Raw genomic sequence first — 140,026 nt, forward strand, 5'->3', positions numbered from 1 at the left:
GAAGATGCGCGACTGGAGTCGCCAGCAAACAAACAATTGGTGTTTTTTCGATTGAAGACTACGATGCCTGCACCCGCTACCGCTCGTACTGAACTTTTATATAAAAATATGACTAGCAGAGACAATGATCAAGTATGTAAGGGGACCCCCAAAGTGTATTGTTGCCTTCTCGTCGTAATTACTGGATTTGTAATGACTTTTGGGTTTGGGTTATGGTATCTGGAAGAAGCATATCCGTTAGAGGACTTTTTATCTATTGGGAATGTATCTGTGATTCCCACTCCTTCCGTGCAATTGCATACTTTGTCGCCTAGAGATTCTTTGCATAGACGGAATTATCAGAATAATACCCTCTTATTAATCATGAATGCCACTCATGCAATTTTTAATAAGACCAATTGATGGATCTGTACACGTTTACCGCAACATGGGGATAAAGGGCTAGGTTGGTGTATTTACCCTCTGCCTCTGACAACTGCCTGTTACGCTTCCCTTAGAGCACTATTTTTTGTTCGATGGAATGATAGCATTTCGGGGAACTTTGATGGTACAAATCTAAATATTTTTGAAAAGAATGTTTTGATGCCCCTGGGATGCTCGCTTTTTGCAAATAGAAGCAAGCCAAACGTTGCTTCTGTTAGGCACTCTGATAGATTGTCTCGTCCTTTTCAGTCTTTAATCTCTTTCAAAATGGCTCCTATAGGCAATAAGGATGCCACGCCTCCATCTTATTCTGTTAATCACAGCCCGATTCAGTATCCTTCTGCATACAGAGGAATGGAACACGGTCAATGGGTGATTTTAGAAAGTGCGCCAACGTTGTGAATTTGACTAGTGAAAACAGACCCCTGTACGTAGGCGAACCTGTCTATTTTGTTTGCGGTAATGTGGCTTTTCCGTGCTTGCCCAGGGATTGGCAAGGAACCTGTTATTTGGGGATTCTATTACCTGGGGTATTTATTGCCAGTACTACAGAAATCTCAAAGGCTCGTCCATGACGAGGTGTAAAAGGGGATACTCCAGCACAAACTTTAGGAGATATTATGAAATCTTTTGTACCATTTTTCGGGCAAATTACGAATTCGGAAGATATTAGGGGACTAGCGAGAGTATTGGAGAGAACCATCAATCGGACCACTAACATACTCTATAATATGACGCTAAACCAGAGAGCGATACAATAAGATAAGTGGCTCTTCAGAACCGGATGGCATTAGATGCCTTCCTGGCAGAGCGAGGAGGAGTATGTAAATTAGTGGCTTCCGCTTGCTGCGTTTACGTTCCAGACTCCTCTCCAACAATCTTTAGGGCGATCCAAAATCTACATGTCCTTAGTTCAGAAGTGCATGTTCCTGAGAGAAATTGGGAACTTGGTACATGGTTTTGGGACCTCCTACGGTCATGGGGATGGAAGTTGTTCTCGGCCCTACTGATTATCTTGGGAAGTTTTCTGTTTCTTTGTTGTTGTATACAGTGTCTCCCTGATATATGCTCAGTATTAGGGGGATGTTGTGCACAAGCAATAAGTGTATTGGGGAATAAAATATACGCCCCAAAGGAGCTCTCCAAAGAGTATGTGTTGAAGGAAACTCTGGTATCAGACCTAATGGCAATAGATATGACCGACAATGATTCAGGGTGTCTGGACGATGACGCATGGAGTTACTTGCAATCAAATCAGAAATAGTATTAGCACTTAGCATAGGCCAAAAGGAGGGTTTGTCAAACCGGATATTAAATTATGCCTCTTATTACAAACGATTTGTATGTATATTGGCCTACGCCAAGTTGCTTGAAAAATTGTATGCAAATAACTCTCTGCGGCAAGGTCTTGACCTTAGAAATTGATGAAAGCCGCCATCTTGAATCCAGCCTCCATTTTAGGCTAGAAACCGCCATTTTGGGGTTTTGTACAAAGTCACCCTGTAATCTAAAATGGCCGTCTCGTGTGTCCTTGTTCTTGCCTTAACCTCTCCAACCTCTGTAGGGGAGTTAATGTTCAACCTGCCTTCAGGCTACATGTTAGAGTCATGTACACCTTGTCCTTTGTTGACCTCGGAGCAGGGGATTACTTGAAATGCCAATATTAAACTACAAGTATACAAGAACAGTAATGCTATCCAAATAGAAACATGCGAAACATTGCTTGGTCTGTATTAAAGCAATAAATGTAGAGTGTAAATGGTAAATTGAATAATAATGGAGTGTGTTAGTAAATGTATTGAAAGGTAAAACGCATGCACGAGATATGTAAATTAGGAAAGTGAACCTGGCGCGACCCTAGCCCAGTGCATGATTAACCCGTAAGGGGGCTGGACATCATTTTACAAACTGTATAAAAACACCGATGTCCAGCTAGGAAATTCCCTCACTGCTCATATTGGACCTGCTGGTGGTCTCTGTGATGTATTGACGGCAAAATAGCTATTTGTGTACTTTGTTGAATACTGTTCAGTTTTGTAATAAAGATTCTGGGAATATTTATAAACCCGTGTCAGTGTATTTTTCCGTTGCTCGGTGTAACAGCCGTAATATTGTATTTTTTATGATTTCTACAGGATGTTCAGGTAAGCTTTCTTTCAGAAAACAACTTGCTAGAGGCCCTAGGACATATTACTGGGACAAAGGAAGAGGGTTTGGGGATTAGCACATCTCCTATGAAAGGTACAGTCACGCCCAAGACAACTCGGAGTGCCACCTCAAATTCTAAGAAATGCGAACTAGGGTCCTACGCTTTTTATTGCCAGTGGATCTTTGTGTTTCAGACAAATGTGCACGCCTGCCAGAGCCCCTTGCAATGCACTTAGGGAAATGGGGGAAGGTGCTGTGCAACCCTCTCGCTGACAATGTCTATCTTGTCTATAATGTATCTGTGAGAGAAAGAGAAATAGGCAATGCGAGAGTGAAAAAGTAAAATGGAAATGTATGAGGGGAAATCCTCACAATCCAGGACTGACAGTTGATTGGGAGGGCGCTTACAGGTTTCCGACACCAGCCAGGTACCTGAACTCACAAACCCAAACTGCAAAGTGATGGGCATTGCCACTAGACTGCCGACCCCCTTTCAGGGTCCCAGCATATATCCTTTAGTCACACCTAGAGTTCCCAGGACACTGCAGCATTCAGCAATTACACGAAAATATTCACAGCGCTAGGAGGCCATGCAAATGGCAGAGGTATGCTTTACAAAGCCCACGTAGCATGCACAAAACAGCACATCAGTCAGACCCACTTGAAGAGATGGTAAAGAGGAAATACTTCTGATGCATGCAGTAAAACATAGAGATTGGCCTGCTGTAAAGGTTGACCATGTCCTTCATGGGTGTCTGTCTATATGATACTTCCCTGCTGCAAAGCTTACATTCGAAATTCCAGAACAACTAGGCCAGAGCACAATGATGCAGTCAGGTTGAACTAACGAGATACTGAAGAGCAATTTTATATTTCAGAGTGGTAAAAGCAGATATGACCCCATTGTGATTTGAACACACAGCCTTCTGATTTGGAGTCAGTCACACTACCATTGCACCAGGAGGTCCTTCAGACAATCCACCTGGTGTTTCTGATGACAGAATAAAGGTAGGAGACATACATGCACCTGCAGAGCCTCATTGCTTTTTTAAGTAGACTGGCTAGGATAGCTTCCTTTTGTGCATCAGTACACGCTGCAGCCAAACCCTTCCCATGAAGTCTTGATGTTTATGAATCGAATGGCAAGTTTTGAAAAACTAAAGCAAGCGGGAAGAATTGCTTGCGGTTTATTGGATTTTTTGGTCGTCAGCAGATAAGACCTGCGAGAGGTAAACAGAAGTTCCTAGTAGGTCACCCTGAATTTTTGAGCAAAAATGCAAAGTCCCTGTGTCAAACTGGATATTAAATTATGCCTCCTATTGTAACGATTGTATGTACATTGACCTACGCCAAGTTGCTTAAAACTGTACGCGAATAACTATCTACGGCAAGGTCTTGACCTTAGAAATTGATGTAGGCCGCCATCTTGAATCAAGCCGCCATTTTAGGTTCTCTTGCTGTGTAAAAATCACCCTGTACATCAAAATGGTGAACGATGCCATTCCGAACAGAATCTAGGTCGACATGACCTCCGTACAGCTAATGTATAACTTGCCTACAGACCACTTGTTAGGGTCGTGAACTGAGACCTTGTCCTTCTGTTGACCTGTGTGTAAATGGATTACCTGTATCAACAGAACTGATCTATGCGCATACTGATGTATATATTAAAAGATTGACCTGGCAGAGACCCTAGACCAGTAATACATTCATGGAATGGTTAACCCGCGAAGGGGTTGGACAACAGGCTGGAGAAATGTATATAAGCCTGAATGTCACAATGTACACTCTCTCACTGAATACATCGAACCCCGTTGAAGTTCGTTGTGTTGTACTGAGGGCCAATAGCTATCCGATTTGTCATTGACTTGTCATTGCTTGACCTTAAAATAAAGTACTTTGTATGTTCCTTTGTAACCAGTGTTTGGTGTGTTTCCTTTGGGTTTCCCGGCCTCATATTATTTTTCTCTTTTCATGCCGGACCATTGAAGGTTGACGCATGCTATCGGACCGGGATCGGACGGTGTGATACTATGGGACCGACTGAACGAGACGCGACACCTCTACAGCGATGTACGATCCGATCCTTGGACGATAGCCGTGCGGTCTGAGACGGCATCTTGACGAGGGTCCAATTTTGAGGCGGGCAGATTTGCTGAAATCACCAAACACAAGGTAAAATTTGTTAGGTAAGTTCTTTGATAAACCGTACGGTCCTCCTTAGGTTTGGTCAGGTGAGTCGTGACCCGACTCTTAATTTAACCCTGACAATTTGAATTTGGCGCATTGTATCTGCAGACACAATTATTGACCAGGTAACACCAAGTTTTTGAGAAATGACTGGGAAATTGTCTAGCTGCTTTAGGGCATTATTCCGCAGCGATCGACAATCTTTGGAATTTAGCCGCCCGGCACCACAGGAGGGGTCGCCGGCGTTTACTATGTATTGTAAACATGGCATTGGAAGTGTAGTATTTAATGATATTTGGCACAGACAAACCAGACATGCCTCCAAACTTCAGTGGCCAATCAATGGTAGTTTTGAGATCCCTCGTATTGAATACTTAGAGTCGGTCTTGTTAAAGAAAAAGGCCGGACCCGCAGCATTTGATGTTCTACAGAATTGGAAAAAAGAAGCGTTGCAGCAGCTTAAGAGTAGGGAAAAACATGCGCGCCGTCATAAAACGAACGCTGAAAAGGCGTTGTTATATGATCAGGACAAACAGTCTGAGTCAGTTAGGAACATGGATAGGGCTTTCTCACTCAGTATTCAGAAAATCTATCCTTCTAAAGACCTTCATGTTTCTGACGAGTTTCTAGACAAATTGTTAAACGAGCGAAGGCCTGGTGCCTTTGCACCACCTCCGTATGATCCTCTTCCTGTTGCTTTGCCTCTTTGTGCTGTTATTCCTGCCCTCCCTGCTCAACCTGTTGTTCCTATTCTTCCGGCTGTTGTTCCTCCGCCTGCTCTACTACCTCTTCCCATTGCACCAGTAATAACACCTCCATTGAATCTGCCTGCACCTCCACTCCCGAGGGGTTCTGTACCGACTATAGTTGATCGGGGTGCAGGGTCGAAGGTTGTTACTCGTAATACTGTCCCTACAGATAAAAAGCGGGATTCGTTTGCATGGGCTAAGCATTGTATGGAGAGAGATGATCGAGCTAATGTTTTTGCCACACTGTCTAATATGGATAATTTTCCTAAGAAAAATGTTTTTATTGAAGGTTTAGGGATTCATTTATGCGTAATGTGGGGTAAATTAAATAGTGCGGATCTCCCACAAGGGATGAGGGATCTGAATACTTTAGCACTATCAAGAGATATTGTGGAGTAAATACATGAGCATGTCGACAGGTTGTTTGAGTATAGGAGAGATTTGGAGAAGTTACAGAATGAGGATGACAAAGAAGAGAGTATGATTTCTTCCGTGTCGTAAATGGGCATCTGAGGAAGCACGAATTTGTACAAGAGATGCGATTAGATGGATTTCGGATTTATCGATAACTCCGGTTGAGGTATATGACACATACAGTCAATATACGCTAGAAATGCAGAGGAAGGTGATTCAGGTAATGGTAGAGTACCTGCAGGATGAATGTGTGAGGAAGAAGGTTAGTTGTCCCACAGAGTTACTGGGTATTTATAAGAGAACTTTTTCACTTGACACTTCTTTGACTGCTTTAGCGCTCGACTTAGCTCTGTTGCTTAGTAAGCGTTCGGAGTTGCCTATATCTCAGTTGCCTATGAGAGAGGTGCCTCCGACATTTGTCCCAAAAGTTGAGATTGCCGCTAATGCTGCAGCAGGTATAGCTGCTGTGGACATACCCGCACATTATGTATCGCAGTTTGTTCACATCCCGTTTTTGCGACAGGAAGTGAACACTATTAGGCAATCTATTCCCGAAACTAGGAAAAATCCGACAGGATTCTATAAAGAGACAGAGTCCGTCTTGCAGTCCTCAGTGTTCACCCTAGGCGTTATTGACTTATTATTCCCTCTACTCCTGCCCGTAGATTTGTGGAAGCAGGTTAGAACAATAGATGATGCACCTGGGTTGGGAGGTACGTGGGATAATATAACTAGGCTTGACGGGGAAAGGCAAGCTGGTGAGAGACCGCCTCAGGTGATACTCACTTTGCCTGACAGAATCATTGCGAAATTAAAAACTATAATTCCCGAAAAAAGAATTATTTGGGACAAGCTTACGGCCTGTGTCCAAGGAAAATCTGAGGGTGCCAGCGAGTTCTTTAATCGGTTCGAACAAGTATTCTTGGACTTCAGTGGACAGGATTTAGGTACAGAGTCTGGGAAAAGGTTATTTGTAGACAAATTTGTGCGTGGATTGCTGCCTGACATCCAGTCACAGATTATGTCTTCCGAGAGTGCTTGGCAGGCGAAATCCCAATCAGAAGTACTGCACAAGGCTCAGTACAACGAGAACCGTGTCAATAATGAAAAAGATAGAGTAGAAAAGAGAAAAGGAGACTTAAAGACTGAAGTATTGTTACAACAAATTAATAGAGGCCCCAGAGTGGGTAGTTCGCAGATTAGAGGTCAGTATGTTCCACAAGGGAACGTGCCCTTGGGTCCTGTGAACATTAACCAGTGTGCCTATTGTCGCCAGGAGGGTCATTGGCATGCACAATGCCCCGTCCTTCGACAGAGGTCGAATAACACATTTGGGAGTATGGGTAGACGACCCAGAGGTCGCCCCAGGGTGGAGGGCCCTGGTAGAGGTAAGTTTTCGCAGGATCCTCAGCAACCTTTTTCACAGGACAATCAGACTTCGAGTGTGGATACTAGAAACATATTCGATCACCCTTCTGCTGCTTACCTCTCTGAGGAGCTTCCTTCTGATGATATTCTGTTTCGTTAGGATTGCCCGAAGCAGGGTTTGGAACCTACACCTATTCCCGTTAGTCAGAAAGGTCCCTACATTGAAATGGTAGTGGGAAATAGGAAACATCAGTTCTTGATAGACACTGGAGCACAGAAGTGCTCCATTGATCATTCTCGGGTTCCAAACATTCCACTGTCAGGGCAAACCAATGTCTCTGTAGGGTTTTCTGGCACACCAGTCATTTGTCCGGTTTCTTCGCCGGTACCTATTTCTTTGGGTCCCTTTACGGACCATTGTCCATTTCTTTTGACTTCGAATTGTGGAGAGAATTTGTTGGGGTTGAATCTATTGAAGGAGTTAAATGTGGTAATTCATTGTTCATCTGATGGAGCGCGTTTGACGATTTCACCACAGCAGTTTTCTGTTTCACAATTTTTGACTAGACCTTTGCCACCAGAATTCAGTAAGGTCCCGGAGTATTTGTGGGCGGCTGACGACAATGATGTCGGTGTTCTACAGATTGAGCTTGTTAGAATACTCTTGAAACATGGTATTAAGCTGCCACGTATCCCGCAGTATAAGATCTCGGTTGAAGGTGAGTGAGCTTTGAAGAGCATTGTTTCCGATTTTGTGCATCGTGGGGTGATTGAGGAGATCACAGGAAGTTTGTGCAATAGTCTGATCTTACCCGTGTACAAAAAAGGTGATAATGCTATTCCGTTTCATTTTATAATTGATTTGCGTGCCATCAATAGAGTTGTCGCTCCACAATTTCCAATTGTGCCTGATGTGGCGACGATATTAACTATGATTCCAGCTACGGCTACTTACTTCAGTGTTGTGGACCTGAAGAATGCTTTCTTCAGTATTCCTATACACAAGGACAGTAGATATTTGTTTGCGTTAAACTTAGGGGGACGCTCGTTCACATTTGCTCGTGCACCTCAAGGTTACACCGAGAGTCCTAGCATTTATAGTAGGGCCTTGAAAGAACAGCTTGATACTCTTGAATTACCCCCTACTTGTACGCTGCTTCAGTACGTTGACGACTTGGTTTTAGCAGCAGATTCTGAGAGCTCTTGTAAAGAGGGCACTGTATTGTTGCTCATCCATCTAGCTAAGCATGGTCACAAAGCTTTGCTTAAAAAGTTTCAATATTGTTGCCAGGAGGTCGCCTATTTAGGCTACCTCCTGTCAAAGGAGGGAAGAAGATTGACACCTGAAAGAATAAAACACATTTCTGGCATGTCTGTCCCAAATACACAGAAGGAAGTCAGAGCCTTAATAGGTATGGCTTCTTACTGTAGGTTATGGATCCCAAACATTTCACAAGTGACAAAACCGATGTTGGCTTTGACAAAGAAGGGCATTTCTTCGCCATTGCCATGGAAATCGGGATATCAACAATCATTTGAGCTTCTCAAGACTGCATTATGCTCTGCACCGGTTTTGGGTACACCAAATTACAACAAGGCCTTTGTGTTGTTTGTGCATGAATGTGATGGATGTGCTTTGGCTGTATTAATGCAGGAACACGGAGGGAAGAATAGGCTGTGCGGTTACTACTATTCCGCCCTTGATCCTGTTGCATGCGCTTTGCCAAGATGTTTGCGAGCTGTCGCTGCTGCTGCCGCGTCTGTAAAGCAGAGTGAGAGAATGGTCATAGGCCATGATCTAACCCTGATGGTGCCTCACTATGTAGATGTTCTATTGAACAAAACTCAAACGCAACACCTCACTTCCGCACGATTGACGAGATATGAATTGATTTTGTTTGCTCCCCAAATACAAATTAGGAGGTGTTGTGTTCTTAATCCGGCTGAACTCCTACCTTTCCCGCAAAATACTGTTTGCGGTGATGATGAGTCACATGACTGCCTGTATATTACTGAACAAGAAACAAAGGGCAGAATTGATCTTAAGGACACTCCTCTGGATAATGCGGAAGGTGAGCTATTTTGTGATGGCTCCTGCTTCAAACGTCTGGATGGTACAGGGTATATTCATCCACTACCTTTGACAACTGCTTGTTATGCCTCTCTTGGAGCACTGTTCTTTGGCTGATAGAATGATAGCATCTCGGGGAATTTTGATGAAACTAATTTGAATAATTTTGAAAAACGTGTTCTGACTCCCCTGGGATGCTCGCTTTTCGCAAATAGGAGTAAACTCAATGTTGCTTCAATTAGGTCTTCTGATAGACTATTTCGTCCTTTCCAATCTTTGGTTACCTTTAAAATAGCTCCGATAGGCAATAAGGATGCCGTGCCTCCTTCTTACTCTGTTAACCATAGCCCTGATTCAGTTTCCTTCTGTATACAGAGGAATGGTACCCAGTCAATGGGAGATTTTAAAGGCTGTGCCAATGTTGCAAATTTGACTGGGGAAAACAGACCTTTGTATGCAGGTGAACCTGTCTATTTCATTTGCGCTAATGTAGCATTTCCATGGTTGCCCAGGGATTGGCAGGGAACCTGTTATTTAGGGATCCTGTTACCTGGGATATTCATAGCAAGCACTTTGGAAGTTTCAAAGGCTCGTCCATGGCGGGACGAGAATGGTGATACCCCTGCACAAGTGATGGGAGATATAGCAAAATCAGTTGTGCCATTTTGGGGGCAGATAGCAAATTCCGAAGACATCAGGAGACTAGCGAGAGTACTGGAGAGAACCATCAACCGGACCACAGATATACTCTATAACATGACATTAGAGCAGAAAGCAATAAGATTAGTAGCACTCCAGAACCGGATGGCATTAGATGTCATTCTGGCTGAACGTAGTGGAGTATGTAAATTAGTGGGGTCCGCTTGCTGTGTTTTCGTACCAGACTCCTCCCCAACCATTTTTAAAGCAATTCAGAATCTGCACGTCCTTAGCTCAGAAGTGCATGTTCCCGAGGGGAACTGGAATCTTAGTGCTTGGTTTTTGGATTTCTTGCGATCTTGGGGTTGGAAGGTACTTTCAATTTTGCTGATCATTTTGGGAGTTCTGCTATTCCTTTGTTATTGTATCCAATGTCTGCCTAGTATATGTTTGATGCTAGGGGGATTTTGTGCTCAGGCGATAGGTACGATAGGACATAAAGTATATGCCCCGGATAGAACTTCCAAGGAGTATGTGTTAAAAGAGATCTTAGTGATGGCCATAGATATCTCTGACAGCGATTCAGGTTGTATGGACGATGACGTATGGAGTTACTTGCAAGGAGATCAGAAGTAGTGTTAGCACTTGGCATAGGCCAAAAGGAGGGTTTGTCAAACTGGATATTAAATTATGCCTCCTATTGTAATGATTGTATGTATATTGACCTACGCCAAGTTGCTTAAAACTGTACGCGAATAACTCTCTACGGCAAGGTCTTGACCTTAGAAATTGATGTAGGCCGCCATCTTGAATCAAGCCGCCGTTTTAGGTTCTCTTGCTTTGTAAAAAATCACCCTGTACATCAAAATGGTGGATGATGCCATTCCGAACAGAATCTAGGTCGACATGACCTCCGTACAGCTAATGTATAACTTGCCTACAGGCCACTTGTTAGGGTCGTGAACTGAGACCTTGTCCTTCTGTTCACCTGTGTGTAAATGGATGACCTGTATCAATAGAACTGATCTATGCGCATACTGATGTATATATTAAAAGATTGACCTAGCAGAGACCCTAGACCAGTAATACATTCATGGAATGGTTAACCCGCGAAGGGGTTGGACAACAGGCTGGAGAAATGTATATAAGCCTGAATGTCCCAATGTACACTCTCTTACTGAATACATCGAACGCCGTTGAAGTTCGTTGTGTTGATCTGAGGGCCGATAGCTATCCGATTTGTCATTGCTTGACCTTAAAATAAAGTACGTTGTATGTTCCTTGGTAACCAGTGTTTGGTGTGTTTCCTTCGGGTTTCCCAGTCTCATATTATTTTTCTCTTTTCACACCTGGGTGGGCTTGAACCACCAAACTTTTGGTTAACAGCCAAATGACCTAACCGATTGCGCCACAGAGACTCATGCAGTGCTTACACTGGGGCCTGATTGGTGTGCTGTTTGCTTATGCTTCCCAGGCAACCTGAAAATCTTTCTAAAATAGCTCTATTTCCCACAGCAAATCGGGGTATCAAGCACTTCCCTACCTCCCCTAATCCACAAACACAGGGGAGAGAACATAACCCATCCTCAGTGCACCAAATGTCCTCTCTGTAGGCATAACTTGCTATGAGGAAAGAGCCACAGTTGTACACTTGTGTTAAAAGGGGACAGTAGGCTGAGCCCAGAGAACACGGGAGAAATGACTCAGGTTTACTGAGTGGAACACTCTGTGTCTTTGTGCCAAAAACAGCAGCGTCTTTTCGGTTAACATGCTCTTTATAGATCCCTCTGTTTGACTGGGTGAATTCTAGTCTCTGGGGTAGAGTAAGCAATTTTTGGATCTAGATGCTGTGCGCAACAGGAATGCTATATACTGCACTGTACTGCTACTGAAAAATTACCAATTTTACAGGATGTTCAGGTAAGCTTTGTTTCAGAAAACAACTTGCTAGAGGCCCTAGGACAGATTACTGGGACAAAGGAAGAGGGTTTGGGGATTAGCACATCTCCTATGAAAGGTACAGTCATGCCCGAGACAACTCTGAGTGCCACCTCAATTTCTAAGAAATGCGAACTAGGGTCCTACGCTTTTTATTGCCAGCGGATCTTTGTGTTTCAGACAAATGTGCACGCCTCCCAGAGCCCCTTGCAATGCACTTAGGGAAATGAGGAGAGGTGCTGTGCAACCCTTTCGCTGCCAATGTCTCTCTTGTCTATAATGTATCTGTGAGAGAAAGAGAAATAGGCAATGCGAGAGTGAAAAAGTAAAATGGAAATGTGTCTACTGGGACCATTATAAGGGGAAATCCTCACAATCCAGGACTGACAGGTGATTGGGAGGGCGCTTACAGGTTTCCGACACCAGACCGGTACCTGAATTCACAGGGCATTGCCACTAGACTGCCGACCCCCTTTCGGGGCCCCAGCATAAAAATCCTTTAGTCACACCTAGAGTTCCCAGGACAGTGCAGCATTCAGTGATTACACAAAAATGTTGACCGCACTAGGAGGCCATTCAGATGGCAGAGGTATGCTTTACAAAGCCCACGTAGCGTGCACAAAACAGCACATCAATCAGGCCCACTTGAAGAGATGGTAAAGAAGACATACTTCTGCTGCATGAAGTAAAACACAGAGATTGGCCTGCTTTAAAGGTTGACCATGTCCTTCATGGGTGTCTGTCAATAGGATACTTCCCTGCTGCAAACCTTACATACGAAACGCCAGAAAAACTACGCCCAGAGCACAAAGATGCAGTCAGGTTGAAATAACAAGACACTGAAGAGCAATTTTATATTTCAGAGTGGGAAAAGCAAACATGACCCCGACGTGATTTGATCACAGAACCTTCTGATCTGGAGTCAGCCGCGCTATCATTACTCCACGAGGTCCTTGTGGCAGTCCACCTGGTGTGTCTGATGACAGAATAAAGGTAGGAGACGTACATGCACCTGCAGAGCCTCATTGCTTCTTTAGGTAGACTGGCTAGGATAGCTTCCTTCAGTGCATCAGTACACGCTGCAGCCAAACCCTTCCCATGAAGTCTTGATGTTTATGAATTGAATGGCAAGTTTTGAAAAACTAAAGCAAGCGAGAAGAATTGCTTGCAGTTTATTGGATTTTTTGGACGTCAGCAGACGAGACCTGCGAGAGGTAAACAGAAGTTCATAGTTGGTCATGCTGAATTTTTGAGCCAAAATGCACCGTCCCTGGGTGGGCTTGAACCACCAACCTTTCGGTTAACAGCCGAACGCGCTAACCGATTGCGCCACAGAGACTCATGCTGTTATTACACAGGTGCCTGATTGGTGTGCTGTTTGCTTATGCTTCCCAGGCAACCTGAAAATATTTCTAAAATAGCTCTATTTCCCACAGCAAATCAGGGTATCAAGCACTTCCCTACCTCCACTAATCCACTAACACAGGGGATTTAGTAGAGGACAGAGCCCATCAACAGTGCACCAAATGTCCTCTGTGTAGGCATAACTTGCTATGAGGAGAAAGCCACAGTTGCGCACTTGTGTTAAAAGGGGACAGTAGGCTGAACCCAGAGAACACGGGAGAAATGACTCAGGTTTACTGAGTGGAACACTCTGTGTCTTTGTGCCAAAAACAGCAGCGTCTTTTCGGTTAACAGCCGAACGGGCTAACCAATTGCGCCACAGAGACTCACTGGCATGTGTGTTCTGCCTTTGGCCTGATTGCATTGCTATTTTTTTCTGATTGGCAGAAAACCTGAACTTTTTTCTGAAAAAGGCATGCCTCTCTTAGCACTGCAGTGCATTAGACTGCTCCCTTGCTTCCCTGAGTCCCCAAATACACAATCACCTTGGGCACAATAGAAGACACATTCCAGCAGATTTAGCAAGAGTGCACCAAGGTTTCTATATGTAGGTACCTTGCTGAGAAGCAAGACCTGCAGTTGCAATCTTCTGTTAAAAGAGGGCAGCAGAGTGCACCAAGAGAACTTGGGGGAAGTAGCTTATGTTAACTACTTGCCATGCTCTTTATAGATCCCTCTGTTTGACTGGGTGAATTCTAATTTCTGGGGTAGAATAAGCAATTTCTGGATCTAGATGCTGTGCGCAACAGGAATGCTATATACTGCACTGTACTGCTACTGAAAAGTTACCAATTTTACAGGATGTTCAGGTAAGCTTTGTTTCAGAAAACAACTTGCTAGAGGCACTAAGACAGATTACTGGGACAAAGGAAGAGGGTTTGGGGATTAGCACTATGAAAGGTACAGTCACGCCCGAGACAACTCTGAGTGTCACCTCAAATTCTAAGAAATGCAAACTAGGGACCTACGCTTTTTATTGCCAGTGGATCTTTGTGTTTCAGACAAATGTGCACGCCTCCCAGAGCCCCTTGCAATGCACTTAGGGAAATGGGGGAAGGTGCTGTGAAGCCCTCTCGCTGACAATGTCTCTCTTGTCTATAATGTAACTATGAGAGAGAGAGAAATAGGCAATGCGAGAGTGAAAAAGTAAAATGGAAATGTGTCTACTGAGACCAGTATAAGGGGAAATCCTCACAATCCAGGACCGACAGTTGATTGGGAGGGCGCTTACAGGTTTCCGACACCAGACCGGTACCTGAACTCACAAACCCAAACTGCAAAGTGATGGGCATTGCCACTAGACTGCCGACCCCCTTTCGGGGCCCCAGCATATATCCTTTAGTCACACCTAGAGTTCCCAGGACAGTGCAGCATTCAGCGATTACACGAAAATATTGACAGCGCTAGGAGGCCATGCAAATGGCAGAGGTATGCTTTACAAAGCCCACGTAGCGTGCACAAAACAGCACATCAGTCAGGCCCACTTGAAGAGATGGTAAAGAGGAAATACTTCTGCTGCATCCAGTAAAACATAGAGATTGGCCTGCTTTAAAGGTTGACCATGTCCTTCATGGGTGTCTGTCAATATGATACTTCCCTGCTGCAAAGCTTACATTCGAAACGCCAGAACAACTAGGCCCAGAGCACAAAGATGCAGTCAGGTTGAAATAACGAGATACTGAAGAGCAATTTTGTATTTCAGAGTGGGAAAAGCAAATATGACCCCGACGTGATTTGAACACGCAACCTTCTGATCTGGAGTCAGACGCGCTACCATTGCGCCACGAGATCCTTGTGGCAATCCACCTGGTGTGTCTGATGACAGAATAAAGGTAGGAGACGTACATGCACCTGCAGAGCCTCATTGCTTCTTTAAGTAGACTGGCTAGGATAGCTTCCTTCTGTGCATCAGTACACGCTGCAGCCAAACCCTTCCCATGAAGTCTTGATGTTTATGAATTGAATGGCAAGTTTTGAAAAACTAAAGCAAGCGATAAGAATTGCTTACAGTTTATTGGATTTTTTGGACGTCAGCAGACGAGACCTGCGAGAGGTAAACAGAAGTTCATAGTTGGTCATGCTGAATTTTTGAGCCAAAATGCATGGTCCCTGGGTGGGCTTGAACCAACAACCTTTCGGTTAACAGCCGAACGCGCTAACCGATTGCGCCACAGAGTCTCATGCAGTGCTTACACTGGGGCCTGATTGGTGTGCTGTTTGCTTATGCTTCCCAGGCAACCTGAAAATATTTCTAAAATAGCTCTATTTCCCACAGCAAATCAGGGTATCAAGCACTTCCCTACCTCCCCTAATCCACAAACACAGGGGATTTAGTAGAGGACAGAGCCCATCAACAGTGCACCAAATGTCCTCTGTGTAGGCATAACTTGCAATGAGGAGAAAGCCACAGTTGCGCACTTGTGTTAAAAGGGGACAGTAGGCTGAACCCAGAGAACACGGGAGAAATGACTCAGGTTTACTGAGTGGAACACTCTGTGTCTTTGTGCCCAAAACAGCAGCGTCTTTTCGGTTAACAGCCGAACGCGCTAACCAATTGCGCCACAGAGACTCACTGGCATGTGTGTTCTGCCTTTGGCCTGATTGCATTGCTATTTTTTTCTGATTGGCAGAAAACCTGAACTTTTTTCTGAAAAAGGCATGCCTCTCTTAGCACTGCAGTGCATTAGACTGCTCCCTTGCTTCCCTGAGTCCCCAAATACACAACCACCTTGGGCACAATAGAAGACACATTCCAGCAGATTTAGCAAGAGTGCACCAAGGATTCTATATGTAGGTACCTTGCTGAGAAGCAAGACCTGCAGTTGCATTCTTCTGTTAAAAGAGGGCAGCAGAGTGCACCAAGAGAACTTGGGGGAAGTAGCTTATGTTAACTACTTGCCATGCTCTTTATAGATCCCTCTGTTTGACTGGGTGAATTCTAATTTCTGGGGTAGAGTAAGCAATTTTTGGATCTAGATGCTGTGCGCAACAGGAATGCTATATACTGCACTTTACTGCTACTGAAAAGTTACCAATTTTACAGGATGTTCAGGTAAGCTTTGTTTCAGAAAACAACTTGCTAGAGGCACTAAAACAGATTACTGGGACAAAGGAAGAGGGTTTGGGGATTAGCACATCTCCTATGAAAGGTACAGTCACGCCCGAGACAACTCTGAGTGTCACCTCAAATTCTAAGAAATGCAAACTAGGGACCTACGCTTTTTATTGCCAGTGGATCTTTGTGTTTCAGACAAATGTGCACGCCTCCCAGAGCCCCTTGCAATGCACTTAGGGAAATGGGGGAAGGTGCTGTGAAGCCCTCTCGCCGACAATGTCTCTCTTGTCTATAATGTAACTATGAGAGAGAGAGAAATAGGCAATGCGAGAGTGAAAAAGTAAAATGGAAATGTGTCTACTGAGACCAGTATAAGGGGAAATCCTCACAATCCAGGACCGACAGTTGATTGGGAGGGCGCTTACAGGTTTCCGACACCAGACCGGTACCTGAACTCACAAACCCAAACTGCAAAGTGATGGGCATTGCCAATAGACTGCCGACCCCCTTTCGGGGCCCCAACATATATCCTTTAGTCACACCTAGAGTTCCCAGGACAGTGCAGCATTCAGCGATTACACGAAAATATTGACAGCGCTAGGAGGCCATGCAAATGGCAGAGGTATGCTTTACAAAGCCCACGTAGCGTGCACAAAACAGCACATCAGTCAGGCCCACTTGAAGAGATGGTAAAGAGAAAATACTTCTGCTGCATCCAGTAAAACATAGAGATTGGCCTGCTTTAAAGGTTGACCATGTCCTTCATGGGTGTCTGTCAATATGATACTTCCCTGCTGTAAAGCTTACATACGAAACGCCAGAACCACTAGGCCCAGAGCACAAAGATGCAGTCAGGTTGAAATAACGAGATACTGAAGAGCAATTTTGTATTTCAGAGAGGGAAAAGGAAGTATGACCCCGACGTGATTTGAACACACAACTTTCTGATCTGGAGTCAGACGCGCTACCATTGCGCCACGAGGTCCTTGCGGCAGTCCACCTGGTGTGTCTGATGACAGAATAAAGGTAGGAGACGTACATGCACCTGCAGAGCCTCATTGCTTCTTTAAGTAGACTGGCTAGGATAGCTTCCTTCTGTGCATCAGTACACGCTGCAGCCAAACCCTTCCCATGAAGTCTTGATGTTTATGAATTGAATGGCAAGTTTTGAAAAACTAAAGCAAGCGAGAAGAATTGCTTACAGTTTATTGGATTTTTTGGACGTCAGCAGACGAGACCTGCGAGAGATAAACAGAAGTTCATAGTTGGTCATGCTGAATTTTTGAGCCAAAATGCATCGTCCCTGGGTGGGCTTGAACCACCAACCTTTCGGTTAACAGCAGAACGCGCTAACCGATTGCGCCACAGAGACTCATGCAGTGCTTACACTGGGGCCTGATTGGTGTGCTGTTTGCTTATGCTTCCCAGGCAACCTGAAAATATTTCTAAAATAGCTCTATTTCCCACAACAAATCAGGGTATCAAGCACTTCCCTACCTCCCCTAATCCACAAACACAGGGGATTTAGTAGAGGACAGAGCCCATCAACAGTGCACCAAATGTCCTCTGTGTAGGCATAACTTGCAATGGGGAGAAAGCCACAGTTGCGCACTTGTGTTAAAAGGGGACAGTAGGCTGAACCCAGAGAACACGGGAGAAATGACTCAGGTTTACTGAGTGGAACACTCTGTGTCTTTGTGCCAAAAACAGCAGCGTCTTTTCGGTTAACAGCCGAACGCGCTAACCAATTGCGCCACAGAGACTCACTGGCATGTGTGTTCTGCCTTTGGCCTGATTGCATTGCTATTTTTTTCTGATTGGCAGAAAACCTGAACTTTTTTCTGAAAAAGGCATGCCTCTCTTAGCACTGCAGTGCATTAGACTGCTCCCTTGCTTCCCTGAATCCCCAAATACACAACCACCCTGGGCACAATAGAAGACACATTCCAGCAGATTTAGCAAGAGTGCACCAAGGATTCTATATGTAGGTACCTTGCTGAGAAGCAAGACCTGCAGTTGCATTCTTCTTTTAAAAGAGGGCAGCAGAGTGCACCAAGAGAACTTGGGGGAAGTAGCTTATGTTAACTACTTGCCATGCTCTTTATAGATCCCTCTGTTTGACTGGGTGAATTCTAATTTCTGTGGTAGAGTAAGCAATTTTTGGATCTAGATGCTGTGCGCAACAGGAATGCTATATACTGCACTGTACTGCTACTGAAAAGTTACCAATTTTACAGGATGTTCAGGTAAGCTTTGTTTCAGAAAACAACTTGCTAGAGGCACTAAGACAGATTACTGGGACAAAGGAAGAGGGTTTGGGGATTAGCACATCTCCTATGAAAGGTACAGTCACGCCCGAGACAACTCTGAGTGTCACCTCAAATTCTAAGAAATGCAAACTGGGGTCCTACGCTTTTTATTGCCAGTGGATCTTTGTGTTTCAGACAAATGTGCACGCCTCCCAGAGCCCCTTGAAATGCACTTAGGGAAAGGGGGGAGGGTGCTGTGAAGCCCTCTCGCTGACAATGTCTCCCTTGTCTATAATGTATCTATGAGAGAGAGAGAAATAGGCAATGCGAGAGTGAAAAAGTAAAATGGAAATGTGTCTACTGAGACCAGTATAAGGGGAAATCCTCACAATCCAGGACCGACAGTTGATTGGGAGGGCGCTTACAGGTTTCCGACACCAGACCGGTACCTGAACTCACAAACCCAAACTACAAAGTGATGGGCATTGCCACTAGACTGCCGACCCCCTTTCGGGGCCCCAGCATATATCCTTTAGTCACACCTAGAGTTCCCAGGACAGTGCAGCATTCAGCGATTACACGAAAATATTGACAGCGCTAGGAGGCCATGCAAATGGCAGAGGTATGCTTTACAAAGCCCACGTAGCGTGCACAAAACAGCACATCAGTCAGGCCCACTTGAAGAGATGGTAAAGAGGAAATACTTCTGCTGCATCCAGTAAAACATAGAGATTGGCCTGATTGGTGTGCTGTTTGCTTAAGCCTCCCAGGCAACCTGAAAATATTTCTAAAATAGCTCTTTTTCCCACAGCAAATCAGGGTATCAAGCACTTCCCTACCTCCCCTAATCCACAAACACAGGGGATTTAGTAGAGGACAGAGCCCATCAACAGTGCACCAAATGTCCTCTGTATAGGCATAACTTGCTATGAGGAGAAAGCCACAGTTGCGCACTTGTGTTAAAAGGGGACAGTAGGCTGAACCCAGAGAACACGGGAGAAATGACTCAGGTTTACTGAGTGGAACACTCTGTGTCTTTGTGCCAAAAACAGCAGCGTCTTTTCGGTTAACAGCCGAACGCGCTAACCAATTGGGCCACCGAGACTCACTGGCATGTGTGTTCTGCCTTTGGCCTGATTGCATTGCTATTTTTTTCTGATTGGCAGAAAACCTGAACTTTTTTCTGAAAAAGGCATGCCTCTCTTAGCACTGCAGTGCATTAGACTGCTCCCTTGCTTCCCTGAATCCCCAAATACACAACCACCCTGGGCACAATAGAAGACACATTCCAGCAGATTTAGCAAGAGTGCACCAAGGATTCTATATGTAGGTACCTTACTGAGAAGCAAGACCTGCAGTTGCATTCTTCTGTTAAAAGAGGGCAGCAGAGTGCACCAAGAGAACTTGGGGGAAGTAGCTTATGTTAACTACTTGCCATGCTCTTTATAGATCCCTCTGTTTGACTGGGTGAATTCTAATTTCTGGGGTAGAGTAAGCAATTTTTGGATCTAGATGCTGTGCGCAACAGGAATGCTATATACTGCACTTTACTGCTACTGAAAAGTTACCAATTTTACAGGATGTTCAGGTAAGCTTTGTTTCAGAAAACAACTTGCTAGAGGCACTAAGACAGATTACTGGGACAAAGGAAGAGGGTTTGGGGATTAGCACATCTCCTATGAAAGGTACAGTCACGCCCGAGACAACTCTGAGTGTCACCTCAAATTCTAAGAAATGCAAACTGGGGTCCTACGCTTTTTATTGCCAGTGGATCTTTGTGTTTCAGACAAATGTGCACGCCTCCCAGAGCCCCTTGCAATGCACTTAGGGAAATGGGGGAAGGTGCTGTGCAACCCTCTCGCTGACAATGTCTCTCTTGTCTATAATGTAACTATGAGAGAGAGAGAAATAGGCAATGCGAGAGTGAAAAAGTAAAATGGAAATGTGTCTACTGAGACCAGTATAAGGGGAAATCCTCACAATCCAGGACTGACAGTTGATTGGGAGGGCGCTTACAGGTTTCCGACACCAGACCGGTACCTGAACTCACAAACCCAAACTACAAAGTGATGGGCATTGCCACTAGACTGCCGACCCCCTTTCGGGGCCCCAGCATATATCCTTTAGTCACACCTAGAGTTCCCAGGACAGTGCAGCATTCAGCGATTACACGAAAATATTGACAGCGCTAGGAGGCCATGCAAATGGCAGAGGTATGCTTTACAAAGCCCACGTAGCGTGCACAAAACAGCACATCAGTCAGGCCCACTTGAAGAGATGGTAAAGAGGAAATACTTCTGCTGCATCCAGTAAAACATAGAGATTGGCCTGCTTTAAAGGTTGACCATGTCCTTCATGGGTGTCTGTCAATATGATACTTCCCTGCTGCAAAGCTTACATTCGAAACGCCAGAACAACTAGGCCCAGAGCACAAAGATGCAGTCAGGTTGAAATAAGGAGATACTGAAGAGCAATTTTATATTTCAGAGTGGGAAAAGCAAATATGACACCGACGTGATTTGAACAGGCAACCTTCTGATCTGGAGTCAGACGCGCTACCATTGCGCCACGTGGTCCTTGTGGCAGTCCACCTGGTGTGTCTGATGACAGAATAAAGGTAGGAGACGTACATGCACCTGCAGAGCCTCATTGCTTCTTTAACTAGACTGGCTAGGATAGCTTCCTTCTGTGCATCAGTACACGCTGCAGCCAAACCCTTCCCATGAAGTCTTGATGTTTATGAATTGAATGGCAAGTTTTGAAAAACTAAAGCAAGCGAGAAGAATTGCTTGCAGTTTATTGGATTTTTTGGACGTCAGCAGACGAGACCTGCGAGAGGTAAACAGAAGTTCATAGTTGGTCATGCTGAATTTTTGAGCCAAAATGCATCGTCCCTGGGTGGGCTTGAACCACCAACCTTTCGGTTAACAGCCGAACGCGCTAACCGATTGCGCCACAGAGACTCATGCAGTGCTTACACTGGGGCCTGATTGGTGTGCTGTTTGCTTATGCTTCCCAGGCAACCTGAAAATATTTCTAAAATAGCTCTATTTCCGACAGCAAATCAGGGTATCAAGCACTTCCCTACCTCCCGTAATCCACAAACACAGGGGATTTAGTAGAGGACAGAGCCCATCAACAGTGCACCAAATGCCCTCTGTGTAGGCATAACTTGCTATGAGGAGAAAGCCACAGTTGCGCACTTGTGTTAAAAGGGGACAGTAGGCTGAACCCAGAGAACACGGGAGAAATGACTCAGGTTTACTGAGTGGAACACTCTGTGTCTTTGTGCCCAAAACAGCAGCGTCTTTTCGGTTAACAGCCGAACACGATAACCAATTGCGCCACAGAGACTCACTGGCATGTGTGTTCTGCCTTTGGCCTGATTGCATTGCTATTTTTTTCTGATTGGCAGAAAACCTGAACTTTTTTCTGAAAAAGGCATGCCTCTCTTAGCACTGCAGTGCATTAGACTGCTCCCTTGCTTCCCCGAGTCCCCAAATACACAACCACCCTGGGCACAATAGAAGACACATTCCAGCAGATTTAGCAAGAGTGCACCAAGGTTTCTATATGTAGGTACCTTGCTGAGAAGCAAGACCTGCAGTTGCATTCTTCTGTTAAAAGAGGGCAGCAGAGTGCACCAAGAGAACTTGGGGGAAGTAGCTTATGTTAACTACTTGCCATGCTCTTTATAGATCCCTCTGTTTGACTGGGTGAATTCTAATTTCTGGGGTAGAGTAAGCAATTTTTGGATCTAGATGCTGTGCGCAACAGGAATGCTATATACTGCACTGTACTGCTACTGAAAAGTTACCAATTTTACAGGATGTTCAGGTAAGCTTTGTTTCAGAAAACAACTTGCTAGAGGCACTAAGACAGATTACTGGGACAAAGGAAGAGGGTTTGGGGATTAGCACATCTCCTATGAAAGGTACAGTCACGCCCGAGACAACTCTGAGTGCCTCCTCAAATTCTAAGAAATGCAAACTAGGGACCTACGCTTTTTATTGCCAGTGGATCTTTGTGTTTCAGACAAATGTGCACGCCTCCCAGACCCCCTTGCAATGCACTTAGGGAAATGGGGGAAGGTGCTGTGAAGCCCTCTCGCTGACAATGTCTCTCTTGTCTATAATGTATCTATGAGAGAGAGAGAAATAGGCAATGCGAGAGTGAAAAAGTAAAATGGAAATGTGTCTACTGAGACCAGTATAAGGGGAAATCCTCACAATCCAGGACCGACAGTTGATTGGGAGGGCGCTTACAGGTTTCCGACACCAGACCGGTACCTGAACTCACAAACCCAAACTGCAAAGTGATGCCCATTGCCACTAGACTGCCGACCCCCTTTCGGGGCCCCAGCATATATCCTTTAGTCACACCTAGAGTTCCCAGGACGGTGCAGCATTCAGCGATTACACGAAAATATTGACAGCGCTAGGAAGCCATGCAAATGGCAGAGGTATGCTTTACAAAGCCCACGTAGCGTGCACAAAACAGCACATCAGTCAGGCCCACTTGAAGAGATGGTAAAGAGGAAATACTTCTGCTGCATCCAGTAAAACATAGAGATTGGCCTGCTTTAAAGGTTGACCATGTCCTTCATGGGTGTCTGTCAATATGATACTTCCCTGCTGCAAAGTTTACATTCGAAACGCTAGAACAACTAGGCCCAGAGCACAAAGATGCAGTCAGGTGGAAATAACGAGATACTGAAGAGCAATTTTGTATTTCAGAGTGGGAAAAAGCAAATATGACCCCGACGTGATTTGAACACGCAACCTTCTGATCTGGAGTCAGACGCGCTACCATTGCGCCACGAGGTCCTTGTGGCAGTCCGCCTGGTGTGTCTGATGACAGAATAAAGGTAGGAGACGTACATGCACCTGCAGAGCCTCATTGCTTCTTTAAGTAGACTGGCTAGGATAGCTTCCTTCTCTGCATCAGTACACGCTGCAGCCAAACCCTTCCCATGAAGTCTTGATGTTTATGAATTGAATGGCAAGTTTTGAAAAACTAAAGCAAGCGAGAAGAATTGCTTGCAGTTTATTGGATTTTTTGGACGTCAGCAGACGAGACCTGCGAGAGTTAAACAGAAGTTCATAGTTGGTCATGCTGAATTTTTGAGCCAAAATGCACCGTCCCCGGGTGGGCTTGAACCACCAACCTTTCGGTTAACAGCCGAACGCGCTAACCGATTGCGCCACAGAGACTCATGCAGTGCTTACACTGGGGCCTGATTGGTGTGCTGTTTGCTTATGCTCCCCAGGCAACCTGAAAATATTTCTAAAATAGCTCTATTTCCCACAGCAAATCAGGGTATCAAGCACTTCCCTACCTCCCGTAATCCACAAACACAGGGGATTTAGTAGAGGACAGAGCCCATCAACAGTGCACCAAATGCCCTCTGTGTAGGCATAACTTGCTATGAAGAGAAAGCCACAGTTGCGCACTTGTGTTAAAAGGGGACAGTAGGCTGAACCCAGAGAACACGGGAGAAATGACTCAGGTTTACTGAGTGGAACACTCTGTGTCTTTGTGCCCAAAACAGCAGCGTCTTTTTGGTTAACAGCCGAACGCGCTAACCAATTGCGCCACAGAGACTCACTGGCATGTGTGTTCTGCCTTTGGCCTGATTGCATTGCTATTTTTTTCTGAATGGCAGAAAACCTGAACTTTTTTCTGAAAAAGGCATGCCTCTCTTAGCACTGCAGTGCATTAGACTGCTCCCTTGCTTCCCTGAGTCCCCAAATACACAACCACCTTGGGCACAATAGAAGACACATTCCAGCAGATTTAGCAAGAGTGCACCAAGGATTCTATATGTAGGTACCTTGCTGAGAAGCAAGACCTGCAGTTGCATTCTTCTGTTAAAAGAGGGCAGCAGAGTGCACCAAGAGAACTTGGGGGAAGCAGGGCCGTCACGAGGGGGGTGCAGGGGAGGCAAACTGCCCCGGGCCTCGCGCTTGCTGGGGGCCTCGCGGCCCCCTCTCTTAAGTGGAAGGCAGCACAGTCTCCCATGTCCTTTATTCACACGGGGGACTGTGCTGCCCCTGCAATGATTTTGCTGTTTCTTGTGAAGCCGTTTGGCTCCGCAACAAACAGCAAAATAATGGGAGACAGCAGGGCTCAGAAGTGAGCTCTGCTGCCTCCCGTCATTCAGCTGAAAACGTGGACACGCTGACTGACAAGAGAGGACTCCTCTCCTGTCAGTCAGTGTGTTCACGTTGCTCAGCGTGACCACACTGACTGACAGGAGAGGAGTTCTCTCTTATCAGTCAGTGTGTTCATGTTGTCAGTGTGACCACGCTGACTGATGGGAGAGGAGTTCTCTCTCGTCAGTCAGTGTGTTCAGGTTGCTCAGCGTGACCACACTTACTGACAGGAGAGGAATTCTCTCTTGTCAGTCAGTGTGTTCATGTTGTCAGTGTGACCGCGCTGACTGATGGGAGAGGACTCCTCTCCTGTCAGTCAGTATGTTCATGTCAGCGTGATCATGCTGACTGACAGGAGAGGAGTTCTCTCTTGTCAGTCAGTATGTTCATGTTGTCAGTGTGACCACGCTGACTGATGGGAGAGGAGTTCTCTCTTGTCAGCCAGTGTGTTCATGTTGTCAGTGTGACCACACTGACTGATGGGAGAGGACTCCTCTCCTGTCAGTCAGTATGTTCATGTCAGTGTGATCATGCTGACTGACAGGAGAGGAGTTCTCTCTTGTCAGTCAGTATGTTCATGTTGTCAGTGTGACCACGCTGACTGATGGGAGAGGAGTTCTCTCTTGTCAGTCAGTGTGTTCATGTTGTCAGTGTGACCACACTGACTGATGGGAGAGGACTCCTCTCCTGTCAGTCAGTATGTTCATGTCAGCGTGATCATGCTGACTGACAGGAGAGGAGTTCTCTCTTGTCAGTCAGTGTGTTCAAGTTGCTCAGCATGACCACGCTGACTGACAGGAGAGGAGTTTTCTCTTGTCAGTCAGTGTGTTCATGTTGTCAGTGTGACCATGCTGACTGATGGGAGAGGAGTTCTCTCTCGTCAGTCAGTGTTCACGTTGCTCAGCATGACCATGCTGACTGACAGGAGAGGAGTTCTCTCTTGTCAGTCAGTGTGTTATGTTGTCAGTGTGACCACACTGACTGATGGGAGAGGAGTTCTCTCTTGTCAGTCAGTGTGTTCACGTTGCTCAGCATGACCACGCTGACTGACAGGAGAGTTCTCCTGTCAGTCAGTGTGTTCATCTTGATTAGAGAGGACTCCTCGCTTGTCAATCAGTGTGTTCACGTTGCTCAGCGTGACCACGCTGACTGATGGGAGAGGAGTTCTCTCTTGTCAGTCAGTGTGTTCACGTTGCTCAGCGTGACCACGCTGCCTGATGGGAGAGGAGTTCTCTATTGTCAGTCAGTGTGTTCACATTGCTCAGCGTGACCCCGCTGACTGATGGGAGAGGAGTTCTCTCTTGTCAGGCAGCATGTCTACGTGTCGGCTGCGTGGATGCTTTTTAAGGGTGCATGGAGGTAAGGTAAGTGTTTTTTATTTTAAATTAAAAGTGTGTATGTGTATTTAAATTAAATTAGTATGTATGTATGAATGCATGCGTGCATGTTGATGTTTGTGTCAATGCTGTGTTTGGTTTTATGTATACATGCATGTATGGAGTTGTGTAACTGGTGGTTGAATGCATGGGTGAAAGTGTTTTTTGTGAGTGTGTGTTCAGCACCACCCCTAAATGTAGCCACCCTGGGGGCCACTTCATTAAGGGGTGGGCTCATGGCATCAGAGGTGCACCTAGGCTAAAATGTCAGGGGGGAAAGGGGACTAATACTTCAAATGTTGGGAGAGGTGCTAACGTCAGTAGCTGTGAGGAAGGGGCAAACTTCCTTGTGTGGGGGCACCTAAAATCTTTCCACTTTTCGAATGAGACTATTCTGGTGAAGCTTCAATGTTACAAGCAGCTACCTCTTGCCTTCATTTCTGAAACATCACACTTAAGGACTGCTGTGAGAATGAGATGTCTCATGTCACCACTTCCCTTCTAATCACTCCCCTAGCATGCAAGTGCTAACCCCACATCACAATTTCAATTACCTAAAAGTGTATGGATATGAATGCAGGTGCTAACAGTGAAATGACTTCTCATGGCCATGCTTATCCCTATGGCATTCTCACCCAGTCCCTGTCCTCCCCACCCAAAACAACTCCTCACTGGAACTCTTTGGGCTAGCTTTAAACATGGCTAGCCATCAAACTTTGCCCTCAATGTGCCTGCAAGTGTTTCCTCAAAGGAGTCTTCTAAGAGTTCATGACTTCATTGGAGTTGTAAACACGTAACTGGTGTAATAAAAATGTCTTAATCAGGTCTGCTTTTGGCCACTCAATTTAAAAACACCCTGCATGTCTTTCGCTGAAATTCTTTTAAAAATAAGCATTGGCAAAGCCAACAGTTTTGGCTTATGTATAAGTATTAGGCATTTACGAGGCACTGCTATTAGCTGCTCAGGTACTCAAACCATTTTGCACTGGCACTATCAATGGCCAGCTAATACCAATACAGAAGTGCCTTTGCTATGCCTACACAAATGCCCAAACTGTTAGCATTGCCAGTGCTCTTTTTGCTTTACCCTTGATGCACAGGACTATGCATCAAGGTTAAAACAAACATACTACTTGGCTAAATTGGCCCACTTTGAATGTAGGCCAATCTAGCCAGTAATAACACTTATGGTACACAGTCAGCCTGGATATACTTTCTGTGGCATGGCATTTTTACTGGTTGGGAATCCGTACATGGTAATAATGGCACATATTGATGCAGCCTGCTTCAACATAATTAGAACAACCAGCATGAATATATTTTTATACTAGCATATCTCGATTGGAAAGGCGGCATGAAATGTATTGGAAAATGTTCCTATGCACAATTTGTGATTTGCAACTATTGGGAATTTCCATGTGCTTCCATACAAAACCAATTGCAAACTGTGTGGATTTCTACCCAATTTTGCAAAGAAAGTGCTATAAAATGCATACTTTTAACCCAATGTTTCAAACATTTTCTTGGGAGTGAGAACCCCCCCCCCCCCCAAGCCACCCTTTGGTTTGGGCTCCCTCACTGTGCTCTGTTGATCCTGACTAATTGGAACAAACATTTAAGCCTCTTAAGTTCAGAAATGTACCAGCCTCCACTGTACATCATTTGTCACTGTGTATGGTGTGTGTTTTAATGCGCAAACAGGGGCAGGGTGCTCCTTAATTATATGATATGGCATTTATAACGTGCCTGTACGCAAGTGTTTCTAGGCGCGACAAGGCAAGGAGGGAGAAACAAAAGAGTAGGACAAAACACAGATCTTACTAGGCCTTGTGTCATTCAGATCGTACAAGAGCAGGGAATGGGGAGGGGAGAAGTGCCGAGGGTGGGGTAGGATGCAGAAGTGCAGGAACAAAGTAGAAACAAGAGTGCAGCCAACTGGTGGCAAGTGTGAGTTCTCATAAGTGTAGCCAACGGGTGGACAATACGAGCAAGAGCGGGGACTGTAGGGTTACAGATACAACAGATACAGACCACAAGTGCAGGGGAGCCAAGAGGCAGTGCGGGATTGCAATAGGACGAACAAGCAGGGACCTGAGCCCGAATTCAGAGCTTGACCAGGTGACCAGTGCATGGATCAGGCAGGTGATCAGCAAGGGAGAGGAAGAAAGAAGGCAGAAGCAAATAAACAGGTCTTGGGGTGCTTCCGGAACCGGAGATGGTGCTCCTCGTTTTTAGCGAGGCAGGGAGGCTGTTTCCAGAGGGAGGCCCCAGCCGAAGAAAGAGATCTGCCCTCAACTCTTTGCTTGGAAAAGTGATTGACCCTCAGAGAATTGGAGGTGGCGCAGTGGAGAGCTCATGCCATCTTATATATATTTATTCATATGATAAAAAAGTTAGTCTGGCATGAACCTTTCTTCAGTAGAGAAAGTAGTACTAAACCACATTTGGGATCCTGCACACAAACTCAAGGGTAGATTTCTCAAGTCTCCTGTGTGCGGATATGCCGCCGCTGGCCGAGTGCAAAAAACTGTAATGGGGCCTCACCAAATGTTTTGCCCCGGGCCTCACCACATCTTCTGACAGCCCTGGGGGGAAGTAGCTTATGTTAACTACTTGCCATGCTCTTTATAGATCCCTCTGTTTGACTGGGTGAATTCTAATTTCTGGGGTAGAGTAAGCAATTTTTGGATCTAGATGCTGTGCGCAACAGGAATGCTATATACTGCACTGTACTGCTACTGAAAAGTTACCAATTTTACAGGATGTTCAGGTAAGCTTTGTTTCAGAAAACAACTTGCTAGAGGCCCTAGGACAGATTACTGGGACAAAGGAAGAGGGTTTGGGGATTAGCTCATCCCCTATGAAAGGTACAGTCACGCCCGAGACAACTCTGAGTGCCTCCTCGAATTCTAAGAAATGCGAACTGGGGTCCTACGCCTTTTATTGCCAGTGGATCGTTGTGTTTCAGACAAATGTGCACGCCTCCCAGAGCCCCTTGCAATGCACTTAGGGAAATGGGGGAAGGTGCTGTGCAACCCTCTCACTGACAATGTCTCTCTTGTCTATAATGTATCTATGAGAGAGAGAGAAATAGGCAATGCGAGAGTGAAAAAGTAAAATGGAAATGTGTCTACTGAGACCAGTATAAGGGGAAATCCTCACAATCCAGGACCGACAGATGATTGGGAGGGCGCTTACAGTTTTCTGACACCAGAGCACAAAGATGCAGTCAGGTTGAAATAACGAGATACTGAAGAGCAATTTTATATTTCAGAGTGGGAAAAGCAAATATGACCCCGACGTGATTTGAACACGCAACCTTCTGATCTGGAATCAGACGCGCTACCATTGCGCCATGAGGTCCTTGTGGCAATCCACCTGGTGTGTCTGATGACAGAATAAAGGTAGGAGACGTACATGCACCTGCAGAGCCTCATTGCTTCTTTAGGTAGACTGGCTAGGATAGCTTCCTTCTGTGCATCAGTACACGCTGCAGCCAAACCCTTCCCATGAAGTCTTGATGTTTATGAATTGAATGGCAAGTTTTGAAAAACTAAAGCAAGCGAGAAGAATTGCTTACAGTTTATTGGATTTTTTGGACGTCAGCAGACGAGACCTGCGAGAGGTAAACAGAAGTTCATAGTTGGTCATGCTGAATTTTTGAGCCAAAATGCATCGTCCCTGGGTGGGCTTGAACCACCAACCTTTCGGTTAACAGCCGAACGTGCTAACCGATTGTGCCACAGAGACTCATGCAGTGCTTACACTGGGGCCTGATTGGTGTGCTGTTTGCTTATGCTTCCCAGGCAACTTGAAAATATTTCTAAAATAGCTCTATTTCCCACAGCAAATCAGGGTATCAAGCACTTCCCTACCTCCCCTAATCCACAAACACAGGGGATTTAGTAGAGGACAGAGCCCATCAACAGTGCACCAAATGCCCTCTGTGTAGGCATAACTTGCTATGAGGAGAAAGCCACAGTTGCACACTTGTGTTAAAAGGGGACAGCAGGCTGAACCCAGAGAACACGGGAGAAATGACTCAGGTTTACTGAGTGGAACACTCTGTGTCTTTGTGCAAAAACAGCAGCGTCTTTTCGGTTAACAGCCGAACGCGCTAACCAATTGCACCACAGAGACTCACTGGCATGTGTGTTCTGCCTTTGGCCTGATTGCATTGTTATTTTTTTCTGATTGGCAGAAAACCTGAACTTTTTTCTGAAAAAGGCATGCCTCTCTTAGCACTGCAGTGCATTAGACTGCTCCCTTGCTTCCCTGAGTCCCCAAATACACAATCACCTTGGGCACAATAGAAGACACATTCCAGCAGATTTAGCAAGAGTGCACCAAGGTTTCTATATGTAGGTACCTTGCTGAGAAGCAAGACCTGCAGTTGCATTCTTCTGTTAAAAGAGGGCAGCAGAGTGCACCAAGAGAACTTGGGGGAAGTAGCTTATGTTAACTACTTGCAATGATCTTTATAGATCCCTCTGTTTGACTGGGTGAATTCTAATTTCTGGGGTAGAGTAAGCAATTTTTGGATCTAGATGCTGTGCGCAACAGGAATGCTATATACTGCACTGTACTGCTACTGAAAAGTTACCAATTTTACAGGCTGTTCAGGTAAGCTTTGTTTCAGAAAACAACTTGCTAGAGGCCCTAGGACAGATTACTGGGACAAAGGAAGAGGGTTTGGGGATTAGCACATCTCCTATGAAAGGTACAGTCACGCCCGAGACAACTCTGAGTGTCACCTCAAATTCTAAGAAATGCAAACTAGGGACCTACACTTTTTATTGCCAGTGGATCTTTGTGTTTCAGACAAATGTGCACGCCTCCCAGAGCCCCTTGCAATGCACTTAGGGAAATGGGGGAAGGTGCTGTGCAACCCTCTCGCTGACAATGTCTCTCTTGTCTATAATGTAACTATGAGAGAGAGAGAAATAGGCAATGCGAGAGTGAAAAAGTAAAATGGAAATGTGTCTACTGAGACCAGTATAAGGGGAAATCCTCACAATCCAGGACCGACAGTTGATTGGGAGGGCGCTTACAGGTTTCCGACACCAGACCGGTACCTGAACTCACAAACCCAAACTGCAAAGTGATGGGCATTGCCACTAGACTGCCGACCCCCTTTCGGGGCCCCAGCATATATCCTTTAGTCACACCTAGAGTTCCCAGGACAGTGCAGCATTCAGCGATTACACGAAAATATTGACAGCGCTAGGAGGCCATGCAAATGGCAGAGGTATGCTTTACAAAGCCCACGTAGCGTGCACAAAACAGCACATCAGTCAGGCCCACTTGAAGAGATGGTAAAGAGGAAATACTTCTGCTGCATCCAGTAAAACATAGAGATTGGCCTGCTTTAAAGGTTGACCATGTCCTTCATGGGTGTCTGTCAATATGATACTTCCCTGCTGCAAAGCTTACATTCGAAACGCCAGAACAACTAGGCCCAGAGCACAAAGATGCAGTCAGGTTGAAAAACGAGATACTGAAGAGCAATTTTGTATTTCAGAGTGGGAAAAGCAAATATGACGCCGACGTGATTTGAACACGCAAGCTTCTGATCTGGAGTCAGACGTGCTACCATTGCGCCACGAGGTCCTTGCGGCAGTTCATCTGGTGTGTCTGATGACAGAATAAAGGTAGGAGACGTACATGCACGTGCAGAGCCTCATTGCTTCTTTAAGTAGACTGGCTAGGATAGCTTCCTTCTGTGCATCAGTACACGCTGCAGCCAAACCCTTCCCATGAAGTCTTGATGTTTATGAATTGAATGGCAAGTTTTGAAAAACTAAAGCAAGCGAGAAGAATTGCTTGCAGTTTATTGGATTTTTTGGACGTCAGCAGACGAGACCTGCGAGAGGTAAACAGAAGTCCATAGTTGGTCATGCTGAATTTTTGAGCCAAAATGCATCGTCCCTGGGTAGGCTTGAGCCACCAACCTTTCGGTTAACAGCCGAACGCGCTAACCGATTGCGCCACAGAGACTCATGCAGTGCTTACACTGGGGCCTGATTGGTGTGCTGTTTGCTTATGCTTCCCAGGCAACCTGAAAATATTTCTAAAATAGCTCTATTTCCCACAGCAAATCAGGGTATCAAGCACTTCCCTACCTCTCCTAATCCACAAACACAGGGGATTTAGTAGAGGACAGAGCCCATCAACAGTGCACCAAATGTCCTCTGTGTAGGCATAACTTGCTATGAGGAGAAAGCCACAGTTGCGCACTTGTGTTAAAAGGGGACAGTAGGCTGAACCCAGAGAACACGGGAGAAATGACTCAGGTTTACTGAGTGGAACACTCTGTGTCTTTGTGCCAAAAACAGCAGCGTCTTTTCGGTTAACAGCCGAACGCGCTAACCAATTGTGCCACAGAGACTCACTGGCATGTGTGTTCTGCCTTTGGCCTGATTGCATTGCTATTTTTTTCTGATTGGCAGAAAACCTGAACTTTTTTCTGAAAAAGGCATGCCTCTCTTAGCACTGCAGTCCATTAGACTGCTCCCTTGCTTCCCTGAGTCCCCAAATACACAACCACCTTGGGCACAATAGAAGACACATTCCAGCAGATTTAGCAAGAGTGCACCAAGGTTTCTATATGTAGGTACCTTGCTGAGAAGCAAGACCTGCAGTTGCATTCTTCTGTTAAAAGAGGGCAGCAGAGTGCACCAAGAGAACTTGGGGGAAGTAGCTTATGTTAACTACTTGCCATGATCTTTATAGATCCCTCTATTTGACTGGGTGAATTCTAATTTCTGGGGTAGAGTAAGCAATTTTTGGATCTAGATGCTGTGCGCAACAGGAATGCTATATACTGCACTGTACTGCTACTGAAAAGTTACCAATTTTACAGGATGTTCAGGTAAGCTTTGTTTCAGAAAACAACTTGCTAGAGGCCCTAGGACAGATTACTGGGACAAAGGAAGAGGGTTTTGGGATTAGCACATCTCCTATGAAAGGTACAGTCACGCCCGAGACAACTCTGAGTGTCACCTCAAATTCTAAGAAATGCAAACTAGGGACCTACGCTTTTTATTGCCAGTGGATCTTTGTGTTTCAGACAAATGTGCACGCCTCCCAGAGCCCCTTGCAATGCACTTAGGGAAAGGGGGGAAGGTGCTGTGAAGCCCTCTCGCTGACAATGTCTCTCTTGTCTATAATGTAACTATGAGAGAGAGAGAAATAGGCAATGCGAGAGTGAAAAAGTAAAATGGAAATGTGTCTACTGAGACCAGTATAAGGGGAAATCCTCACAATTCAGGACCGACAGTTGATTGGGAGGGCGCTTACAGTTTTCTGACACCAGACCGGTACCTGAACTCACAAACCCAAACTGCAAAGTGATGGGCATTGCCACTAGACTGCCGACCCCCTTTCGGGGCCGCAGCATATTTCCTTTAGTCACACCTAGAGTTCCCAGGACAGTGCAGCATTCAGCGATTACACGAAAATATTGACAGCGCTAGGAGGCCATGCAAATGGCAGAGGTATGCTTTACAAAGCCCACGTAGCGTGCACAAAACAGCACATCAGTCAGGCCCACTTGAAGAGATGGTAAAGAGGAAATACTTCTGCTGCATCCAGTAAAACATAGAGATTGGCCTGCTTTAAAGGTTGACCATGTCCTTCATGGGTGTCTGTCAATATGATACTTCCCTGCTGCAAAGTTTACATTCGAAACGCCAGAACAACTAGGCCCAGAGCACAAAGATGCAGTCAGGTTGAAATAACGAGATACTGAAGAGCAATTTTATATTTCAGAGTGGGAAAAGCAAATATGACCCCGACGTGATTTGAACATGCAACCTTCTGATCTGGAGTCAGACGCGCTACCATTGCGCCACGAGGTCCTTGTGGCAGTCCACCTGGTGTGTCTGATGACAGAATAAAGGTAGGAGACGTACATGCACCTGCAGAGCCTCATTGCTTCTTTAAGTAGACTGGCTAGGATAGCTTCCTTCTGTGCATCAGTACACGCTGCAGCCAAACCCTTCCCATGAAGTCTTGATGTTTATGAATTGAATGGCAAGTTTTGAAAAACTAAAGCAAGCGAGAAGAATTGCTTGCAGTTTATTGGATTTTTTGGACGTCAGCAGACGAGACCTGCGAGAGGTAAACAGAAGTTCATAGTTGGTCATGCTGAATTTTTGAGCCAAAATGCATCGTCCCTGGGTGGGCTTGAACCACCAACCTTTCGGTTAACAGCCGAACGCGCTAACCGATTGCGCCACAGAGACTCATGCAGTTCTTACACAGGGGCCTGATTGGTGTGCTGTTTGCTTATGCTTCCCAGGCAACCTGAAAATATTTCTAAAATAGCTCTATTTGCCACAGCAAATCAGGGTATCAAGCACTTCCCTACCTCCCCTAATCCACAAACACAGGGGATTTAGTAGAGGACAGAGCCCATCAACAGTGCACCAAATGTCCTCTGTATAGGCATAACTTGCTATGAGGAGAAAGCCACAGTTGCGCACTTGTGTTAAAAGGGGACAGTAGGCTGAACCCAGAGAACACGGGAGAAATGACTCAGGTTTACTGAGTGGAACACTCTGTGTCTTTGTGCCCAAAACAGCAGCGTCTTTTCGGTTAACAGCCGAACGCGCTAACCAATTGCGCCACAGAGACTCACTGGCATGTGTGTTCTGCCTTTGGCCTGATTGCATTGCTATTTTTTTCTGATTGGCAGAAAACCTGAACTTTTTTCTGAAAAAGGCATGCCTCTCTTAGCACTGCAGTGCATTAGACTGCTCCCTTGCTTCCCTGAGTCCCCAAATACACAACCACCTTGGGCACAATAGAAGACACATTCCAGCAGATTTAGCAAGAGTGCACCAAGGATTCTATATGTAGGTACCTTGCTGAGAAGCAAGACCTGCAGTTGCATTCTTCTGTTAAAAGAGGGCAGCAGAGTGCACCAAGAGAACTTGGGGGAAGTAGCTTATGTTAACTACTTGCCATGCTCTTTATAGATCCCTCTGTTTGACTGGGTGAAATCTAATTTCTGGGGTAGAGTAAGCAATTTTTGGATCTAGATGCTGTGCGCAACAGGAATGCTATATACTGCACTGTACTGCTACTGAAAAGTTACCAATTTTACAGGATGTTCAGGTAAGCTTTGTTTCAGAAAACAACTTGCTAGAGGCACTAAGACAGATTACTGGGACAAAGGAAGAGGGTTTTGGGATTAGCACATCTCCTATGAAAGGTACAGTCACGCCCGAGACAACTCTGAGTGTCACCTCAAATTCTAAGAAATGCAAACTAGGGACCTACGCTTTTTATTGCCAGTGGATCTTTGTGTTTCAGACAAATGTGCACGCCTCCCAGAGCCCCTTGCAATGCACTTAGGGAAAGGGGGGAAGGTGCTGTGAAGCCCTCTCGCTGACAATGTCTCTCTTGTCTATAATGTAACTATGAGAGAGAGAGAAATAGGCAATGCGAGAGTGAAAAAGTAAAATGGAAATGTGTCTACTGAGACCAGTATAAGGGGAAATCCTCACAATTCAGGACCGACAGTTGATTGGGAGGGCGCTTACAGTTTTCTGACACCAGACCGGTACCTGAACTCACAAACCCAAACTGCAAAGTGATGGGCATTGCCACTAGACTGCCGACCCCCTTTCGGGGCCGCAGCATATTTCCTTTAGTCACACCTAGAGTTCCCAGGACAGTGCAGCATTCAGCGATTACACGAAAATATTGACAGCGCTAGGAGGCCATGCAAATGGCAGAGGTATGCTTTACAAAGCCCACGTAGCGTGCACAAAACAGCACATCAGTCAGGCCCACTTGAAGAGATGGTAAAGAGGAAATACTTCTGCTGCATCCAGTAAAACATAGAGATTGGCCTGCTTTAAAGGTTGACCATGTCCTTCATGGGTGTCTGTCAATATGATACTTCCCTGCTGCAAAGTTTACATTCGAAACGCCAGAACAACTAGGCCCAGAGCACAAAGATGCAGTCAGGTTGAAATAACGAGATACTGAAGAGCAATTTTATATTTCAGAGTGGGAAAAGCAAATATGACCCCGACGTGATTTGAACATGCAACCTTCTGATCTGGAGTCAGACGCGCTACCATTGCGCCACGAGGTCCTTGTGGCAGTCCACCTGGTGTGTCTGATGACAGAATAAAGGTAGGAGACGTACATGCACCTGCAGAGCCTCATTGCTTCTTTAAGTAGACTGGCTAGGATAGCTTCCTTCTGTGCATCAGTACACGCTGCAGCCAAACCCTTCCCATGAAGTCTTGATGTTTATGAATTGAATGGCAAGTTTTGAAAAACTAAAGCAAGCGAGAAGAATTGCTTGCAGTTTATTGGATTTTTTGGACGTCAGCAGACGAGACCTGCGAGAGGTAAACAGAAGCTGAATTTTTGAGCCAAAATGCATCGTCCCTGGGTGGGCTTGAACCACCAACCTTTCGGTTAACAGCCGAACGCGCTAACCGATTGCGCCACAGAGACTCATGCAGTGCTTACATTGGGGCCTGATTGGTGTGCTGTTTGCTTATGCTCCCCAGGCAACCTGAAAATATTTCTAAAATAGCTCTATTTCCCACAGCAAATCAGGCTATCAAGTACTTCCCTACCTCCCGTAATCCACAAACACAGGGGATTTAGTAGAGGACAGAGCCCATCAACAGTGCACCAAATGCCCTCTGTGTAGGCATAACTTGCTATGAGGAGAAAGCCACAGTTGCGCACTTGTGTTAAAAGGGGACAGTAGGCTGAACCCAGAGAACACGGGAGAAATGACTCAGGTTTACTGAGTGGAACACTCTGTGTCTTTGTGCCCAAAACAGCAGCGTCTTTTCGGTTAACAGCCGAACGCGCTAACCAATTGCGCCACAGAGACTCACTGGCATGTGTGTTCTGCCTTTGGCCTGATTGCATTGCTATTTTTTTCTGATTGGCAGAAAACCTGAACTTTTTTCTGAAAAAGGCATGCCTCTCTTAGCACTGTAGTGCATTAGACTGCTCCCTTGCTTCCCTGAGTCCCCAAATACACAATCACCTTGGGCACAATAGAAGACACATTCCAGCAGATTTAGCAAGAGTGCACCAAGGTTTCTATATGTAGGTACCTTGCTGAGAAGCAAGACCTGCAGTTGCATTCTTCTGTTTAAAGAGGGCAGCAGAGTGCACCAAGAGAACTTGGGGGAAGTAGCTTATGTTAACTACTTGCAATGATCTTTATAGATCCCTCTGTTTGACTGGGTGAATTCTAATTTCTGGGGTAGAGTAAGCAATTTTTGGATCTAGATGCTGTGCGCAACAGGAATGCTATATACTGCACTGTACTGCTACTGAAAAGTTACCAATTTTACAGGCTGTTCAGGTAAGCTTTGTTTCAGAAAACAACTTGCTAGAGGCCCTAGGACAGATTACTGGGACAAAGGAAGAGGGTTTGGGGATTAGCACATCTCCTATGAAAGGTACAGTCACGCCCGAGACAACTCTGAGTGCCTCCTCAAATTCTAAGAAATGCAAACTAGGGACCTATGCTTTTTATTGCCAGTGGATCTTTGTGTTTCAGACAAATGTGCACGCCTCCCAGAGCCCCTTGCAATGCACTTAGGGAAATGGGGGAAGGTGCTGTGAAGCCCTCTCGCTGACAATGTCTCTCTTGTCTATAATGTATCTATGAGAGAGAGAGAAATAGGCAATGCGAGAGTGAAAAAGTAAAATGGAAATGTGTCTACTGAGACCAGTATAAGGGGAAATCCTCACAATCCAGGACCGACAGTTGATTGGGAGGGCGCTTACAGTTTTCCGACACCAGTCCGGTACCTGAACTCACAAACCCAAACTGCAAAGTGATGGGCATTGCCACTAGACTGCCGACCCCCTTTCGGGGCCCCAACATATATCCTTTAGTCACACTTAGAGTTCCCAGGACAGTGCAGCATTCAGCGATTACACGAAAATATTGACAGCGCTAGGAGGCCATGCAAATGGCAGAGGTATGCTTTACAAAGCCCACGTAGCGTGCACAAAACAGCACATCAGTCAGGCCCACTTGAAGAGATGGTAAAGAGGAAATACTTCTGCTGCATCCAGTAAAACATAGAGATTGGCCTGCTTTAAAGGTTGACCATGTCCTTCATGGGTGTCTGTCAATATGATGCTTCCCTGCTGCAAAGTTTACATTCGAAACGCCAGAACAACTAGGCCCAGAGCACAAAGATGCAGTCAGGTTGAAATAACGAGATACTGAAGAGCAATTTTATATTGCAGAGTGGGAAAAGCAAGTATGACCCCGTTGTGATTTGAACACACAACCTTCTGATCTGGTGTCAGACGTGCTACCATTGCGCCACGAGGTCCTTGTGGCAATCCACCTGGTGTGTCTGATGACAGAATAAAGGTAGGAGACGTACATGCACCTGCAGAGCCTCATTGCTTCTTTAGGTAGACTGGCTAGGATAGCTTCCTTCTGTGCATCAGTACACGCTGCAGCCAAACCCTTCCCATGAAGTCTTGATGTTTATGAATTGAATGGCAAGTTTTGAAAAACTAAAGCAAGCGAGAAAAATTGCTTGCAGTTTATTGGATTTTTTGGACGTCAGCAGACGAGACCTGCGAGAGGTAAACAGAAGTCCATAGTTGGTCACGCTGAATTTTTGAGCCAAAATGCACCGTCCCTGGGTGGGCTTGAACCACCAACCTTTCGGTTAACAGCCGAACGCGCTAACCGATTACGCCACAGAGACTCATGCAGTTCTTAGACAGGGGCCTGATTGGTGTGCTGTTTGCTTATGCTTCCCAGGCAACCTGAAAATATTTCTAAAATAGCTCTATTTGCCACAGCAAATCAGGGTATCAAGCACTTCCCTACCTCCCCTAATCCACAAACACAGGGGATTTAGTAGAGGACAGAGCCCATCAACAGTGCACCAAATGTCCTCTGTATAGGCATAACTTGCTATGAGGAGAAAGCCACAGTTGCGCACTTGTGTTAAAAGGGGACAGTAGGCTGAACCCAGAGAACACGGGAGAAATGACTCAGGTTTACTGAGTGGAACACTCTGTGTCTTTGTGCCCAAAACAGCAGCGTCTTTTCGGTTAACAGCCGAACGCGCTAACCAATTGCGCCACAGAGACTCACTGGCATGTGTGTTCTGCCTTTGGCCTGATTGCATTGCTATTTTTTTCTGATTGGCAGAAAACCTGAACTTTTTTCTGAAAAAGGCATGCCTCTCTTAGCACTGCAGTGCATTAGACTGCTCCCTTGCTTCCCTGAGTCCCCAAATACACAACCACCTTGGGCACAATAGAAGACACATTCCAGCAGATTTAGCAAGAGTGCACCAAGGATTCTATATGTAGGTACCTTGCTGAGAAGCAAGACCTGCAGTTGCATTCTTCTGTTAAAAGAGGGCAGCAGAGTGCACCAAGAGAACTTGGGGGAAGTAGCTTATGTTAACTACTTGCCATGATCTTTATAGATCCCTCTGTTTGACTGGGTGAATTCTAATTTCTGGGGTAGAGTAAGCAATTTTTGGATCTAGATGCTGTGCGCAACAGGAATGCTATATACTGCACTGTACTGCTACTGAAAAGTTACCAATTTTACAGGATGTTCAGGTAAGCTTTGTTTCAGAAAACAACTTGCTAGAGGCCCTAGGACAGATTACTGGGACAAAGGAAGAGGGTTTGGGGATTAGCACATCTCCTATGAAAGGTACAGTCACGCCCGAGACAACTCTGAGTGCCTCCTCAAATTCTAAGAAATGCGAACTGGGGTCCTACGCCTTTTATTGCCAGTGGATCTTTGTGTTTCTGACAAATGTGCACGCCTCCCAGAGCCCCATGCTATGCACTTAGGGAAATGGGGGAAGGTGCTGTGCAACCCTCTCGCTGACAATGTCTCTCTTGTCTATAATGTATCTATGAGAGAGAGAGAAATAGGCAATGCGAGAGTGAAAAAGTAAAATGGAAATGTGTCTACTGAGACCAGTATAAGCGGAAATCCTCACAATCCAGGACTGACAGTTGATTGGGAGGGCGCTTACAGGTTTCCGACACCAGACCGGTACCTGAACTCACAAACCCAAACTGCAAAGTGATGGGCATTGCCACTAGACTGCCGACCCCCTTTCGGGGCCCCAGCATATATCGTTTGGTCACACCTAGAGTTCCCAGGACAGTGCAACATTCAGCGATTACACGAAAATATTGACAGCGCTAGGAGGCCATGCAAATGGCAGAGGTATGCTTTACAAAGCCCACGTAGCGTGCACAAAACAGCACATCAGTCAGGCCCACTTGAAGAGATGGTAAAGAGGAAATACTTCTGCTGCATCCAGTAAAACATAGAGATTGGCCTGCTTTAAAGGTTGACCATGTCCTTCATGGGTGTCTTTCAATATGATACTTCCCTGCTGCAAAGTTTACATTCGAAACGCCAGAACAACTAGGCCCAGAGCACAAAGATGCAGTCAGGTTGAAATAACGAATTACTGAAGAGCAATTTTATATTTCAGAGTGGGAAAAGCAAATTTGCCCCCGACGTGATTTGAACACGAAATCTTCTGACCTGGAGTCAGACGCGCTACCATTGCGCCACGAGGTCCTTGTGGCAGTCCACCTGGTGTGTCTGATGACAGAATAAAGGTAGGAGACGTGCATTGACCTGCAGAACCTCATTGCTTCTTTAAGTAGACTGGCTAGGATAGCTTCCTTCTGTGCATCAGTACATGCTGCAGCCAAACCCTTCCCATGAAGTCTTGATGTTTATGAATTGAATGGCAAGTTTTGAAAAACTAAAGCAAGCGAGAAGAATTGCTTGCAGTTTATTGGATTTTTTGGACGTCAGCAGACGAGACCTGCGAGAGGTAAACAGAAGTCCATAGTTGGTCACGCTGAATTTTTGAGCCAAAATGCACCGTCCCTGGGTGGGCTTGAACCACCAACCTTTCGGTTAACAGCCGAACGCGCTAACCGATTGCGCCACAGAGACTCATGCAGTTCTTACACAGGGGCCTGATTGGTGTGCTGTTTGCTTATGCTTCCCAGGCAACCTGAAAATATTTCTAAAATAGCTCTTTTTCCCACAGCAAATCAGGGTATCAAGCACTTCCCTACCTCCCCTAATCCACAAACAGAGGGGATTTAGTAGAGGACAGAGCCCATCAACAGTGCACCAAATGTCCACTGTGTAGGCATAACTTGCTATGAGGAGAAAGCCACAGTTGCGCACTTGTGTTAAAAGGGGACAGTAGGCTGAACCCAGAGAACACGGGAGAAATGACTCAGGTTTACTGAGTGGAACACTCTGTGTCTTTGTGCCAAAAACAGCAGCGTCTTTTCGGTTAACAGCCGAACGCGCTAACCAATTGTGCCACAGAGATTCACTGGCATGTGTGTTCTGCCTTTGGCCTGATTGCATTGCTATTTTTTTCTGATTGGCAGAAAACCTGAACTTTTTCTGAAAAAGGCATGCCTTTCTTAGCACTGCAGTGCATTAGACTGCGCCCTTGCTTCCCTGAGTCCCCAAATACACAACCACCTTGGGCACAATAGAAGACACATTCCAGCAGATTTAGCAAGAGTGCACCAAGGTTTCTATATGTAGGTACCTTGCTGAGAAGCAAGACCTGCAGTTGCATTCTTCTGTAAAAAGAGGGCAGCAGAGTGCACCAAGAGAACTTGGGGGAAGTAGCTTATGTTAACTACTTGCCATGATCTTTATAGATCCCTCTGTTTGACTGGGTGAATTCTAATTTCTGGGGTAGAGTAAGCAATTTTTGGATCTAGATGCTGTGCGCAACAGGAATGCTATATACTGCACTGTACTGCTACTGAAAAGTTACCAATTTTACAGGATGTTCAGGTAAGCTTTGTTTCAGAAAACAACTTGCTAGAGGCCCTAGGACAGATTACTGGGACAAAGGAAGAGGGTTTGGGGATTAGCACATCTCCTATGAAAGGTACAGTCACGCCCGAGACAACTCTGAGTGCCTCCTCAAATTCTAAGAAATGCGAACTGGGGTCCTACTCCTTTTATTGCCAGTGGATCTTTGTGTTTCAGACAAATGTGCACGCCTCCCAGAGCCCCATGCAATGCACTTAGGGAAATGGGGGAAGGTGCTGTGCAACCCTCTCGCTGACAATGTCTCTCTTGTCTATAATGTATCTATGAGAGAGAGAGAAATAGGCAATGCGAGAGTGAAAAAGTAAAATGGAAATGTGTCTACTGAGACCAGTATAAGGGGAAATCCTCACAATCCAGGACCGACAGTTGATTGGGAGGGCGCTTACAGGTTTCCGACACCAGACCGGTACCTGAACTTACAAACCCAAACTGCAAAGTGATGCCCATTGCCACTAGACTGCGGACCCCCTTTCGGGGCCCCAGCATATATCCTTTAGTCACACCTAGAGTTCCCAGGACAGTGCAGCATTCAGCGATTACACGAAAATATTGACAGCGCTAGGAAGCCATGCAAATGGCAGAGGTATGCTTTACAAAGCCCACGTAGCGTGCACAAAACAGCACATCAGTCAGGCCCACTTGAAGAGATGGTAAAGAGGAAATACTTCTGCTGCATCCAGTAAAACATAGAGATTGGCCTGCTTTAAAGCTTGACCATGTCCTTCATGGGTGTCTGTCAATATGATACTTCCCTGCTGCAAAGTTTACATTCGAAACGCCAGAACAACTAGGCCCAGAGCACAAAGATGCAGTCAGGTTGAAATAACGAGATACTGAAGAGCAATTTTATATTTCAGACTGGGAAAAGCAAATATGCCCCCGACGTGATTTGAACACGCAACCTTCTGATCTGGAGTCAGACGCGCTACCATTGCGCCACGAGGTCCTTGCGGCAGTCCACCTCGTGTGTCTGATGACAGAATAAAGGTAGGAGACGTACATGCACCTGCAGAGCCTCATTGCTTCTTTAAGTAGACTGGCTAGGATAGCTTCCTTCTGTGCATCAGTACACGCTGCAGCCAAACCCTTCCCATGAAGTCTTGATGTTTATGAATTGAATGGCAAGTTTTGAAAAACTAAAGCAAGCGAGAAGAATTGCTTGCAGTTTATTGGATTTTTTGGACGTCAGCAGACGAGACCTGCGAGAGGTAAACAGAAGTCCATAGTTGGTCACGCTGAATTTTTGAGCCAAAATGCACCGTCCCTGGGTGGGCTTGAAACACCAACCTTTCGGTTAACAGCCGAACGCGCTAACCGATTGCGCCACAGAGACTCATGCAGTTCTTACACAGGGGCCTGATTGGTGTGCTGTTTGCTTATGCTTCCCAGGCAACCTGAAAATATTTCTAAAATAGCTCTATTTCCCACAGCAAATCAGGGTATCAAGCACTTCCCTACCTCCCCTAATCCACAAACACAGGGGATTTAGTAGAGGACAGAGCCCATCAACAGTGCACCAAATGTCCTCTGTATAGGCATAACTTGCTATGAGGAGAAAGCCACAGTTGCGCACTTGTGTTAAAAGGGGACAGTAGGCTGAACCCAGAGAACACGGGAGAAATGACTCAGGTTTACTGAGTGGAACACTCTGTGTCTTTGTGCCAAAAACAGCAGCGTCTTTTCGGTTAACAGCCGAACGCGCTAACCAATTGCGCCACAGAGACTCACTGGCATGTGTGTTCTGCCTTTGGCCTGATTGCATTGCTATTTTTTTCTGATTGGCAGAAAACCTGAACTTTTTTCTGAAAAAGGCATGCCTCTCTTAGCACTGCAGTGCATTAGACTGCTCCCTTGCTTCCCTGAGTCCCCAAATACACAACCACCTTGGGCACAATAGAAGACACATTCCAGCAGATTTAGCAAGAGTGCACCAAGGATTCTATATGTAGGTACCTTGCTGAGAAGCAAGACCTGCAGTTGCATTCTTCTGTTAAAAGAGGGCAGCAGAGTGCACCAAGAGAACTTGGGGGAAGTAGCTTATGTTAACTACTTGCCATGCTCTTTATAGATCCCTCTGTTTGACTGGGTGAATTCTAATTTCTGGGGTAGAGTAAGCAATTTTTGGATCTAGATGCTGTGCGCAACAGGAATGCTATATACTGCACTGTACTGCTACTGAAAAGTTACCAATTTTACAGGATGTTCAGGTAAGCTTTGTTTCAGAAAACAACTTGCTAGAGGCACTAAGACAGATTACTGGGACAAAGGAAGAGGGTTTGGGGATTAGCACATCTCCTATGAAAGGTACAGTCACGCCCGAGACAACTCTGAGTGTCACCTCAAATTCTAAAAAATGCAAACTAGGGACCTACGCTTTTTATTGCCAGTGGATCTTTGTTTTTCAGACAAATGTGCACGCCTCCCAGAGCCCCTTGCAATGCACTTAGGGAAATGGGGGAAGGTGCTGTGCAACCCTCTCGCTGACAATGTCTCTCTTGTCTATAATGTATCTATGAGAGAGAGAGAAATAGGCAATGCGAGAGTGAACAAGTAAAATGGAAATGTGTCTACTGAGACCAGTATAAGGGGAAATCCTCACAATCCAGGACCGACAGTTGATTGGGAGGGCGCTTACAGGTTTCTGACACCAGACCGGTACCTGAACTCACAAACCCAAACTGCAAAGTGATGGGCATTGCCACTAGACTGCCGACCCCCTTTCGGGGCCCCAGCATATATCCTTTAGTCACACCTAGAGTTCCCAGGACAGTGCAGCATTCAGCGATTACACGAAAATATTGACAGCGCTAGGAGGCCATGCAAATGGCAGAGGTATGCTTTACAAAGCCCACGTAGCGTGCACAAAACAGCACATCAGTCAGGCCCACTTGAAGAGATGGTAAAGAGGAAATACTTCTGCTGCATCCAGTAAAACATAGAGATTGGCCTGCTTTAAAGGTTGACCATGTCCTTCATGGGTGTCTGTCAATATGATACTTCCCTGCTGCAAAGCTTACATTCGAAACGCCAGAACAACTAGGCCCAGAGCACAAAGATGCAGTCAGGTTGAAATAACGAGATACTGAAGAGCAATTTTGTATTTCAGAGTGGGAAAAAGCAAATATGACCCCGACGTGATTTGAACACGCAACCTTCTGATCTGGAGTCAGACGCGCTACCATTGCGCCACGAGGTCCTTGTGGCAGTCCACCTGGTGTGTCTGATGACAGAATAAAGGTAGGAGACGTACATGCACCTGCAGAGCCTCATTGCTTCTTTAAGTAGACTGGCTAGGATAGCTTCCTTCTGTGCATCAGTACACGCTGCAGCCAAACCCTTCCCATGAAGTCTTGATGTTTATGAATTGAATGGCAAGTTTTGAAAAACTAAAGCAAGCGAGAAGAATTGCTTGCAGTTTATTGGATTTTTTGGACGTCAGCAGACGAGACCTGCGAGAGATAAACAGAAGTCCATAGTTGGTCATGCTGAATTTTTGAGCCAAAATGCATCGTCCCTGGGTGGGCTTGAACCACCAACCTTTCGGTTAACAGCCGAACGCGCTAACCGATTGCGCCACAGAGACTCATGCAGTGCTTACACTGGGGCCTGATTGGTGTGCTGTTTGCTTATGCTCCCCAGGCAACCTGAAAATATTTCTAAAATAGCTCTTTTTCCCACAGCAAATCAGGGTATCAAGCACTTCCCTACCTCCCGTAATCCACAAACACAGGGGATTTAGTAGAGGACAGAGCCCATCAACAGTGCACCAAATGCCCTCTGTGTAGGCATAACTTGCTATGAGGAGAAAGCCACAGTTGCGCACTTGTGTTAAAAGGGGACAGTAGGCTGAACCCAGAGAACACGGGAGAAATGACTCAGGTTTACTGAGTGGAACACTCTGTGTCTTTGTGCCCAAAACAGCAGCGTCTTTTCGGTTAACAGCCGAACGCGCTAACCAATTGCGCCACAGAGACTCACTGGCATGTGTGTTCTGCCTTTGGCCTGATTGCATTGCTATTTTTTTCTGATTGGCAGAAAACCTGAACTTTTTTCTGAAAAAGGCATGCCTCTCTTAGCACTGCAGTGCATTAGACTGCTCCCTTGCTTCCCTGAGTCCCCAAATACACAACCACCTTGGGCACAATAGAAGACACATTCCAAAAGATTTAGCAAGAGTGCACCAAGGATTCTATATGTAGATACCTTGCTGAGAAGCAAGACCTGCAGTTGCATTCTTCTGTTAAAAGAGGGCAGCAGAGTGCACCAAGAGAACTTGGGGGAAGTAGCTTATGTTAACTACTTGCCATGCTCTTTATAGATCCCTCTGTTTGACTGGGTGAATTCTAATTTCTGGGGTAGAGTAAGCAATTTTTGGATCTAGATGCTGTGCGCAACAGGAATGCTATATACTGCACTGTACTGCTACTGAAAAGTTACCAATTTTACAGGATGTTCAGGTAAGCTTTGTTTCAGAAAACAACTTGCTAGAGGCCCTAGGACAGATTACTGGGACAAAGGAAGAGGGTTTGGGGATTAGCACATCTCCTATGAAAGGTACAGTCACGCCCGAGACAACTCTGAGTGCCTCCTCAAATTCTAAGAAATGCGAACTGGGGTCCTACGCTTTTTATTGCCAGTGGATCTTTGTGTTTCAGACAAATGTGCACGCCTCCCAGAGCCCCTTGCAATGCACTTAGGGAAATGGGGGAAGGTGCTGTGCAACCCTCTCGCTGACAATGTCTCTCTTGTCTATAATGTAACTATGAGAGAGAGAGAAATAGGCAATGCGAGAGTGAAAAAGTAAAATGGAAATGTGTCTACTGAGACCAGTATAAGGGGAAATCCTCACAATCCAGGACCGACAGTTGATTGGTGGGGGGCGCTTACAGGTTTCTGACACCAGACCGGTACCTGAACTCACAAACCCAAACTACAAAGTGATGGGCATTGCCACTAGACTGCCGACCCCCTTTCGGGGCCCCAGCATATATCCTTTAGTCACACCTAGAGTTCCCAGGACAGTGCAGCATTCAGCGATTACACGAAAATATTGACAGCGCTAGAAGGCCATGCAAATGGCAGAGGTATGCTTTACAAAGCCCACGTAGCGTGCACAAAACAGCACATCAGTCAGGCCCACTTGAAGAGATGGTAAAGAGGAAATACTTCTGCTGCATCCAGTAAAACATAGAGATTGGCCTGCTTTAAAGGTTGACCATGTCCTTCATGGGTGTCTGTCAATATGATACTTCCCTGCTGCAAAGTTTACATTCGAAACGCCAGAACAACTAGGCCCAGAGCACAAAGATGCAGTCAGGTTGAAATAACGAGATACTGAAGAGCAATTTTATATTTCAGAGTGGGAAAAGGAAGTATGACCCCGACGTGATTTGAACACACAACCTTCTGATCTGGAGTCAGAAGCGCTACCATTGCGCCACGAGGTCCTTGTGGCAGTCCACCTGGTGTGTCTGATGACAGAATAAAGGTAGGAGACGTACATGCACCTGCAGAGCCTCATTGCTTCTTTAAGTAGACTGGCTAGGATAGCTTCCTTCTGTGCATCAGTACACGCTGCAGCCAAACCCTTCCCATGAAGTCTTGATGTTTATGAATTGAATGGAAAGTTTTGAAAAACTAAAGCAAGCGAGAAGAATTGCTTGCAGTTTATTGGATTTTTTGGACGTCAGCAGACGAGACCTGCGAGAGGTAAACAGAAGTTCATAGTTGGTCATGCTGAATTTTTGAGCCAAAATGCATCGTCCCTGGGTGGGCTTGAACCACCAACCTTTCGGTTAACAGCCGAACGCGCTAACCGATTGCGCCACAGAGACTCATGCAGTGCTTACACTGGGGCCTGATTGGTGTGCTGTTTGCTTATGCTTCCCAGGCAACCTGAAAATATTTCTAAAATAGCTCTTTTTCCCACAGCATATCAGGGTATCAAGCACTTCCCTACCTCCAGTAATCCACAAACAGAGGGGATTTAGTAGAGGACAGAGCCCATCAACAGTGCACCAAATGTCCTCTGTATAGGCATAACTTGCTATGAGGAGAAAGCCACAGTTGCGCACTTGTGTTAAAAGGGGACAGTAGGCTGAACCCAGAGAACACAGGAGAAATGACTCAGGTTTACTGAGTGGAACACTCTGTGTCTTTGTGCCAAAAACAGCAGCGTCTTTTCGGTTAACAGCCGAACGCGCTAACCAATTGCGCCACAGAGACTCACTGGCATGTGTGTTCTGCCTTTGGCCTGATTGCATTGCTATTTTTTTCTGATTGGCAGAAAACCTGAACTTTTTTCTGAAAAAGGCATGCCTCTCTTAGCACTGCAGTGCATTAGACTACTCCCTTGCTTCCCTGAGTCCCCAAATACACAACCACCCTGGGCACAATAGAAGACACATTCCAGCAGATTTAGCAAGAGTGCACCAAGGATTCTATATGTAGGTACCGTGCTGAGAAGCAAGACCTGCAGTTGCATTCTTCTGTTAAAAGAGGGCAGCAGAGTGCACCAAGAGAACTTGGGGGAAGTAGCTTATGTTAACTACTTGCCATGCTCTTTATAGATCCCTCTGTTTGACTGGGTGAATTCTAATTTCTGGGGTAGAGTAAGCAATTTTTGGATCTAGATGCTGTGCGCAACAGGAATGCTATATACTGCACTGTACTGCTACTGAAAAGTTACCAATTTTACAGGATGTTCAGGTAAGCTTTGTTTCAGAAAACAACTTGCTAGAGGCACTAAGACAGATTACTGGGACAAAGGAAGAGGGTTTGGGGATTAGCACATCTCCTATGAAAGGTACAGTCACGCCCGAGACAACTCTGAATGTCACCTCAAATTCTAAGAAATGCAAACTAGGGACCTACGCTTTTTATTGCCAGTGGATCTTTGTGTTTCAGACAAATGTGCACGCCTCACAGAGCCCCTTGCAATGCACTTAGGGAAATGGGGGAAGGTGCTGTGAAGCCCTCTCGCTGACAATGTCTCTCTTGTCTATAATGTATCTATGAGAGAGAGAGAAATAGGCAATGCGAGAGTGAAAAAGTAAAATGGAAATGTGTCTACTGAGACCAGTATAAGGGGAAATCCTCACAATCCAGGACCGACAGTTGATTGGGAGGGCGCTTACAGGTTTCCGACACCAGACCGGTACCTGAACTCACAAACCCAAACTGCAAAGTGATGGGCATTGCCACTAGACTGCCGACCCCCTTTCGGGGCCCAGGCATATATCCTTTAGTCACACCTAGAGTTCCCAGGACAGTGCAGCATTCAGCGATTACACGAAAATATTGACAGCGCTAGGAGGCCATGCAAATGGCAGAGGTATGCTTTACAAAGCCCACGTAGCGTGCACAAAACAGCACATCAGTCAGGCCCACTTGAAGAGATGGTAAAGAGGAAATACTTCTGCTGCATCCAGTAAAACATAGAGATTGGCCTGCTTTAAAGGTTGACCATGTCCTTCATGGGTGTCTGTCAATATGATACTTCCCTGCTGCAAAGCTTACATTCGAAACGCCAGAACAACTAGGCCCAGAGCACAAAGATGCAGTCAGGTTGAAATAACGAGATACTGAAGAGCAATTTTGTATTTCAGAGTGGGAAAAGCAAATATGACCCCGACGTGATTTGAACACGCAACCTTCTGATCTGGAGTCAGACACGCTACCATTGCTCCACGAGGTCCTAGAGGCAGTCCACCTGGTGTGTCTGATGACAGAATAAAGGTAGGAGACGTGCATGGACCTGCAGAGCCTCATTGCTTCTTTAAGTAGACTGGCTAGGATAGCTTCCTTCTGTGCATCAGTACACGCTGCAGCCAAACCCTTCCCATGAAGTCTTGATGTTTATGAATTGAATGGCAAGTTTTGAAAAACTAAAGCAAGCGAGAAGAATTGCTTGCAGTTTATTGGATTTTTTGGACGTCAGCAGACGAGACCTGCGAGAGGTAAACAGAAGTTCATAGTTGGTCATGCTGAATTTTTGAGCCAAAATGCATCGTCCCTGGGTGGAACGCGCTAACCGATTGCGCCACAGAGACTCATGCAGTGCTTACACTGGGGCCTGATTGGTGTGCTGTTTGCTTATGCTTCCCAGGCAACCTGAAAATATTTCTAAAATAGCTCTATTTCCCACAGCAAATCAGGGTATCAAGCACTTCCCTACCTCCCCTAATCCACAAACACAGGGGATTTAGTAGAGGACAGAGCCCATCAACAGTGCACCAAATGTCCTCTGTGTAGGCATAACTTGCTATGAGGAGAAAGCCACAGTTGCGCACTTGTGTTAAAAGGGGACAGTAGGCTGAACCCAGAGAACACGGGAGAAATGACTCAGGTTTACTGAGTGGAACACTCTGTGTCTTTGTGCCAAAAACAGCAGCGTCTTTTCGGTTAACAGCCGAACGCGCTAACCAATTGTGCCACAGAGACTCACTGGCATGTGTGTTCTGCCTTTGGCCTGATTGCATTGCTATTTTTTTCTGATTGGCAGAAAACCTGAACTTTTTTCAGAAAAAGGCATGCCTCTCTTAGCACTGCAGTGCATTAGACTGCTCCCTTGCTTCCCTGAGTCCCCAAATACACAACCACCTTGGGCACAATAGAAGACACATTCCAGCAGATTTAGCAAGAGTGCACCAAGGTTTCTATATGTAGGTACCTTGCTGAGAAGCAAGACCTGCAGTTGCATTCTTCTGTTAAAAGAGGGCAGCAGAGTGCACCAAGAGAACTTGGGGGAAGTAGCTTATGTTAACTACTTGCCATGCTCTTTATAGATCCCTCTGTTTGACTGGGTGAATTCTAATTTCTGGGGTAGAGTAAGCAATTTTTGGATCTAGATGCTGTGCGCAACAGGAATGCTATATACTGCACTGTACTGCTACTGAAAAGTTACCAATTTTACAGGATGTTCAGGTAAGCTTTGTTTCAGAAAACAACTTGCTAGAGGCCCTAGGACAGATTACTGGGACAAAGGAAGAGGGTTTGGGGATTAGCACATCTCCTATGAAAGGTACAGTCACGCCCGAGACAACTCTGAGTGCCTCCTCAAATTCTAAGAAATGCGAACTGGGGTCCTACGCTTTTTATTGCCAGTGGATCTTTGTGTTTCAGACAAATGTGCACGCCTCCCAGAGCCCCTTGCAATGCACTTAGGGAAATGGGGGAAGGTGCTGTGCAACCCTCTCGCTGACAATGTCTCTCTTGTCTATAATGTAACTATGAGAGAGAGAGAAATAGGCAATGCGAGAGTGAAAAAGTAAAATGGAAATGTGTCTACTGAGACCAGTATAAGGGGAAATCCTCACAATCCAGGACCGACAGTTGATTGGGAGGGCGCTTACAGGTTTCTGACACCAGACCGGTACCTGAACTCACAAACCCAAACTACAAAGTGATGGGCATTGCCACTAGACTGCCGACCCCCTTTCGGGGCCCCAGCATATATCCTTTAGTCACACCTAGAGTTCCCAGGACAGTGCAGCATTCAGCGATTACACGAAAATATTGACAGCGCTAGGAGGCCATGCAAATGGCAGAGGTATGCTTTACAAAGCCCACGTAGCGTGCACAAAACAGCACATCAGTCAGGCCCACTTGAAGAGATGGTAAAGAGGAAATACTTCTGCTGCATCCAGTAAAACATAGAGATTGGCCTGCTTTAAAGGTTGACCATGTCCTTCATGGGTGTCTGTCAATATGATACTTCCCTGCTGCAAAGTTTACATTCGAAACGCCAGAACAACTAGGCCCAGAGCACAAAGATGCAGTCAGGTTGAAATAACGAGATACTGAAGAGCAATTTTATATTTCAGAGTGGGAAAAGGAAGTATGACCCCGACGTGATTTGAACACACAACCTTCTGATCTGGAGTCAGACGCGCTACCATTGCGCCACGAGGTCCTTGTGGCAGTCCACCTGGTGTGTCTGATGACAGAATAAAGGTAGGAGACGTACATGCACCTGCAGAGCCTCATTGCTTCTTTAAGTAGACTGGCTAGGATAGCTTCCTTCTGTGCATCAGTACACGCTGCAGCCAAACCCTTCCCATGAAGTCTTGATGTTTATGAATTGAATGGAAAGTTTTGAAAAACTAAAGCAAGCGAGAAGAATTGCTTGCAGTTTATTGGATTTTTTGGACGTCAGCAGACGAGACCTGCGAGAGGTAAACAGAAGTTCATAGTTGGTCATGCTGAATTTTTGAGCCAAAATGCATCGTCCCTGGGTGGGCTTGAACCACCAACCTTTCGGTTAACAGCCGAACGCGCTAACCGATTGCGCCACAGAGACTCATGCAGTGCTTACACTGGGGCCTGATTGGTGTGCTGTTTGCTTATGCTTCCCAGGCAACCTGAAAATATTTCTAAAATAGCTCTTTTTCCCACAGCAAATCAGGGTATCAAGCACTTCCCTACCTCCAATAATCCACAAACAGAGGGGATTTAGTAGAGGACAGAGCCCATCAACAGTGCACCAAATGTCCTCTGTATAGGCATAACTTGCTATGAGGAGAAAGCCTCAGTTGCGCACTTGTGTTAAAAGGGGACAGTAGGCTGAACCCAGAGAACACAGGAGAAATGACTCAGGTTTACTGAGTGGAACACTCTGTGTCTTTGTGCCAAAAACAGCAGCGTCTTTTCGGTTAACAGCCGAACGCGCTAACCAATTGCGCCACAGAGACTCACTGGCATGTGTGTTCTGCCTTTGGCCTGATTGCATTGCTATTTTTTTCTGATTGGCAGAAAACCTGAACTTTTTTCTGAAAAAGGCATGCCTCTCTTAGCACTGCAGTGCATTAGACTGCTCCCTTGCTTCCCTGAGTCCCCAAATACACAACCACCCTGGGCACAATAGAAGACACATTCCAGCAGATTTAGCAAGAGTGCACCAAGGATTCTATATGTAGGTACCGTGCTGAGAAGCAAGACCTGCAGTTGCATTCTTCTGTTAAAAGAGGGCAGCAGAGTGCACCAAGAGAACTTGGGGGAAGTAGCTTATGTTAACTACTTGCCATGCTCTTTATAGATCCCTCTGTTTGACTGGGTGAATTCTAATTTCTGGGGTAGAGTAAGCAATTTTTGGATCTAGATGCTGTGCGCAACAGGAATGCTATATACTGCACTGTACTGCTACTGAAAAGTTACCAATTTTACAGGATGTTCAGGTAAGCTTTGTTTCAGAAAACAACTTGCTAGAGGCACTAAGACAGATTACTGGGACAAAGGAAGAGGGTTTGGGGATTAGCACATCCCCTATGAAAGGTACAGTCATGCCCGAGACAACTCTGAGTGTCACCTCAAATTCTAAGAAATGCAAACTAGGGACCTACGCTTTTTATTGCCAGTGGATCTTTGTGTTTCAGACAAATGTGCACGCGTCACAGAGCCCCTTGCAATGCACTTAGGGAAATGGGGGAAGGTGCTGTGAAGCCCTCTCGCTGACAATGTCTCTCTTGTCTATAATGTATCTATGAGAGAGAGAGAAATAGGCAATGCGAGAGTGAAAAAGTAAAATGGAAATGTGTCTACTGAGACCAGTATAAGGGGAAATCCTCACAATCCAGGACCGACAGTTGATTGGGAGGGCGCTTACAGGTTTCCGACACCAGACCGGTACCTGAACTCACAAACCCAAACTGCAAAGTGATGGGCATTGCCACTAGACTGCCGACCCCCTTTCGGGGCCCCAGCATATATCCTTTAGTCACACCTAGAGTTCCCAGGACAGTGCAGCATTCAGCAATTACACGAAAATATTGACAGCGCTAGGAGGCCATGCAAATGGCAGAGGTATGCTTTACAAAGCCCACGTAGCGTGCACAAAACAGCACATCAGTCAGGCCCACTTGAAGAGATGGTAAAGAGGAAATACTTCTGCTGCATCCAGTAAAACATAGAGATTGGCCTGCTTTAAAGGTTGACCATGTCCTTCATGGGTGTCTGTCAATATGATACTTCCCTGCTGCAAAGCTTACATTCGAAACGCCAGAACAACTAGGCCCAGAGCACAAAGATGCAGTCAGGTTGAAATAACGAGATACTGAAGAGCAATTTTGTATTTCAGAGTGGGAAAAGCAAATATGACCCCGACGTGATTTGAACACGCAACCTTCTGATCTGGAGTCAGACACGCTACCATTGCGCCACGAGGTCCTAGAGGCAGTCCACCTGGTGTGTCTGATGACAGAATAAAGGTAGGAGACGTGCATGGACCTGCAGAGCCTCATTGCTTCTTTAAGTAGACTGGCTAGGATAGCTTCCTTCTGTGCATCAGTACACGCTGCAGCCAAACCCTTCCCATGAAGTCTTGATGTTTATGAATTGAATGGCAAGTTTTGAAAAACTAAAGCAAGCGAGAAGAATTGCTTGCAGTTTATTGGATTTTTTGGACGTCAGCAGACGAGACCTGCGAGAGGTAAACAGAAGTTCATAGTTGGTCATGCTGAATTTTTGAGCCAAAATGCATCGTCCCTGGGTGGAACGCGCTAACCGATTGCGCCACAGAGACTCATGCAGTGCTTACACTGGGGCCTGATTGGTGTGCTGTTTGCTTATGCTTCCCAGGCAACCTGAAAATATTTCTAAAATAGCTCTATTTCCCACAGCAAATCAGGGTATCAAGCACTTCCCTACCTCCCCTAATCCACAAACACAGGGGATTTAGTAGAGGACAGAGCCCATCAACAGTGCACCAAATGTCCTCTGTGTAGGCATAACTTGCTATGAGGAGAAAGCCACAGTTGCGCACTTGTGTTAAAAGGGGACAGTAGGCTGAACCCAGAGAACACGGGAGAAATGACTCAGGTTTACTGAGTGGAACACTCTGTGTCTTTGTGCCAAAAACAGCAGCGTCTTTTCGGTTAACAGCCGAACGCGCTAACCAATTGTGCCACAGAGACTCACTGGCATGTGTGTTCTGCCTTTGGCCTGATTGCATTGCTATTTTTTTCTGATTGGCAGAAAACCTGAACTTTTTTCAGAAAAAGGCATGCCTCTCTTAGCACTGCAGTGCATTAGGCTGCTCCCTTGCTTCCCTGAGTCCCCAAATACACAACCACCTTGGGCACAATAGAAGACACATTCCAGCAGATTTAGCAAGAGTGCACCAAGGTTTCTATATGTAGGTACCTTGCTGAGAAGCAAGACCTGCAGTTGCATTCTTCTGTTAAAAGAGGGCAGCAGAGTGCACCAAGAGAACTTGGGGGAAGTAGTTTATGTTAACTACTTGCCATGATCTTTATAGATCCCTCTGTTTGACTGGGTGAATTCTAATTTCTGGGGTAGAGTAAGCAATTTTTGGATCTAGATGCTGTGCGCAACAGGAATGCTATATACTGCACTGTACTGCTACTGAAAAGTTACCAATTTTACAGGATGTTCAGGTAAGCTTTGTTTCAGAAAACAACTTGCTAGAGGCACTAAGACAGATTACTGGGACAAAGGAAGAGGGTTTGGGGATTAGCACATCTCCTATGAAAGGTACAGTCACGCCCGAGACAACTCTGAGTGCCTCCTCAAATTCTAAGAAATGCGAACTGGGGTCCTACGCTTTTTATTGCCAGTGGATCTTTGTGTTTCAGACAAATGTGCACACCTCCCAGAGCCCCTTGCAATGCACTTAGGGAAAGGGGGGAAGGTGCTGTGAAGCCCTCTCGCTGACAATGTCTCTCTTGTCTATAATGTAACTATGAGAGAGAGAGAAATAGGCAATGCGAGAGTGAAAAAGTAAAATGGAAATGTGTCTACTGAGACCAGTATAAGGGGAAATCCTCACAATCCAGGACCGACAGTTGATTGGGAGGGCGCTTACAGGTTTCCGACACCAGACCGGTACCTGAACTCACAAACCCAAACTGCAAAGTGATGCCCATTGCCACTAGACTGCCGACCCCCTTTCGGGGCCCCAACATATATCCTTTAGTCACACCTAAAGTTCCCAGGACAGTGCAGCATTCAGCGATTACACGAAAATATTGACAGCGCTAGGAGGCCATGCAAATGGCAGAGGTATGCTTTACAAAGCCCACGTAGCGTGCACAAAACAGCACATCAGTCAGGCCCACTTGAAGAGATGGTAAAGAGGAAATACTTCTGCTGCATCCAGTAAAACATAGAGATTGGCCTGCTTTAAAGGTTGACCATGTCCTTCATGGGTGTCTGTCAATATGATACTTCCCTGCTGCAAAGCTTACATTCGAAACGCCAGAACAACTAGGCCCAGAGCACAAAGATGCAGTCAGGTTGAAATAACGAGATACTGAAGAGCAATTTTGTATTTCAGAGTGGGAAAAGGAAGTATGACCCCGACGTGATTTGAACACGAAACCTTCTGATCTGGAGTCAGACGCGCTACCATTGCGCCACGAGGTCCTTGTGGAAATCCACCTGGTGTGTCTGATGACAGAATAAAGGTAGGAGACGTACATGGACCTGCAGAGCCTCATTGCTTCTTTAAGTAGACTGGCTAGGATAGCTTCCTTCTGTGCATCAGTACACGCTGCAGCCAAACCCTTCCCATGAAGTCTTGATGTTTATGAATTGAATGGCAAGTTTTGAAAAACTAAAGCAAGCGAGAAGAATTGCTTGCAGTTTATTGGATTTTTTGGACGTCAGCAGACGAGACCTGCGAGAGGTAAACAGAAGTTCATAGTTGGTCATGCTGAATTTTTGAGCCAAAATGCATCGTCCCTGGGTGGGCTTGAACCACCAACCTTTCGGTTAACAGCCGAACGCGCTAACCGATTGCGCCACAGAGACTCATGCAGTGCTTACACTGGGGCCTGATTGGTGTGCTGTTTGCTTATGCTTCCCAGGCAACCTGAAAATATTTCTAAAATAGCTCTATTTCCCACAGCAAATCAGGGTATCAAGCACTTCCCTACCTCCCCTAATCCACAAACACAGGGGATTTAGTAGAGGACAGAGCCCATCAACAGTGCACCAAATGTCCTCTGTGTAGGCATAACTTGCTATGAGGAGAAAGCCACAGTTGCGCACTTGTGTTAAAAGGGGACAGTAGGCTGAACCCAGAGAACACGGGAGAAATGACTCAGGTTTACTGAGTGGAACACTCTGTGTCTTTGTGCCAAAAACAGCAGCGTCTTTTCGGTTAACAGCCGAACGCGCTAACCAATTGTGCCACAGAGACTCACTGGCATGTGTGTTCTGCCTTTGGCCTGATTGCATTGCTATTTTTTTCTGATTGGCAGAAAACCTGAACTTTTTTCTGAAAAAGGCATGCCTCTCTTAGCACTGCAGTGCATTAGACTGCTCCCTTGCTTCCCTGAGTCCCCAAATACACAACCACCTTGGGCACAATAGAAGACACATTCCAGCAGATTTAGCAAGAGTGCACCAAGGTTTCTATATGTAGGTACCTTGCTGAGAAGCAAGACCTGCAGTGGCATTCTTCTGTTAAAAGAGGGCAGCAGAGTGCACCAAGAGAACTTGGGGGAAGTAGCTTATGTTAACTACTTGCCATGATCTTTATAGATCCCTCTGTTTGACTGGGTGAATTCTAATTTCTGGGGTAGAGTAAGCAATTTTTGGATCTAGATGCTGTGCGCAATAGGAATGCTATATACTGCACTGTACTGCTACTGAAAAGTTACCAATTTTACAGGATGTTCAGGTAAGCTTTGTTTCAGAAAACAACTTGCTAGAGGCCCTAGGACAGATTACTGGGACAAAGGAAGAGGGTTTGGGGATTAGCACATCTCCTATGAAAGGTACAGTCACGCCCGAGACAACTCTGAGTGCCTCCTCAAATTCTAAGAAATGCGAACTGGGGTCCTACGCCTTTTATTGCCAGTGGATCTTTGTGTTTCAGACAAATGTGCACGCCTCCCAGAGCCCCATGCAATGCACTTAGGGAAATGGGGGAAGGTGCTGTGCAACCCTCTCGCTGACAATGTCTCTCTTGTCTATAATGTATCTATGAGAGAGAGAGAAATAGGCAATGCGAGAGTGAAAAAGTAAAATGGAAATGTGTCTACTGAGACCAGTATAAGGGGAAATCCTCACAATCCAGGACCGACAGTTGATTGGGAGGGCGCTTACAGGTTTCCGACACCAGACCGGTACCTGAACTCACAAACCCAAACTGCAAAGTGATGGGCATTGCCACGAGACTGCCGACCCCCTTTCGGGGCCCCAGCATATATCCTTTAGTCACACCTAGAGTTCCCAGGACAGTGCAGCATTCAGCGATTACACGAAAATATTGACAGCGCTAGGAGGCCATGCAAATGGCAGAGGTATGCTTTACAAAGCCCACGTAGCGTACACAAAACTGCACATCAGTCAGGCCCACATGAAGAGATGATAAAGAGGAAATACTTTTGCTGCATCCAGTAAAACATAGAGATTGGCCTGCTTTAAAGTTTGACCATGTCCTTCATGGGTGTCTGTCAATATGATACTTCCGTGCTGCAAAGTTTACATTCGAAACGCCAGAACAACTAGGCCCAGAGCACAAAGATGCAGTCAGGTTGAAATAACGAGATACTGAAGAGCAATTTTGTATTTCAGAGTGGGAAAAGGAAGTATGACCCCGACGTGATTTGAACACGCAACCTTCTGATCTGGAGTCAGACGCGCTACCAATGCGCCATGAGGTCCTTGTGGCAATCCACCTGGTGTGTCTGATGACAGAATAAAGGTAGGAGACGTGCATGGACCTGCAGAGCCTCATTGCTTGTTTAAGTAGACTGGCTAGGATAGCTTCCTTCTGTGCATCAGTACACGCTGCAGCCAAACCCTTCCCATGAAGTCTTGATGTTTATGAATTGAATGGCAAGTTTTGAAAAACTAAAGCAAGCGAGAAGAATTGCTTGCAGTTTATTGGATTTTTTGGACGTCAGCAGACGAGACCTCCGAGAGGTAAACAGAAGTCCATAGTTGGTCACGCTGAATTTTTGAGCCAAAATGCACCGTCCCTGGGTGGGCTTGAACCACCAACCTTTCGGTTAACAGCCGAACGCGCTAACCGATTGCGCCACAGAGACTCATGCAGTGCTTACACTGGGGCCTGATTGGTGTGCTGTTTGCTTATGCTTCCCAGGCAACCTGAAAATATTTCTAAAATAGCTCTTTTTCCCACAGCAAATCAGGGTATCAAGCACTTCCCTACCTCCCCTAATCCACAAACACAGGGGATTTAGTAGAGGACAGAGCCCATCAACAGTGCACCAAATGTCCTCTGTGTAGGCATAACTTGCTATGAGGAGAAAGCCACAGTTGCGCACTTGTGTTAAAAGGGGACAGTAGGCTGAACCCAAGAAACACGGGAGAAATGACTCAGGTTTACTGAGTGGAACACTCTGTGTCTTTGTGCCAAAAACAGCAGCGTCTTTTGCTTCTTTAGGTAGACTGGCTAGGATAACTTCCTTCGAATGCTGCAGCCAAACCCTTCCCATGAAGTCTTGATGTTTATGAATTGAATGGCAAGTTTTGAAAAACTAAAGCAAGCGAGAAGAATTGCTTACAGTTTATTGGATTTTTTGGACGTCAGCAGACGAGACCTGCGAGAGGTAAACAGAAGTTCATAGTTGGTCATGCTGAATTTTTGAGCCAAAATGCATCGTCCCTGGGTGGGCTTGAACCACCAACCTTTCGGTTAACAGCCAAACGCGCTAACCGATTGCGCCACAGAGACTCATGCAGTGCTTACACTGGGGCCTGATTGGTGTGATGTTTGCTTATGCTTCCCAGGCAACCTGAAAATATTTCTAAAATAGCTCTATTTCCCACAGCAAATCAGGGTATCAAGCACTTCCCTACCTCCCGTAATCCACAAACACAGGGGATTTAGTAGAGGACAGAGCCCAGCAACAGTGCACCAAATGCCCTCTGTGTAGGCATAACTTGCTATGAGGAGAAAGCCACAGTTGCGCACTTGTGTTAAAAGGGGACAGTAGGCTGAACCCAGGGAACGCGGGAGAAATGACTCAGGTTTACTGAGTGGAACACTCTGTGTCTTTGTGCCCAAAACAGCAGCGTCTTTTCGGTTAACAGCCGAACGCGCTAACCAATTGCGCCACAGAGACTCACTGGCATGTGTGTTCTGCCTTTGGCCTGATTGCATTGCTATTTTTTTCTGATTGGCAGAAAACCTGAACTTTTTTCTGAAAAAGGCATGCCTCTCTTAGCACTGCAGTGCATTAGACTGCTCCCTTGCTTCCCTGAGTCCCCAAATACACAACCACCTTGGGCACAATAGAAGACACATTCCAGCAGACTTAGCAAGAGTGCACCAAGGATTCTATATGTAGGTACCTTGCTGAGAAGCAAGACCTGCAGTTGCATTCTTCTGTTAAAAGAGGGCAGCAGAGTGCACCAAGAGAACTTGGGGGAAGTAGCTTATGTTAACTACTTGCCATGCTCTTTATAGATCCCTCTGTTTGACTGGGTGAATTCTAATTTCTGGGGTAGAGTAAGCAATTTTTGGATCTAGATGCTGTGCACAACAGGAATGCTATATACTGCACTTTACTGCTACTGAAAAGTTACCAATTTTACAGGATGTTCAGGTAAGCTTTGTTTCAGAAAACAACTTGCTAGAGGCCCTAGGACAGATTACTGGGACAAAGGAAGAGGGTTTGGGGATTAGCACATCTCCTATGAAAGGTACAGTCACGCCCGAGACAACTCTGAGTGTCACCTCAAATTCTAAGAAATGCAAACTAGGGACCTACGCTTTTTATTGCCAGTGGATCTTTGTGTTTCAGACAAATGTGCACGCCTCCCAGAGCCCCTTGCAATGCACTTAGGGAAAGGGGGGAAGGTGCTGTGAAGCCCTCTCGCTGACAATGTCTCTCTTGTCTATAATGTAACTATGAGAGAGAGAGAAATAGGCAATGCGAGAGTGAAAAAGTAAAATGGAAATGTGTCTACTGAGACCAGTATAAGGGGAAATCCTCACAATCCAGGACCGACAGTTGATTGGGAGGGCGCTTACAGGTTTCCGACACCAGACCGGTACCTGAACTCACAAACCCAAACTGCAAAGTGATGCCCATTGCCACTAGACTGCCGACCCCCTTTCGGGGCCCCAGCATATATCCTTTAGTCACACCTAGAGTTCCCAGGACAGTGCAGCATTCAGCGATTACACGAAAATATTGACAGCGCTAGGAGGCCGTGCAAATGGCAGAGGTATGCTTTACAAAGCCCACGTAGCGTGCACAAAACAGCACATCAGTCAGGCCCACTTGAAGAGATGGTAAAGAGGAAATACTTCTGCTGCATCCAGTAAAACATAGAGATTGGCCTGCTTTAAAGGTTGACCATGTCCTTCATGGGTGTCTGTCAATATGATACTTCCCTGCTGCAAAGCTTACATTCGAAACGCCAGAACAACTAGGCCCAGAGCACAAAGATGCAGTCAGGTTGAAATAACGAGATACTGAAGAGCAATTTTGTATTTCAGAGTGGGAAAAGCAAGTATGACCCCGTTGTGATTTGAACACACAACCTTCTGATCTGGAGTCAGACGCGCTACCATTGCGCCACGAGGTCCTTGGGGCAGTCCACCTGGTGTGTCTGATGACAGAATAAAGGTAGGAGACGTACATGCACCTGCAGAGCCTCATTGCTTCTTTAAGTAGACTGGCTAGGATAGCTTCCTTCTGTGCATCAGTACACGCTGCAGCCAAACCCTTCCCATGAAGTCTTGATGTTTATGAATTGAATGGCAAGTTTTGAAAAACTAAAGCAAGCGAGAAGAATTGCTTACAGTTTATTGGATTTTTTGGACGTCAGCAGACGAGACCTGCGAGAGGTAAACAGAAGTTCATAGTTGGTCATGCTGAATTTTTGAGCCAAAATGCACCGTCCCTGGGTGGGCTTGAACCACCAACCGGTTAACAGCCGAACGCGCTAACCGATTGCGCCACAGAGACTCATGCAGTTCTTACACAGGGGCCTGATTGGTGTGCTGTTTGCTTATGCTTCCCAGGCAACCTGAAAATATTTCTAAAATAGCTCTTTTTCCCACAGCAAATCAGGGTATCAAGCACTTCCCTACCTCCCGTAATCCACAAACACAGGGGATTTAGTAGAGGACAGAGCCCATCAACAGTGCACCAAATGCCCTCTGTGTAGGCATAACTTGCTATGAGGAGAAAGCCACAGTTGCGCACTTGTGTTAAAAGGGGACAGTAGGCTGAACCCAGGGAACACGGGAGAAATGACTCAGGTTTACTGAGTGGAACACTCTGTGTCTTTGTGCCCAAAACAGCAGCGTCTTTTCGGTTAACAGCCGAACGCGCTAACCAATTGCGCCACAGAGACTCACTGGCATGTGTGTTCTGCCTTTGGCCTGATTGCATTGCTATTTTTTTCTGATTGGCAGAAAACCTGAACTTTTTTCTGAAAAAGGCATGCCTCTCTTAGCACTGCAGTGCATTAGACTGCTCCCTTGCTTCCCTGAGTCCCCAAATACACAACCACCTTGGGCACAATAGAAGACACATTCCAGCAGACTTAGCAAGAGTGCACCAAGGATTCTATATGTAGGTACCTTGCTGAGAAGCAAGACCTGCAGTTGCATTCTTCTGTTAAAAGAGGGCAGCAGAGTGCACCAAGAGAACTTGGGGGAAGTAGCTTATGTTAACTACTTGCCATGCTCTTTATAGATCCCTCTGTTTGACTGGGTGAATTCTAATTTCTGGGGTAGAGTAAGCAATTTTTGGATCTAGATGCTGTGCACAACAGGAATGCTATATACTGCACTTTACTGCTACTGAAAAGTTACCAATTTTACAGGATGTTCAGGTAAGCTTTGTTTCAGAAGACAACTTGCTAGAGGCCCTAGGACAGATTACTGGGACAAAGGAAGAGGGTTTGGGGATTAGCACATCTCCTATGAAAGGTACAGTCACGCCCGAGACAACTCTGAGTGTCACCTCAAATTCTAAGAAATGCAAACTAGGGACCTACGCTTTTTATTGCCAGTGGATCTTTGTGTTTCAGACAAATGTGCACGCCTCCCAGAGCCCCTTGCAATGCACTTAGGGAAAGGGGGGAAGGTGCTGTGAAGCCCTCTCGCTGACAATGTCTCTCTTGTCTATAATGTAACTATGAGAGAGAGAGAAATAGGCAATGCGAGAGTGAAAAAGTAAAATGGAAATGTGTCTACTGAGACCAGTATAAGGGGAAATCCTCACAATCCAGGACCGACAGTTGATTGGGAGGGCGCTTACAGGTTTCCGACACCAGACCGGTACCTGAACTCACAAACCCAAACTGCAAAGTGATGCCCATTGCCACTAGACTGCCGACCCCCTTTCGGGGCCCCAGCATATATCCTTTAGTCACACCTAGAGTTCCCAGGACAGTGCAGCATTCAGCGATTACACGAAAATATTGACAGCGCTAGGAGGCCGTGCAAATGGCAGAGGTATGCTTTACAAAGCCCACGTAGCGTGCACAAAACAGCACATCAGTCAGGCCCACTTGAAGAGATGGTAAAGAGGAAATACTTCTGCTGCATCCAGTAAAACATAGAGATTGGCCTGCTTTAAAGGTTGACCATGTCCTTCATGGGTGTCTGTCAATATGATACTTCCCTGCTGCAAAGCTTACATTCGAAACGCCAGAACAACTAGGCCCAGAGCACAAAGATGCAGTCAGGTTGAAATAACGAGATACTGAAGAGCAATTTTGTATTTCAGAGTGGGAAAAGCAAGTATGACCCCGTTGTGATTTGAACACACAACCTTCTGATCTGGAGTCAGACGCGCTACCATTGCGCCACGAGGTCCTTGGGGCAGTCCACCTGGTGTGTCTGATGACAGAATAAAGGTAGGAGACGTACATGCACCTGCAGAGCCTCATTGCTTCTTTAAGTAGACTGGCTAGGATAGCTTCCTTCTGTGCATCAGTACACGCTGCAGCCAAACCCTTCCCATGAAGTCTTGATGTTTATGAATTGAATGGCAAGTTTTGAAAAACTAAAGCAAGCGAGAAGAATTGCTTACAGTTTATTGGATTTTTTGGACGTCAGCAGACGAGACCTGCGAGAGGTAAACAGAAGTTCATAGTTGGTCATGCTGAATTTTTGAGCCAAAATGCACCGTCCCTGGGTGGGCTTGAACCACCAACCGGTTAACAGCCGAACGCGCTAACCGATTGCGCCACAGAGACTCATGCAGTTCTTACACAGGGGCCTGATTGGTGTGCTGTTTGCTTATGCTTCCCAGGCAACCTGAAAATATTTCTAAAATAGCTCTTTTTCCCACAGCAAATCAGGGTATCAAGCACTTCCCTACCTCCCGTAATCCACAAACACAGGGGATTTAGTAGAGGACAGAGCCCATCAACAGTGCACCAAATGCCCTCTGTGTAGGCATAACTTGCTATGAGGAGAAAGCCACAGTTGCGCACTTGTGTTAAAAGGGGACAGTAGGCTGAACCCAGGGAACACGGGAGAAATGACTCAGGTTTACTGAGTGGAACACTCTGTGTCTTTGTGCCCAAAACAGCAGCGTCTTTTCGGTTAACAGCCGAACGCGCTAACCAATTGCGCCACAGAGACTCACTGGCATGTGTGTTCTGCCTTTGGCCTGATTGCATTGCTATTTTTTTCTGATTGGCAGAAAACCTGAACTTTTTTCTGAAAAAGGCATGCCTCTCTTAGCACTGCAGGGCATTAGACTGCTCCCTTGCTTCCCTGAGTCCCCAAATACATAACCACCTTGGGCACAATAGAAGACACATTCCAGCAGATTTAGCAAGAGTGCACCAAGGTTTCTATATGTAGGTACCTTGCTGAGAAGCAAGACCTGCAGTTGCATTCTTCTGTTAAACGAGGGCAGCAGAGTGCACCAAGAGAACTTGGGGGAAGTAGCTTATGTTAACTACTTGCCATGATCTTTATAGATCCCTCTGTTTGACTGGGTGAATTCTAATTTCTGGGGTAGAGTAAGCAATTTTTGGATCTAGATGCTGTGCGCAACAGGAATGCTATATACTGCACTGTACTGCTACTGAAAAGTTACCAATTTTACAGGATGTTCAGGTAAGCTTTGTTTCAGAAAACAACTTGCTAGAGGCCCTAGGACAGATTACTGGGACAAAGGAAGAGGGTTTGGGGATTAGCACATCTCCTATGAAAGGTACAGTCACGCCCGAGACAACTCTGAGTGTCACCTCAAATTCTAAGAAATGCAAACTAGGGACCTACGCTTTTTATTGCCAGTGGATCTTTGTGTTTCAGACAAATGTGCACGCCTCCCAGAGCCCCTTGCAATGCACTTAGGGAAATGGGGGAAGGTGCTGTGAAGCCCTCTCACTGACAATGTCTCTCTTGTCTATAATGTATCTATGAGAGAGCGAGAAATAGGCAATGCGAGAGTGAAAAAGTAAAATGGAAATGTGTCTACTGAGACCAGTATAAGGGGAAATACTCACAATCCAGGACCGACAGTTGATTGGGAGGGCGCTTACAGGTTTCCGACACCAGACCGGTACCTGAACTCACAAACCCAAACTGCAAAGTGATGGGCATTGCCACTAGACTGCCGACCCCCTTTCGGGGCCCCAGCATATATCCTTTAGTCACACCTAGAGTTCCCAGGACAGTGCAGCATTCAGCGATTACACGAAAATATTGACAGCGCTAGGAGGCCATGCAAATGGCAGAGGTATGCTTTACAAAGCCCACGTAGCGTGCACAAAACAGCACATCAGTCAGGCCCACTTGAAGAGATGGTAAAGAGGAAATACTTCTGCTGCATCCAGTAAAACATAGAGATTGGCCTGCTTTAAAGGTTGACCATGTCCTTCATGGGTGTCTGTCAATATGATACTTCCCTGCTGCAAAGCTTACATTCGAAACGCCAGAACAACTAGGCCCAGAGCACAAAGATGCAGTCAGGTTGAAATAACGAGATACTGAAGAGCAATTTTGTATTTCAGAGTGGGAAAAGGAAGTATGACCCCGACGTGATTTGACCACGCAACCTTCTGATCTGGAGTCAGACGCGCTACCATTGCGCCACGAGGTCTTGCGGCACTCCACCTGGTTTGTCTGATGACAGAATAAAGGTAGGAGACGTACATGCACCTGCAGAGCCTCATTGCTTCTTTAAGTAGACTGGCTAGGATAGCTTCCTTCTGTGCATCAGTACACGCTGCAGCCAAACCCTTCCCATGAAGTCTTGATGTTTATGAATTGAATGGCAAGTTTTGAAAAACTAAAGCAAGCGAGAAGAATTGCTTGCAGTTTATTGGATTTTTTGGACGTCAGCAGACGAGACCTGCTAGAGGTAAACAGAAGTTCATAGTTGGTCACGCTGAATTTTTGAGCCAAAACGCATCGTCCCTGGGTGGGCTTGAACCACCAACCTTTCGGCCGATTGCGCCACAGAGACTCGTGCAGTGCTTACACTGGGGCCTGATTGGTGTGCTGTTTGCTTATGCTTCCCAGGCAACCTGAAAATATTTCTAAAATAGCTCTATTTCCCACAGCAAATCAGGGTATCAAGCACTTCCCTACCTCCACTAATCCACTAACACAGGGGATTTAGTAGAGGACAGAGCCCATCAACAGTGCACCAAATGTCCTCTGTGTAGGCATAACTTGCTATGAGGAGAAAGCCACAGTTGCACACTTGTGTTAAAAGGGGACAGTAGGCTGAACCCAGAGAACACGGGAGAAATGACTGAGGTTTACTGAGTGGAACACTCTGTGTCTTTGTGCCAAAAACAGCAGCGTCTTTTCGGTTAACAGCCGAACGCGCTAACCAATTGCGCCACAGAGACTCACTGGCATGTGTGCTCTGCCTTTGGCCTGATTGCATTGCTATTTTTTTCTGATTGGCAGAAAACCTGAACTTTTTTCTGAAAAAGGCATGCCTCTCTTAGCACTGCAGTGCATTAGACTGCTCCCTTGCTTCCCTGAGTCCCCAAATACACAACCACCTTGGGCACAATAGAAGACACATTCCAGCAGATTTAGCAAGAGTGCACCAAGGTTTCTATATGTAGGTACCTTGCTGAGAAGCAAGACCTGCAGTTGCATTCTTGTGTTAAAAGAGGGCAGCAGAGTGCACCAAGAGAACTTGGGGGAAGTAGCTTATGTTAACTACTTGCCATGCTCTTTATAGATCCCTCTGTTTGACTGGGTGAATTCTAATTTCTGGGGTAGAGTAAGCAATTTTTGGATCTAGATGCTGTGCGCAACAGGAATGCTATATACTGCACTCTACTGCTACTGAAAAGTTACCAATTTTACAGGATGTTCAGGTAAGCTTTGTTTCAGAAAACAACTTGCTAGAGGCACTAAGACAGATTACTGGCACAAAGGAAGAGGGTTTGGGGATTAGCACATCTCCTATGAAAGGTACAGTCACGCCCGAGACAACTCTGAGTGCCGCCTCAAATTCTAAGAAATGCAAACTAGGGACCTACGCTTTTTATTGCCAGTGGATCTTTGTGTTTCAGACAAATGTGCACGCCTCCCAGAGCCCCATGCAATGCACTTAGGGAAATGGGGGAAGGTGCTATGAAGCCCTCTCGCTGACAATGTCTCTCTTGTCTATAATGTAACTATGAGAGAGAGAGAAATAGGCAATGCGAGAGTGAAAAAGTAAAATGGAAATGTGTCTACTGAGACCAGTATAAGGGGAAATCCTCACAATCCAGGACCGACAGTTGATTGGGAGGGCGCTTACAGGTTTCCGACACCAGACCGGTACCTGAACTCACAAACCCAAACTGCAAAGTGATGGGCATTGCCACTAGACTGCCGACCCCCTTTCGGTGACCCAGCATATATCCTTTAGTCACACCTAGAGTTCCCAGGACAGTGCAGCATTCAGCGATTACACGAAAATATTGACAGCGCTAGGAGGCCATGCAAATGGCAGAGGTATGCTTTACAAAGCCCACGTAGCGTGCACAAAACAGCACATCAGTCAGGCCCACTTGAAGAGATGGTAAAGAGGAAATACTTCTGCTGCATCCAGTAAAACATAGAGATTGGCCTGCTTTAAAGGTTGACCATGTCCTTCATGGGTGTCTGTCAATATGATACTTCCCTGCTGCAAAGCTTACATTCGAAACGCCAGAACAACTAGGCCCAGAGCACAAAGATGCAGTCAGGTTGAAATAACGAGATACTGAAGAGCAATTTTGTATTTCAGAGTGGGAAAAGCAAATATGACCCTGACGTGATTTGAACACGCAACTTTCTGATCTGGAGTCAGACGCGCTACCATTGCGCCACGAGGTCCTTGTGGCAGTCCACCTGGTGTGTCTGATGACAGAATAAAGGTAGGAGACGTACATGCACCCACAGAGCCTCATTGCTTCTTTAAGTAGACTGGCTAGGATAGCTTCCTTCTGTGCATCAGTACACGCTGCAGCCAAACCCTTCCCATGAAGTCTTGATGTTTATGAATTGAATGGCAAGTTTTGAAAAACTAAAGCAAGCGAGAAGAATTGCTTGCAGTTTATTGGATTTTTTGGAAGTCAGCAGACGAGACCTGCGAGAGGTAAACAGAAGTTCATAGTTGGTCATGCTGAATTTTTGAGCCAAAATGCATCGTCCCTGGGTGGGCTTGAACCACCAACCTTTCGGTTAACAACCGAACGCGCTAACCGATTGCGCCACAGAGACTCATGCAGTGCTTACACTGGGGCCTGATTGGTGTGCTATTTGCTTATGCTCCCCAGGCAACCTGAAAATATTTCTAAAATAGCTCTATTTCCCACAGCAAATCAGGGTATCAAGCACTTCCCTACCTCCCGTAATCCACAAACACGGGGGATTTAGTAGAGGACAGAGCCCATCAACAGTGCACCAAATGCCCTCTGTGTAGGCATAACTTGCTATGAGGAGAAAGCCACAGTTGCGCACTTGTGTTAAAAGGGGACAGTAGGCTGAACCCAGAGAACACGGGAGAAATGACTCAGGTTTACTGAGTGGAACACTCTGTGTCTTTGTGCCCAAAACAGCAGCGTCTTTTCGGTTAACAGCCGAACGCGCTAACCAATTGCGCCACAGAGACTCACTGGCATGTGTGTTCTGCCTTTGGCCTGATTGCATTGCTATTTTTTTCTGATTGGCAGAAAACCTGAACTTTTTTCTGAAAAAGGCATGCCTCTCTTAGCACTGCAGTGCATTAGACTGCTCCCTTGCTTCCCTGAGTCCCCAAATACACAACCACCTTGGGCACAATAGAAGACACATTCCAGCAGATTTAGCAAGAGTGCACCAAGGATTCTATATGTAGGTACCTTGCTGAGAAGCAAGACCTGCAGTTGCATTCTTCTGTTAAAAGAGGGCAGCAGAGTGCACCAAGAGAACTTGGGGGAAGTAGCTTATGTTAACTACTTGCCATGCTCTTTATAGATCCCTCTGTTTGACTGGGTGAATTCTAATTTCTGGGGTAGAGTAAGCAATTTTTGGATCTAGATGCTGTGCGCAACAGGAATGCTATATACTGCACTTTACTGCTACTGAAAAGTTACCAATTTTACAGGATGTTCAGGTAAGCTTTGTTTCAGAAAACAACTTGCTAGAGGCACTAAGACAGATTACTGGGACAAAGGAAGAGGGTTTGGGGATTAGCACATCTCCTATGAAAGGTACAGTCACGCCCGAGACAACTCTGAGTGTCACCTCAAATTCTAAGAAATGCAAACTAGGGACCTACGCTTTTTATTGCCAGTGGATCTTTGTGTTTCAGACAAATGTGCACGCCTCCCAGAGCCCCTTGCAATGCACTTAGGGAAATGGGGGAAGGTGCTATGAAGCCCTCTCGCTGACAATGTCTCTCTTGTCTATAATGTAACTATGAGAGAGAGAGAAATAGGCAATGCGAGAGTGAAAAAGTAAAATGGAAATGTGTCTACTGAGACCAGTATAAGGGGAAATCCTCACAATCCAGGACCGACAGTTGATTGGGAGGGCGCTTACAGGTTTCCGACACCAGACCGGTACCTGAACTCACAAACCCAAACTGCAAAGTGATGCCCATTGCCACTAGACTGCCGACCCCCTTTCGAGGCCCCAACATATATCCTTTAGTCACACCTAGAGTTCCCAGGACAGTGCAGCATTCAGCGATTACACGAAAATATTGACAGCGCTAGGAGGCCATGCAAATGGCAGAGGTATGCTTTACAAAGCCCACGTAGCGTGCACAAAACAGCACATCAGTCAGGCCCACTTGAAGAGATGGTAAAGAGGAAATACTTCTGCTGCATCCAGTAAAACATAGAGATTGGCCTGCTTTAAAGGTTGACCATGTCCTTCATGGGTGTCTGTCAATATGATACTTCCCTGCTGCAAAGCTTACATTCGAAACGCCAGAACAACTAGGCCCAGAGCACAAAGATGGAGTCAGGTTGAAAGAACGAGATACTGAAGAGCAATTTTGTATTTCAGAGTGGGAAAAGGAAGTATGACCCCGACGTGATTTGAACACACAACCTTCTGATCTGGAGTCAGACGCGCTACCATTGCGCCACGAGGTCCTTGTGGCAATCTACCTGGTGTGTCTGATGACAGAATAAAGGTAGGAGACGTACATGCACCTGCAGAGCCTCATTGCTTCTTTAGGTAGACTGGCTAGGATAGCTTCCTTCTGTGCATCAGTACACGCTGCAGCCAAACCCTTCCCATGAAGTCTTGATGTTTATGAATTGAATGGCAAGTTTTGAAAAACTAAAGCAAGCGAGAAGAATTGCTTGCAGTTTATTGGATTTTTTGGAAGTCAGCAGACGAGACCTGCGAGAGGTAAACAGAAGTTCATATTTGGTCATGCTGAATTTTTGAGCCAAAATGCATCGTCCCTGGGTGGGCTTGAACCACCAACCTTTCGGTTAACAACCGAACGCGCTAACCGATTGCGCCACAGAGACTCATGCAGTGCTTACACTGGGGCCTGATTGGTGTGCTATTTGCTTATGCTCCCCAGGCAACCTGAAAATATTTCTAAAATAGCTCTATTTCCCACAGCAAATCAGGGTATCAAGCACTTCCCTACCTCCCGTAATCCACAAACACGGGGGATTTAGTAGAGGACAGAGCCCATCAACAGTGCACCAAATGCCCTCTGTGTAGGCATAACTTGCTATGAGGAGAAAGCCACAGTTGCGCACTTGTGTTAAAAGGGGACAGTAGGCTGAACCCAGAGAACACGGGAGAAATGACTCAGGTTTACTGAGTGGAACACTCTGTGTCTTTGTGCCCAAAACAGCAGCGTCTTTTCGGTTAACAGCCGAACGCGCTAACCAATTGCGCCACAGAGACTCACTGGCATGTGTGTTCTGCCTTTGGCCTGATTGCATTGCTATTTTTTTCTGATTGGCAGAAAACCTGAACTTTTTTCTGAAAAAGGCATGCCTCTCTTAGCACTGCAGTGCATTAGACTGCTCCCTTGCTTCCCTGAGTCCCCAAATACACAACCACCTTGGGCACAATAGAAGACACATTCCAGCAGATTTAGCAAGAGTGCACCAAGGATTCTATATGTAGGTACCTTGCTGAGAAGCAAGACCTGCAGTTGCATTCTTCTGTTAAAAGAGGGCAGCAGAGTGCACCAAGAGAACTTGGGGGAAGTAGCTTATGTTAACTACTTGCCATGCTCTTTATAGATCCCTCTGTTTGACTGGGTGAATTCTAATTTCTGGGGTAGAGTAAGCAATTTTTGGATCTAGATGCTGTGCGCAACAGGAATGCTATATACTGCACTTTACTGCTACTGAAAAGTTACCAATTTTACAGGATGTTCAGGTAAGCTTTGTTTCAGAAAACAACTTGCTAGAGGCACTAAGACAGATTACTGGGACAAAGGAAGAGGGTTTGGGGATTAGCACATCTCCTATGAAAGGTACAGTCACGCCCGAGACAACTCTGAGTGTCACCTCAAATTCTAAGAAATGCAAACTAGGGACCTACGCTTTTTATTGCCAGTGGATCTTTGTGTTTCAGACAAATGTGCACGCCTCCCAGAGCCCCTTGCAATGCACTTAGGGAAATGGGGGAAGGTGCTGTGCAACCCTCTCGCTGACAATGTCTCTCTTGTCTATAATGTAACTATGAGAGAGAGAGAAATAGGCAATGCGAGAGTGAAAAAGTAAAATGGAAATGTGTCTACTGAGACCAGTATAAGGGGAAATCCTCACAATCCAGGACCGACAGTTGATTGGGAGGGCGCTTACAGGTTTCCGACACCAGACCGGTACCTGAACTCACAAACCCAAACTGCAAAGTGATGCCCATTGCCACTAGACTGCCGACCCCCTTTCGAGGCCCCAACATATATCCTTTAGTCACACCTAGAGTTCCCAGGACAGTGCAGCATTCAGCGATTACACGAAAATATTGACAGCGCTAGGAGGCCATGCAAATGGCAGAGGTATGCTTTACAAAGCCCACGTAGCGTGCACAAAACAGCACATCAGTCAGGCCCACTTGAAGAGATGGTAAAGAGGAAATACTTCTGCTGCATCCAGTAAAACATAGAGATTGGCCTGCTTTAAAGGTTGACCATGTCCTTCATGGGTGTCTGTCAATATGATACTTCCCTGCTGCAAAGCTTACATTCGAAACGCCAGAACAACTAGGCCCAGAGCACAAAGATGCAGTCAGGTTGAAATAACGAGATACTGAAGAGCAATTTTGTATTTCAGAGTGGGAAAAGCAAATATGACCCCGACGTGATTTGAACACGCAACCTTCTGATCTGGAGTCAGACGCGCTACCATTGCGCCACAAGGTCCTTGTGGCAATCCACCTGGTGTGTCTGATGACAGAATAAAGGTAGGAGACGTACATGCACCTGCAGAGCCTCATTGCTTCTTTAAGTAGACTCGCTAGGATAGCTTCCTTCTGTGCATCAGTACACGCTGCAGCCAAACCCTTCCCATGAAGTCTTGATGTTTATGAATTGAATGGCAAGTTTTGAAAAACTAAAGCAAGCGAGAAGAATTGCTTGCAGTTTATTGGATTTTTTGGAAGTCAGCAGACGAGACCTGCGAGAGGTCCATAGTTGGTCACGCTGAATTTTTGAGCCAAAATGCACCGTCCCTGGGTGGGCTTGAACCACCAACCTTTCGGTTAACAGCCGAACGCGCTAACCGATTGCGCCACAGAGACTCATGCAGTGCTGACACTGGGGCCTGATTGGTGTGCTGTTTGCTTATGCTTCCCAGGCAACCTGAAAATATTTCTAAAATAGCTTTATTTCCCACAGCAAATCAGGGTATCAAGCACTTCCCTACCTCCCCTAAGCCACAAACACAGGGGATTTAGTAGAGGACAGAGCCCATCAACAGTGCACCAAATGTCCTCTGTGTAGGCATAACTTGCTATGAGGAGAAAGCCACAGTTGAGCACTTGTGTTAAAAGGGGACAGTAGGCTGAACCCAGAGAACACGGGAGAAATGACTCAGGTTTACTGAGTGGAACACTCTGTGTCTTTGTGCCAAAAACAGCAGCGTCTTTTCGGTTAACAGCCGAACGCGCTAACCAATTGCGCCACAGAGACTCACTGGCATGTGTGTTCTGCCTTTGGCCTGATTGCATTGCTATTTTTTTCTGATTGGCAGAAAACCTGAACTTTTTTCTGAAAAAGGCATGCCTCTCTTAGCACTGCAGTGCATTAGACTGCTCCCTTGCTTCCCTGAGTCCCCAAATACACAACCACCTTGGGCACAATAGAAGACACATTCCAGCAGATTTAGCAAGAGTGCACCAAGGTTTCTATATTTAGGTACCTTGCTGAGAAGCAAGACCTGCAGTTGCATTCTTCTGTTAAAAGAGGGCAGCAGAGTGCACCAAGAGAACTTGGGGGAAGTAGCTTATGTTAACTACTTGCCATGATCTTTATAGATCCCTCTGTTTGACTGGGTGAATTCTAATTTCTGGGGTAGAGTAAGCAATTTTTGGATCTAGATGCTGTGCGCAACAGGAATGCTATATACTGCACTCTACTGCTACTGAAAAGTTACCAATTTTACAGGATGTTCAGGTAAGCTTTGTTTCAGAAAACAACTTGCTAGAGGCCCTAGGACAGATTACTGGGACAAAGGAAGAGGGTTTGGGGATTAGCACATCTCCTATGAAAGGTACAGTCACGCCCGAGACAACTCTGAGTGCCTCCTCAAATTCTAAGAAATGCGAACTGGGGTCCTACGCCTTTTATTGCCAGTGGATCTTTGTGTTTCAGACAAATGTGCACGCCTCCCAGAGCCCCATGCAATGCACTTAGGGAAATGGGGGAAGGTGCTGTGCAACCCTCTCGCTGACAATGTCTCTCTTGTCTATAATGTATCTATGAGAGAGAGAGAAATAGGCAATGCGAGAGTGAAAAAGTAAAATGGAAATGTGTCTACTGAGACCAGTATAAGGGGAAATCCTCACAATCCAGGACCGACAGTTGATTGGGAGGGCGCTTACAGGTTTCCGACACCAGACCGGTACCTGAACTCACAAACCCAAACTGCAAAGTGATGGGCATTGCCACTAGACTGCCGACCCCCTTTCGGGGCCCCAGCATATATCCTTTAGTCACACCTAGAGTTCCCAGGACAGTGCAGCATTCAGCAATTACACGAAAATATTGACAGCGCTAGGAGGCCATGCAAATGGCAGAGGTATGCTTTACAAAGCCCACGTAGCGTGCACAAAACAGCACATCAGTCAGGCCCACTTGAAGAGATGGTAAAGAGGAAATACTTCTGCTGCATCCAGTAAAACATAGAGATTGGCCTGCTTTAAAGGTTGACCATGTCCTTCATGGGTGTCTGTCAATATGATACTTCCCTGCTGCAAAGCTTACATTCGAAACGCCAGAACAACTAGGCCCAGAGCACAAAGATGCAGTCAGGTTGAAATAACGAGATACTGAAGAGCAATTTTGTATTTCAGAGTGGGAAAAGGAAGTATGACCCCGACGTGATTTGAACACACAACCTTCTGATCTGGAGTCAGACGCGCTACCATTGCGCCACGAGGTCCTTGTGGCAATCCACCTGGTGTGTCTGATGACAGAATAAAGGTAGGGGAGGTACATGCACCTGCAGAGCCTCATTGCTTCTTTAGGTAGACTGGCTAGGATAGCTTCCTTCTGTGCATCAGTACACGCTGCAGCCAAACCCTTCCCATGAAGTCTTGATGTTTATGAATTGAATGGCAAGTTTTGAAAAACTAAAGCAAGCGAGAAGAATTGCTTGCAGTTTATTGGATTTTTTGGACGTCAGCAGACGAGACCTGCGAGAGGTAAACAGAAGTTCATAGTTGGTCATGCTGAATTTTTGAGCCAAAATGCATCGTCCCTGGGTGGGCTTGAACCACCAACCTTTCGGTTAACGGCCGAACGCGCTAACCGATTGCGCCACAGAGACTCTGCAGTGCTTACACTGGGGCCTGATTGGTGTGCTGTTTGCTTATGCTTCCCAGGCAACCTGAAAATATTTCTAAAATAGCTCTATTTCCCACAGCAAATCAGGGTATCAAGCACTTCCCTACCTCCCGTAATCCACAAACACAGGGGATTTAGTAGAGGACAGAGCCCATCAACAGTGCACCAAATGCCCTCTGTGTAGGCATAACTTGCTATGAGGAGAAAGCCACAGTTGCGCACTTGTGTTAAAAGGGGACAGTAGGCTGAACCCAGGGAACACGGGAGAAATGACTCAGGTTTACTGAGTGGAACACTCTGTGTCTTTGTGCCGAAAACATCAGCGTCTTTTCGGTTAACAGCCGAACGCGCTAACCAATTGCGCCACAGAGACTCACTGGCATGTGTGTTCTGCCTTTGGCCTGATTGCATTGCTATTTTTTTCTGATTGGCAGAAAACCTGAACTTTTTTCTGAAAAAGGCATGCCTCTCTTAGCACTGCAGGGCATTAGACTGCTCCCTTGCTTCCCTGAGTCCCCAAATACACAACCACCTTGGGCACAATAGAAGACACATTCCAATGATTTAGCAAGAGTGCACCAAGGTTTCTATATGTAGGTACCTTGCTGAGAAGCAAGACCTGCAGTTGCATTCTTCTGTTAAACGAGGGCAGCAGAGTGCACCAAGAGAACTTGGGGGAAGTAGCTTATGTTAACTACTTGCCATGATCTTTATAGATCCCTCTGTTTGACTGGGTGAATTCTAATTTCTGGGGTAGAGTAAGCAATTTTTGGATCTAGATGCTGTGCGCAACAGGAATGCTATATACTGCACTGTACTGCTACTGAAAAGTTACCAATTTTACAGGATGTTCAGGTAAGCTTTGTTTCAGAAAACAACTTGCTAGAGGCCCTAGGACAGATTACTGGGACAAAGGAAGAGGGTTTGGGGATTAGCACATCTCCTATGAAAGGTACAGTCACGCCCGAGACAACTCTGAGTGTCACCTCAAATTCTAAGAAATGCAAACTAGGGACCTACGCTTTTTATTGCAAGTGGATCTTTGTGTTTCAGACAAATGTGCACGCCTCCCAGAGCCCCTTGCAATGCACTTAGGGAAATGGGGGAAGGTGCTGTGAAGCCCTCTCACTGACAATGTCTCTCTTGTCTATAATGTATCTATGAGAGAGCGAGAAATAGGCAATGCGAGAGTGAAAAAGTAAAATGGAAATGTGTCTACTGAGACCAGTATAAGGGGAAATACTCACAATCCAGGACCGACAGTTGATTGGGAGGGCGCTTACAGGTTTCCGACACCAGACCGGTACCTGAACTCACAAACCCAAACTGCAAAGTGATGGGCATTGCCACTAGACTGCCGACCCCCTTTCGGGGCCCCAGCATATATCCTTTAGTCACACCTAGAGTTCCCAGGACAATGCAGCATTCAGCGATTACACGAAAATATTGACAGCGCTAGGAGGCCATGCAAATGGCAGAGGTATGCTTTACAAAGCCCACGTAGCGTGCACAAAACAGCACATCAGTCAGGCCCACTTGAAGAGATGGTAAAGAGGAAATACTTCTGCTGCATCCAGTAAAACATAGAGATTGGCCTGCTTTAAAGGTTGACCATGTCCTTCATGGGTGTCTGTCAATATGATACTTCCCTGCTGCAAAGCTTACATTCGAAACGCCAGAACAACTAGGCACAGAGCACAAAGATGCAGTCAGGTTGAAATAACGAGATACTGAAGAGCAATTTTGTATTTCCGAGTGGGAAAAGGAAGTATGACCCCGACGTGATTTGACCACGCAACCTTCTGATCTGGAGTCAGACGCGCTACCATTGCGCCACGAGGTCTTGCGGCACTCCACCTGGTGTGTCTGATGACAGAATAAAGGTAGGAGACGTACATGCACCTGCAGAGCCTCATTGCTTCTTTAAGTAGACTGGCTAGGATAGCTTCCTTCTGTGCATCAGTACACGCTGCAGCCAAACCCTTCCCATGAAGTCTTGATGTTTATGAATTGAATGGCAAGTTTTGAAAAACTAAAGCAAGCGAGAAGAATTGCTTGCAGTTTATTGGATTTTTTGGACGTCAGCAGACGAGACCTGCTAGAGGTAAACAGAAGTTCATAGTTGGTCACGCTGAATTTTTGAGCCAAAACGCATCGTCCCTGGGTGGGCTTGAACCACCAACCTTTCGGCCGATTGCGCCACAGAGACTCGTGCAGTGCTTACACTGGGGCCTGATTGGTGTGCTGTTTGCTTATGCTTCCCAGGCAACCTGAAAATATTTCTAAAATAGCTCTATTTCCCACAGCAAATCAGGGTATCAAGCACTTCCCTACCTCCACTAATCCACTAACACAGGGGATTTAGTAGAGGACAGAGCCCATCAACAGTGCACCAAATGTCCTCTGTGTAGGCATAACTTGCTATGAGGAGAAAGCCACAGTTGCACACTTGTGCTAAAAGGGGACAGTAGGCTGAACCCAGAGAACACGGGAGAAATGACTGAGGTTTACTGAGTGGAACACTCTGTGTCTTTGTGCCAAAAACAGCAGCGTCTTTTCGGTTAACAGCCGAACGCGCTAACCAATTGCGCCACAGAGACTCACTGGCATGTGTGCTCTGCCTTTGGCCTGATTGCATTGCTATTTTTTTCTGATTGGCAGAAAACCTGAACTTTTTTCTGAAAAAGGCATGCCTCTCTTAGCACTGCAGTGCATTAGACTGCTCCCTTGCTTCCCTGAGTCCCCAAATACACAACCACCTTGGGCACAATAGAAGACACATTCCAGCAGATTTAGCAAGAGTGCACCAAGGTTTCTATATGTAGGTACCTTGCTGAGAAGCAAGACCTGCAGTTGCATTCTTGTGTTAAAAGAGGGCAGCAGAGTGCACCAAGAGAACTTGGGGGAAGTAGCTTATGTTAACTACTTGCCATGCTCTTTATAGATCCCTCTGTTTGACTGGGTGAATTCTAATTTCTGGGGTAGAGTAAGCAATTTTTGGATCTAGATGCTGTGCGCAACAGGAATGCTATATACTGCACTCTACTGCTACTGAAAAGTTACCAATTTTACAGGATGTTCAGGTAAGCTTTGTTTCAGAAAACAACTTGCTAGAGGCACTAAGACAGATTACTGGGACAAAGGAAGAGTGTTTGGGGATTAGCACATCTCCTATGAAAGGTACAGTCACGCCCGAGACAACTCTGAGTGTCACCTCAAATTCTAAGAAATGCAAACTAGGGACCTACGCTTTTTATTGCCAGTGGATCTTTGTGTTTCAGACAAATGTGCACGCCTCCCAGAGCCCCTTGCAATGCACTTAGGGAAAGGGGGGAAGGTGCTGTGAAGCCCTCTCGCTGACAATGTCTCTCTTGTCTATAATGTATCTATGAGAGAGAGAGAAATAGGCAATGCGAGAGTGAAAAAGTAAAATGGAAATGTGTCTACTGAGACCAGTACAAGGGGAAATCCTCACAATCCAGGACCGACAGTTGATTGGGAGGGCGCTTACAGGTTTCCGACACCAGTCCGGTACCTGAACTCACAAACCCAAACTGCAAAGTGATGGGCATTGCCACTAGACTGCCGACCCCCTTTCGGGGCCCCAGCATATATCCTTTAGTCACACCTAGAGTTCCCAGGACAGTGCAGCATTCAGCGATTACACGAAAATATTGACAGCGCTAGGAGGCCATGCAAATGGCAGAGGTATGTTTTACAAAGCCCACGTAGCGTGCACAAAAAAGCACATCAGTCAGGCCCACTTGAAGAGATGGTAAAGAGGAAATACTTCTGCTGCATCCAGTAAAACATAGAGATTGGCCTGCTTTAAAGGTTGACCATGTCCTTCATGGGTGTCTGTCAATATGATACTTCCCTGCTGCAAAGCTTACATTCGAAACGCCAGAACAACTAGGCCCAGAGCACAAAGATGCAGTCAGGTTGAAATAACGAGATACTGAAGAGCAATTTTGTATTTCAGAGTGGGAAAAGCAAATATGACCCCGACGTGATTTGAACACGCAACCTTCTGATCTGGAGTCAGACGCGCTACCATTGCGCCACGAGGTCCTTGTGGCAATCCACCTGGTGTGTCTGATGACAGAATAAAGGTAGGAGACGTACATGCACCTGCAGAGCCTCATTGCTTCTTTAAGTAGACTGGCTAGGATAGCTTCCTTCTGTGCATCAGTACACGCTGCAGCCAAACCCTTCCCATGAAGTCTTGATGTTTATGAATTGAATGGCAAGTTTTGAAAAACTAAAGCAAGCGAGAAGAATTGCTTGCAGTTTATTGGATTTTTTGGACGTCAGCAGACGAGACCTGCGAGAGGTAAACAGAAGTTCATAGTTGGTCATGCTGAATTTTTGAGCCAAAATGCATCGTCCCTGGGTGGGCTTGAACCACCAACCTTTCGGTTAACAACCGAACGCGCTAACCGATTGCGCCACAGAGACTCATGCAGTGCTTACACTGGGGCCTGATTGGTGTGCTGTTTGCTTATGCTCCCCAGGCAACCTGAAAATATTTCTAAAATAGCTCTATTTCCCACAGCAAATCAGGGTATCAAGCACTTCCCTACCTCCCGTAATCCACAAACACGGGGGATTTAGTAGAGGACAGAGCCCATCAACAGTGCACCAAATGCCCTCTGTGTAGGCATAACTTGCTATGAGGAGAAAGCCACAGTTGCGCACTTGTGTTAAAAGGGGACAGTAGGCTGAACCCAGAGAACACGGGAGAAATGACTCAGGTTTACTGAGTGGAACACTCTGTGTCTTTGTGCCCAAAACAGCAGCGTCTTTTCGGTTAACAGCCGAACGCGCTAACCAATTGCGCCACAGAGACTCACTGGCATGTGTGTTCTGCCTTTGGCCTGATTGCATTGCTATTTTTTTCTGATTGGCAGAAAACCTGAACTTTTTTCTGAAAAAGGCATGCCTCTCTTAGCACTGCAGTGCATTAGACTGCTCCCTTGCTTCCCTGAGTCCCCAAATACACAACCACCTTGGGCACAATAGAAGACACATTCCAGCAGATTTAGCAAGAGTGCACCAAGGATTCTATATGTAGGTACCTTGCTGAGAAGCAAGACCTGCAGTTGCATTCTTCTGTTAAAAGAGGGCAGCAGAGTGCACCAAGAGAACTTGGGGGAAGTAGCTTATGTTAACAACTTGCCATGCTCTTTATAGATCCCTCTGTTTGACTGGGTGAATTCTAATTTCTGGGGTAGAGTAAGCAATTTTTGGATCTAGATGCTGTGCGCAACAGGAATGCTATATACTGCACTTTACTGCTACTGAAAAGTTACCAATTTTACAGGATGTTCAGGTAAGCTTTGTTTCAGAAAACAACTTGCTAGAGGCACTAAGACAGATTACTGGCACAAAGGAAGAGGGTTTGGGGATTAGCACATCTCCTATGAAAGGTACAGTCACGCCCGAGACAACTCTGAGTGTCACCTCAAATTCTAAGAAATGCAAACTAGGGACCTACGCTTTTTATTGCCAGTGGATCTTTGTGTTTCAGACAAATGTGCACGCCTCCCAGAGCCCCTTGCAATGCACTTAGGGAAAGGGGGGAAGGTGCTGTGAAGCCCTCTCGCTGACAATGTCTCTCTTGTCTATAATGTAACTATGAGAGAGAGAGAAATAGGCAATGCGAGAGTGAAAAAGTAAAATGGAAATGTGTCTACTGAGACCAGTATAAGGGGAAATCCTCACAATCCAGGACCGACAGTTGATTGGGAGGGCGCTTACAGGTTTCCGACACCAGACCGGTACCTGAACTCACAAACCCAAACTGCAAAGTGATGCCCATTGCCACTAGACTGCCGACCCCCTTTCGGGGCCCCAGCATATATCCTTTAGTCACACCTAGAGTTCCCAGGACAGTGCAGCATTCAGCGATTACACGAAAATATTGACAGCGCTAGGAGGCCATGCAAATGGCAGAGGTATGCTTTACAAAGCCCACGTAGCGTGCACAAAACAGCACATCAGTCAGGCCCACTTGAAGAGATGGTAAAGAGGAAATACTTCTGCTGCATCCAGTAAAACATAGAGATTGGCCTGCTTTAAAGCTTGACCACGCCCTTCATGGGTGTCTGTCAATATGATACTTCCCTGCTGCAAAGCTTACATTCGAAACGCCAGAACAACTAGGCCCAGAGCACAAAGATGCAGTCAGGTTGAAATAACGAGATACTGAAGAGCAATTTTATATTTCAGAGTGGGAAAAACAAATATGACCCCGACGTGATTTGAACACGCAACCTTCTGATCTGGAGTCAGACGTGCTACCATTGCGCCACGAGGTCCTTGTGGCAATATACCTGGTGTGCCTGATGACAGAATAAAGGTAGGAGACGTACATGCACCTGCAGAGCCTCATTGCTTCTTTAGGTAGACTGGCTAGGATAGCTTCCTTCTGTGCATCAGTACACGCTGCAGCCAAACCCTTCCCATGAAGTCTTGATGTTTATGAATTGAATGGCAAGTTTTGAAAAACTAAAGCAAGCGAGAAGAATTGCTTACAGTTTATTGGATTTTTTGGACGTCAGCAGACTAGACCTGTGAGAGGTAAACAGAAGTTCATAGTTGGTCATGCTGAATTTTTGAGCCAAATTGCATCGTCCCTGGGTGGGCTTGAACCACCAACCTTTCGGTTAACAGCCGAACGCGCTAACCGATTGCGCCACAGAGACTCATGCAGTGCCTACACTGGGGCCTGATTGGTGTGCTGTTTGCTTATGCTTCCCAGGCAACCCGAAAATATTTCTAAAATAGCTCTATTTCCCACAGCAAATCAGGGTATCAAGCACTTCCCTACCTCCCGTAATCCACAAATACAGGGGATTTAGTAGAGGACAGAGCCCATCAACAGTGCACCAAATGTCCTCTGTGTAGGCATAACTTGCTATGAGGAGAAAGCCACAGTTGCGCACTTGTGTTAAAAGGGGACAGTAGGCTGAACCCAGAGAACACGGGAGAAATGACTCAGGTTTACTGAGTGGAACACTCTGTGTCTTTGTGCCAAAAACAGCAGCGTCTTTTCGGTTAACAGCCGAACGCGCTAACCAATTGCGCCACAGAGACTCACTGGCATGTGTGTTCTGCCTTTGGCCTGATTGCATTGCTATTTTTTTCTGATTGGCAGAAAACCTGAACTTTTTTCTGAAAAAGGCATGCCTCTCTTAGCACTGCAGTGCATTAGACTGCTCCCTTGCTTCCCTGAGTCCCCAAATACACAACCACCTTGGGCACAATAGAAGACACATTCCAGCAGATTTAGCAAGAGTGCACCAAGGTTTCTATATTTAGGTACCTTGCTGAGAAGCAAGACCTGCAGTTGCATTCTTGTGTTAAAAGAGGGCAGCAGAGTGCACCAAGAGAACTTGGGGGAAGTAGCTTATGTTAACTACTTGCCATGCTCTTTATAGATCCCTCTGTTTGACTGGGTGAATTCTAATTTCTGGGGTAGAGTAAGCAATTTTTGGATCTAGATGCTGTGCGCAACAGGAATGCTATATACTGCACTGTACTGCTACTGAAAAGTTACCAATTTTACAGGATGTTCAGGTAAGCTTTGTTTCAGAAAACAACTTGCTAGAGGCACTAAGACAGATTACTGGGACAAAGGAAGAGGGTTTGGGGATTAGCACATCTCCTATGAAAGGTACAGTCACGCCCGAGACAACTCATAGTGTCACCTCAAATTCTAAGAAATGCAAACTAGGGACCTACGCTTTTTATTGCCAGTGGATCTTTGTGTTTCAGACAAATGTGCACGCCTCCCAGAGCCCCATGCAATGCACTTAGGGAAATGGGGGAAGGTGCTGTGAAGCCCTCTCGCTGACAATGTCTCTCTTGTCTATAATGTAACTATGAGAGAGAGAGAAATAGGCAATGCGAGAGTGAAAAAGTAAAATGGAAATGTGTCTACTGAGACCAGTATAAGGGGAAATCCTCACAATCCAGGACCGACAGTTGATTGGGAGGGCGCTTACAGGTTTCCGACACCAGACCGGTACCTGAACTCACAAACCCAAACTGCAAAGTGATGGGCATTGCCACTAGACTGCCGACCCCCTTTCGGGGTCCCAACATATATCCTTTAGTCACACCTAGAGTTCCCAGGACACTGCAGCATTCAGCGATTACACGAAAATATTGACAGCGCTAGGAGGCCATGCAAATGGCAGAGGTATGCTTTACAAAGCCCACGTAGCGTGCACAAAAAAGCACATCAGTCAGGCCCACTTGAAGAGATGGTAAAGAGGAAATACTTCTGCTGCATCCAGTAAAACATAGAGATTGGCCTGCTTTAAAGGTTGACCATGTCCTTCATGGGTGTCTGTCAATATGATACTTCCCTGCTGCAAAGTTTACATTCGAAATGCCAGAACAACTAGGCCCAGAGCACAAAGATGCAGTCAGGTTGAAATAACGAGTTACTGAAGAGCAATTTTGTATTTCAGAGTGGGAAAAGCAAGTATGACCCCGATGTGATTTGAACACACAACCTTCTGATCTGGAGTCAGACGCGCTACCATTGCGCCACAAGGTCCTTGTGGCAGTCCACCTGGTGTGTCTGATGACAGAATAAAGGTAGGAGACGTACATGCACCTGCAGAGCCTCATTGCTTCTTTAAGTAGACTGGCTAGGATAGCTTCCTTCTGTGCATCAGTACACGCTGCAGCCAAACCCTTCCCATGAAGTCTTGATGTTTATGAATTGAATGGCAAGTTTTGAAAAACTAAAGCAAGCGAGAAGAATTGCTTGCAGTTTATTGGATATTTTGGACGTCAGAAGACGAGACCTGCGAGAGGTAAACAGAAGTTCATAGTTGGTCATGCTGAATTTTTGAGCCAAAACGCATCGTCCATGGGTGGGCTTGAACCACCAACCTTTCGGTTAACAGCCGAACGCGCTAACCGATTGCGCCACAGAGACTCATGCAGTGCTTACACTGGGGCCTGATTGGTGTGCTGTTTGCTTATGCTTCCCAGGCAACCTGAAAATATTTCTAAAATAGCTCTATTTCCCACAGCAAATCAGGGTATCAAGCACTTCCCTACCTCCACTAATCCACTAACACAGGGGATTTAGTAGAGGACAGAGCCCATCAACAGTGCACCAAATGTCCTCTGTGTAGGCATAACTTGCTATGAGGAGAAAGCCACAGTTGCGCACTTGTGTTAAAAGGGGACAGTAGGCTGAACCCAGAGAACACGGGAGAAATGACTCAGGTTTACTGAGTGGAACACTCTGTGTCTTTGTGCCCAAAACAGCAGCGTCTTTTCGGTTAACAGCCGAACGCGCTAACCAATTGCGCCACAGAGACTCACTGGCATGTGTGTTCTGCCTTTGGCCTGATTGCATTGCTATTTTTTTCTGATTGGCAGAAAACCTGAACTTTTTTCTGAAAAAGGCATGCCTCTCTTAGCACTGCAGTGCATTAGACTGCTCCCTTGCTTCCCTGAGTCCCCAAATACACAACCACCTTGGGCACAATAGAAGACACATTCCAGCAGATTTAGCAAGAGTGCACCAAGGATTCTATATGTAGGTACCTTGCTGAGAAGCAAGACCTGCAGTTGCATTCTTCTGTTAAAAGAGGGCAGCAGAGTGCACCAAGAGAACTTGGGGGAAGTAGCTTATGTTAACTACTTGCCATGCTCTTTATAGATCCCTCTGTTTGACTGGGTGAATTCTAATTTCTGGGGTAGAGTAAGCAATTTTTGGATCTAGATGCTGTGCGCAACAGGAATGCTATATACTGCACTTTACTGCTACTGAAAAGTTACCAATTTTACAGGATGTTCAGGTAAGCTTTGTTTCAGAAAACAACTTGCTAGAGGCACTAAGACAGATTACTGGCACAAAGGAAGAGGGTTTGGGGATTAGCACATCTCCTATGAAAGGTACAGTCACGCCCGAGACAACTCTGAGTGTCACCTCAAATTCTAAGAAATGCAAACTAGGGACCTACGCTTTTTATTGCCAGTGGATCTTTGTGTTTCAGACAAATGTGCACGCCTCCCAGAGCCCCTTGCAATGCACTTAGGGAAAGGGGGGAAGGTGCTGTGAAGCCCTCTCGCTGACAATGTCTCTCTTGTCTATAATGTATCTATGAGAGAGAGAGAAATAGGCAATGCGAGAGTGAAAAAGTAAAATGGAAATGTGTCTACTGAGACCAGTATAAGGGGAAATCCTCACAATCCAGGACCGACAGTTGATTGGGAGGGCGCTTACAGGTTTCCGACACCAGACCGGTACCTGAACTCACAAACCCAAACTGCAAAGTGATGGGCATTGCCACTAGACTGCCGACCCCCTTTCGGGGCCCCAGCATATATCCTTTAGTCACACCTAGAGTTCCCAGGACAGTGCAACATTCAGCGATTACACGAAAATATTGACAGCGCTAGGAGGCCATGCAAATGGCAGAGGTATGCTTTACAAAGCCCACGTAGCGTGCACAAAACAGCACATCAGTCAGGCCCACTTGAAGAGATGGTAAAGAGGAAATACTTCTGCTGCATCCAGTAAAACATAGAGATTGGCCTGCTTTAAAGGTTGACCATGTCCTTCATGGGTGTCTGTCAATATGATACTTCCCTGCTGCAAAGCTTACATTCGAAACGCCAGAACAACTAGGCCCAGAGCACAAAGATGCAGTCAGGTTGAAATAACGAGATACTGAAGAGCAATTTTGTATTTCAGAGTGGGAAAAGGAAGTATGACCCCGACGTGATTTGAACACGCAACCTTCTGATCTGGAGTCAGACGCGCTACCATTGCGCCACGAGGTCCTTGTGGCAATCTACCTGGTGTGCCTGATGACAGAATAAAGGTAGGAGACGTACATGCACCTGCAGAGCCTCATTGCTTCTTTAGGTAGACTGGCTAGGATAGCTTCCTTCTGTGCATCAGTACACGCTGCAGCCAAACCCTTCCCATGAAGTCTTGATGTTTATGAATTGAATGGCAAGTTTTGAAAAACTAAAGCAAGCGAGAAGAATTGCTTACAGTTTATTGGATTTTTTGGACGTCAGCAGACGAGACCTGCGAGAGGTAAACAGAAGTTCATAGTTGGTCATGCTGAATTTTTGAGCCAAAATGCATCGTCCCTGGGTGGGCTTGAACCACCAACCTTTCGGTTAACAGCCGAACGCGCTAACCGATTGCGCCACAGAGACTCATGCAGTGCTTACACTGGGGCCTGATTGGTGTGCTGTTTGCTTATGCTTCCCAGGCAACCCGAAAATATTTCTAAAATAGCTCTATTTCCCACAGCAAATCAGGGTATCAAGCACTTCCCTACCTCCCGTAATCCACAAATGCAGGGGATTTAGTAGAGGACAGAGCCCATCAACAGTGCACCAAATGTCCTCTGTGTAGGCATAACTTGCTATGAGGAGAAAGCCACAGTTGCGCACTTGTGTTAAAAGGGGACAGTAGGCTGAACCCAGAGAACACGGGAGAAATGACTCAGGTTTACTGAGTGGAACACTCTGTGTCTTTGTGCCAAAAACAGCAGCGTCTTTTCCTTGACGAAACTGCATGATCCGATCCCTGGACGGTGAGCTATAGCCCGAGACGACGCCTTGACGAGGGTCCATATATTTGAGGTGGGTAAATTTGCCGAAAATCACCAGACACGTGGGTCCTTTGCATTTTCCTTAGTAACCCGATCGGGCCTCCCAGTCCTTTGGTCATGTGAATCGTGTCCCGATTCTTAATTTAACCCTGACAAATTTGAATCTGGAGTATTGTACTCGCGAGCACAATTATTTAACCAGGTAACACCAGAACTTTGATATGCCTGGGAAATTGTCTGCCTGCTTTAGGGCATTTTTCTGCAGTGACAGACAAAATAGCCGGTCAAGTGGCACAGCGAGTAGAGCGCTCGCTTTGACACCCGTGCAGAGCCTGTTAACGCAGGTTCGAATCCCGGCGGGGCCAAACTCAGCCTTTCATCCTTCCGAGGTCGATAAATGAGCACCCCACACCGTGGGTAATAATAAGCAGCGCTCAGATACCTGAGGGTTTGTAGCGCTATATAAAAGCCTAATTATTATTATTATTATTATTAATCTTTGGAAGATAGCCGTCCCGCACCACAGGAGGGGTCGTCGGCATGTACTATGTACTGTAAGAAAGGCTTTGGTAGTATAGCATTTAATGACATTTGGCACAGACAAACCAGACATAATTCTAATCTTCGGTGGCCGACCAATGGTAGTTTTGAAATCCCTTGTATAGAATATTTAGAGTCTGTATTAGTAAAGAAGAAGGCTAGGCCTTCAGCATTTGACGCATTGCATAGTTGGAAAATAGAAGCTTTGCAGCAACAAAAGAGTAGAGAGAAACATATGCGTCGACATATGATGAGTGTCGAAAAGGCACGGTTATATGATCAAAATAAGCAATTGGAGTTAGTTAGGAACACGGACAGGGCATTTCAATTAGGCATTCAGAAAATCTACCCTTCAAAAGATTTTCATACGTCAGATGAATTGATTAATAAACTTTTGCATGAACGAAGGCCTGATGCCTCCGTGCCACCTCCATACGTCCCTCCTCCTGGCGCTTTACCCTTTCCTGTTGTAGTTCCCACTCCCATAGTTCCTCTGGTCCTCCCTGTTGTTCTTCCTGTTGTTCTTCCAGCCGTCTCCCCTTTGCCTGCCCCCTTGCCTTCACCTGTTATTCAGGATGTACCTACTCTTCCTCTTCCAAGTGATCCTGTATCGCTTGTAGTAGACCAGGGAGCAAGATCAAGGGTTGTGACTCGTAATACTGTGTCGCCAGACAAGAGGAATTAATTGACTGCTTGGGCTAAACATTTTATGGAGAAGGGTGAACAAGCTGATGTTTTTTCCACACTCGAAAATTTAAAAGATATTCCTGAGAAAAATGTTTTTATCAAAGGATTAGGGACTAATTTAAGTATAATGTGGAATAGATTAGATGATGTAGATTTCCCACAAGGGTTACGGGATTTGAAAATTTTAGCATTGTCCAGAGATACTGCGGAGAAGGTATATGAGCATGTCGAGAGGATTTTTGAGTATAGGAAGGAGTTGGAAGAGTTACAGAATGAGGAAGTAGATGGTGATAGTTTAGGTATTACGTACTTACAGAAACGGTTTTCTCCTCGTCGAGAATTGAAAAGTGAGGAAGTATGAATTTGTACAAAGGATGCGATAAGATGGATTTCGGATATGTCGATCACTCCAGAAGAAGTATATGACACATACAGTCAATATACGTTAGAAATGCAAAAGAAAGTGATACAGGTGATGGTAGAGCACCTGCAGAATGAGTGTGTAAGAAGAAAGATTTGTTGTCCCACAGAATTGTTTAGTGTTTATAAGAGAGCTTTTTCAATTGATACTTCTTCGACTGCCTTAGCGCTTGACTTGGCTCTGTTGCTTAGTAAACGTTCGGAGCTGCCTACTTCTCAGTTGCCTATGAAAGAGGTCCCTCCGACATTTGTCCCAAAAGTTGAGATTGCGGCTGATGCTGCACGAGGTATAGTAGCCGGAGAAATTCCTGCACATTACGTTTCACAGTTTGTTCACGTCCGTTTTCAAGACAGGAAGTGAACACCCTAAAGCAATCTATTCCTGATATACGAAAAAATCCGACCGGATTCTATAAAGAAATAAAGTCGGTCTTACAGTCGTCGGTATTGACCTTAAGTGATATTGACCTATTATTTCCCGTACTCCTGCCAGTCGATTTGTGGAAGCAGATTAGGACTATAGATGACATACCTGGGTTGGGAGATACATGGGATAACATGATTAGGCTGGACAGAGAAAGACCAGCTGGCAAACGACCACCTCAAGTAATATTAACCTTGCCTGATAGAATTATTGTAAAATTGAAAACTATGGTTCCTGAAAAAAGAATCATATGGGACAAGCTTACGGCCTGTGTCCAAGGAAAGTCTGAGGGTGCTACCGATTTTTTCAATCGGTTCGAGCAGGTATTCCCGGATTTCAGTGGACAAGATTTGGGCACAGAGTCAGGGAAAAGGTTGTTTGTCGACAAATTTGCACATGGATTGTTGCCTGACATCCAGTTACAGATTATGTCCTCTGAAAGCGCTTGGCAGGCGAAGTCCCAATCAGAGGTATTGCATATGGCTCAGTATTATGAAAATTGTGTAAACACTGAAAAAGAGAAGCTTGAGAAAAAAAAGGGTGACTTGAAAACTAAAGTTTTATTGCAGCAGATCGTTAGAAACCCTAGAGGGGGTAATCAATTTAGAGGTCAGTACATTCCACAGGGAAGTGCGCCCTTGGCTCCGGTAAACATTAACCAGTGTGCCTACTGCCGGCAGGAAGGCCACTGGCGCGCACAATGCCCGACCTTACAGCAAAGGTCATTTGGGAACATGGGTAGGCGATCCAGAGGTCGCCCAGGTGCAGGGGGCCCTGGCAGAGGTCAGTTTGCACCAGAATCACAGCAATCCCCTTCACAAGATTAGCAAGTTTCGAATGTGGATAATAGAAACATTTTTGATCACCCTTCTGCCGCGTACCTCTTTGAAGAACTTCCTTTTGATAATATTTTGTTCCGCTAGGATTGCCCGAAGCAGGATTTGGAACCTGCACCTATTCCCGTTCATCAGAAAGGACCCTACGTTGAGATGGCGGTGGGAAATAGGAAGCATCTATTTCTAGTTGATACGGGAGCACAGAAATGTTCCATTGATCATTCACGGGTTCCAAATATTCCCCTGTCAGGGAAATCCAACATTTCCATAGGGTTTTCAGGCACACCTGTAGTTTGTCCGGTCTCTTTGCCGGTACCGATAACACTGGGTCCCTTCACGGAACAGTGTGCATTTTTACTTACCACAAACTGTGGGGAGAACTTGCTGGGGCTAAATTTGTTGAAAGCATTACACGCAGTAATTCATTGTTCTCCAGATGGGATTCGGCTAACAATTTCACCCCAGCAATCACTCGCCTCTCAGTTTTTGACTCGACCTTTACCGCCAGAATTTAGTAATGTTCCAGAATGCTTATGGGCAATCGATGATAATGATGTAGGCATTCTCCAAATTGAACCTGTTAAAATTATTTTGAAGCATGGAGTAAAATTGCCTCGCATCCCGCAATATAAAATTTTAGTTGAAGGCGAACAGGCTTTGAAATGTATAGTTTCTGATTTTGTACATCATGGAGTAATTGATGAGATTACGGGTAGCATATGTAACAGCCCCATTTTGCCAGTATACAAAAAAGGCGATAATGCGATTCCCTTTCGTTTTAAAATTGATTTACGCGCTATTAACAAAATTGTGGCTCCTCAATTTCCTATTGTACCTGATATTACAACGATATTAACCATGATTCCGGCTTCTGCCACTCACTTTAGCGTTGTTGATCTTAAAAACGCGTTTTGCAGTATTCCTATACACAAGGATAGTAGGTATTTGTTTGCGTTTACCCTAGGTGGACGCTCGTTTACATTCACCCGTGCACCACAAGGGTACACTGAGAGTCCAAGTATTTATAGTAGGGCATTGAAAGAGCAGCTTGATACCCTCGAGTTGCCTACTACTTACACGTTACCACAGTATGTAGATGACCTCCTCTTGGCTGCTGATTCTGAGAGTGCCTGTAAAGAAGGCACTGTGTTACTGCTTTGTCATCTAGCAAAACATGGCCACAAAGCTTCACTTAAGAAATTCCAATATTGTTGCCAGGAGGTCGCCTATTCAGGCTATCTCCTGTCAAAGGAGGGAAGACGGTTGACACCTGAACGAATAAAACCATTTCTGGTATGTCTGTCCCAAATAGGCAAAAGGAAGTTAGAGCGTTGATAGGTATGGCTTCTTATTGTAGATTGTGGATCCCGAATTTTTCGTTAACGATTAAACCAATGTTGGCTTTGACAAAGAAGGGCATTTCTTTGCCATTGCCATGGACCTTGGAACACCAGACAGCATTCGATTTGCTCAAATCCGCGCTGTGTTCGGCGCCGGTTTTAGGAACTCTGAATTATGAGAAGGCCTTTGTATTGTTTGTGCATGAAAGTGATGGATGTGCTTTGGCTGTGTTAACGCAGGAACATGGAGGGAAAAATAGGCCGTGTGGCTACTATTCCTCTGCCCTTGATCCTGTAGCATGCGCTTTACCTAGATGTTTGCGGCTGTTGCTGCTGCTGCTGCGTCTGTAAAACAGAGTGAGGGAATGGTCCTGGGTCATGCGTTAACCCTAATGGTACCTCACTCTGTAGATATTTTATTGAACAGAACTCAAACACAACACCTCACTTCTGCACGATTGACAAGATATGAACTGATCTTGTTTGCTCCCCACATTCAAATTCAGATGTGTTGCGTATTAAATCCGGCTGAACTTTTACCTGTCTCACAAAATATTGTTGATGATGACGATACGTCACACGATTGCCTTTATATGACAGAACAAGAGACTAAAGGCAGAATCGATTTGAAAGACACGCCTTTGAATAGCCCTCAAGGAGAGCTATTTTGTGATGGCTCTTGTTTTAAACTTCCAGACGGTACATCTACGGCTGCTTACGCTGTCACTACTTTAAGCACGGTTGTGGAAACCAAAAGAATCATGCATAACTCTGCGCAGGCCGCAGAAATTATAGCGTTAACTCGAGCTTGTGAGCTTTCTGAAGGGCGTACAGTGAATATATATACTGACAGTCAGTATGCCTTGGGGTGGTCCACAATTTCGGAAGACTTTGGAAAGAACGAGGTTTCTTGACCTCGCACAGAACAAAAATCCAGCACGGCACTTTAATAGTGTGATTGCTTTCAGCACTTGCACTCCCTGTTCAGTTAGCTATCATAAAATGTTCAGCACATAAAAAAGTTACAGATGATGTAGGAAAAGGGAATGCCTTCGCTAAACAGATAGCTACACAGACTGCCACTGATTCCAGTTCAGAAATGTACGCTGCAAAAGAAGTTGTAAATGTTTGCACTTTGGGAGAAAGTATTGATGTTGTAAAAGACATTCAAGCAGATGCTACTATAGAGGAAACTAACAGATGGATCAAGGGTGCAGGAAGGTTGGATGATGATGGGTGTTGGGTAGACAATGTTGAAGGGAAATGGTTACTCCCTGACGCCTACATTACAATGATGGTTATTATGGCTCATGGTCCGACACATGTGTGTGCGAGGAAACTAACAAAAATGCTACACAGTGCATGGGCCAATGATAAGAATTTCAGAATTGCGGAGCGTTTTGTCCAGAACTGCATGGTTTGCTTGCAGCACAATGTAGGGAAAGGTACCTCGACTCCTAGAGGAAGTTTCGCTCCACCTTCTGTCCCGTTTGAGGATATTCACTTTGATTTTATTGAAATGGAACAGTGTAACAATCTTAAATATGTATTGGTTGTTATTTGCGCATTTAGTAAGTGGGTTGAAGCCTACCCGGTTAAAGATGCAACGGCCATAACCAAGGCAAAAACTCTCTTGAAAGAGTTTTTTCCTAGGTTCGGGCTGCCGAGAGTCATCTGGTCTGATAATGGGCCACACGTTATTGCCACTGTAGTCCTGCAAATTTGCAAAGGACTACAGATTGACAAACGGTTCCATTCAGCTAGACATGCCCAGAGTGCCGGATTAGTGGAAAGGCACAATGGCATTATAAAGAACAAACTCGCTAAGATGTGTGCTGGCACCAAGCTAAAATGGGCAGACGCCTTACCGATCATGTTACTATCGATGAGAACGACCCCTCAAACTAAGACTGGGCTCTCTCCCTTTGAGGTGGTAATGGGGAGACCTGCTAATATTTGGGGTATGCCAAAAAGTCGCTCACTACGGGATATAGAAAATGTGCTTCTTTCAGACTACTGTAACCAGTTGACTAAAAATATGTTTTCAATTTATCACCAGGTGCGAGAGGCATTACGTGTACACTACGAGGGCCCTGGTCACAGTCTACGACCAGGAGACTGGATCCTCACGAAGGTTTTTGAGAGGTCATCTTGCCTTGCACCTCAGTGGAGGGGTCTGTAGGGTATTTTGTATAGATTTGGGGCCTAGCGGTATTTTCTTACCGCCAAAATGAAAATAATTCAGTAATAATCACTCTTTGCATTTGGCATAGATTTGGCATATAGTACTACAGTATACATGCATTATTTCATCACACTGATACATTTAGTGGTATACATTATGTTGGTATGCGTTATTGGTGGTATTTCTGGTGAGCATAATTCCTTTGTTTTATTTGTGGCCCCAATATGCAGAACCCCTTATTTTTGCTTAGTTTGTTCATGTGATCACTAGAGAGGCCTCAGGCTTACATTTCAGGAATACCACATTTTCAATTGGAGTGCCACCATGGGCTGTCCTCACTGACTTATCTACGACAGCGAGCTAACATGCAGTATTTATCACCAACTTACCTACATCGGTGAACTATGTCCAGGGCCTCTCTTTCTGCTGACTCATGTACCTCCAGCAGTAGTCTATTTCATTATATTATTATTATGTTCCGTTCAGAAAACATACACTTATATACTGAATACTGAATGGAATCATGCACACAGCTACCGCTAAAATATGCTTTTAACTGTGAAAAAAAATTATTTGCATTTTAAATGTAGAAATCGTTTTTGACTGAATAGCCTGTTTTCATTTACATGTCCATGTCACACTGGCAACACATGCCTTGCTGTACCCCATTATAGCAATGCACCAAACCCATGCAGTGGTGCTGCATAAAAATAATGCTAAATACTCTTACAGGTCCCTACCAGGTCCTGCTAGTCACCCAGACTGCCGTGCGGGTAGCGGGTCGAAAACACTGGATCCATGCAACGCACACCAAACGGATCCCACAGCCCGTGCCATACGATACAGAAGACACAGAATCTCTTCCCACTGCTGTAACTCGCATGCCTGACACAGCAACAACCAACAAAGGAGAATCGGAGACCGCTTCAGAATCCGCAGGGCCGGACAAAACAGCCATCTTGTCTCCGCACTCCCCAACAGTGGAACTCCCGGATCAATCCTTTCTTGATCCCATTTCCGTTCGTTCACCACTTCCAGGAGGAAGTGACGACACTTTGTTCTCACCAGAAACTGCAAAATATAATTTGCACCCAAGGAAATAAATGTACAGCATGGTCTGACTGTGCGACTGGGAAAAAAATAATTCTAGGGCTTGTCTTTTTGGCCCAATTGTACAGAAAGATTCTGTTGGCTAAGGGTTGTGGGAAAGACATTAAGAAGACGCGCGACTGGAGTCGCCAGCAAACCAACAATTGGTGTTTTTTCGATTGAAGACTACGATGCCTGCACCCGCTACTGCTCGTACTGAACTTTTAGATAAAAATATGACTAGCAGAGACAATGATCAAGTATGTAAGGGGACCCCCAAAGTGTATTGTTGCCTTCTCGTACTAATTACTGGATTTGTAATGACATTTGGGTTTGGGTTATGGTATCTGGAAAAAGCATATCCGTTAGAGGACTTATTATCTTTTGAGAATGTATCTGTGATTCCCACTCCTTCCGTGCAATTGCATACTTTGTCGCCTAGAGATTCTTTGCATAGACGGAATTATCAGAATAATACCCTCTTATTAATCATGAATGCCACTCATGAATTTTTAATAAGACCGATTGTTGGATCTGTACACATTTACCGCAACATGGGGATAAAGGGCTAGGTTGGTATATTTACCCTCTGCCTCTGACAACTGCCTGTTACGCTTTCCTTAGAGCACCATTGTTTTGTCGATGGAATGATAGCATTTCGGGGAACTTTGATGGTACACATATATATAGTTTTGAAAAGAATGTTTTGATGCCCCTGGGATGCTCGCTTTTTGCAGATAGAAGCAAGCCAAACGTTGCTTCTTTTAGGCCCTCTGATAGATTGTCTCGTCCTTTTCAGTCTTTAATCTCTTTCAAAATGGCTCCTATAGGCAATAAGGATGCTATGCCTCCATCTTGTTCCGTTAATCACAGCCCCGATTCAGTATCCTTCTGCATACAGAGGAATGGAACACGGTCAATGGGTAATTTTAGAAAGTGCGCCAATGTTGCGAATTTGACTAGTGAAAACAGACCTCTGTACATAGGCGAACCTGTCTATTTTGTTTGTGGTAATGTGGCATTTCCGTGGTTGCCCAGGGATTGGCAAGGAACCTGTTATTTAGGGATTCTATTACCTGGGGTATTTATTGCCAGTACTACAGAAATCTCAAAGGCTCGTCCATGACGAGGTGTAAAAGGGGATACTCCAGCACAAACTTTAGGAGATATTATGAAATCTTTTGTACCATTTTTCGGGCAAATTACGAATTTGGAAGATATTAGGGGACTAGCGAGAGTATTGGAGAGAACCATCAATCGGACCACTGACATACTCTATAATATGACGCTAGAACAGAGAGTGATAAGATTAGTGGCTCTTCAGAACCGGATGGCATTAGATATCATCCTGGCAGAGCGAGGAGGAGTATGTAAATTAGTGGGGTCCGCTTGCTGCGTTTACGTTCCAGACTCCTCTCCAACGATCTTTAGGGCGATCCAAAATCTACATGTTCTTAGTTGAGAAGTGCATGTTCCTGAGGGAAATTGGGAACGTGGTACATGGTTTTGGGACCTCCTACGGTCATGGGGATGGAAGTTGATCTTGGCCCTACTGATTATCTTGGGAAGTTTTCTGTTTCTTTGTTATTGTATACAGTGTCTCCCTGGTATTTGCTCAGTATTAGGGGGATGTTGTGCGCACGCAATATGTGTATTGGGGAATAAAATATACGCCCCAAAGGAGCTCTCCAAAGAGTATGTGTTGAAGGAAACTCTGGTATCTGACCTAATGGCAATAGATATGACGGACAATGATTCAGGGTGTCTGGACGATGACGCATGGAGTTACTTGCAATCAAATCAGAAATAGTATTAGCACTTGGCATAGGCCAAAAGGAGGGTTTGTCAAACCGGATATTAAATTATGCCTCTTATTACAAACGATTTGTATGTATATTGGCCTACACCAAGTTGCTTGAAAAATTGTATGCGAATAACTCTCTGAGGCAAGGTCTTGACCTTAGAAATTGATGTAAGCCGCCATCTTGAATCAAGCCTCCATTTTAGGCTAGAAACCGCCATTTTGGGGTTTTGTACAAAGTCACCCTGTAATCTAAAATGGCCGTCTCGTGTGTCCTTGTTCTTGCCTTAACCTCTCCAACCTCTGTAGGGGAGTTAATGTCCAACCTGCCTTCAGGCTACATGTTAGGGTCATGTACACCTTGTCCTTTGTTGACCTCGGAGCAGGGGATTACTTGAAATGCCAATATTAAACTACAAGCATACAAGAACAGTAATGCTATCCAAATATAAACATGTGAAACATTGTTTGGCCTGTATTAAAGCAATATATGTAGAGTGTAAATGTTAAATTGAAGAATAATGGAGTGTGTTAGTAAATGTCTTGAAAGGTAAACCCTATGCGCGAGATATGAAAATTAGGAAAGTGAACCTGGCGTGACCTTAGCCCAGTGCATGATTAACCCGTAAGGGGGCTGGACATCATTTTACAAACTGTATAAAAACACCGATGTCCAGCTAGGAAATTCCCTCACTGCTCATATTGGACCTGCTGGTGGTCTCTGTGATGTATTGACGGCCAAATAGCTATTTGTGTACTTTGTTGAATACTGTTCAGTTTTGTAATAAAGATTCTGGGAATCTTTATTAGCCTGTGTCGGTGTATTTTTCCTTTGCTCGGTGTAACAGCCGTAATATTGTATTTTTGATGATTTCCACAGTTGGCGCCCGAATACGGACCCTCAAGATTGACTTTGTCTCGTTGAAGGTTGTGTCGGGGGGGGAAATTCTGCTGCGGTCGGCCGGGCCGTCCGTAGACCTCCGGGCAGGGAGGCCCCAACTCCTCCCATATATTCCAAAAGAGATAGAGTATGAGACACACGCAAGAAGCAAGGTGACTCTGCTGTTTATTAGACAAAACGGCAGGCAGGGATGGGTCAAGGAGCGTACGCGTCCGTCCCGACACACACACAATCGTGGGGCTCGCAGGCCCTTTTTTACCTTAATATGACGCGCTACTTGCGTCACCTTAGAAAGTTTAGCAAAAAACCTATTTCCACTCTGGATTGGTTACTCGAGTGGTAGGGTTAGTATAGCATACATATAGAGAACGATGTTAATGGTTGAGGGTTAGTCAGGTGGTATACCTGGGCTGTCCCTTCAATTTGATACATGAAAATTGTTACATGAAGACCTCTGAGGATTGGTCAATGTTAATGGCGTCAGTGATAAGAGCCCCATGTTCTGATTGGTCCACTCGCGAGCCTACCAGTCTGGGACTATCGCTGTTCCCAGCTCGCGGTGCACCTGTCCTTTGCAACAATGTTTTATTATGGGTAGGTGTAAACAATGTGAGGATTCATTCGTATGTTGGGAGGTTGACTACTCCCACTGCTGCAGCTGTCCAATGAGTCTTTTAATTATATCTGCCTGTGTCTTAAAACGTGGGATTCAGGCGTCTCCTTCCTCCTGGGCTTGGCGTCCTGTCAAGTTTGGCTTTGTCACGTGAGGTGGGACCGTGTTTGAGGCCGAATTCAGCACAATTAATATTGTTTTTCCTACTGTGTGCCTGGGTTATCTTGCAGGTGCGACCTTGGCGTCGGCTTGCGGTGTGCGAGATTGCAACATCGTGCCCTTGGCGGTGTGCTTTCGCCGGGCTCATTTTGCAGGGTCAGCAACCAAGCTCTTGCTCATTCAATGTTCATGGAAGCTTTTGCTCGCGGCCTACTTGGGCCTGGTGCATAGGTGGAACCGTTTGATGCAGAGCGCTTTAGGTTACGGTATCATATTGCTCTATCCTCAGTATCGTGTCTCCGTTATATTCTTCATTATGGTACATGGTTCTTAGAAGAAGCGTGAGCAAGCCTTTTTAGATAAGTTCATTATGCGTCTTGCGTTTCTGCATTTTAAGAGCCTATGTGGAAAATAATAAAGATGCACGTCCGTGGGTATGTCTGTCGCCTACGTCATAGCACTGAGTATGTCCTTCGTGTGGAATGGTGTGGGAGTGTCCGGTGTGCTTGTTTGCACAGGTGTGCTGACCGTTGGCTAGGTCGTCATGGCATCTCTAACGACATGTAGGTTCAGTCGAGTTGATCCATGCCGCAGGTGTCGGCATGGACAGGGCGGGCTGCTGGGCAGGTAGGTGGGCACATCCGTATGTTCCTGTACCAGGGTATTTGGTCGTCTGGTAGATAGGCAAACTCCTCTCGTGGTGGGTGTCTAGGCCGTGATCCTCTAGGCCAAGCGTGAGAGGGGAAGGGCGGGAGCCTGTTCTTCCATTCTCCCACTTCAGTCCCCCCTCTGGTCGACTTGTCGACCACAAACATATCCTTTTCTTTATCTCCTCTTACTCTCCATATTTTAGTTATTCCTCCCAAATGTCCATAGTGGTTAACATGGTCTTCAAATGACCAATACATATATGCACAGGTTCCTCCAGGAGTGTAGTATACCCATTTCCCTATGTAGCTCCTTGGGTTTCTTGGGTTTTCGAGCTTCACAGATGGTGGGTCCAGGTGGTTGGTGATGATCTGGTTGCGCAACTTCTCTCTCTCTTTTATGATTGTGCCTGTGTGTTTGCCGTCATCTGTTGGCATCAAGAGGTGTATACCAACCATTTCGATCATCTCGTCTGTGGTGCGTGCTTTCCGGGCCTTCCAAAATCTTATTATGATCAGTGTAGCTCCAGCCAAAATAGTACACCCAACTATAATCTTCAGTCCATCTGACAGCCAAGATGGCATCCATGACCATAATATTGAAAACCAGCTCTCATCCTTTTTCACACCTTTACTTTCATCCATCATTTTTGAGTGCATCTGGGCCAATTGTAAAACTGCTTCTGTCAGTGTGCCATTGTCAGCATCGTTAGCAGGAATGAATGTGCAGCATGATTGTCCTATCTTTGCGCAAACTCCTCCTTCCATTGCTGTGAGGAGGTCCAGTACATATCTGTTCTGTAGTGCCACCATCCTCACTGCTCGCAATTCCTCTTTTATTGCGTTGAATCCATTTACTGTAGAGTTAATTGTCATCATTAGTTCCCACCTAGTTATCTGGAGCCATTTTGCGATTGCGTAGGCCTGCAGTCCAGGATGTATTATTGAGGAGAAGAACATAGCTGCTCTGCTGAATAGTCTGTGTTCCGGCGGAATTGAGGTGAGTGCTGTTTCCGACCTTCCCCAAAGGTAATTTCCTGTCAGAGGTTCTCCTTGTCTTTTCCTTCTGTTGAGGACAGTGTTGTTGCCGTTGCGTCAGTTCTCTGGCCCTTTCCGAGGCTGTGCAGATCTCTTCTTCCTTTTGTTCCCCTCATCCATTTTGGGGAAGTTCGCCATATTGACATGTTTCTGGGGTACCACTAGTGATGGTACATTAACATGCACCATTGTGCATATACCATTCCACAGAGGGGGCAGTGTGTGGTATGCCTTTTCTCCACAGGCCCAGTAATGGTCCATTACTACTGCTGTTCCTGCTCCCCCCTCAGGTAGCTCTGTCACACTTGCACAGTTGGTGTTGTATCCTACGTCTACTTCTCCTTTGTGCTGGTAGCATATCTTAGGTGCAGTCATCGGCAGTATCATTATTGGGTCCTCATCCTTCTCTATCCATGTTAGCATGGGTACGTACTTGATCCAAGTCATCCAACATCTGTTGTTGTGCTCTGCAATAGTTGTATTATCTTCTCTCGTTACCATGTTGCTGCCAACCACTCCTATGTCCCATTTGTCACCCAGGTACACCTTTCCTGTTATTATTATCAGTGGTCTTTCCCAACATCCTTGTTTACCAGCAGCTTCAGTGACGTACCAATCACATGGTAGGTACTGTAATGTAACTTTCTTCGTTTCTCCTTTTTCAGGGCCGCTTGTTATGTATCTGAATGCTTCGGCATGTAAACTGGTCTTGTGGTAGCTCAAATAACTCTTAAGGAAGTTATTTTCGTACGGGTATGTGTCTCGTGTTTTCCACACCAGTTGCACCATTGTCCCTTGAAATCTTCCTTTCGTCTGGAACAGTGCCAGGTATATTATACATCGTGCTGTTTTTTCATCTATTTCCGTGGCAACAAAAGTTCGGGATGCACTCATGGAGTATGGGATCAATGAGCAGACGTAACAGCCTTCTTCTGTTGTTTGTTTACCTATTTTGGTCATGTGTTGGTACCACATGTTGTTAGAGACGTGTGCTGAATTTTGTATGTAGTTGTCAATATCTTTATTATCTGAGTATGTGCTGCGTTTAACTCTATTTTCCTTGGGTCGAATTTCGCTAGTACCACCTGACGTAACACCTGTTGCAGCCGGGGGTGGGGGTATATTAGGTTTGGGAACAGCAAAAATATTGATAGCATAGTTGTACCGCCATACAGAGGCAGCCACAAACCCGGTGATCATCAAAATCCCTATCATCTTTATTACAGAGGCTAGTTTCACCGGCATTTTGCTCTTACCTTGCTGCAGTCCGGCAGCTAATTCTTGCGACGTTAAAGTTGCCCGCCTGAAAATTCTCAATATGCTTGTTATTACTGTTAGTTGTTGTTTTCAAGCTCTCCCTATCAAGTAGTCATTCAGTGCCCAGGCGAAGAGCTGTTCCCACGCCAATCTAAGCGATCTATCTCTTAGGGCAGGCAAGTATGGTTGGAGGTGGGGCATTGAATGTTCTATGGCCAAGAGGAATGCTGTGTAGTAGACACGTACCATCCTTCTTTTCAGGTATGTTGGCCTTTTTATTTCAAATAAAAATTGGTGTGACAATTCTTCCAGGTAATTATCGTCCGAGGGTACCATCTACTCCTGGGCAGTGAATTGGTTAGTTATCTACTTTCTTAGTAGTACAATAATACGCTGTACCTGCATGTGCGAGAGAAAAGAAAGAGAACATTCAAGTGTTTACATGTGTACATGTGTAAGACAATGTCCTTCAGTTCAGTTATTACTACAGTGGGTAGGGGGTCAATGGGCAGAGGGTTTGGGGCTCAACTGGCGGAAGTCTCTTTACTCTTTGATCGTGTAACCATGGGGTGGGCGGTATGGGGATCACCCCTTTCTTTTCTAGGAGTTGTCTCTGGGGAATCTGAGGGGTGGCAGGTATGGGCACACTTAGGCCGTTAGTTGTGGTAGAAGTCTCTTCCTCTGTTGGTGACTCTGTTGTTGTTCTTCCAGTGGCCCTGTCGGTGGCGCTGGGGCGGGTCTGGAGTTTGTAGATCTTTACGTCGTGTAGGTGGTTCCAGGCACGTTTGTCCTGTAGTTTTACTGCTCTTGTTGATACCTCCTCTACCAGATGGGGGCCAGTGAAGCATGGGCTGTTCCACTTTCTGTTGAAATTGCGAAGTAGTACGTGGTCACCTTTAGCAACTTTGCACAGTCTTTCCTTTTCCAATTCTTTATCCACGTCTTCTTGTTGATCGCTGTTAGACCCGCCCCGCGTGCGCTCGAGCTGTTGAGACACAAACACTACACTAGTAATCAAAGAAGACACATATTGGTACATTTCATCACCAAGGACATTTGCAGTACTCTCGTGGTCGGTAAATGCTCTTGATGTTGGCGTTAGGGGAAGGCGCATTTGACGTCCGGTAACCACCTCGTGAGGGGTGAGGTGGTGGTCGGAACCTGGTCTATTCCTTAGCTCAAATAGGGCTAGTGGAAGGCAATACAACCAACTCTTCTTTGTTGTTTGCTGTATTTTTGCAATTGCCTCCTTTAATAGGCCATTCAGGCGTTCACATACACCGTTGGCCTGTGGGTGGTATGCACATGCAAATTTATGCTTGATGTTCAGCAAGGATGTGATGTGCTGAAACATTTCGTTTGCGAAATGTGGGCCATTGTCTGACCGCAGTACCTCGCACACTCCCCACCTGGGGAAGACCTCCCTCACTAGGAATTTAGCTGCTCTGAATGCATCTGGGTGTGAACAGGGCCCTGCTTCAATCCACCTCGAGAATGGGCATACTACTACAATCATATACCTATTTCCTTGACATACGTTGATCATATCAACATAGTCAATATGGAGATGTCGGAAGGGTCCCTCTGGCCGCGATATAGTACCTCTTATCACCTTCAGAGTGTGACCGGCCGTAAACTGTTGACATGTGAGACAATTGCTGATAAAGTTTGACACATGAGAATTTAACTCGGGGCAGAACCAGTCTTCCCTAATTCGTGCTGCAATTACTTCCTTGCCTGTGTGGGCTGGGTGATGTAGTTGGCTCAGGGCGGTGTTCAATAGTGCCAGTGGTATTACAATCTTTCCAGTGTCACCCTGGCACCATAGTGCGTCAGTTGGTGACATTGTGCATCCTCTTTTTACCCATATTTCTTTTTCTGCCATTGGTGCAGCCGCTTGTAGCTCCATTATCTGTGTGGCTGGGAGATGGGTGTACCCTTCTCTTATCAACATCTCCTTAGCCATTCCCCTCCCTCTCCCTCTCTGTGACTCTGGGGGGTTCCATATCTCACCAAAATATGCAGCATACTTCGCATGTGCATCTGCTGCTGCATTCCCTTTTGAGATGTGGTCTTCACCATTGGTGTGTGCGGTGCATTTGACCAAAGCTAATTCTCGGGGGCCATTTATTGCTTCAATTAGTTCAGCCAATAGGAGGGCATGTTGCACTGGAGTGCCATCAGCTCTCCTTAACCCTCCTCTTCTCCATTTCGACAGCCCTGAGTGGACAGTGGACGTAACATATGCGCTGTCGGAATATATGGTTACTCGTTTGTCAAAGCTTTCCTTCAACGCCAAAATCAGTGCAATTAATTCTGCTGCTTGAGCGGAATAATGCTGTGGTAGTTGCACACATTTCAAAGCCACACACACCGGTACCTCCATCATTTTTACCACTGCTGCCCCAGTCCTCCTTATGCCATCCCTTTGGTCGACAGCTGATGACCCATCAATGAACAGGAGCTCACCTCCCTCTAGTGCGTTCTCTTCAATCTTTCTAGTACATGAGTACATTTCAGTAATTCACGTACAGTCGTGGGCATAATCTCCTTCCTCAATTACTTCTGCTAGGAACCTTGCAGGGTTGACCATGCTACATCTACCAATTGACAGTTCAGCTCTGGATAAGATGATCTCATAACCTGATGCCCTTTGCGTGGTTAGGGTGGACTTAGGTTTATTCAATATTGCAAATAGTGCATGTTCCACAAACAGTGTAGTTGGGCACCCCATGGTGATTGCTGATGCTTTCTCTACCGCAAAAGCAGCTGCAGCGAGACCTTGTTCACAGGGGAAATGACCTAACATCACAGGATCACAGTGGCCGCTGTAAAATGCTACTGGTTTTTAGCCCATGCTTGTTTTTTGAGCCAACACTGCTTTCATTACTGCTGAGTCGCAATGTGAAAATATAAAGAATTGTCGCTCATAGTCTGGGGATGCCAGTACCGGAGCAGTTGATATCGCATCTTTCAATTAATCAAAAGCCTCTCTCATTTCCATTGTCCACCCCAACTTTTTCTCCCCTTTATTAGCTTCCTTTAACGCCTCAAGCAGGGGTCCTATGTATGAACTGTAATCAAATACCCATGCTCTACAGTAGTTGCACAGACCCAGGAACTGCTGCAGTTCCCTCACTGTTTGTGGCACTGGTGTGTTTGAAATGGCTTGTGCTCTTTGTGGTGCAATCTTCCTTCCATGTTGGGATATGGGCTGACCAATGTAAAGTACCTGTTCTTGACAGTACTGTAACTTTTCCATGTCTACCTTGTAACCTTTTTCAGCCAATATTGTCAGCATCTTTAATGAGTCTTCTCTGCATGTTCTCTCGTTTGTACTGCAAATGATGATGTCGTCGACATACTGCAACACTGTGCTTTCCACTTCAATGTTACCCAAATCCATCTGTATTACTCTATTGAAAATTGAGGGTGATTCGCAATACCCTTGTGGCAATCTGGTGTGTTTCCACTTTGTGTTTCTGTAAGTGAAACTTGTCAGATCTTGCGAGTCTGGGTGCAATGGTATTGAGAAAAAAGCATTTTTAAGGTCTATTACTGTAAATCGTGATGCTTCTGCTGGAGTGCCACACAATATTGTGGCCGGGTTTGCGGCTATGGGGTATTCTGCTTCTACTATGTTGTTCAAGGGCCTGAGATCCTGTATGAAGCGCCAAGACCCCCCTTTAGCCTTGCGCACTGGGTATACAGCCGTGTTACATGGTGATTCTGAGGGGACCAGTATGCCATTATCTATAAGGGCCGTTATGGTTTCATATATGCCCTTATCTGCCTCTTTTGATAGTGGGTATTGTTTCACTCTGGGGAGTATTGCACCTTTTTTCAATTTTATCCTTACTCCCCCTATACTTTTTATGCACCCCACGTCATAGGGGATAGTAGTCCATAATGATGTGGGTACTTTTGTCATATCCTCCTCAAAGAAGGGAACTGGGGTGGATGTGGGTGCCTCAAGTGCCATTGCAATTTTCTGTGCTACTTGTTTGTACGCCACTCTTAGCCATATTTCCACACTCATCATAAACACCATTTCACTTTTCTTCTGAAAACAGCTCCTCATCTGACACCTGGGTGAGTCTACATCCTTCTGCTAGTGCTATTAGTGCCCTCCATGCTCTTCCTTCTCTGTCTTGGGCATGTACAGCAATGTAATCAGCTGTTGCTATAATGCTCTCAATGTCCACTGGAACCACCTTTCCTTCTGGTTCATTGACTGGTGTTTCTGGTCTGAACAAATAGGTTGCTGGCCTCCTCCAGATCTTTCCCTCTATCCCTGGCATCCATGCAAATGCCATGTCTGTCCCGTACTGGAAGAGTTCGCCATCTAGTGGCTCAGCCCTAATCGCTGTCTGTCCGCAGTATGCTTGCATAATCTGTCGTGCTGTGAGCATGTTAATCCCTGGAGTAGAGCAAATTATGCCGTCCTCCGTAAAGGAGATCGTCATATTCAACCTGTTCATTATGTCTGTCCCCAGTATATTTACTGGCGAGGCACTATAATATAAAAGTGGAACTGACATGTCATAATCTCCTATAGATAAAGGAATGTTATCAGTAAAAGGAACCAACCCTCTAGCCGCAGAGAATCCTTGGGTCTTCATGGCTTTGCCCGACATCTTAAATTTACCTTCCCTTATGCAAGACCGGGTCGCCCCTGTGTCAACAAGGAATGATAATTTTTTGTCGCCTATCGTTACCTCTATGCGTGGTTCCTCCGCACTATTAGGTATTACTGACAGGATGGGACACACCAAGGCCGTCTGTGGGCTGTCCTATTGAGGGTACAACGATTGACCATTTCCTGTGTAAGGGTTTTATCCCAGGACCGTCACCCTACCCAGTTGTGTTTGTTGTGCTTGGGGTTGTTGTGTTATCGCTACCTGTTGTTGTTGCAGTGAATATGTTTGTGGCTGTTGTGTTATTAGTTGTTGCTGTTCATTTCCATGTTGCAACGTCTGCTGTTGCTGTATGCCCTGCTGTTCCTGTGTGGGCCTTGGTTGTCCCTGTTCGCTCCATGATGGTGTTCCTGGTCTTACTCTACACGTGCGTGACATATGCCCTAATAATCCACAACTCCAACACACCGGTGGTTCCCTACTCTGCCATGGAAAGCTCCCTGTGTTGTCCTGGTATACTGGTTGCCCGGTGGGGTAGGAATTTCTAAGTCCTCCCACCTGCTGTTGTGTGTTATATCCGTATCCTCTCCCTCTCATAATTCCTCCTCTTCCCCTGTTGTAATTATAATACCCAGCTCCTGGCATTGAGTATCCTCCTCCCATGTTGGTCGTGTATGGTTGGAGTGGCGGCACCTGTTGTGTTATAGTCTGTGAGGGTGGTATTTGGGAGGGATCTTGTGCAGCCACTACTTGTGTGGGGCTTTGGGTCATTGTTGTAGGTGTAGTTATTAGTGCCCCTTCCATTGTGTATTTAGTAAGTTTTTTCTGTACTAGTTTAGCCTCTTCCGTTTTCCTGTCCTCTTCTTTTTGTTTCATTTTTCCTTGCCATGTCCTGCAATGATGCACTATTGTCAGTTGTATTTCTGGCCATGCTTTTGCTTCCATTCCCACTACTTTCTTCAGTTGTTTCTGAACTCCTTCTGGGAGCCCTTGTACTAGTATATGATAAAATATTGCTGGTGTTTTGTCCCATTGTTCTCTAGTTTCCATGCGCCACTTCTCTTGGATTTCCTGGATATAATCAACAGGATCTTCGTTCTCACGCATCTTGCGTGAAGTAATTGCTCCTATGTCTGATGTGTCTGGGTACTGCACCCTCAGTGCCTGCCATAGTGCATGTCTGCAGTTTGCGAATGGTGCCCCATCGTGCGATGTGTTTACTATTGTTACCCCAGGGAATCCCGCTCTCTTCCAAATGTCATCCGCTGCATCCCCTAATATCGATATTAGAAGGCCCTTTACATCTCCCACTGGCAGTTTCTGTCCTGCGGTGTGTTTTTCCATTTCATATATCCATTTACCCGCACCTCCACTTAATGATGGGAGCCTGCACTTTATATTTTCTTTGTCTGTATGCTTCCAAGGGACGTACTGTGGTCTAACCCCTCCCCTCTCCAGAAGTGGCATTAAGTTGTGTCTCGTTTTACCCTTTGGGTTCCATAAAATCGAGTCCTCACACCCCTCCTCTTCTTCCCTCTCTCCTACATCGTCAATTTCGTCCGTATTTCCCCTGCTCGTAACTCTTTCTTCTCCATCTTTTCCCCTTCTTCCATCGTTTCCTGTATTTAATGTGGGCATGTGTATTCGTCCTTCCTGCCTGCGTCTAGGGAGGTCTCTAAGCCGACCTACATAGGGTGTCAGTTCATCTGTGAAGGGCGCAAGTTTGATTGTACGTAATGAGCGTGAGGTGGTTGAGCATGTAGGGTGGGATGGGAGAGGGTGTGATGGTGACGGTGTGGCTTCATGTGTCTGTTTTCCCGCTATTCCTTGCTCTTCCTCCTCACTTCTCTCCAGCTCATCCTTTCTCCTACGGATCCATGGTGAGTCTGTGTTGGTCCGGGTGATGTATAGTTTATCTAGGCTTTCCCTTTCACTGTTTCTTCCTTCCTTCTCCATTCCTTCTTCTTCCTCACTACAAAAGTCATTCATAAACGGCACCCCCCACTCTGTCTTTTTTCCCTTGATTGTTACTGTTTTTAAGTCTATTAAATCCGGTTCTCCCTTTTCTCCTTTACCAACCGCTCCCCTTTGCGCTGATGTTGTTGCTACTTCTGTGTCTCTATATACATACCCCCTTACTTCATTCTCCCTTCTCCTATCTTCTCTTTCCCCTTCATTTCTCTCCTCCATCTCCCTACCATTTTCCTCCCTTTTCCTTTTTAATTCCTCCATTACTTCACTACTCACCTTTTCCAATATCCTTTCGTCCTCTTTCTTCCTTTCCCATCTCACCCTCTCCCTTTCTAATATACTCTCTATCACCCTCCCTTCTTCGTATTTCTTAGTCGTTTCTAATATTAATCTCTTCTTCCACATTGCCATTTCTTCTTCTTTCTCTTCTTCTTCCCTTTTCCTCTCTCGTAGCACTGCTCTTGATACCCTTTCTGCTGCTGCTTTTACCCTTTCAGCTTCACTCCTTTGCTCCTCAGTTCGTTCCCTTATTTTTTCCAATTCGTTCTTACCTTCTTTCCTTTCCCTCGCTCTCTCTCTTTCCTCCCTCTCGAGCTGGTTGATCAGTTCATTCTGCTCATCCCTTAACTCTGCTAGTCGTTCCTCCAAAATCTCTTCCTTTTGTTGTAACAGCTCTACCCCTCTCATTCCACTCTCCCTGGTATTATCCTCGTCTGTTTTCCTTACTACCTCCTTCTCTTCTCCTGTTAACAAACCTCGTAATTTTAATAGTATCTGCGCAGCTACCCACTCATCATTTCCTATTTCCACAGTTTGTTCTTCTCCAGTCCTCCCCTCCCCTGCTGGCATCTTCCTATGAGCCACATATGGTGGCGGGCTGTATGCCGGGTCTGAGTACCCCTCAGCCGCCCTTAACTGTCCTCTTTCTATTTCTCCTAATTCTCTTAAAGGATACAACCCCCCTCCCTCTGTTTTCACTACCTTTGCTAGGGGTATATCGTTGCTCGGTTCCTTTTTTATTTCATTTTCTTTTGAGTTATTATTCTTTTCTCCTCCCTCTTTTCCGTTCTTCGTGTTCTTTGGGTCTTCACTCCCCTTTTTCCCATCCTCTCCTTCCTCCTTAATCTCTTTTCCTTCCGGTATTTCCCCCACAGTGAACATTCCATTTGGTCCTGGTCGGGACCCTTGGAACATCCTCCATAAGTTAAACACCTCCACGTGGTTTGTCAACTTCTTCCCTTTGTATGTATTATGCAGATGGTTTAATAGTGAATGTTGGGCATATGGATCGAAGCTACCATTAGGCGGCCATTGTGTTATCATTTTGTTGTCCGTCCCCTGTGTCCATTCTATGCTATACTTGTTCAGTTTCTCCCTATGGGGTGACAGTGTTGTACATATGTGTTGTAGTGGGGTAGTGAGGGTGTTCCCCCACCCTCCCGATCCTGTCCCGTATGACATAGTAGCGCTTCACTTGTTAGCCTTCCCCTACACAGCCCTATACCTTTACCTGGCCCCGTAAGTTTGGGGACTTGCGATAGTCCGCTAAGGAAAATTATTAAAATATAGTATTTACATTTGTATATTTTCTTCTTTCTTTCTTCCTTTACACAACACCCTTACGGCCCCCTGCGGCCGAGGCGCACGTAGCCCCCTGCGGCTGCGTGCCCCTTGTGACGTTCTTATACAGTCGTCCTATTTTCATTTGCTCCTCCTCTTTCTTCTACACTTGCCGTGGCCGGCGTTCTCCGTTCGCAGCCACGCCCCCCGTTTCGCCTTTCCCCGATCAACTCATTACCGTTTGTCTCCGTTTCCACTCCCTTACCACAGTTCTCTTCCCCACCACTCTCAGAAAGAAAAATGCCTTGTGCTCGGGGTATCCTATGAAAGGCCCTACTGGTGACGTCACCGATCGCTTCAAACTACTGGTAAGTTCTTCATATATTCTTTAAGTCCAAAATACACTTGCAATCTACCCCCGTTAACCTCACAGCTGTCTTCCTGTCACTCCTGGAACAAGGTAATCAATAATATAATCGGACTGCGCACGCTGCGTCGCCTCGCGTGTGATACGCCCCTCGACAGGAGGGCTTAACCAGCCAATTATCTTCCGTATTGGGCAACTAACTAGCTACCGCCTACAGGGAAATGTCATCTACCCATCGAGTTTCTTGCTCGAACAATAGGGATCCTCATCTACTCATTGATCAATAAATGCCAACTCGTAGGAAAGCACACACACACACCCTTACACGTAGTCGCGACCTAGGCCAATCAGTGTCTACGAGCGGCCGCACGTGATGTTTTCGTGCTCCGCCCCCTCTCTCGCGTAACATAGCCGACTGCTCTCGCACTCGTTCGGCTATCATTCATTTCATTGTCTACACTAAATTGTCAAACCTTCGCCGCGCACCTGTGCAACACCTCCCACCTCCCATATTTAATTCCTCCCCCCTCCCTCACAATTTCACATTGCTTGTTGTGCGTGGCATGCTCACCAAGTTCTCTTGATGCGGGGCCGCTCCACTGCGTGCACCCCTCCAAGCGGCTCGCCACCTCCCCTCGTCTGGACCACGTCTGGACACTCGCCAACCGCGGGTGGGATACTTCTAAACCGGCTCCCGAAGGCCAATATCCGGATTGCGCTGTCCGGTCTTCTCGCAGTTCCGCGATGGTCCTTTAGTCCTCAGAAGGGGGCAAGGGCAGAGGGGGCCGCGCCACTGGGCCTCCTCGCAACGGGAGTACCTGGAAAAAATAAATATAAAAAACAGATCTTGAACAGATCTCAGCAGTGCCTCCAACTTGTCGGGGGGGGGGAAATTCTGCCGTGGTCGGCCGGGCCGTCCGTAGACCTCCGGGCAGAGAGACCCCAACTGCTCCCGTATATTCCAAAAGAGATAGAGTATGAGACACACGCAAGAAGCAAGGTGACTCTGCTGTTTATTAGACAAAACGGCAGGCAGGGATGGGTCAAGGAGCGTACGCGTCCGTCCTGACACACACACAATCGTGGGGCTCGCAGGCCCTTTTTACCTTAATATGACGCGCTACTTGCGTCACGTTAGAAAGTTTAGCAAAAAACCTATTTCCACTCTGGATTGGTTACTCGAGTGGTAGGGTTAGTATAGCATACATATAGAGAGTGGTTGAGGGTTAGTCAGGTGGTATACCTGGGCTGTCCCTTCAATTTGATACATGAAAATTGTTACATGAAGATCTCTGAGGATTGGTCAATGTTATTGGCGTCAGTGATAAGAGCCCCATGTTCTGATTGGTCCACTCGCGAGCCTCCCAGTCTGGGACTATCGCTGTTCCCAGCTCGCGGTGCACCTGTCCTTTGCAACAATGTTTTATTATGGGTAGATGTAAACAATGTGAGGATTCATTCGTATGTTGGGAGGTTGACTACTCCCACTGCTGCAGATGTCCAATGAGTCTTTTAATTATATCTGCCTGTGTCTTAAAACGTGGGATTCAGGCGTCTCCTTCCTCCTGGGCTTGGCGTCCTGTCAAGTTTGGCTTTGTCACGTGAGGTGGGACCGTGTTTGAGGCAGAATTCAGCACAATTAATATTGTTTTTCCTACTGTGTGCCTGGGTTATCTTGCAGGTGCGACCTTGGCGTCGGCTTGTGGCGTGCGAGATTGCAACATCGTGCCCTTGGCGGTGTGCTTTCGCCGGGCTCATTTTGCAGGGTCAGCAACCAAGCTCTTGCTCATTCAATCTTCATGGAAGCTTTTGCTCGCGGCCTACTTGGGCCTGGTGCATAGGTGGAACCGTTTGATGCAGAGCGCTTTAGGTTACCGTATCATATTGCTCTATCCTCAGTATCGTGTCTCCGTTATATTCTTCATTATGGTACATGGTTCTTAGAAGAAGCGTGAGCAAGCCTTTTTAGATAAGTTCATTATGCGTCTTGCGTTTCTGCATTTTAAGAGCCTATGTGGAAAATAATAAAGATGCACGTCCGTGGGTATGTCTGTCGCCTACGTCATAGCACTGAGTATGTTCTTCGTATGGATTGGTGTGGGAGTGTCCGGTGTGCATGTTTGCACAGGTGTGCTGACCGTTGGCTAGGTCATCATGGCATCTCTAACGACGTGTAGGTTTAATCGAATTGATCCATGCCGCAGGTGTTGGCATGGACAGGGCGGGCTGCTGGGCAGGTAGGTGGGCACATCCGTATGTTCCTGTACCAGGGTATTTGGTCGTCTGGTAGATAGGCAAACTCCTCTCGTGGTGGGTGTCTAGGCCATGATCCTCTAGGCCAAGCGCGAGAGCGGAAGGGCGGGAGCCTGTTCTTCCATTCTCCCACTTCAGTTGGCTCGGCTATTGGACCGGGATCGGACGGTGTCAACAGAACCGGCCATTCTAAGACGAGAAGCGAATTCCTCGACGAAACTGCACGATCCGATCCCTGGACGGTGAGCTATAGCCCGAGACGACGCCTTGACGAGGGTCCATATGTTTGAGGTGGGTAAATTTGCCGAAAATCACCAGACATGTGGGTCCTTTGCATTTTCCTTAGTAACCCGATCGGGCCTCCCAGTCCTTTGGTCAGGTGAATCGTGTCCCGATTCTTAATTTAACCCTGACAAATTTGAATCTGGAGTATTGTACTCGCGAGCACAATTATTTAACCAGGTAACACCAGAACTTTGATATGCCTGGGAAATTGTCTGCCTGCTTTAGGGCATTTTTCCGCAGTGACAGACAATCTTTGGAAGATAGTCTTCCCGCACCACAGGAGGGGTCGCCGGCATGTACTATGTACTGTAAGAAAGGCTTTGGTAGTATAGCATTTAATGACATTTGGCACAGACAAACCAGACATAATTCTAATCTTTGGTTGCCGACCAATGGTAGTTTTGAAATCCCTCGTGTAGAATATTTAGAATCTCTATTAGTAAAGAAGAAGGCTAAGCCTGCAGCATTTGACGCATTGCATAGTTGGAAAATAGAAGCTTTGCAGCAACAAAAGAGTAGAGAGAAACATATGCGTCGACATATGACGAGTGTCGAAAAGGCACGGTTATATGATCAAAATAAGCAATTGGAGTCAGTTAGGAACACGGACAGGGCATTTCAATTAGGCATTCAGAAAATCTACCCTTAAAAAGATTTTCATACGTCAGACAAATTGATTAATAAACTTTTGCATGAACGAAGGCCTGATGCCTCCGCGCCACCTCCATACGTCCCTCCTCCTGGCGCTTTGCCCCTTCGTGTTGTAGATCCCCCTCCCATAGTTCCTCCGGTCCTAACTGTTGTTCTTCCTGTTGTTCTTCCAGCCGTCGCCCCTTTGCCTGCCCCCTTGCCTTCACCTGTTATTCAGGATGTGCCTACTCTTCCTCTTCCAAGTGATCCTGTATCGCTTGTAGTACACCAGGGAGCAAGATCAAGGGTTGTGACTCGTAATACTGTGTCTCCAGACAAGAGGAATGAACAGACTGCTTGGGCTAAACATTTTATGGAGAAGGGTGAACAAGCTGAGGTTTTTTCCACACTCGAAAATTTAAAAGATATTCCTGAGAAAAATGTTTTTATCGAAGGGTTAGGGACTCATTTAAGTATAATGTGGAATAGATTAGATGATGTAGATTTCCCACAAGGGTTACGGGATTTGAACGTCTTAGCATTGTCCAGAGATACTGCAGAGAAGGTATATGAGCATGTCGAGAGGATTTTTGAGTATAGGAAGGAGTTGGAAGAGTTACAGAACGAGGAAGTAGATGGTGATAGTTTAGGTATTCTGTACTTACAGAAACGGTTTTCTCCTTGTCGAGAATTGAAAAGTGAGGAAGTACGAATTTGTACAAAGGATGCGATAAGATGGATTTCGGATATGCCGATCACTCCAGAAGAAGTATATGACACATACAGTCAATATACATTAGAAATGCAAAAGAAAGTGATACAGGTGATGGTAGAGCACCTGCAGAATGAGTGTGTAAGAAGAAAGATTTGTTGTTCCGCAGAATTGTTGAGTGTTTATAAGAGAGCTTTTTCAATTGATACTTCTTCGACTGCCTTAGCGCTTGACTTGGCTCTGTTGCTTAGTAAACGTTCGGAGCTGCCTACTTCTCAGTTGCCTATGAAAGAGGTCCCTCCGACATTTGTCCCAAAAGTTGAGATTGCGGCTGATGCTGCACGAGGTATAGTAGCCGGAGACATTCCTTCACATTACGTTTCACAGTTTGTTCACGTCCCGTTTTCAAGACAGGAAGTGAACACCCTAAAGCAATCTATTCCTGATATACGAAAAAATCCGACTGGATTCTATAAAGAAATAAAGTCGGTCTTACAGTCGTCGGTATTCACCTTAAGTGATATTGACCTATTATTTCCCATACTCCTGCCAGTCGATTTGTGGAAGCAGATTAGGACTATAGATGACATACCTCGGTTGGGAGATACATGGGATAACATGACTAGGCTGGAGAGAGAAAGACCAGCTGGCGAACGACCACCTCAAGTAATATTAACCTTGCCTAATAGAATTATTGTAAAATTGAAACCTATGGTTCCTGAAAAAAGAATCATATGGGACAAGCTTACGGCCTGTGCCCAAGGAAAGTCTGAGGGTGCTACCGATTTTTTCAATCGGTTCGAGCAGGTATTCTCGGATTTCAGTGGACAAGATTTGGGTACAGAGTCAGGAAAAAGGTTGTTTGTCAACAAATCTGTACGTGGATTGCTGCCTGACATCCAGTTACAGATTATGTCCTCTGAAAACGCTTGGCAGGCGAAGTCCAAATCAGAGGTATTGCATATGGCTCAGTATTATGAAAATTGTGCAAACACTGAAAAAGAGAAGCTTGAGAAAAAAAAGGGTGACTTGAAAACTGAAGTTTTACTGCAGCAGATCGTTAGAAACCCTAGAGGGGGTAATCAATTTAGGGGTCAGTACATTCCACAGGGAAGTGCGCCCTTGCCTCCGGTAACCATTAACCAGTGTGCCTTCTGCCGGCAGGAAGGCCACTGGCGCGCACAATGCCCGACCTTACAGCAAAGGTCATTTGGGAACATGGGTAGGCGATCCAGAGGTCGCCCAGGTGCAGGGGGCCCTGGCAGAGGTCAGTTTGCACCCGAATCACAGCAATCCCCTTCACAAGATAAGCAAGTTTCGAATGTGGATAATAGAAACATTTTTGATCACCCTTCTAACGCGTACCTCTCTGAAGAACTTCCTTTTGATAATATTTTGTTCTGCTAGGATTGCCCGAAGCAGGATTTGGAACCTGCACCTATTCCCGTTCATCAGAAAGGCCCCTACGTTGAGATGGCGGTGGGAAATAGGAAGCATCTATTTCTAGTTGATACGGAAGGACAGAAATGTTCCATTGATCATTCACGGGTTCCAAATATTCCCCTGACAGGGAAATCCAACGTTTCCGTAAGGTTTTCAGGCACACCTGTAGTTTGTCCGGTCTCTTTGCCAGTACCGATAACACTGGTCCCTTCAAGGAACAGTGTCCATTTTTACTTACCACAAACTGTGGGGAGAACTTGCTGGGGCTAAATTTGTTGAAAGCATTACACGCAGTAATTCATTGTTCTCCGGATGGGATTCGGCTAACAATTTCACCCCAGCAATCATTCGCCTTTCAGTTTTTGACTCGACCTTTACCGCCAGAATTTAGTAATGTTCCAGAATGCTTATGGGCAATCGATGATAATGATGTAGGCATTCTCCAAATTCAACCTGTTAAAATTATTTTGAAGCATGGAGTAAAATTGCCTCGCATCCCACAATATAAAATCTCAGTTGAAGGCGAACAGGCTTTGAAATGTATAGTTTCTGATTTTGTACATCGTGAAGTAATTGAGGAGATTGCGGGTAGCATATGTAACAGCCCCATTTTGCCAGTATACAAAAAAGGCGATAATGCGATTCCCTTTCGTTTTATAATTCATGTACGCGCTATTAACAAAATTGTGGCTCCTCAATTTCCTATTGTATCTGATGTTACAACGATATTAACCATGATTCCGGCTTCTGCCACTCACGTTAGCGTTGTTGATCTTAAAAACTAATTTTTCAGTATTCCTATACACAAGAATAGTAGGTATTTGTTTGCGTTTACCTTAGGTGGACGCTTGTTTACATTCACTCGTGCACCACAAGGGTACACTGAGAGACCAAGTATTTATAGTAGAGCATTGAAAGAGCAGCTTGATACCCTCGAGTTGCCTACTACTTGCACGTTACCTCAGTATGTAGATGACCTCCTCTTGGCTGCTGATTCTGAGAGTGCCTGTAAAGAAGGCACCGTGTTACTACTTTGTCATCTAGCAAAGCATGGCCACAAAGCTTCACTTAAGCAATTCCAATATTGTTGCCAGGAGGTCGCCTATTTAGGCTATCTCCTGTCAAAGGAGGGAAGACGGTTGACACCTGAACGAATAAAGACCATTTCTGGTATGTCTGTCCCAAATACGCAAAAGGAAGTTAGAGCCTTGATAGGTATGGCTTCTTATTGTAGATTGTGGATCCCGAATTTTTCGTTAACGATTAAACCAATGTTGGCTTTGACAAAGAAGGGCATTTCTTTGCCATTGCCATGGACCTTGGAACACCAGACAGCATTCGATTTGCTCAAATCCGCGCTGTGTTCGGCACCGGTTTTAGGAACTCCGAATTATGAGAAGGCCTTAATATTGTTTGTGCATGAACGTGATGGATGTGCTTTGGCTGTGTTAACGCAGGAACATGGAGGGAAAAATAGGCCGTGCGGCTACTATTCCTCCGCCCTTGTTCCTGTAGCATGCGCTTTGCCAAGATGTTTGCGCGCTGTTGCTGCTGCTGCTGCGTCTGTTAAACAGAGTGAGGGAATGGTCCTGGGTCATGCGTTAACCCTAATGGTACCTCACTCTGTAGATATTTTATTGAACAGAACTCAAACGCAACACCTCACTTCTGCACGATTGACAAGATATGAACTGATCTTGTTTGCTCCCCACATTCAAATTCAGAAGTGTTGCGTATTAAATCCGGCTGAACTTTTACTTGTCTCACAAAATATTGTTGATTATGACGATACGTCACACGATTGCCTTTATATGACAGAACAACAGACTAAAGGCAGAATCGATTTGAAAGACACGCCTTTGAATAGCCCTCAAGGAGAGCTATTTTGTGATGGCTCTTGTTTTAAACTTCCAGACGGTACATCTACGGCTGCTTATGCTGTCACTACTTTAAGCACGGTTGTGGGAACCAAAACAATTATGCATAACTCTGCGCAGGCCGCAGAAATTATAGCGTTAACTCGAGCTTGTGAGCTTTCTGAAGGGCGTACAGTGAATATATATACTGGCAGTCAGTATGCCTTTGGGGTAGCCCACAATTTCGGAAGACTTTGGAAAGAACGAGGTTTCTTGACCTCGCACGTAACAAAAATCCAGCACGGCACTTTAATAGTGCGATTGCTTTCAGCACTTGCACTCCCTGTTCAGTTAGCTATCATAAAATGTTCAGCACATAAAAAAGTTACAGATGATGTAGGAAAAGGGAATGCCTTCACTGATCAGATAGCTAAACAGACTGCCACTGATTTCAGTTCAGAAATGTACGCTGTAAAAGAAGTTGTAAATGTTTGCACTTTGGGAGAAAGTATTGATGTTGTAAAAGACAATCAAGCAGATGCTACTATAGAGGAAACTAAGAGATGGATCGAGGGTGCAGGAAGGTTGGATGATGATGGGTGTTGGGTAGACAATGTTGAAGGTAAATGGTTACTCCCTGACGCCTACATTACAATGATGGTTATAATGGCTCATGGTCCGACACATGTGTGTGCGAGGAAACTAACGAAAATGGTACACAGTGTATAGGCCAATGATAAGATTTTCAGAATTGCAGAGCATTTTGGCCAGAACTGCATTGTTTGCTTGCAGCACAATGTAGGGAAAGGTACCTCAACTCCTAGAGGAAGTTTCGCTCCACCTTCTGTCCCGTTTGAGGTTATTCACTTTGATTTTATTAAATGGAACGTGTAACAATCTTAAGTATGTATTGGTTGTTATTTGTGCATTTAGTAAGTGGGTTGAAGCCTACCCGGTTAAAGATGCAACGGCCATAACCACGACAAAAACTTTGTTGAAAGAGTTTCTTCCTAAGTTCGGGCTGCCGAGAGTCATCTGGTCTGATAATGGGCCACACTTTATTGCCACTGTAGTCCTGCAAATATGCAAAGGACTACAGATTGACAAACGGTTCCATTCAGCTAGACATGCCCAGAGTGCCGGATTAGTGGAAAGGCACAATGGCATTATAAAGAACAAACTCGCTAAGATGTGTGCTGGCACCAAGCTAAAATGGCCAGACGCCTTACCGGTAGTGTTACTATCGATGAGAACGACCCCTAAACTAAGACTGGGCTCTCTCCCTTTGAGGTGGTAATGGGGAGACCTGCTAATATTTGGGGTTTGCCAAAAAGTCGCTCACTACGGGATATAGAAAATGTGCTTCTTTCAGACTACTGTAACCAGTTGACTAAAAATCTGTTTTCAATTCATCACCAGGTGCGAGAGGCATTACCTGTACACTACGAGGGCCCTGGTCACAGTCTACGACCAGGGGACTGGATCCTCAAGAAGGTTTTTGAAGGTCATCTTGCCTTGCGCCTCGGTGGAGGGGTCTGTAGGGTATTTTGTATAGATTTGGGGCCTAGCGGTATTTTCTTACAGCCAAAATGAAAATAATTCAGTAATAATCACTCTTTGTATTCAGATTAGATTTGGTATATAGTACTACAGTATATATGCATTATTTCATCACACTGATACATTTAGTGGTATACATTATGTTGGTATGCGTTATTGGTGGTATTTCTGGTGAGCATAATTCCTTTGTTTTATATGTGGCCCCAATCCCAATATCCAGAACTCCTTATTTTTGCTTAGTTTGTTCGTGTGATCACTAGAGAGGCCTCAGGCTTACATTTCAGGAACACCACATTTTCAATTGGAGTGCCACCATGGGCTGTCCTCACTCACTTATCTACGACAGCAAGCTAACATGCAGTATTTATCACCAACTTACCTACATCGGTGAACTATGTCCAGGGCCTCTCTTTCTGCTGACTCATGTACCTCCAGCAGTAGTCTATTTCATTATATTATTATTATGTTCCGTTCAGAAAACATACACTTATATACTGAATACTGAATGGAATCATGCACACAGCTACCGCTAAAATATGCTTTTAACTGTGAAAAAAAAGTATTTGCATTTTAAATGTAGAAATCGTTTTTGACTGAATAGCCTGTTTTCATTTACATGTCCATGTCACACTGGCAACACATGCCTTGCTGTACCGCATTATAGAAATGCACCAAACCCATGCAGTGGTGCTGCATAAAAATAATGCTAAATACTCTTACAGGTCCCTACCAGGTCCTGCAAGTCACCCAGACTGCCGTGCGGGTAGCGGGTCGAAAACACTGGATCCATGCGACGCACACCAAATGTTCCCACAGCCCGTGCCATACGATACAGAAGACACAGAATCTCTTCCCACTGCTGTAACTCGCGTGGCTGACACAGTAACAATCACCAAGGGAGAATCGGAGACCGCTTCAGAATCCGCAGGGCCGGACAAAACGGCCATCTTGTCTCCGCACTCCCCAACAGTGGAACTCCCGGATCAATCCTTTCTTGATCCCATTTCCGTTCGTTCACCACTTCCAGGAGGAAGTGACGACACTTTGTTCTCACCAGAAATTGAAAAATATAATTTGCGCCCAAGGAAATAAATGTACAGCATGGTCTGACTGTGCGACTGGGAAAAAAATCATTCGAGGGCTTGTCTTTTTGGCCCGATTGTACAGAAAGATTCTGTTGGCTAAGGGTTGTGGGAAAGACATTAAGAAGATGCGCGACTGGAGTCGCCAGCAAACAAACAATTGGTGTTTTTTCGATTGAAGACTACGATGCCTGCACCCGCTACCGCTCGTACTGAACTTTTATATAAAAATATGACTAGCAGAGACAATGATCAAGTATGTAAGGGGACCCCCAAAGTGTATTGTTGCCTTCTCGTCGTAATTACTGGATTTGTAATGACTTTTGGGTTTGGGTTATGGTATCTGGAAGAAGCATATCCGTTAGAGGACTTTTTATCTATTGGGAATGTATCTGTGATTCCCACTCCTTCCGTGCAATTGCATACTTTGTCGCCTAGAGATTCTTTGCATAGACGGAATTATCAGAATAATACCCTCTTATTAATCATGAATGCCACTCATGCAATTTTTAATAAGACCAATTGATGGATCTGTACACGTTTACCGCAACATGGGGATAAAGGGCTAGGTTGGTGTATTTACCCTCTGCCTCTGACAACTGCCTGTTACGCTTCCCTTAGAGCACTATTTTTTGTTCGATGGAATGATAGCATTTCGGGGAACTTTGATGGTACAAATCTAAATATTTTTGAAAAGAATGTTTTGATGCCCCTGGGATGCTCGCTTTTTGCAAATAGAAGCAAGCCAAACGTTGCTTCTGTTAGGCACTCTGATAGATTGTCTCGTCCTTTTCAGTCTTTAATCTCTTTCAAAATGGCTCCTATAGGCAATAAGGATGCCACGCCTCCATCTTATTCTGTTAATCACAGCCCGATTCAGTATCCTTCTGCATACAGAGGAATGGAACACGGTCAATGGGTGATTTTAGAAAGTGCGCCAACGTTGTGAATTTGACTAGTGAAAACAGACCCCTGTACGTAGGCGAACCTGTCTATTTTGTTTGCGGTAATGTGGCTTTTCCGTGCTTGCCCAGGGATTGGCAAGGAACCTGTTATTTGGGGATTCTATTACCTGGGGTATTTATTGCCAGTACTACAGAAATCTCAAAGGCTCGTCCATGACGAGGTGTAAAAGGGGATACTCCAGCACAAACTTTAGGAGATATTATGAAATCTTTTGTACCATTTTTTCGGGCAAATTACGAATTCGGAAGATATTAGGGGACTAGCGAGAGTATTGGAGAGAACCATCAATCGGACCACTAACATACTCTATAATATGACGCTAAACCAGAGAGCGATACAATAAGATAAGTGGCTCTTCAGAACCGGATGGCATTAGATGCCTTCCTGGCAGAGCGAGGAGGAGTATGTAAATTAGTGGCTTCCGCTTGCTGCGTTTACGTTCCAGACTCCTCTCCAACAATCTTTAGGGCGATCCAAAATCTACATGTCCTTAGTTCAGAAGTGCATGTTCCTGAGAGAAATTGGGAACTTGGTACATGGTTTTGGGACCTCCTACGGTCATGGGGATGGAAGTTGTTCTCGGCCCTACTGATTATCTTGGGAAGTTTTCTGTTTCTTTGTTGTTGTATACAGTGTCTCCCTGATATATGCTCAGTATTAGGGGGATGTTGTGCACAAGCAATAAGTGTATTGGGGAATAAAATATACGCCCCAAAGGAGCTCTCCAAAGAGTATGTGTTGAAGGAAACTCTGGTATCAGACCTAATGGCAATAGATATGACCGACAATGATTCAGGGTGTCTGGACGATGACGCATGGAGTTACTTGCAATCAAATCAGAAATAGTATTAGCACTTAGCATAGGCCAAAAGGAGGGTTTGTCAAACCGGATATTAAATTATGCCTCTTATTACAAACGATTTGTATGTATATTGGCCTACGCCAAGTTGCTTGAAAAATTGTATGCAAATAACTCTCTGCGGCAAGGTCTTGACCTTAGAAATTGATGAAAGCCGCCATCTTGAATCCAGCCTCCATTTTAGGCTAGAAACCGCCATTTTGGGGTTTTGTACAAAGTCACCCTGTAATCTAAAATGGCCGTCTCGTGTGTCCTTGTTCTTGCCTTAACCTCTCCAACCTCTGTAGGGGAGTTAATGTTCAACCTGCCTTCAGGCTACATGTTAGAGTCATGTACACCTTGTCCTTTGTTGACCTCGGAGCAGGGGATTACTTGAAATGCCAATATTAAACTACAAGTATACAAGAACAGTAATGCTATCCAAATAGAAACATGCGAAACATTGCTTGGTCTGTATTAAAGCAATAAATGTAGAGTGTAAATGGTAAATTGAATAATAATGGAGTGTGTTAGTAAATGTATTGAAAGGTAAAACGCATGCACGAGATATGTAAATTAGGAAAGTGAACCTGGCGCGACCCTAGCCCAGTGCATGATTAACCCGTAAGGGGGCTGGACATCATTTTACAAACTGTATAAAAACACCGATGTCCAGCTAGGAAATTCCCTCACTGCTCATATTGGACCTGCTGGTGGTCTCTGTGATGTATTGACGGCAAAATAGCTATTTGTGTACTTTGTTGAATACTGTTCAGTTTTGTAATAAAGATTCTGGGAATATTTATAAACCCGTGTCAGTGTATTTTTCCGTTGCTCGGTGTAACAGCCGTAATATTGTATTTTTTATGATTTCTACAGGATGTTCAGGTAAGCTTTCTTTCAGAAAACAACTTGCTAGAGGCCCTAGGACATATTACTGGGACAAAGGAAGAGGGTTTGGGGATTAGCACATCTCCTATGAAAGGTACAGTCACGCCCAAGACAACTCGGAGTGCCACCTCAAATTCTAAGAAATGCGAACTAGGGTCCTACGCTTTTTATTGCCAGTGGATCTTTGTGTTTCAGACAAATGTGCACGCCTGCCAGAGCCCCTTGCAATGCACTTAGGGAAATGGGGGAAGGTGCTGTGCAACCCTCTCGCTGACAATGTCTATCTTGTCTATAATGTATCTGTGAGAGAAAGAGAAATAGGCAATGCGAGAGTGAAAAAGTAAAATGGAAATGTATGAGGGGAAATCCTCACAATCCAGGACTGACAGTTGATTGGGAGGGCACTTACAGGTTTCCGACACCAGCCAGGTACCTGAACTCACAAACCCAAACTGCAAAGTGATGGGCATTGCCACTAGACTGCCGACCCCCTTTCAGGGTCCCAGCATATATCCTTTAGTCACACCTAGAGTTCCCAGGACACTGCAGCATTCAGCAATTACACGAAAATATTCACAGCGCTAGGAGGCCATGCAAATGGCAGAGGTATGCTTTACAAAGCCCACGTAGCATGCACAAAACAGCACATCAGTCAGACCCACTTGAAGAGATGGTAAAGAGGAAATACTTCTGATGCATGCAGTAAAACATAGAGATTGGCCTGCTGTAAAGGTTGACCATGTCCTTCATGGGTGTCTGTCTATATGATACTTCCCTGCTGCAAAGCTTACATTCGAAATTCCAGAACAACTAGGCCAGAGCACAATGATGCAGTCAGGTTGAACTAACGAGATACTGAAGAGCAATTTTATATTTCAGAGTGGTAAAAGCAGATATGACCCCATTGTGATTTGAACACACAGCCTTCTGATTTGGAGTCAGTCACACTACCATTGCACCAGGAGGTCCTTCAGACAATCCACCTGGTGTTTCTGATGACAGAATAAAGGTAGGAGACATACATGCACCTGCAGAGCCTCATTGCTTTTTTAAGTAGACTGGCTAGGATAGCTTCCTTTTGTGCATCAGTACACGCTGCAGCCAAACCCTTCCCATGAAGTCTTGATGTTTATGAATCGAATGGCAAGTTTTGAAAAACTAAAGCAAGCGGGAAGAATTGCTTGCGGTTTATTGGATTTTTTGGTCGTCAGCAGATAAGACCTGCGAGAGGTAAACAGAAGTTCCTAGTAGGTCACCCTGAATTTTTGAGCAAAAATGCAAAGTCCCTGTGTCAAACTGGATATTAAATTATGCCTCCTATTGTAACGATTGTATGTACATTGACCTACGCCAAGTTGCTTAAAACTGTACGCGAATAACTATCTACGGCAAGGTCTTGACCTTAGAAATTGATGTAGGCCGCCATCTTGAATCAAGCCGCCATTTTAGGTTCTCTTGCTGTGTAAAAATCACCCTGTACATCAAAATGGTGAACGATGCCATTCCGAACAGAATCTAGGTCGACATGACCTCCGTACAGCTAATGTATAACTTGCCTACAGACCACTTGTTAGGGTCGTGAACTGAGACCTTGTCCTTCTGTTGACCTGTGTGTAAATGGATTACCTGTATCAACAGAACTGATCTATGCGCATACTGATGTATATATTAAAAGATTGACCTGGCAGAGACCCTAGACCAGTAATACATTCATGGAATGGTTAACCCGCGAAGGGGTTGGACAACAGGCTGGAGAAATGTATATAAGCCTGAATGTCACAATGTACACTCTCTCACTGAATACATCGAACCCCGTTGAAGTTCGTTGTGTTGTACTGAGGGCCAATAGCTATCCGATTTGTCATTGACTTGTCATTGCTTGACCTTAAAATAAAGTACTTTGTATGTTCCTTTGTAACCGGTGTTTGGTGTGTTTCCTTTGGGTTTCCCGGCCTCATATTATTTTTCTCTTTTCATGCCGGACCATTGAAGGTTGACGCATGCTATCGGACCGGGATCGGACGGTGTGATACTATGGGACCGACTGAACGAGACGCGACACCTCTACAGCGATGTACGATCCGATCCTTGGACGATAGCCGTGCGGTCTGAGACGGCATCTTGACGAGGGTCCAATTTTGAGGCGGGCAGATTTGCTGAAATCACCAAACACAAGGTAAAATTTGTTAGGTAAGTTCTTTGATAAACCGTACGGTCCTCCTTAGGTTTGGTCAGGTGAGTCGTGACCCGACTCTTAATTTAACCCTGACAATTTGAATTTGGCGCATTGTATCTGCAGACACAATTATTGACCAGGTAACACCAAGTTTTTGAGAAATGACTGGGAAATTGTCTAGCTGCTTTAGGGCATTATTCCGCAGCGATCGACAATCTTTGGAATTTAGCCGCCCGGCACCACAGGAGGGGTCGCCGGCGTTTACTATGTATTGTAAACATGGCATTGGAAGTGTAGTATTTAATGATATTTGGCACAGACAAACCAGACATGCCTCCAAACTTCAGTGGCCAATCAATGGTAGTTTTGAGATCCCTCGTATTGAATACTTAGAGTCGGTCTTGTTAAAGAAAAAGGCCGGACCCGCAGCATTTGATGTTCTACAGAATTGGAAAAAAGAAGCGTTGCAGCAGCTTAAGAGTAGGGAAAAACATGCGCGCCGTCATAAAACGAACGCTGAAAAGGCGTTGTTATATGATCAGGACAAACAGTCTGAGTCAGTTAGGAACATGGATAGGGCTTTCTCACTCAGTATTCAGAAAATCTATCCTTCTAAAGACCTTCATGTTTCTGACGAGTTTCTAGACAAATTGTTAAACGAGCGAAGGCCTGGTGCCTTTGCACCACCTCCGTATGATCCTCTTCCTGTTGCTTTGCCTCTTTGTGCTGTTATTCCTGCCCTCCCTGCTCAACCTGTTGTTCCTATTCTTCCGGCTGTTGTTCCTCCGCCTGCTCTACTACCTCTTCCCATTGCACCAGTAATAACACCTCCATTGAATCTGCCTGCACCTCCACTCCCGAGGGGTTCTGTACCGACTATAGTTGATCGGGGTGCAGGGTCGAAGGTTGTTACTCGTAATACTGTCCCTACAGATAAAAAGCGGGATTCGTTTGCATGGGCTAAGCATTGTATGGAGAGAGATGATCGAGCTAATGTTTTTGCCACACTGTCTAATATGGATAATTTTCCTAAGAAAAATGTTTTTATTGAAGGTTTAGGGATTCATTTATGCGTAATGTGGGGTAAATTAAATAGTGCGGATCTCCCACAAGGGATGAGGGATCTGAATACTTTAGCACTATCAAGAGATATTGTGGAGTAAATACATGAGCATGTCGACAGGTTGTTTGAGTATAGGAGAGATTTGGAGAAGTTACAGAATGAGGATGACAAAGAAGAGAGTATGATTTCTTCCGTGTCGTAAATGGGCATCTGAGGAAGCACGAATTTGTACAAGAGATGCGATTAGATGGATTTCGGATTTATCGATAACTCCGGTTGAGGTATATGACACATACAGTCAATATACGCTAGAAATGCAGAGGAAGGTGATTCAGGTAATGGTAGAGTACCTGCAGGATGAATGTGTGAGGAAGAAGGTTAGTTGTCCCACAGAGTTACTGGGTATTTATAAGAGAACTTTTTCACTTGACACTTCTTTGACTGCTTTAGCGCTCGACTTAGCTCTGTTGCTTAGTAAGCGTTCGGAGTTGCCTATATCTCAGTTGCCTATGAGAGAGGTGCCTCCGACATTTGTCCCAAAAGTTGAGATTGCCGCTAATGCTGCAGCAGGTATAGCTGCTGTGGACATACCCGCACATTATGTATCGCAGTTTGTTCACATCCCGTTTTTGCGACAGGAAGTGAACACTATTAGGCAATCTATTCCCGAAACTAGGAAAAATCCGACAGGATTCTATAAAGAGACAGAGTCCGTCTTGCAGTCCTCAGTGTTCACCCTAGGCGTTATTGACTTATTATTCCCTCTACTCCTGCCCGTAGATTTGTGGAAGCAGGTTAGAACAATAGATGATGCACCTGGGTTGGGAGGTACGTGGGATAATATAACTAGGCTTGACGGGGAAAGGCAAGCTGGTGAGAGACCGCCTCAGGTGATACTCACTTTGCCTGACAGAATCATTGCGAAATTAAAAACTATAATTCCCGAAAAAAGAATTATTTGGGACAAGCTTACGGCCTGTGTCCAAGGAAAATCTGAGGGTGCCAGCGAGTTCTTTAATCGGTTCGAACAAGTATTCTTGGACTTCAGTGGACAGGATTTAGGTACAGAGTCTGGGAAAAGGTTATTTGTAGACAAATTTGTGCGTGGATTGCTGCCTGACATCCAGTCACAGATTATGTCTTCCGAGAGTGCTTGGCAGGCGAAATCCCAATCAGAAGTACTGCACAAGGCTCAGTACAACGAGAACCGTGTCAATAATGAAAAAGATAGAGTAGAAAAGAGAAAAGGAGACTTAAAGACTGAAGTATTGTTACAACAAATTAATAGAGGCCCCAGAGTGGGTAGTTCGCAGATTAGAGGTCAGTATGTTCCACAAGGGAACGTGCCCTTGGGTCCTGTGAACATTAACCAGTGTGCCTATTGTCGCCAGGAGGGTCATTGGCATGCACAATGCCCCGTCCTTCGACAGAGGTCGAATAACACATTTGGGAGTATGGGTAGACGACCCAGAGGTCGCCCCAGGGTGGAGGGCCCTGGTAGAGGTAAGTTTTCGCAGGATCCTCAGCAAACTTTTTCACAGGACAATCAGACTTCGAGTGTGGATACTAGAAACATATTCGATCACCCTTCTGCTGCTTACCTCTCTGAGGAGCTTCCTTCTGATGATATTCTGTTTCGTTAGGATTGCCCGAAGCAGGGTTTGGAACCTACACCTATTCCCGTTAGTCAGAAAGGTCCCTACATTGAAATGGTAGTGGGAAATAGGAAACATCAGTTCTTGATAGACACTGGAGCACAGAAGTGCTCCATTGATCATTCTCGGGTTCCAAACATTCCACTGTCAGGGCAAACCAATGTCTCTGTAGGGTTTTCTGGCACACCAGTCATTTGTCCGGTTTCTTCGCCGGTACCTATTTCTTTGGGTCCCTTTACGGACCATTGTCCATTTCTTTTGACTTCGAATTGTGGAGAGAATTTGTTGGGGTTGAATCTATTGAAGGAGTTAAATGCGGTAATTCATTGTTCATCTGATGGAGCGCGTTTGACGATTTCACCACAGCAGTTTTCTGTTTCACAATTTTTGACTAGACCTTTGCCACCAGAATTCAGTAAGGTCCCGGAGTATTTGTGGGCGGCTGACGACAATGATGTCGGTGTTCTACAGATTGAGCTTGTTAGAATACTCTTGAAACATGGTATTAAGCTGCCACGTATCCCGCAGTATAAGATCTCGGTTGAAGGTGAGTGAGCTTTGAAGAGCATTGTTTCCGATTTTGTGCATCGTGGGGTGATTGAGGAGATCACAGGAAGTTTGTGCAATAGTCTGATCTTACCCGTGTACAAAAAAGGTGATAATGCTATTCCGTTTCATTTTATAATTGATTTGCGTGCCATCAATAGAGTTGTCGCTCCACAATTTCCAATTGTGCCTGATGTGGCGACGATATTAACTATGATTCCAGCTACGGCTACTTACTTCAGTGTTGTGGACCTGAAGAATGCTTTCTTCAGTATTCCTATACACAAGGACAGTAGATATTTGTTTGCGTTAAACTTAGGGGGACGCTCGTTCACATTTGCTCGTGCACCTCAAGGTTACACCGAGAGTCCTAGCATTTATAGTAGGGCCTTGAAAGAACAGCTTGATACTCTTGAATTACCCCCTACTTGTACGCTGCTTCAGTACGTTGACGACTTGGTTTTAGCAGCAGATTCTGAGAGCTCTTGTAAAGAGGGCACTGTATTGTTGCTCATCCATCTAGCTAAGCATGGTCACAAAGCTTTGCTTAAAAAGTTTCAATATTGTTGCCAGGAGGTCGCCTATTTAGGCTACCTCCTGTCAAAGGAGGGAAGAAGATTGACACCTGAAAGAATAAAACACATTTCTGGCATGTCTGTCCCAAATACACAGAAGGAAGTCAGAGCCTTAATAGGTATGGCTTCTTACTGTAGGTTATGGATCCCAAACATTTCACAAGTGACAAAACCGATGTTGGCTTTGACAAAGAAGGGCATTTCTTCGCCATTGCCATGGAAATCGGGATATCAACAATCATTTGAGCTTCTCAAGACTGCATTATGCTCTGCACCGGTTTTGGGTACACCAAATTACAACAAGGCCTTTGTGTTGTTTGTGCATGAATGTGATGGATGTGCTTTGGCTGTATTAATGCAGGAACACGGAGGGAAGAATAGGCTGTGCGGTTACTACTATTCCGCCCTTGATCCTGTTGCATGCGCTTTGCCAAGATGTTTGCGAGCTGTCGCTGCTGCTGCCGCGTCTGTAAAGCAGAGTGAGAGAATGGTCATAGGCCATGATCTAACCCTGATGGTGCCTCACTATGTAGATGTTCTATTGAACAAAACTCAAACGCAACACCTCACTTCCGCACGATTGACGAGATATGAATTGATTTTGTTTGCTCCCCAAATACAAATTAGGAGGTGTTGTGTTCTTAATCCGGCTGAACTCCTACCTTTCCCGCAAAATACTGTTTGCGGTGATGATGAGTCACATGACTGCCTGTATATTACTGAACAAGAAACAAAGGGCAGAATTGATCTTAAGGACACTCCTCTGGATAATGCGGAAGGTGAGCTATTTTGTGATGGCTCCTGCTTCAAACGTCTGGATGGTACAGGGTATATTCATCCACTACCTTTGACAACTGCTTGTTATGCCTCTCTTGGAGCACTGTTCTTTGGCTGATAGAATGATAGCATCTCGGGGAATTTTGATGAAACTAATTTGAATAATTTTGAAAAACGTGTTCTGACTCCCCTGGGATGCTCGCTTTTCGCAAATAGGAGTAAACTCAATGTTGCTTCAATTAGGTCTTCTGATAGACTATTTCGTCCTTTCCAATCTTTGGTTACCTTTAAAATAGCTCCGATAGGCAATAAGGATGCCGTGCCTCCTTCTTACTCTGTTAACCATAGCCCTGATTCAGTTTCCTTCTGTATACAGAGGAATGGTACCCAGTCAATGGGAGATTTTAAAGGCTGTGCCAATGTTGCAAATTTGACTGGGGAAAACAGACCTTTGTATGCAGGTGAACCTGTCTATTTCATTTGCGCTAATGTAGCATTTCCATGGTTGCCCAGGGATTGGCAGGGAACCTGTTATTTAGGGATCCTGTTACCTGGGATATTCATAGCAAGCACTTTGGAAGTTTCAAAGGCTCGTCCATGGCGGGACGAGAATGGTGATACCCCTGCACAAGTGATGGGAGATATAGCAAAATCAGTTGTGCCATTTTGGGGGCAGATAGCAAATTCCGAAGACATCAGGAGACTAGCGAGAGTACTGGAGAGAACCATCAACCGGACCACAGATATACTCTATAACATGACATTAGAGCAGAAAGCAATAAGATTAGTAGCACTCCAGAACCGGATGGCATTAGATGTCATTCTGGCTGAACGTAGTGGAGTATGTAAATTAGTGGGGTCCGCTTGCTGTGTTTTCGTACCAGACTCCTCCCCAACCATTTTTAAAGCAATTCAGAATCTGCACGTCCTTAGCTCAGAAGTGCATGTTCCCGAGGGGAACTGGAATCTTAGTGCTTGGTTTTTGGATTTCTTGCGATCTTGGGGTTGGAAGGTACTTTCAATTTTGCTGATCATTTTGGGAGTTCTGCTATTCCTTTGTTATTGTATCCAATGTCTGCCTAGTATATGTTTGATGCTAGGGGGATTTTGTGCTCAGGCGATAGGTACGATAGGACATAAAGTATATGCCCCGGATAGAACTTCCAAGGAGTATGTGTTAAAAGAGATCTTAGTGATGGCCATAGATATCTCTGACAGCGATTCAGGTTGTATGGACGATGACGTATGGAGTTACTTGCAAGGAGATCAGAAGTAGTGTTAGCACTTGGCATAGGCCAAAAGGAGGGTTTGTCAAACTGGATATTAAATTATGCCTCCTATTGTAATGATTGTATGTATATTGACCTACGCCAAGTTGCTTAAAACTGTACGCGAATAACTCTCTACGGCAAGGTCTTGACCTTAGAAATTGATGTAGGCCGCCATCTTGAATCAAGCCGCCGTTTTAGGTTCTCTTGCTTTGTAAAAATCACCCTGTACATCAAAATGGTGGATGATGCCATTCCGAACAGAATCTAGGTCGACATGACCTCCGTACAGCTAATGTATAACTTGCCTACAGGCCACTTGTTAGGGTCGTGAACTGAGACCTTGTCCTTCTGTTCACCTGTGTGTAAATGGATGACCTGTATCAATGGAACTGATCTATGCGCATACTGATGTATATATTAAAAGATTGACCTAGCAGAGACCCTAGACCAGTAATACATTCATGGAATGGTTAACCCGCGAAGGGGTTGGACAACAGGCTGGAGAAATGTATATAAGCCTGAATGTCCCAATGTACACTCTCTTACTGAATACATCGAACGCCGTTGAAGTTCGTTGTGTTGATCTGAGGGCCGATAGCTATCCGATTTGTCATTGCTTGACCTTAAAATAAAGTACGTTGTATGTTCCTTGGTAACCAGTGTTTGGTGTGTTTCCTTCGGGTTTCCCAGTCTCATATTATTTTTCTCTTTTCACACCTGGGTGGGCTTGAACCACCAAACTTTTGGTTAACAGCCAAATGACCTAACCGATTGCGCCACAGAGACTCATGCAGTGCTTACACTGGGGCCTGATTGGTGTGCTGTTTGCTTATGCTTCCCAGGCAACCTGAAAATCTTTCTAAAATAGCTCTATTTCCCACAGCAAATCGGGGTATCAAGCACTTCCCTACCTCCCCTAATCCACAAACACAGGGGAGAGAACATAACCCATCCTCAGTGCACCAAATGTCCTCTCTGTAGGCATAACTTGCTATGAGGAAAGAGCCACAGTTGTACACTTGTGTTAAAAGGGGACAGTAGGCTGAGCCCAGAGAACACGGGAGAAATGACTCAGGTTTACTGAGTGGAACACTCTGTGTCTTTGTGCCAAAAACAGCAGCGTCTTTTCGGTTAACATGCTCTTTATAGATCCCTCTGTTTGACTGGGTGAATTCTAGTCTCTGGGGTAGAGTAAGCAATTTTTGGATCTAGATGCTGTGCGCAACAGGAATGCTATATACTGCACTGTACTGCTACTGAAAAATTACCAATTTTACAGGATGTTCAGGTAAGCTTTGTTTCAGAAAACAACTTGCTAGAGGCCCTAGGACAGATTACTGGGACAAAGGAAGAGGGTTTGGGGATTAGCACATCTCCTATGAAAGGTACAGTCATGCCCGAGACAACTCTGAGTGCCACCTCAATTTCTAAGAAATGCGAACTAGGGTCCTACGCTTTTTATTGCCAGCGGATCTTTGTGTTTCAGACAAATGTGCACGCCTCCCAGAGCCCCTTGCAATGCACTTAGGGAAATGAGGAGAGGTGCTGTGCAACCCTTTCGCTGCCAATGTCTCTCTTGTCTATAATGTATCTGTGAGAGAAAGAGAAATAGGCAATGCGAGAGTGAAAAAGTAAAATGGAAATGTGTCTACTGGGACCATTATAAGGGGAAATCCTCACAATCCAGGACTGACAGGTGATTGGGAGGGCGCTTACAGGTTTCCGACACCAGACCGGTACCTGAATTCACAGGGCATTGCCACTAGACTGCCGACCCCCTTTCGGGGCCCCAGCATAAAAATCCTTTAGTCACACCTAGAGTTCCCAGGACAGTGCAGCATTCAGTGATTACACAAAAATATTGACAGCGCTAGGAGGCCATGCAAATGGCAGAGGTATGCTTTACAAAGCCCACGTAGCGTGCACAAAACAGCACATCAATCAGGCCCACTTGAAGAGATGGTAAAGAAGACATACTTCTGCTGCATGAAGTAAAACATAGAGATTGGCCTGCTTTAAAGGTTGACCATGTCCTTCATGGGTGTCTGTCAATAGGATACTTCCCTGCTGCAAACCTTACATACGAAACGCCAGAAAAACTACGCCCAGAGCACAAAGATGCAGTCAGGTTGAAATAACAAGACACTGAAGAGCAATTTTATATTTCAGAGTGGGAAAAGCAAACATGACCCCGACGTGATTTGATCACAGAACCTTCTGATCTGGAGTCAGCCGCGCTATCATTACTCCACGAGGTCCTTGTGGCAGTCCACCTGGTGTGTCTGATGACAGAATAAAGGTAGGAGACGTACATGCACCTGCAGAGCCTCATTGCTTCTTTAGGTAGACTGGCTAGGATAGCTTCCTTCAGTGCATCAGTACACGCTGCAGCCAAACCCTTCCCATGAAGTCTTGATGTTTATGAATTGAATGGCAAGTTTTGAAAAACTAAAGCAAGCGAGAAGAATTGCTTGCAGTTTATTGGATTTTTTGGACGTCAGCAGACGAGACCTGCGAGAGGTAAACAGAAGTTCATAGTTGGTCATGCTGAATTTTTGAGCCAAAATGCACCGTCCCTGGGTGGGCTTGAACCACCAACCTTTCGGTTAACAGCCGAACGCGCTAACCGATTGCGCCACAGAGACTCATGCTGTTATTACACAGGTGCCTGATTGGTGTGCTGTTTGCTTATGCTTCCCAGGCAACCTGAACAATTTTCTAAAATAGCTCTATTTCCCACAGCAAATCAGGGTATCAGAGCACTTCCCTGCCTCCCACACAACTACAAAACACCAGGGAATAGGAGCACTTTTGATTCTAGGTAAAATAGCACTGGAGTTAAAATTTCCCCCTGCAATGTTCCCTCAACCCACAAATAATCCATTTTAAGTGGATAAAAAGGATCAGCAGGTAATCAGCAGTGGCAAATAAGAAACAGAATAGAAATTCGACTTTACCTCCCCAAACAAGAGAGAAAAACGTATTTAAACGCTGGCAATGCTAAAATGACACTGGGAAATGGATGGATAAACAATGAATGTCTCTAAAACTCTTGAAACAAAAACAATTCTTTACTGGAGCAACACTGGAGAGTTACAAGCAATCATAAGCAATAGATTGAGAAAAAGCATACAATTCGAAAATGAATGGAAGGTTTAAAAGAATTGATAGTAAAAATAACACGTGTAAAACTTTGCAAAAATGCTCATTCCCACCTGAATTTACCAAAACAGTTTTTAATGAAAACGGTGAAATATTGTAAATCTGGATGCAGTTGGGTTGAGGTGTAGCTATGGATTCTAGCTACCATGTGGAAGTGAAACGAGGTGTCTAGCTGTTAAATTGAGTGAGTTATGCCAGATAGAATGAGGTGCATTTTTGGAAAAATAAAGGTGCGAAAAAGGAACAGAAATCAATTTTGCCAAGGACGGTTTTACTTTACGCTAGGGCATTCAGGCTAGGCTACCAGCTTGAGACACAGTAAGCTCTGGAGTTGATACGCGGAATCTACCCTAGCACCTCTGCGCCCCCCCTGGTGGACCCAGTCTGATTACCCGAGGGAGGACTAAGGGCTTAGGATTTCACAAGACAAAATTATTAAAGAAATTAGCACTAGCACAAGGAATGAAAGGCAGGGTTTCAATAAAGATTGTGACAATATTACAGTTATCAGGATAAGGATAGGGTGACTGAGAGATTGGAATGGAACAAAGCAAGGCAAGGTTTACTATGTTTCTATGGTTCCTATTGATACTCACGGTCCAAGTTTGGTTTGGATTTTGGAAAGTCAGCGCTCTGGATCACCACACGCATCTGGTCTAACACAGGGCAGCTGGACAAACTCAGCGGGCAGAATCAGCTGGGCAGGGACTGGATACCAAAGGATAGTTATTCTGGACTGGTAGTTCTGGTTACTGGATACTATAGGGCATCAGGATAGCAGGATAGCAGCAGCATGCAGTGAGTGGCAGCAAGGTTAAATTCAGGATGCTTTTCCAAAACAACACAGTGCTTCCCTGGTTATGGGGATTATTTTAGAATTGAGGCCTAGCTGAAGCAGGATCAGCAATTGCTTGGCCTTGTGGTTGGTATCTGGAGTTTAAATCGATAGATGCAAGATGAAGACAGGAACAGACAAGAACAGGATGCCGGCGTAGGAATCAGGAATCAGTGTGTGTCCCCATGTTTTGTCAGGGGCTCTTATTTATAATGCCAGGTGACATCATCACAGTACATGACAGGGGCAGGCTTTGCTAAACACGCCCCTAACAATAGGATTGGGCAAAGGTAGTAATCTTCGCCTGGCTCTCTACTGGCTGGATTTCTGAGGGGATGATGTCAGGTTTATGAGGTGAAGTTTACAATGACCCAACACTCCCACATTTATTTTACTTAAAATCCGATTTTGCCAATAACATGCATTTCTTTACTTCTAATCTCTTGGAAAATTATACCCACAGGTTACATATGATGTGCAGCACAGATTAGTCCAAACCTCCAGTCTGTGGGTCCTTGGCTCGCCTTTCTGACACATTTTGGCAATTTTACATATTAATGAATGGGCCCAATTTTCTACAATTTTATACACAAATGTGAATTGTCCCCAGGGATATATGTACAAAATTTGACATTTGCAACATGGAGGATTTTCTGATAATACAACATATCACTGTTTCTGTCCACAGTGTGTCACGACATTCTACCAAGTTTTCAAACACAGCCCACACAATCAATTTTAAACTGGGAATTTTTCATAATTTTTTAAAGTCTTGCTGCAGTGATAGAAGTCTTTAAAGTTTCTTCATGAAATAATCTTTAAAAGCAAATGGCAGGGGCTGGGCCATTTTGTCAGCTGACCCCAACTGGCAGTTTCTTTAAAGCAGGATGGGGCCTCTCTCTTAATTGAAAGTTTTATTGCCCTTCACACTTGACAGGTGAGTGTCCCAGGACTGCAATTGTCCCAGCCTGGAGCAAAGACGAATGTCTGATGAGCATGCGAACCCCCATTGTCCTAACCCATTCAATGTTTTTCAGGCTGGCAATTAGCACTTTTGGAGTCCTGAAAGTTTATGGTGTGCCTCTCTTCCTGAAGGAAGTTGCAGGGATGAAACTTGAACAAATGGTATTTCCTGAGAGTTTGCAAACTCAGCTTATGTGTCTTAATCTTTATTCTCTCATTTTAAGTCTTGATCTAAACAAACCTGGGGAATTAAAATAGCCTATGCATGTATTATCACCAGCCACATAATCCTTTTACATTGCTAAATAAGCAGGCCTTCACTCAATATTTTCCTTTGAAATAGGCAATTTTTCTTCAGTCAGCAAAACCCATTTTACCACATGTGTTTAAAAACTGCTAACATTTCTCTCTTCTACATTCGATTTTCATTTCCAGCAAATTCACACACTGCCATGCAGCTATGGTTATTCTCTTGAATGCTGGAGTTGTTCTGCAGCATGGATACATTTCAACAGGCCTGGCTCAGCTATTTACAGTCTTTCTCTGAACAGCTGATTTTTAGATACATTTGCAAAGCAAATAGACGTGTTTCCCGTGTAAACTGAAAACAAATCCCCTGCTTGATTTTTTTTCAGAATTGGTTTGACAGGGCTTGTCAATTCAGAATTGGGCCCGGTTTGGCTGAGCACAAGGACTTCTCCTGGGCCTGGTAGGGTTTACTAATCACAGTGGCTTTCCGGAATGGATGAATTTAGTGTGAGGCAGCATTTTTAAAGGTTGAAAAAGGTGTCATCTAAAGGGAATTTGGGGGGTTTTCAGCAAGGCAATGCTGCCTATTTCACTTAATTCTATGTTAAAGGTTGCAGAGCACACTGGCACACTCATGCAGTGTGTACTCTGTTCCCCCCGCCCGAAATGTGTGTGGCAGGGTGGTGCAGCCATTTTTCTGGTGGCTGGAAACACATAATTTTGAGATCCTGGTGCGCATTGGATGTCAGCGCAGTCATTTTTCTGATGTTGCTGCACAGGCAGCTCAGTGATGTAAGGCAATGCCGTTGAGTGGGTCAATATAAGAAAACCCACCCCCCCCCGACTTCTCCTGGGCTTTCCAAGTCAAGGGGGAGTCAGGCAAGTAGGATTTCTCCTTGGGTCACAACAGGGTCAGGCAAGTGTGAGTCCCTCTTCCATCAGAGAACGGTGCGTCCTGCTCCACTTGCTGTCTCTGGTCGGAACATGGAACAACACCTCCTCGCTTTCCCTGGGATCTTCCTTTCATAGTGTGGAGCGACACTCCTGATTTCCTTGTAGTTCTCCTTCCGGGTCCCTGAGGAGGTCCTCCTTGGTAAGGATGGTGCAACCAGTACAAATCTATAAAAGAGAACACAAACTAGTTACAGCAGTTTCCCACTAACTGTCCTCCAATCGGGATGACAGCAGTGGGATACGCATGCATTCAGTGACAATTAAAATATTCATATTCTTCAAATGTATTCCCCACTGGGTTTTCTATGGACTCCTCTATTTGTTGCAAAGTGTGCCTGGGGTGGCAACTCTTTAGCTGATTGATGTGGACCCATTTCTCTACTGTCCAGTCACCTTTGGGGATGCGGATTCTGTAGGCGACTGGTGCGATTTTGTCTACAATGTCAAAAGGTCCCTGCCAGCTGGGCAAAAATGTGCGCTCTTTGGTCTGGTTCCTTTGGAAATTGTACAAGTAGACCCTGTCTCCTACTTGGTATTCCTTTTTGGTGGTTTTTAGATCATACTGAGTCTTCATGCCCTCTGCAGATCTTTCTAGATTCCGCTAATGCAAAAGCATGTCGAAGGTGTTTTCTTAGGTTCTCAACATACTCATGAGTTGTGGAGGCGTTAATCAGTGTCTGCTCCTGTGTTCTATAGAGCAGATGCTGAGGTTGCAACATCCTTCGTCCAGTCATCAGCTCAAATGAAGACATCTTAGTTGCAGAAGAAGGTGTAGATCTGATGGCCATCAGGACAAGCGGTAATTGGATCTCCCAACTTGGCCCAGATTCTGCCACAAACCTTTTTTACATGCTCTCAATGGTTTTATTGTACCTCTCAACTCCACCACCAGAGGACTTGCGGTATGCAATGTGAAGTTTCCTTTTTACCCCAAGTATCTCCCACATCTTTGTCATCACCTCGCTGGTGAAGTGACTACCTCGGTCGACTGAATCCTTTGGGGGAGGCCAAAATGCAAGAAGATGTGATTGATCATCAGGGCAGCTGCTGTTTTTGCCTTGCAATTTGGGACCAGCAGACATTCCACCCATTTGGTAAACAAGCATGCTACGGTTAACATGTACTTGTTCCCCCTAGAGGAGCAAATCACGGGCCCGATGCAATCTACTTGTAAATCTGACCAAGGCAGTGTCACCCCTCTCTTCTGGAGGGGAGCTGGGTGTGTGAGTGAAGTTGGCTGAAATTTTGCACACACAAGACACCCCTTCAAGTATTGGTCGAGGTCCTGCCCCATGTGTGGCCAGTATGCAACCTCTCGCAAGACTACTAAAGTAGTGTGAAAACCCAGATGACCGGCTGTGGCCGCATCATCGGTGTGACTTAGCATCAGGCTTCAGAATGAGGTAGGGACCAGCCTGCTCACAGCCAGATATGGATCTCCTTACCAACAAACCGTCTTGGATTCGGAACATTTTTGGACATTTCATCAACACCCTGAGGTCCTCTTTCCCAATGTAATCGGTATCCGTCAGGGGAAAGTTCTCAGGGTCCTCTATGTGTTGATAAAACTTACCAATAATCGGATCCCCTTTTTGTGCTATGATTAAATCAGCATCTGGGGTCTCCTTACTCCATTGGGCCGTTGAGAGTTTATTGTGAGCATTTGTCTGGGACCTAGTGATAGCAGAGACCTGGATTTCCCCCAACAGGGACTCGATCTCAAGGAGATCCCCCTGGATGGCTCTGGTTTTGGCCAGCTGATCGGCTAGGTCGTTTCCAGTTTTGTCTGGTCCCTCTATTCTGGAATGACCCTTGATCTTCTTCCAATAGATGGTCATCCCACTAGAGGTGACCAGATCATCAATATTTTGAATTAATTTGCCTTGTTTAAGCGGTTTATTGTTAGCACATAGCATGCCTCTGGTTTTCCAATTAACCTGTTGCTCCACGAACCCGTTCCGGACATAATCTGAATCAGTGATTATGACCAGCTTGTGGAGTTGGTGTTGGACAGCAGTGAGGATGGCTTGATGAGCTGCCATCAGCTCTGCCACCTGACTACTACGGAGACCGATTTTGTACCCAGCGGAGGGTTGTGGGGGTCATTCACCCAAGCATTCCCAACGCCGGCCACCAGTTCCTTTCCCCCGTTGTTGTCAACATGGTAGGAGCACTCGTCCACATTAACGGTGGGCATTCCCTCACACTTGGCTTCTTCATAGACTTTGTGTGGGGAAGTCAGGTGCGCCTCCATGTTGTCCTGGGTTTTAAGACTTTCGTCCTCGAGACAGTTTTCTCTGGCACAATCATGCAAGTCAGCCAGACCTTGCGCGAGGGGACTCTTCTTGTTTTGGCCATATCTGACCTCCACAGTAAAGCCTGGCATTGACAGAATCCAGGAAGTTATTCTGGAATTACTCACATTTCCGGCACAGATTCTGTCACTTTGGAGATATTGCAAAGGCTGGTGTGGAGTTTCCACTATGATGTGTTTCCCTTGGATGAACGGGCGGTAATGTTTCACCGTTGCCAGGAGTGCCTTCTCACAATCGTTGAATTTTTCCTCCACAGAGGATAAAGTCTTGCTTGCATAGGAGATGACTTTATTGACCTTGTTGTGCTTTTGATATAATACTGTGGTCAAGCATGTATTCGGGAACCCTGTCTCCAAGAAGAACTCTGTGTTTTTGACAGGGTAAGCTAGACAAGGCACTTGTGAGAGGCTTCTTTTGAGTTGCTTTACTGCCTATGCTTGTTCTGGACCCCACTCCCCCTTGTCCCCCCCCTTCAACAGATGGATCAGGGGTCCTGTGATCTATGCATAGTCCTCAATGAACTTCCTACTGTAATTATTCAGTCCAAGGAGGCTTCCTAGCTCACACAGAGTTGTGGGGTCTTTTAGTTTTAGGAGTGCTTCCACTTTCTTTTCCTGGGGACAGAGGCCCTCAGGAGTTATCTCATGCCCCAAGAAGTTGACACGGGTTCTGCACCACTGTGCCTTTTGAAAGGAGAGTTTAGCTCCGGCAACCCTCAACTGTGTCAGAACATAACGGATTTCCGCTATATGTTCCTTCACAGTCAGGCTTTTGATCAGGACATCATCTACATAGGCCAGGTTACCCCTTTCACCGAAGTCGGGCAACTTTATGCAAGTTTATGCAAGAAATATTAAATTCATTGCCGGAGTTGATGTATCCGAAGAGAGTCCGGGTCCATGTGTACTGCTGCCCCCTGAAGGTAAAGGCGAGCTTGTATTGGTCCTCCCTACTGACAGGCACGGTCCAGTACCCATTGGTCAGGTCAATGGCAGTATATACCTTTGACCCCTGGATCTGGGCCAGCCCCTGGTCAATGTAGGCGATAGGCCATCGGGACATATGGACCCGTTTGTTCAGCTCCCTCAGGTCAGCACAGAGTCTCCACTGGCCGTTGGGTTTTAAAATCCCCAGCACCAGATTATTAAAGGTCCTGTGGACTGGACAAATTATCCCACAGGACTCAAGGTTTTTTATCATTTCTGTCAGGGACTCCAAGGATGCGAGAGGCAAGCGATATTGCTTCACAAACACTGGAGTCATTCCAGGGTCCGTGGGAATTGTTGTTGTATGGATTTCGGTGCGACCACAGTCATATGAGTCCACAGCAAAGAGATCTTGAAAATCTAAGAAAACTTGTTTCAACTTTTGCTTTTGCTCCAGATTCTCACAGGCATCAGCTAGGTTGACTCGCTCTTCAACCATTTGCCTGAA

General features: G+C 45.5%; 49 non-coding genes across 49 annotated transcripts; all 49 read right to left on the bottom strand.

Annotated features, from left to right (window-relative positions):
- Positions 1 to 13,205: 13,205 nt before the first annotated feature.
- TRNAN-GUU (transfer RNA asparagine (anticodon GUU)) lies at positions 13,206 to 13,279 on the bottom strand. The gene has a single exon. It is a non-coding gene; the product is annotated as a tRNA-Asn (tRNA).
- A 1,784-nt stretch (positions 13,280 to 15,063) lies between these two features.
- Positions 15,064 to 15,135, bottom strand: TRNAW-CCA (transfer RNA tryptophan (anticodon CCA)). Its single transcript has one exon. It is a non-coding gene; the product is annotated as a tRNA-Trp (tRNA).
- Positions 15,136 to 17,312: 2,177 nt separating this feature from the next.
- Positions 17,313 to 17,384, bottom strand: TRNAW-CCA (transfer RNA tryptophan (anticodon CCA)). The gene has a single exon. It is a non-coding gene; the product is annotated as a tRNA-Trp (tRNA).
- Positions 17,385 to 21,537: 4,153 nt separating this feature from the next.
- Positions 21,538 to 21,611, bottom strand: TRNAN-GUU (transfer RNA asparagine (anticodon GUU)). Its single transcript has one exon. It is a non-coding gene; the product is annotated as a tRNA-Asn (tRNA).
- A 1,791-nt stretch (positions 21,612 to 23,402) lies between these two features.
- TRNAW-CCA (transfer RNA tryptophan (anticodon CCA)) lies at positions 23,403 to 23,474 on the bottom strand. The gene has a single exon. It is a non-coding gene; the product is annotated as a tRNA-Trp (tRNA).
- A 313-nt stretch (positions 23,475 to 23,787) lies between these two features.
- Positions 23,788 to 23,861, bottom strand: TRNAN-GUU (transfer RNA asparagine (anticodon GUU)). Its single transcript has one exon. It is a non-coding gene; the product is annotated as a tRNA-Asn (tRNA).
- Positions 23,862 to 29,470: 5,609 nt separating this feature from the next.
- Positions 29,471 to 29,542, bottom strand: TRNAW-CCA (transfer RNA tryptophan (anticodon CCA)). The gene has a single exon. It is a non-coding gene; the product is annotated as a tRNA-Trp (tRNA).
- A 4,424-nt stretch (positions 29,543 to 33,966) lies between these two features.
- Positions 33,967 to 34,038, bottom strand: TRNAW-CCA (transfer RNA tryptophan (anticodon CCA)). The gene has a single exon. It is a non-coding gene; the product is annotated as a tRNA-Trp (tRNA).
- A 313-nt stretch (positions 34,039 to 34,351) lies between these two features.
- TRNAN-GUU (transfer RNA asparagine (anticodon GUU)) lies at positions 34,352 to 34,425 on the bottom strand. The gene has a single exon. It is a non-coding gene; the product is annotated as a tRNA-Asn (tRNA).
- Positions 34,426 to 36,215: 1,790 nt separating this feature from the next.
- TRNAW-CCA (transfer RNA tryptophan (anticodon CCA)) lies at positions 36,216 to 36,287 on the bottom strand. The gene has a single exon. It is a non-coding gene; the product is annotated as a tRNA-Trp (tRNA).
- Positions 36,288 to 36,584: 297 nt separating this feature from the next.
- TRNAN-GUU (transfer RNA asparagine (anticodon GUU)) lies at positions 36,585 to 36,658 on the bottom strand. Its single transcript has one exon. It is a non-coding gene; the product is annotated as a tRNA-Asn (tRNA).
- Positions 36,659 to 38,833: 2,175 nt separating this feature from the next.
- TRNAN-GUU (transfer RNA asparagine (anticodon GUU)) lies at positions 38,834 to 38,907 on the bottom strand. The gene has a single exon. It is a non-coding gene; the product is annotated as a tRNA-Asn (tRNA).
- A 2,175-nt stretch (positions 38,908 to 41,082) lies between these two features.
- TRNAN-GUU (transfer RNA asparagine (anticodon GUU)) lies at positions 41,083 to 41,156 on the bottom strand. Its single transcript has one exon. It is a non-coding gene; the product is annotated as a tRNA-Asn (tRNA).
- A 1,789-nt stretch (positions 41,157 to 42,945) lies between these two features.
- Positions 42,946 to 43,017, bottom strand: TRNAW-CCA (transfer RNA tryptophan (anticodon CCA)). Its single transcript has one exon. It is a non-coding gene; the product is annotated as a tRNA-Trp (tRNA).
- Positions 43,018 to 43,330: 313 nt separating this feature from the next.
- On the bottom strand, positions 43,331 to 43,404 carry TRNAN-GUU (transfer RNA asparagine (anticodon GUU)). Its single transcript has one exon. It is a non-coding gene; the product is annotated as a tRNA-Asn (tRNA).
- A 1,791-nt stretch (positions 43,405 to 45,195) lies between these two features.
- Positions 45,196 to 45,267, bottom strand: TRNAW-CCA (transfer RNA tryptophan (anticodon CCA)). Its single transcript has one exon. It is a non-coding gene; the product is annotated as a tRNA-Trp (tRNA).
- A 313-nt stretch (positions 45,268 to 45,580) lies between these two features.
- Positions 45,581 to 45,654, bottom strand: TRNAN-GUU (transfer RNA asparagine (anticodon GUU)). Its single transcript has one exon. It is a non-coding gene; the product is annotated as a tRNA-Asn (tRNA).
- Positions 45,655 to 47,446: 1,792 nt separating this feature from the next.
- Positions 47,447 to 47,518, bottom strand: TRNAW-CCA (transfer RNA tryptophan (anticodon CCA)). Its single transcript has one exon. It is a non-coding gene; the product is annotated as a tRNA-Trp (tRNA).
- Positions 47,519 to 47,831: 313 nt separating this feature from the next.
- TRNAN-GUU (transfer RNA asparagine (anticodon GUU)) lies at positions 47,832 to 47,905 on the bottom strand. The gene has a single exon. It is a non-coding gene; the product is annotated as a tRNA-Asn (tRNA).
- Positions 47,906 to 49,695: 1,790 nt separating this feature from the next.
- On the bottom strand, positions 49,696 to 49,767 carry TRNAW-CCA (transfer RNA tryptophan (anticodon CCA)). The gene has a single exon. It is a non-coding gene; the product is annotated as a tRNA-Trp (tRNA).
- Positions 49,768 to 51,912: 2,145 nt separating this feature from the next.
- Positions 51,913 to 51,984, bottom strand: TRNAW-CCA (transfer RNA tryptophan (anticodon CCA)). The gene has a single exon. It is a non-coding gene; the product is annotated as a tRNA-Trp (tRNA).
- Positions 51,985 to 52,297: 313 nt separating this feature from the next.
- On the bottom strand, positions 52,298 to 52,371 carry TRNAN-GUU (transfer RNA asparagine (anticodon GUU)). The gene has a single exon. It is a non-coding gene; the product is annotated as a tRNA-Asn (tRNA).
- A 1,790-nt stretch (positions 52,372 to 54,161) lies between these two features.
- On the bottom strand, positions 54,162 to 54,233 carry TRNAW-CCA (transfer RNA tryptophan (anticodon CCA)). Its single transcript has one exon. It is a non-coding gene; the product is annotated as a tRNA-Trp (tRNA).
- Positions 54,234 to 56,378: 2,145 nt separating this feature from the next.
- On the bottom strand, positions 56,379 to 56,450 carry TRNAW-CCA (transfer RNA tryptophan (anticodon CCA)). Its single transcript has one exon. It is a non-coding gene; the product is annotated as a tRNA-Trp (tRNA).
- Positions 56,451 to 56,763: 313 nt separating this feature from the next.
- On the bottom strand, positions 56,764 to 56,837 carry TRNAN-GUU (transfer RNA asparagine (anticodon GUU)). The gene has a single exon. It is a non-coding gene; the product is annotated as a tRNA-Asn (tRNA).
- A 1,790-nt stretch (positions 56,838 to 58,627) lies between these two features.
- TRNAW-CCA (transfer RNA tryptophan (anticodon CCA)) lies at positions 58,628 to 58,699 on the bottom strand. The gene has a single exon. It is a non-coding gene; the product is annotated as a tRNA-Trp (tRNA).
- A 313-nt stretch (positions 58,700 to 59,012) lies between these two features.
- TRNAN-GUU (transfer RNA asparagine (anticodon GUU)) lies at positions 59,013 to 59,086 on the bottom strand. The gene has a single exon. It is a non-coding gene; the product is annotated as a tRNA-Asn (tRNA).
- Positions 59,087 to 59,662: 576 nt separating this feature from the next.
- TRNAN-GUU (transfer RNA asparagine (anticodon GUU)) lies at positions 59,663 to 59,736 on the bottom strand. Its single transcript has one exon. It is a non-coding gene; the product is annotated as a tRNA-Asn (tRNA).
- Positions 59,737 to 61,526: 1,790 nt separating this feature from the next.
- On the bottom strand, positions 61,527 to 61,598 carry TRNAW-CCA (transfer RNA tryptophan (anticodon CCA)). Its single transcript has one exon. It is a non-coding gene; the product is annotated as a tRNA-Trp (tRNA).
- Positions 61,599 to 63,771: 2,173 nt separating this feature from the next.
- TRNAW-CCA (transfer RNA tryptophan (anticodon CCA)) lies at positions 63,772 to 63,843 on the bottom strand. The gene has a single exon. It is a non-coding gene; the product is annotated as a tRNA-Trp (tRNA).
- Positions 63,844 to 66,016: 2,173 nt separating this feature from the next.
- Positions 66,017 to 66,088, bottom strand: TRNAW-CCA (transfer RNA tryptophan (anticodon CCA)). The gene has a single exon. It is a non-coding gene; the product is annotated as a tRNA-Trp (tRNA).
- Positions 66,089 to 68,244: 2,156 nt separating this feature from the next.
- Positions 68,245 to 68,316, bottom strand: TRNAW-CCA (transfer RNA tryptophan (anticodon CCA)). Its single transcript has one exon. It is a non-coding gene; the product is annotated as a tRNA-Trp (tRNA).
- Positions 68,317 to 68,629: 313 nt separating this feature from the next.
- TRNAN-GUU (transfer RNA asparagine (anticodon GUU)) lies at positions 68,630 to 68,703 on the bottom strand. Its single transcript has one exon. It is a non-coding gene; the product is annotated as a tRNA-Asn (tRNA).
- Positions 68,704 to 70,493: 1,790 nt separating this feature from the next.
- Positions 70,494 to 70,565, bottom strand: TRNAW-CCA (transfer RNA tryptophan (anticodon CCA)). The gene has a single exon. It is a non-coding gene; the product is annotated as a tRNA-Trp (tRNA).
- A 313-nt stretch (positions 70,566 to 70,878) lies between these two features.
- Positions 70,879 to 70,952, bottom strand: TRNAN-GUU (transfer RNA asparagine (anticodon GUU)). The gene has a single exon. It is a non-coding gene; the product is annotated as a tRNA-Asn (tRNA).
- A 1,790-nt stretch (positions 70,953 to 72,742) lies between these two features.
- Positions 72,743 to 72,814, bottom strand: TRNAW-CCA (transfer RNA tryptophan (anticodon CCA)). Its single transcript has one exon. It is a non-coding gene; the product is annotated as a tRNA-Trp (tRNA).
- A 303-nt stretch (positions 72,815 to 73,117) lies between these two features.
- Positions 73,118 to 73,191, bottom strand: TRNAN-GUU (transfer RNA asparagine (anticodon GUU)). The gene has a single exon. It is a non-coding gene; the product is annotated as a tRNA-Asn (tRNA).
- A 1,790-nt stretch (positions 73,192 to 74,981) lies between these two features.
- TRNAW-CCA (transfer RNA tryptophan (anticodon CCA)) lies at positions 74,982 to 75,053 on the bottom strand. Its single transcript has one exon. It is a non-coding gene; the product is annotated as a tRNA-Trp (tRNA).
- Positions 75,054 to 75,366: 313 nt separating this feature from the next.
- Positions 75,367 to 75,440, bottom strand: TRNAN-GUU (transfer RNA asparagine (anticodon GUU)). The gene has a single exon. It is a non-coding gene; the product is annotated as a tRNA-Asn (tRNA).
- A 1,788-nt stretch (positions 75,441 to 77,228) lies between these two features.
- On the bottom strand, positions 77,229 to 77,300 carry TRNAW-CCA (transfer RNA tryptophan (anticodon CCA)). Its single transcript has one exon. It is a non-coding gene; the product is annotated as a tRNA-Trp (tRNA).
- A 2,156-nt stretch (positions 77,301 to 79,456) lies between these two features.
- Positions 79,457 to 79,528, bottom strand: TRNAW-CCA (transfer RNA tryptophan (anticodon CCA)). Its single transcript has one exon. It is a non-coding gene; the product is annotated as a tRNA-Trp (tRNA).
- A 313-nt stretch (positions 79,529 to 79,841) lies between these two features.
- Positions 79,842 to 79,915, bottom strand: TRNAN-GUU (transfer RNA asparagine (anticodon GUU)). The gene has a single exon. It is a non-coding gene; the product is annotated as a tRNA-Asn (tRNA).
- A 1,790-nt stretch (positions 79,916 to 81,705) lies between these two features.
- Positions 81,706 to 81,777, bottom strand: TRNAW-CCA (transfer RNA tryptophan (anticodon CCA)). Its single transcript has one exon. It is a non-coding gene; the product is annotated as a tRNA-Trp (tRNA).
- Positions 81,778 to 82,090: 313 nt separating this feature from the next.
- TRNAN-GUU (transfer RNA asparagine (anticodon GUU)) lies at positions 82,091 to 82,164 on the bottom strand. The gene has a single exon. It is a non-coding gene; the product is annotated as a tRNA-Asn (tRNA).
- A 1,790-nt stretch (positions 82,165 to 83,954) lies between these two features.
- TRNAW-CCA (transfer RNA tryptophan (anticodon CCA)) lies at positions 83,955 to 84,026 on the bottom strand. The gene has a single exon. It is a non-coding gene; the product is annotated as a tRNA-Trp (tRNA).
- Positions 84,027 to 84,339: 313 nt separating this feature from the next.
- Positions 84,340 to 84,413, bottom strand: TRNAN-GUU (transfer RNA asparagine (anticodon GUU)). Its single transcript has one exon. It is a non-coding gene; the product is annotated as a tRNA-Asn (tRNA).
- A 1,790-nt stretch (positions 84,414 to 86,203) lies between these two features.
- On the bottom strand, positions 86,204 to 86,275 carry TRNAW-CCA (transfer RNA tryptophan (anticodon CCA)). Its single transcript has one exon. It is a non-coding gene; the product is annotated as a tRNA-Trp (tRNA).
- Positions 86,276 to 86,588: 313 nt separating this feature from the next.
- On the bottom strand, positions 86,589 to 86,662 carry TRNAN-GUU (transfer RNA asparagine (anticodon GUU)). The gene has a single exon. It is a non-coding gene; the product is annotated as a tRNA-Asn (tRNA).
- A 46,023-nt stretch (positions 86,663 to 132,685) lies between these two features.
- On the bottom strand, positions 132,686 to 132,759 carry TRNAN-GUU (transfer RNA asparagine (anticodon GUU)). The gene has a single exon. It is a non-coding gene; the product is annotated as a tRNA-Asn (tRNA).
- Between the last annotated feature and the right edge of the window lie 7,267 nt (positions 132,760 to 140,026).

This window comes from Ambystoma mexicanum, chromosome 11, assembly GCF_040938575.1.
Source record: "Ambystoma mexicanum isolate Mex_15411 chromosome 11, UKY_AmexF1_1, whole genome shotgun sequence".
Lineage (NCBI taxonomy): Eukaryota > Metazoa > Chordata > Amphibia > Caudata > Ambystomatidae > Ambystoma > Ambystoma mexicanum.